Below are 105,886 nucleotides of genomic sequence, written 5' to 3' on the forward strand. Positions count from 1 at the left end.
GATACGTGCAGTAAGTACTTCACACACAGAGGGTGGTGGGTGTTTGGAGCGCGCTGCCAGCAGAGGTGGTAGAGGCAGGTACAGTAGATTCATTTAAGATGCATCTGGACAGATGCATGGGTAGGTGGGGAGCAGAGGGATACAGATCCTTATGAATTGGGTGATAGGTTTAGACAGTGGATTTGGATGGCACAGGCTTGGAGGGCCGAAGGGCTTGTTCCTGGGCTGTAAATTCTCTTTGTTCTTTGTTCTTCCTGTTGACTAGATGTTCCACATCCCTTTGTCACCCAAGGTTCCTTCACCCTCCCATCCCTTCCTTGCCTCAGTGGGACAAACCTATCCAGCACTCTCAGCAAGTGCTCTCTCAACAACCTCCACATTTCTGTCGTGCACCTCCCTGAGAATATCTGCTCCCAGTCTTCCTGTCTAATCGCGTTCTAATTCCCCCCAATTAAATACTTTCCCATACTGTCTGCTCCTATCTCTCTCCATGACTGTAGTAAAGGTCAGGGAGTTGTGATCACTATCACCGAAATGCTCTCCCACCGAGAGATCTGACAGCTGGCCTAGTTCATTGCCAAGCACCAAATCCAAGATGGCCTCCCCTCTAGTCGGCCAATCTACATGTTGCATCAGGAACCCTTCCTGGACACACCTGACAAAAACTACTCCATCCAAACTAACTAAGGAGGTTCCAATCAACATGAGGGAAGTTAAAGTCACCCATGACAACAACCTTGTTACTTCTGCACCTTTCCAAAATCTGCCTCCCAATCTGCTCCATCATGTCTCTATTGCTATTGGGGGTCTTGTAGAAACCTCCCAATAAAGTGACTGCTCCTTTCTTGTTCCTGACTTCCACCCAGACTGACTCTGCAGACAAACCCTCCTCGATGACTTCCCTTTCTGCAGCTGTAGTACTGTCCCTGATTAACAATGCCACACCGCCCCCACCCACCTCCTTTACCTCCCTCCCCTATTCCTTTGTAAACATCTAAACATTGGAACATCCAACAGCCATTCCTGCCCCTGTGATATCCCAGTCTCCGTAATGGCCACAACATTGTACCTCCAAGGACTGATCCATGCTCCAAGTTATTCCTTATTCCTGACAATTGTTGTGTTAAGATAGATGCACTTCACCCCATCACACTGACTGCAACTTTGCTCTATCAACTGTCTCTCCATCCTCACAGACTCTCTGCACACTAATTCTGCCTGTTCACCAGCTACCCCATCCTCTGATCCATAGCTCCGGTTCCCACCCGCCCTGCCAAACTGGTTTGAACCCTCCCACAAAGAGCTTCTCCTACCCAGCATATTGAGCCCCCCCCCCCCAGTTCACGTACAACCCACCCTCCTTGTACAGGTCCCACCTACCCCAGAAGGTATCCCAATGACCCACCATATCTGATCCACACTTGCTTACATCAATGCCCCCTGCCCTGGTCACTCCATCAAGGGGGAATGTTTCTTCCTGTCTCTCCTGCCTACGTTCATCATCATTATATACATCCAAGTCATAATTTCCACCCCCGCAACCACCTCCCTTCCCCCAGCTCTGAGGAAAGGGATCCCAGTTGGTCCAATCTCTCTTCAGAACCAAACTCTCCAGCCCAGGCGACCCCCCCCTGGTAAATCTCCCCCACTCCGAGTGCTATCCCACCCTCCCTATAATGTGGATTCCCGAACTGAACACAGTACTGTAGCTGGGGCCTAACCAGCGTTTGAGACAGTTCCAGCCTCACCTCCCTGCTCTTCAACTCTGTTCCCCCCTCCCTGGCTAATAAAGGTAAGTGTCCCGTGTCCCTCCTTAACCACTTTACCCGCCTGTCCCAATACCTTACGGGAGCGGGGAACACACCCACCGAGCTCCCTCTGACCCTCGGGCACCCCCAGGGCCCTACTGCCCACCACCTACTCTCTTGCCTTGCATCCCCCACCCCAGTGCATCCCCTCACATTGATCCCTGTTGAACGTTGCTTTCAATAAAGTTGAGGAGAGGAAGGTGAATTTGACAATGACTGTTAAAGTGGACAGCAGTCTGGGTGTTGCCAATATCCACACTGCCTCCCCATTGTTCTCTGTGCATACAAACCCCTTATTTACCCCATCGCCCTGGTTGGCATGGTGTGACAGAGAGAGACCCTTAAACTGGAGTGCCGGAAATCTTAATCTGTATTTGCATTTAAATGGCTGACAACGTGCATGTATCTCGGTAATTCGGAACAGCTTCATATCCAGTGCCCAACTCTGGGTTGCTGTTACTCTGTGACCATTATCGTGTGAGCTCTAATCCCATCGCTGTGCCTTGAACTGGGCTGCACCTCGTCCTCTCCTGCCAATTCCAAACTCTGGGGCTCTTCACCGGGAGGGGGGGCTCTGGAGTTGTCCCATTCCCTTCTCTTGCCCAGACCCTGTGGATCAGAACTTTCCAAGAGATTCCAAGGGCAGTGGAGAACATCTGGCTCTATGATTCCTTATTCTATCCCCTTTGGCTCCCCCGACCCTCGGCTTGTCAGGCACTTGCAGGGTCCACAGAGGCCTGTTCCTTTCACAGTCAGTTGGTTGAGCGTTGACGTCAAGTTAGCATCATTTCCCAGCATGCAAGCTTCCGCACGTCCTGTGCTGACATCACATCTGGGTTTGGCTCCACTGCTCACGGTGAGAAGGAGGAAAGACGTATCCCCCCTGGTGACAGCAGAGGATTGGATGGCAATCCATCATACCGCTGTCTGCTCACTCTGCGTCTCAGTATCAGCACTGTGAGCAAGATGATGAGGACCACCGTGACCACCACCAGTGCGATGATAACGATCACTTCTCGACTCAGTGGAGCTGTGGGGGGGAAATAATCCAAAAAAGATTAGATTACTTACAGTGTGGAAACAGGCCCTTCGGCCCAACAAGTCCACACCGCCCCGCTAAAGTGCAACCCACCCCTACCCCTTACCCCTTACCTAACACTACGGGCAATTGAGCATGGCCAATTCACCTGGCCTGCACATCCTTGGACTGTGGGAGGAAACCGGAGCACCCGGAGGAAACCCACGCAGACACAGGGAGAACGTGCAAACTCCACACAGAGAGTCGCCTGAGGCGGGAATTGAACCTGGGTCTCTGGCGCTGTGAGACAGTAGTGCTAACCACTGTGCCACCGTGCCGCCCCCAGTGACTGCATCAAGGAATAGGGAAGGAAGGTGCTGGGTGGGGTATTAAAGGGTGATGGGTCTGAGGGAGAAAGTGGGATTGAGGGGCAAGTGGGATTAGACTGGGTGGGATATTAAAGGGTATGGGGAGTGAGAGGGAGAGTGGGATTAGACTGGGTGGGATATTAAAGTGTGTGGGGAGTGAGAGGGAGAGTGGGATTAGACTGGGTGGGATATTGGAGGGTGTGGGGAGTGAGAGGGAGAGTGGGATTAGACTGGGTGGGGTATTAAAGGGTGTGGGGAGTGAGAGGGAGAGTGGGATTAGACTGGGTGGGATATTAAAGGTTGAGGGGAGTGAGGGGGAGAGTGGGATTAGACTGGGTGGGATATTAAAGGGAGTGGGGAGTGAGGGGGAGAGAGGGATTAGACTGGGTGGGATATTAAAGGTTGAGGGGAGTGAGGGGGAGAGTGGGATTAGACTGGGTGGGATATTGGAGGGTGTGGGGAGTGAGAGGGAGTGTGAGTTTAGACTGGGTGGGAAATTAAAGGGTGTGAGGGGGAGATTGGGATTAGACTGGGTGGGATATTAAAGGTTGAGGGGAGTGAGGTTGAGTGGGATATTAAAGGACATTGATGAAACCTCGTCTGGAATACTGAGTCCCGTTCTGATCTCCCTATTATCAGAACGATAATATTAAACTGGAGCAGGTCCTGAAGAGATTTCCCGGGAAGTTACCGGGTATGGAAGGTTTGTGTTAGAGAGGAAGGCTGGGTAATTTGGGACTTACTTCACTGGAGCGAGTGTGTATAAAATAATGACGGGGATGGATAGGATTAGTGGGCGGGGTCTTTTCTCCAGGACAGGGGATTTTGTCACTCGAAGGGGAACATTTTTAATGTGAGAGGAGAGAGATCTAAAAAGGAGAGGAGGGGCCGATGTTTTACACAGAAGGTGGTTTGAGTGTGGAATGACCTTCCTGAGGAAGTGGTGGATGTGGGGACAGTTACAGCATTTAACAGCCATTTGGATAAGGCCATGTATAGGAAATGTTTGGAGGGATATGGGCCAGGAGCAGGCAGCTGGGACTGGGTTAGTTTGGGATTGTGGTCAGCACGGACTGATTGGGCCGAAGGGTCTGTTTCCATGCTGTGGGATTCTAGGAAGGGGGCGTGGGCGACCGAGAATTAGAGCAACTTTTCGGAACGGGGCGTGTGATTATGATGTGGGAATGTGCTGTCTGAAATTGTGGCTGGGTCGGGGGAGGGGAGCGAAGGTAATAATCCAATCGCCGCTTCCGGGAAAACGCCATGGAATATAAGGAATCTCAGGACACTGCCTACCCACACAGGCTCGGTCAGTGACAGGACGGTGAAGGGAGGGGAGGGGAGGGGGCGAGGGGGGAAGGGGAGGGGGGGGAGGGGGTGGGAGGGGGAGAGGGGGGAAGGGGAGGGGGAGAGGGAGAGGGGGGAAGGGGAGGGGGGGGAGGGGGTGGGAGGAGGAGGGGGTGGGAGGGGAGGGGGTCCTACCCACATAGGCTTGGTCAGTGACAGGATGGTGAAGGGGGGGAGGGGAAGTTTGCTCTGGGGCTGGGGTCTGGGGGAGGGGAGGGGGAGGGGGTCCTACCCACACAGGCTTGGTCAGTGACAGGACAGTGAAGGGGGGAGCAGAGGTTCACTCTGGGGCTGGGGTCTGGGGGAGGGAGTTTCCTGCAGTACACAGAAAGATCCCATGGCCCCTTCCTGGCCTGAGTGTGTGGAGTGGTGTGGGATCTGTCCCAGAGGGGGGGTGGGCTCGGCCGCTCCGATACTGAGATCAAGACGGATCATATTCTGAAGGCGTGGAGTTGGGGGGAGAACCTCGGGAATGGGAGTACGTTTCCCCGGGATACAAACCCTCCCACTCAGGACACGGACGGGGAGGAGGAGGGTTCACACTCGGAGGCTGGAAACCCCTTCCCGAGGTGCTGCTGGTATTAAAGGATGAAACACAGAGGGGGTATGAATCAAGGAGGAAGGTGGGGCAGGACCTGGGGTGGGTGGGGGTTCATGGCATCAGGGAGGGTGGTGGGGTTTGAGGTGGGGGGTGTGGGGTGGGAGGTTACGGTAGAAAAGAGGAGTCACAGCCACGAATTGTTTCCGCATTTGTTATAAAATCCGGTCCCATTCCACAGTCTCACCCAACGCTGTACACCAATGGGGAATGTTGGCATTGTCCCCTCCCCAGACCCACCACACCCCCCACCAGGGGCAGGGACTGGACTCTGACCCGCTGAGTGCTTGACCCCAGTTGATGCTTTCATTCCCCAGTGAAAGGGAAATTTTCCTGAGGGAGGGACAGGAGGGGGTGATGGGCAGAGGAACGGAGTGGGTGGGAGGAAGGGGGCAGGAGGAAGGGGGCAGGAGCCCTCGAGTCACTGAGTGATAAGGTAGGGGACTTCTTTGACGGGAATCACCAGGCTACACGTTTGAAATTACCATTCGCTTGGGTCGATGTGCTGGTTGTTGCTGGGGTTGGTGTACTGGTTGTTGCTGGGGTTGATGTACTGGTTGTTGTTGGGATCGATGTACTGGATGTTGCTGGGGTCGATGTGCTGGTTGTTGCTGGGATCGATGTACTGGTTGTTGCTGGGATCGATGCACTGTTTGTTGCTGGGGTTGGTGTACTGGTTGTTGCTGGGGTTGAAGTACTGGTTGTTGTTGGGATCGATGTACTGGTTGTTGTTGGGATCAATGTACTGGTTGATGCTGGTGTTGATGTACTGGTTGTTGCTGGGATCGATGTACTGGTTGATGCTGGGGTTGATGTACTGGTTGTTGCTGGGGTTGATGTGTTGGTTGTTGCTGCGGATGATGTCCTGGTTGTTTTTGGGGTTGATGTGCTGGTTGTTGCTGGGGTTGATGTACTGGTTGTTATTGGGGTTGATGTGCTGGTTGTTGCTGGGGTTGATGTACTAGTTGTTGCTGGGGTTGATGTGCTGATTGTTGCTGGAGTTGATGTACTGGTTGTTGTTGGGGTTGATGTGCTGGTTGTGGCTGGGGTCGATGTACTGGTTGTTGCTGGGGTTGATGTGCTAGTTGTTGCTGGGGTTGATGTGCTGAATGTTGGTGGGGTCGATGTACTGTTTGTTGCTGGGGTTGATGTGCTGGTTGTTGCTGGGGTTGATGTGTTGGTTGTGGCTGCGGTTGATGTACTGGTTGTTGCTGGGGTTGATGTACTGGTTGTTGTTGGGGTTGATGTCCTTGTTGTGGCTGGGGTCGATGTACTGGTTGTTGCTGGGGTTGATGTACTGGTTGTTGTTGGGGTTGATGTGCTGGTTGTTGCTGGGGTTGATGTGCTGGTTGTTGCTGGGGTTGATGTGCTTGTTGTGGCTGGGGTTGATGTACTGGTTGTTGCTGGGGTTGATGTGCTGTTTGCTGCTGGGGTTGATGTGCTGGTTGTTGCTGGGGTTAATGTGCTGGTTGTTTCTGGGGTTGATGTCCTGGTTGTTGCTGGGGTTGATGTACTGGTTGTTGCTGGGGTTGATGTGCTGGTTGTTTCTGGGGTTGATGTACTGGTTGTTGCTGGGGTTGATGTGCTGGCTGTTGCTGGGGTTGATGTACTGGTTGTTGCTGGGGTTGATGTCCTGGTTGTTGCTGGGGTCGATGTACTGGTTGTTGCCGGGGTCGATGTACTGGCTGTTGCTGGCGTCGATGTACTGGTTGCTGTTGGGGTTGATGTACTGGTTGCTGCTGGGGTTGATGTGCTAGTTGCTGCTGGGGTTAATGTGCTGGTTGTTGCTGGGGTTGATGTGCTGGTTGTTGCTGGGGTTGATGTAATTGTTGTTGCTGGGGTTGATGTGCTGGTTGTTGCTGGGGTCGATATACTGGTTGTTGCTGGGATCGATGTACTGGTTGTTGATGTGGATGATGTACTGGTTGTTGCCGGGATTGATGTACTGGCTGTTGCTGGCGTCGATGTACTGGTTGCTGTTGGGGTTGATGTACTGGTTGCTGCTGGGGTTGATGTGCTGGTTGTTGCTGGGGTTGATGTGCTGGTTGTTGCTGGGGTTGATGTACAGGTTGTTGCTGTGGATGATGTACTGGTTGTTGTTGGGGGTGATGTACTGGTTGTTGCTGGGGGTGATGTACTAGTTGTTGCTGGGTTTGATGTGCTGATTGTTGCTGGGGTTGATGTCCTGGTTGTTGCTGGTGTCGATGTACTGGTTATTGCTGGGGTCGATGAGCTGGTTGCTGCTGGGGTCGATGGGCTGATTGTTGCTGGGGTCGATGTACTGGTTGTTGCTGGGGTTGATGTCCTGGTTGTTGCTGGTGTTGATGTACTGGTTGTTGCTGGGGTTGATGTCCTGGTTGTTGCTGGTGTTGATGTACTGGTTGTTGCTGGTGTTGATGTACTGGTTGTTGCTGGGTTTGATGTGCTGATTGTTGCTGGGGTTGATGTCCTGGTTGTTGCTGGTGTCGATGCACTGGTTATTGCTGGGGTCGATGAGCTGGTTGCTGCTGGGGTCGATGTGCTGATTGTTGCTGGGGTCGATGTACTGGTTGTTGCTGGGGTTGATGTCCTGGTTGTTGCTGGTGTTGATGTACTGGTTGTTGCTGGGGTTGATGTCCTGGTTGTTGCTGGTGTTGATGTACTGGTTGTTGCTGGTGTTGATGTACTGGTTGTTGCTGGATTTGATGCACTGGTTGTTGCTGGTGTTGATGTACTGGTTGTTGCTGGGGTTGATGTGCTGGTTGCTGCGGGGGTCGATGTCCTGGTTGTTGCTGGGGATGATGTACTGGTTGTTGCTGGATTTGATGTACTGGTTGTTGTTTGGATCGATGTAATTGTTGTTGCTGGGGTAGATGTACTGGTTGTTGCTGGGATCTTTGTGCTGGTTGTTGCTGGGGTTGATGTACTGATTGTTGCTGGGGTTGATGTACTGGTTGTTGCTGGTGTTGATGTCCTGTTTGTTGCTGGGGTCGATGTGCTGGTTGCTGCTGGGATCGATGTACTGGTTGTTGCTGGGGGTGATGTACTGGTTGTTGCTGGGTTTGAAGTGCTGTTTGTTGCTGCGGTTGATGTACTGATTGTTGCTGGGGTTGATGTGCTGGTTGCTGCGGGGGTCGATGTACTGGTTGTTGCTGGGGATGATGTACTGGTTGTTGCTGGATTTGATGTACTGGTTGTTGTTTGGATCGATGTAATTGTTGTTGCTGGGGTAGATGTAGTGGTTGTTGCTGGGGTTGATGTACTGATTGTTGCTGGGGTTGATGTACTGGTTGTTGCTGGGGTTGATGTACTGGTTGTTGCTGGGGTTGATGTACTGGTTGTTGCTGGGGTCGATATGCTGGTTGCTGCTGAGGTCGATGTGCTGGTTGTTGCTGGGGTTGATGTACTGGTTGTTGCCGGATTTGATGCACTGATTGTTGCTGGGATCGATGTACTCGTTGTTGCTGGTGTTGATGTACTGGTTGTTGCTGGGGTTGATGTGCTGGTTGTTGCTGGGGTTGATGTACTGGTTGTTGCTGGGGATGATGTACTGGTTGTTGCTGTAATTGATGTAGTTGTTGCTGGGATTGATGTACTGGTTGTTGCTGGGTTTGTTGTGCTGGTTGTTGCTGGGGTTGATGTAATTGTTGTTGCTGGGGTTGATGTACTGGTTGTTGCTGGGGTCGATGTACTGGTTGTTGCTGGGGTTGATGTGCTGGTTGTTGCTGGGGTTGATGCACTGGTTGTTGCTGGGATCGATGTGCTGGTTGTTGCTGGGGTCGATGTACTGGTTGTTGCTGGGGTTGATGTGCTGGTTGTTGCTGGGGTTGATGTGCTGGTTGTTGCGGTGTTTGATGTGCTGATTGTTGCTGGGGTTGATGTGCTGGTTGTTGCTGGGGTTGATGTGCTGGTTGTTGCTGGGGTTGATGTAATTGTTGCTGGGGTTGATGTGCTGGTTGTTGCTGGGGACGATATACTGGTTGTAGCTGGGATCGATGTACTGGTTGTTGATGTGGATGATGTACTGGTTGTTGCTGGGGTCGATGTACTGGTTGTTGCTGGGGTCGATGTACTGGTTGTTGCTGGGGTTGATGTGCTGGTTGTTGCTGGGGTTGATGTGCTGGTTGTTGCTGGGGTCGATGTGCTGGTTGCTGCTGGGATCGATGTACTGGTTGTTGCTGTGGATGATGTACTGGTTGTTGTTGGGGGTGATGTACTGGTTGTTGCTGGGGGTGATGTACTAGTTGTTGCTGGGTTTGATGTGCTGATTGTTGCTGGGGTTGGTGTCCTGGTTGTTGCTGGTGTCAATGTACTGGTTATTGCTGGGGTCGATGAGCTGGTTGCTGCTGGGGTTGATGTACTGGTTGTTGCTGGGGTCGATATGCTGGTTGCTGCTGAGGTCGATGTGCTGGTTGTTGCTGGGGTTGATGTAATGGTTGTTGCCGGATTTGATGCACTGGTTGTTGCTGGTGTTGATGTACTGGTTGTTGCTGGTGTTGATGTACTGGTTGTTGCTGGATTTGATGCACTGGTTGTTGCTGGTGTTGATGTACTGGTTGTTGTTGGGGTTGATGTGCTGGTTGCTGCGGGGGTCGATGTACTGGTTGTTGCTGGGGATGATGTACTGGTTGTTGCTGGATTTGATGTACTGGTTGTTGTTTGGATCGATGTAATTGTTGTTGCTGGGGTAGATGTACTGGTTGTTGCTGGGATCTTTGTGCTGGTTGTTGCTGGGGTTGATGTACTGATTGTTGCTGGGGTTGATGTACTGGTTGTTGCTGGGGTTGATGTCCTGGTTGTTGCTGGGGTCGATGTGCTGGTTGCTGCTGGGATCGATGTACTGGTTGTTGCTGGGGGTGATGTACTGGTTGTTGCTGGGTTTGAAGTGCTGATTGTTGCTGCGGTTGATGTACTGGTTGTTGCTGGTGTGGATGTACTGGTTGTTGCTGGGGTCGATATGTTGGTTGCTGCTGAGGTTGACGTGCTGGTTGTTGCTGGGGTTGATGTACTGGTTGTTGCCGGATTTGATGCACTGGTTGTTGCTGGGATCGATGTACTCGTTGTTGCTGGTGTTGATGTACTGGTTGTTGCTGGGGTTGATGTGCTGGTTGCTGCTGGGGTTGATGTACTGGTTGTTGCTGGGGATGATGTACTGGTTGTTGCTGGATTTGATTTACTGGTTGTTGCTGTAATTGATGTAGTTGTTGCTGGGATTGATGTACTGGTTGTTGCTGGGTTTGTTGTGCTGGTTGTTGCTGGGGTTGATGTAATTGTTGTTGCTGGGGTTGATGTACTGATTGTTGCTGTGGTCGATGTACTGGTTGTTGCTGGGGTTGATGTGCTGGTTGTTGCTGGGGTTGATGTACTGGTTGTTGCTGGGATCGATGTGCTAGTTGTTGCTGGGGTCGATGTACTGGTTGTTGCTGGGGTTGATGTGCTGGTTGTTGCTGGGGTTGATGTGCTGGTTGTTGCGGTGTTTGATGTGCTGATTGTTGCTGGGGTTGATGTGCTGGTTGTTGCTGGGGTTGATGTGCTGTTTGTTGCTGGGGTTGATGTAATTGTTGTTGCTGTGGTTGATGTGCTGGTTGTTGCTGGGGTCGATGTACTGGTTGTTGATGTGGATGATGTACTGGTTGTTGCTGGGGTCGATGTACTGGTTGCTGCTGGGATCGATGTACTGGTTGTTGCTGTGGATGATGTACTGGTTGTTGTTGGGGGTGATGTACTGGTTGTTGCTGGGGGTGATGTACTAGTTGTTGCTGGGTTTGATGTGCTGATTGTTGCTGGGGTTGATGTCCTGGTTGTTGCTGGTGTCGATGTACTGGTTATTGCTGGGGTCGATGAGCTGGTTGCTGCTGGGGTCGATGTGCTGATTGTTGCTGGGGTCGATGTACTGGTTGTTGCTGGGGTTGATGTCCTGATTGTTGCTGGTGTTGATGTACTGGTTGTTGCTGGGGTTGATGTCCTGGTTGTTGCTGGTGTTGATGTACTGGTTGTTGCTGGATTTGATGCACTGGTTGTTGCTGGTGTTGATGTACTGGTTGTTGCTGGGGTTGATGTGCTGGTTGCTGCGGGGGTCGATGCACTGGTTGTTGCTGGGGATGATGTACTGGTTGTTGCTGGATTTGATGTACTGGGTGTTGTTTGGATCGATGTAATTGTTGTTGCTGGGGTAGATGTACTGGTTGTTGCTGGGATCTTTGTGCTGGTTGTTGCTGGGGTTGATGTACTGATTGTTGCTGGGGTTGATGTACTGGTTGTTGCTGGGGTTGATGTCCTGGTTGTTGCTGGGGTCAATGTGCTGGTTGCTGCTGGGATCGATGTACTGGTTGTTGCTGGGGGTGATGTACTGGTTGTTGCTGGGTTTGAAGTGCTGATTGTTGCTGCGGTTGATGTACTGGTTGTTGCTGGTGTGGATGTACTGGTTGTTGCTGGGGTCGATATGCTGGTTGCTGCTGAGGTCGATGTGCTGGTTGTTGCTGGGGTTGATGTACTGGTTGTTGCCGGATTTGATGCACTGGTTGTTGCTGGGATCGATGTACTCGTTGTTGCTGGTGTTGATGTACTGGTTGTTGCTGGGGTTGATGTGCTGGTTGCTGCTGGGGTTGATGTACTGGTTGTTGCTGGGGATGATGTACTGGTTGTTGCTGGATTTGATTTACTGGTTGTTGCTGTAATTGATGTAGTTGTTGCTGGGATTGATGTACTGGTTGTTGCTGGGTTTGTTGTGCTGGTTGTTGCTGGGGTTGATGTAATTGTTGTTGCTGGGGTTGATGTACTGGTTGTTGCTGGGGTCGATGTACTGGTTGTTGCTGGGGTTGTTGTGCTGGTTGTTGCTGGGGTTGATGTGCTGGTTGTTGCGGTGTTTGATGTGCTGATTGTTGCTGGAGTTGATGTGCTGGTTGTTGCTGGGGTTGATGTGCTGGTTGTTGCTGGGGTTAATGTACTGGTTGTTGCTGGGGTTGATGTGCTAGTTGTTGCTGGGGTTGATGTGCTGGTTGTTGCTGGGGTCGATGTGCTGGTTGTTGCTGGGGTTGATGTGCTCGTTGTTGCTGGGGTTGATGTGCTCGTTGTTGCTGGCATCAATGTACTGGTTGTTGCTGCAGTTGATGTACTGGTTGTTGCTGGGCTTGATGTGCTGGTTGTTGCTGGGGTTGATGTGCTTGTTGTTGCTGGTGTTGATTTGCTGGTTGTTGCTGGGATCAATGTACTGGTTGTTGCTGGGGTTGATGTGCTGGTTATTGCTGGTGTCGATATACTGGTTGTTGCTGTGATCGATGTACTGGTTGTTGCTGGGGTCGATGTACTGGTTGTTGCTGGGGTTGATGTACTGGTTGCTGCTGCGGTTGATGTGCTGGTTGTTGCTGGGGTTGATGTAATTGTTGTTGCTGGGGTCGATGTACTGGTTGTTGCTGGGGTTGATGTGCTGGTTGTTGCTGGGCTTGATGTACTGGTTGCTGCTGGGGTTGATGTGCTGGTTGTTGCTGGGGTTGATGTAATTGTTGTTGCTGGGATCGACGTACTGGTTGTTGATGTGGATGATGTACTGGTTGTTGCTGGGGTGAATGTACTGGTTGTTGCTGGGTTTGATGTGCTGATTGTTGCTGGGGTTGATGTCCTGGTTGTTGCTGGTGTCGATGTACTGGTTATTGCTGGGGTCGATGAGCTGGTTGCTGCTGGGGTCGATGTGCTGATTGTTGCTGGGGTCGATGTACTGGTTGTTGCTGGGGTTGATGTCCTGATTGTTGCTGGTGTTGATGTACTGGTTGTTGCTGGGGTTGATGTCCTGGTTGTTGCTGGTGTTGATGTACTGGTTGTTGCTGGATTTGATGCACTGGTTGTTGCTGGTGTTGATGTACTGGTTGTTGCTGGGGTTGATGTGCTGGTTGCTGCGGGGGTCGATGCACTGGTTGTTGCTGGGGATGATGTACTGGTTGTTGCTGGATTTGATGTACTGGGTGTTGTTTGGATCGATGTAATTGTTGTTGCTGGGGTAGATGTACTGGTTGTTGCTGGGATCTTTGTGCTGGTTGTTGCTGGGGTTGATGTACTGATTGTTGCTGGGGTTGATGTACTGGTTGTTGCTGGGGTTGATGTCCTGGTTGTTGCTGGGGTCAATGTGCTGGTTGCTGCTGGGATCGATGTACTGGTTGTTGCTGGGGGTGATGTACTGGTTGTTGCTGGGTTTGAAGTGCTGATTGTTGCTGCGGTTGATGTACTGGTTGTTGCTGGTGTGGATGTACTGGTTGTTGCTGGGGTCGATATGCTGGTTGCTGCTGAGGTCGATGTGCTGGTTGTTGCTGGGGTTGATGTACTGGTTGTTGCCGGATTTGATGCACTGGTTGTTGCTGGGATCGATGTACTCGTTGTTGCTGGTGTTGATGTACTGGTTGTTGCTGGGGTTGATGTGCTGGTTGCTGCTGGGGTTGATGTACTGGTTGTTGCTGGGGATGATGTACTGGTTGTTGCTGGATTTGATTTACTGGTTGTTGCTGTAATTGATGTAGTTGTTGCTGGGATTGATGTACTGGTTGTTGCTGGGTTTGTTGTGCTGGTTGTTGCTGGGGTTGATGTAATTGTTGTTGCTGGGGTTGATGTACTGGTTGTTGCTGGGGTCGATGTACTGGTTGTTGCTGGGGTTGTTGTGCTGGTTGTTGCTGGGGTTGATGTGCTGGTTGTTGCGGTGTTTGATGTGCTGATTGTTGCTGGAGTTGATGTGCTGGTTGTTGCTGGGGTTGATGTGCTGGTTGTTGCTGGGGTTAATGTACTGGTTGTTGCTGGGGTTGATGTGCTAGTTGTTGCTGGGGTTGATGTGCTGGTTGTTGCTGGGGTCGATGTGCTGGTTGTTGCTGGGGTTGATGTGCTCGTTGTTGCTGGGGTTGATGTGCTCGTTGTTGCTGGCATCAATGTACTGGTTGTTGCTGCAGTTGATGTACTGGTTGTTGCTGGGCTTGATGTGCTGGTTGTTGCTGGGGTTGATGTGCTTGTTGTTGCTGGTGTTGATTTGCTGGTTGTTGCTGGGATCAATGTACTGGTTGTTGCTGGGGTTGATGTGCTGGTTATTGCTGGTGTCGATATACTGGTTGTTGCTGTGATCGATGTACTGGTTGTTGCTGGGGTCGATGTACTGGTTGTTGCTGGGGTTGATGTACTGGTTGCTGCTGCGGTTGATGTGCTGGTTGTTGCTGGGGTTGATGTAATTGTTGTTGCTGGGGTCGATGTACTGGTTGTTGCTGGGGTTGATGTGCTGGTTGTTGCTGGGCTTGATGTACTGGTTGCTGCTGGGGTTGATGTGCTGGTTGTTGCTGGGGTTGATGTAATTGTTGTTGCTGGGATCGACGTACTGGTTGTTGATGTGGATGATGTACTGGTTGTTGCTGGGGTGAATGTACTGGTTGTTGCTGGGGTTGATGTGCTGGTTATTGCTGGGGTTGATGTACTGGTTGTTGCTGGGGTCGATGTGCTGGTTGCTGCTGGGATCGATGTACTGGTTGTTGCTGTGGATGATGTACTGGTTGTTGTTGGGGGTGATGTCCTGGTTGTTGCTGGGGGTGATGTACTGGTTGTTGCTGGTGTCGATGTAATGGTTGTTGCTGGGGTCGATGTGCTGATTGTTGCTGGGGACGATGTACTGGTTGCTGCTGGTGTCGATGTGCTGGTTACTGCTGGGGTCGATGTGCTGATTGTTGCTGGGGTCGATGTACTGGTTGTTGATTGATTTGATGCACTGGTTGTTGCTGGTGTTGATGTACTGGTTGTTGCTGGTGTCGATGTGCTGATTGTTGCTGGGGTCGATGTACTGGTTGTTGCTTGATTTGATTTACTGGTTGTTGCTGGTATTGATGTACTGGTTGTTGCTGGTGTTGATGTACTGGTTGTTGCTGGGGTTGATGTACTGGTTGTTGCTGGGGTCGATGTGCTGATTGTTGCTGGGGTCGATGTACTGGTTGTTGCTTGATTTGATGCACTGGTTGTTGCTGGTGTTGATGTACTGGTTGTTGCTGGGGTTGATGTACTAGTTGTTGCTGGTGTCGATGTACTGGTTGTTGCTGGGGTCGATGTGCTGGTTGCTGTTGGGGTTGATGTACTGGTTGTTGCTGGGGATGATGTACTGGTTGAAGCTGGATTTGATGTACTGGTTGTTGTTTGGATCGATGTAATTGTTGTTGCTGGGGTAGATGTACTGGTTGTTGCTGTGGTTGATATGCTGGTTGTAGCTGTGGTTGATGTACTGGTTGTTGCTGGGGGTGATGTACTGGTTGTACCTGGGGGTGATGTACTGGTTGTTGCTGGGATCGATGTACTGGTTGTTGCTGGGGTTGATATGCTGGTTGTTGCTGGGGTTGATGTACTGGTTGTTGCTGCGGTCGATGTACTGGTTGTTGCTGGATTTGATGCACTGGTTGTTGCTGGGATCGATGTACTCGTTGTTGCTGGTGTTGATGTACTGGCTGTTGCTGGGGTTGATGTGCTGGTTGCTACTGGGGTCGATGTTGTGGTTGTTACTGGGGGTAATGTGCTGGTTATTGCTGGTAGCGATGTACTGGTTGTTGCTGGGGATGATGTACTGGTTGTTGCTGGGGTTGATGTACTGGTTGTTGCGGGGTTTGATGTGCTGATTGTTGCTGGGGTTGATGTGCTGGTTGTTGCTGGGGTTGATGTGCTGGTTGTTGCTGGGGTTGATGTACTGGTTGTTGCTGGGGTTGATGTGCTAGTTGTTGCTGGGTTTGATGTGCTGGTTGTTGCTGGGGTTGATGTACTGGTTGTTGCTGGGGTTGATGTGCTGTTTGCTCTTGGGATCGATGTGCTGTTTGCTGCTGGAGTCAGTGTGCTGGCTCCTGCTGGCGTCGATGTACTGACTGCTGCTGGGGTTGATGTGCTGATTGTTGCTGGTGTTGATTTGCTGGTTGCTGCTGGGGTCGATGTGCTGGTGGTTGCTGGGGTTGTTGTACCGGTTGTTGCTGGGGTCGATGTACTGGTTGTTGCTGGGGTCGATGTACTGGTTGTTGCTGGGGTTGATGTGCTGGTTGCTGCTGGGGTCGATGTACAGGTTGTTGCTGGGGTCGATGTACTGGTTGTTGCTGGGGTCGATGTACTGGTTGTTGCTGCAGTCGATGTGCTGGTTGTTGCTGGGATCGATGTACTGGTTGTTGCTGGGATCGATGTGCTGGTTGTTGCTGCAGTCGATGTGCTGGTTGTTGCTGGGATCGATGTACTGGTTGTTGCTGGGATCGATGTACTGGTTGTTGCTGGGGTTGATGTGCTGGTGGTTGCTGGGGTCGATGTGCTGGTGGTTGCTGGGGTTGTTGTACCGGTTGTTGCTGGGGGCGATGTGCTGGTTGCTGCTGGGATCGATGGACTGGTTGTTCCTGTGGTTGATGCACTGGTTGTTGCTGGGGGTGATGTACTGGTTGTTGCTGGGTTTGATGTGCTGATTGTTGCTGGGGTTGATGTGCTGGTTGTTGCTGGTGTTGACATCCTGGTTGTTGCTGGGGTTGATGTGCTGGTTGTTACTGAGGTTGATGTGCTGGTTGTTGCTGGGGTTGATGTGCTGGTTGTTACTGGGGGTGATGTACTGGTTGTTGCTGGGGTTGATGTACTGGTTGTTGCTGGGGTTGATGTACTGGTTGTTACTGGAGGTGATGTCCTTGTTGTTGCTGGGGTTGATGTGCTGGTTGTTGCTGGTGTTGACATCCTGGTTGATGCTGGGGTTGATGTGCTGGTTGTTACTGAGGTTGATGTGCTGGTTGTTGCTGGGGTTGATGTGCTCCATGTTGCTGGGGTTGATGTACTGGTTGCTGCGGTCGATGTGCTGGTTGTTGCTGGGGTCGATGTACTGGTTGTTGCTGGGGTCGATGTGCTGGTTGCTGCTGGGATCGATGTACTGGTTGTTCCTGTGGTTGATGTACTGGTTTTTGCTGGGGGTGATGTACTGGTTGTTGCTGGGTTTGATGTGCTGATTGTTGCTGGGGTTGATGTGCTGGTTGTTACTGGGGCTGATGTACTGGTTGTTGCTGGGGTTGATGTACTGGTTGTTACTGGGGGTGATGTACTTGTTGTTGCTGGGGTTGATGTACTGTTTGTTGCTGGGTTTGATGTGCTAATTGTTGCTGGGGTTGATGTGCTGGTTGTTGCTGGGGTTGACATCCTGGTTTTTGCTGGGGTTGATGTGCTGGTTGTTACTGAGGTTGATGTGCTGGTTGTTGCTGGGGTTGATGTGCTGGTTGTTACTGGGGGTGATGTACTGGTTGTTGCTGGGGTTGATGTACTGGTTGTTGCTGGTGTTGACATCCTGGTTTTTGCTGGGGTTGATGTGCTGGTTGTTACTGAGGTTGATGTGCTGGTTGTTGCTGGTGTCGATGTGCTGATTGTTGCTGGGTTCGATGTACTGGTTGTTGCTTGATTTGATGCACTGGTTGTTGTTGGTGTTGATGTACTGGTTGTTGCTGGGGTTGATGTGCTGGTTGCTGTTGGGGTTGATGTGCTGATTGCTGCTGGGGTAGATGTACTGGTTGTTGCTGGGGATGATGTACTGGTTGTAGCTGGATTTGATCTACTGGTCATTGTTTGGATCGATGTAATTGTTGTTGCTGTGGTAGATGTACTGGTTGTTGCTGGGATCGATGTACTGGTTGTTGCTGGCGTTGATATGATGGTTGTTGCTGGGGTTGATGTACTGGTTGTTGCTGGGATCGATGTACTGGTTGTTGCTGGGGTCGATGTGCTTGTTGTTGCTGGATTTGATGCACTGGTTGTTGCTGGGATCGATGTACTCGTTGCTGGGGTCGATGTGCTTGTTGTTGCTCGGATCGATGTATTCGTTGTTGCTGGGGTCGATGTGCTGGTGGTTGCTGGGGTCGATGTGCTGGTGGTTGCTGGGGTCGATGTACTGGTTGTTGCTGGGATCGATGTATTCGTTGTTGCTGGGGTCGATGTGCTGGTTGCTGCTGGGGTCGATATGCTGGTGGTTGCTGGGGTTGATGTGCTGGTGGTTGCTGGGGTCGATGTACTGGTTGTTGCTGGGTTCGATGTACTGGTTGCTGCTGGGGTTGATGTACTGGTGGTTGCTGGGGTCGATGTACTGGTTGCTGCTGGGATCGATGTACTGGTTGTTGCTGCGCTCGATGTGCTGGTGGCTGCCCGGGTCGATGTGCTGGTTGCTGCTGGGGTTGACACGTTTGAACCTAAAAGCAGATCAGACAGACACACTGAGTGAAGAGAATGCTGGGAAATAATTAATCTTAAGTCCCACATGTATCGAGGAGTCAAGACATTGATGAGCCAGATTGAGCAGGAAATTTCCGATGGGTTTGTAATGGCTGTCTAATTCAGCTCCTGAGGTCTCTCAAGTTTGTGCTGAGGATTCAGGAATCGATAAAACTGTCAGTTTAACACTTTAGAGCCATAGTGTCACAGAAATATACAGCACAGAAACAAACCCTTCAGTCCAACTTGTCCATATCGATCAGATATCTGAACCAAATCCACTCCCATTTGCCAGTATTGGGCCCATATACCAATGAACCCTTCCTGTTCATATACCCATCCAGATGCCTTTTAAATGCTGTAACTGTACCAGCCTCCACCACATCCTCTGGCAGCTCATTCCATACACGTACCACCCTCTGCGTGAAAAAGTTTCCCCTTAGGTCTCTTTTATATCTTTCCCCTCTCACCCTAAATCTATGCCCCCTAGTTCTGGACTCCCCCACCCCAGGGAAAAGACCCTGTCTATTTACCCAATCTATGTTTCTCATGATTTTATAAATCTCTATAAGATCACCCCTCAGCCTCTGACGCTCCAGGCAAAACAGCCCCAGCCTGTTCAGCCTCTCCCTGTAGCTTAGATCCTCCAACCCTGGCAACATCCTTGTAAATCTTTTCTGAACCCTTTCAGGTTTCTCAACATCTTTCTGATAGGAAGGAGACCAGAATTTATCTCAATTAATCTCCATCTGCCATTCCTCAGCCCATTGGCCCATCTGATCAAGATCCTGTTGTAATCTGAGGTAACCTTCTTCGATGTCCACGACACCTCCAATTTTGGTGTCATCTGCAAACTTACTAAATATACCTCTGACATTCAGAGAAATCAGTAAATCCCTGAATGTCATCGATCGAGAGATGTGGAATATATACATTCCGATAGGAGAGAGCTGGGAATGAGTGTGATGTGGCCAATTTAATTATTAATTCATGCCCTCTTTAATAAAGCGACAGAGATGGGCAATGACCTTCCCACTGATCTCAGTTCATTCCAAAACACCAATTGGAAATCTTCATCACCAGATGTTCTCCGTGAACAGGAGAAGGATTGGACTGGGCAGGATCCGGAAGATGATGCTTCCTGAGAGGAAGGGTGAGGGATTTGGGGATAAGGGGGTTGGGGGGGTTAGTGTTGAGATTTCCACTGGACCTGCCCCTACACTCCAGGCTGTGAATGATCTCTCCCCAGGTCACACTGGGTTAGCGGGAGCTACAAGTTGTGGAGACTGCTCTCGTCAGGCAGAGTCGGAGACTGAAGGATTGAGGGAATGGGCTATTCTGGGATGAGTGAGATTCAATGAGGGGAGATGGTGGGAATTGGAGAGTTCAATCCCTTCAGATGGAGAAAGGGGAACCAGTTCCCAGGCAGTCTCCCGGGGATTGTGAACGGGCTCCATTTGCAAGTTGGCCTGGACTCAAGTCGGAATCTCATCCCCCAGCAATGTAAAGCAGCTGTTTGTAAATACAGGAACCATTAGAGCATTGGATGGTTATAATTACAGCCCAGGATGGGATCATCTTTGTAAGGAGTGTCTGTAAGGCGGATGGTTGTAAATCAGGAACCCCCCCGCCCCTCTGCTGTATTTTCGAAATGGGATGGAGTTAGAAACTGTGGGGGTGAGGAACATCATGACCAGTCCATCATGTGGGCACTTTGCAACCGAATTCATCGGCAGCTTCATTCTGATGCAGAAGTTGAATTTTTCATTGACAAATCAACATTGAGGGATCTGACCATCTGCAATGCTGTCCAGGAGAATGAGTCTCACTCCCTAAGGAGAGAAATTCCTCCCAGATTCCTTCCTAGGATTATTCCCGACTATTGTGACTCCTATTCCCAGAGTCACCGCAACGGCTAAAGATATTATCGGAGAACGTAAGTTCCCAAATGAACTGGCCATTTAGACTGAGGTTGATGGGAAGCACAGACCAGGTTTCTGAGCAAGGAATATTACTGACCTCAGGAAGGAATTGCTAGGAACAGAAGGTTTCGGTTCTGTCACCAACCAAAGACCAATCAGCTCCTGCTCTGGGTGTGTCTGCTGGGACTGAGCTGGTTTCAAACTGGACTGACCACCCACCCCCTCCCCCAACAACACACACACAGGCACACACAAACACACACTCAGGCACAGGCAGACACACACACACAAACACACAGGCACAGACAGACACACACAAACACACAGGCACACAAACAGACACACACACACACCAACGCGGACAAACACACACAGAAACACACACAGTCACACAGGCACGCGCACACACACAAAGACACACAGGCACGCTCACACACACACATTCTCACTCTCTCACACACACAAACACACACAAAACCCTGATCTCCTCCCATTGGCTTGAAGCAGCAGCTGTGTAAACATCATTCACAATGAGGAGCAGAGAACTTACTTTTCCAAAATACTGCGAGCCCTTCCCACCTTCCTCAGTAGTAATCATCACACTGACCCCCTTCCCCACCTAACCCCAAAATGCCAGGCGATTTGAGGAAGGTTGCGTACCTGAATAAAACATCCTGAAGGAGTCTGGGGGATTGGGACACACGATCGTCTCTCCTGCATCCAGTGAGGAACAGGGAAGAAATGTCCCTCCGTGGGGAGTTGAACTCCTGACCACAGGCAGTGGTTAGGATGGCTAGCTCAATGAATCTAAGGGGAACAGGGACTGAGGGGGAACGGAGCAGAGGGATCAGTCAATGAGCTTAAAGTGAGGGGATCCAACTGAAGCAGCACGATCCGAGGGGATCTGGTGCAGGATCTAGACACCATTATTGCCTGGGGACAGTGGGGATCTGAAGGGGGGATGGTCACTGGGTGTCTCCCACCGAGTCTGTGTCACCTTTACCTGGATCCACTGTGGTGGTGATCCCTGGGTCTCCATTACACAAAGAGCCTTCACAGCAGGACACGTCGCTTAGCAACAAACCCAACGCTCGCAAATCCATCCGCGCTCCGCACTGATTCGCTGAAGCACATCCTTTAAAAACGACATCTCGGCCAATATCTGACACTGTGGGGCAGAACAGAGAACAGATCACATCGCAACAGAGTGGATCCCTGACAGGAAACAGGGTCACTGTCCTGATTGGAGGATCAGTAACAGAGGGAGGCTGTGATTGGAGGATCAGTGAGAGCGGGCAGCTGTGATTGGCGGATCAGTGGGAGAGGGAGCCTGTGATAGGAGGATCAGTGGGAGAGGGAGCCTGTGATAGGAGGATCAGTGGGAGAGGGAGGCTGTGATTGGAGGATCAGTGGGAGAGGGAGGCAGTGATTGGAGGATCAGTGGGAGAGGGAGCTTGTGATTGGAGGATCAGTGAGAGAGGGTGGCTGTGATTGGAGGATCAGTGAGAGCGGGCAGCTGTGATTGGAGGATCAGTGGGAGAGGGAGCCTGTGATTGGAGGATCAGTGGGAGAGGGAGACTGTGATTAGCGAGTCAATGAGAGCAGGAGGCTGTAATTGGAGGATCAGAGATAGAGGGACAGTATGATTGGAGAGTTAGTGAGAGCAGGAGGCTGTGATTGGAGGATCAGTGACCTGGGCTATGATTAGACGGTCAGTGAGCTCGACGATGATGGGAAGCTCATCGTTAGAGAAGACTGCGAATGGAGGGTCAGGGAGTGAGAGGAAGCCTGTGATTGGAGAGTCTGGTACAGAAGGATGGAATGATTGGAGACTCGGCGATAGAGGAAGGCTGTGATTGGAGGGTCAGTGAGAGCGGGCGGCTGTGATTGGAGGATCAGTGGGAGAGGGAGCTTGTGATTGGAGGATCAGTGGGAGAGGGAGCCTGTGATTGAAGGATCAGTGAGAGCGGGTGGCTGTGATTGGAGGATAGTGAGAGAGGGAGGCTGTGATTGGAGGATCAGTGGGAAGGGAGGCTGTGATTGGAGGATAGTGAGAGAGGGAGGCTGTGATTGGAGGATCAGAAGGAGAGGGAGGCTGTGATTGGAGGATCAGTGAGAGAGGGACAGTATGATTGGAGAGTTAGTGAGAGCAGGAGGCTGTGATTGGAGGATCAGTGCTTTGGGCTATGACTGGACGGTCAGTGACCTTGACTATGATGGGAAGCTCATCGATAGAGGAGACTGCGATTGGAGGGTCAGGGAGTGAGAGGAAGCCTGTGATTGGAGAGTCTGGGACAGAAGGATGGTATGATTGGAGACTTGGCAATAGAGGGAGGCTGTGATTGGAGGGTCAGTGTTCAAAGGAGCCTGTGATTGGACGGTTTGTGATGGAGAGAGGTTTTGATTGGAGGATCAGTTTGCTGGGCTACGTTTGGAGGGTCAGTGAGAGCGGGAGGATGTGACTGGAGGATAGTGAGAACGGGAGGCAGTGATTGGAGGCTTAGTAAGAGTAGGAGGCTATGATTGGACAGTCCGTGAGAGGCAGGAGGCTGTGATTGGAGGGTCAGTGAGAGCGTGAGGCTGTGATTGGAGGCTCAGTAAGAGCAGGAGGCTATGATTGGAGAGTCCGTGAGAGCGTGAGGCTGTGATTGGAGAATCAGTGAGAGCGTGAGGCTGTGATTAGATGCGCGGTGAGAGAGGGAGGCTTCGATTGGAGGATCGGTGTACTGGGCTGTGATTGGAGGATCAGAGATAGCGGGAGCCTGTGATTGGAGGATCACTGAGCTGGGCTTGGGTTGGTGGGTTCCTGGGGAGAGGTACAGCTTTCCTCCGCGATCCGGAAAGTAGCGGCGTTCCCATGAAACCTTTCAGAAGCCGAAATGGCACAAAGTGAAGAATCAGTTCCTTTTCTGGTAAAAGTGAAAATCCTCTTTGGATTTCTTTCAGTGAGTGAAAACAGATACTAATGTAGGTCTTTGTGAAAAGGCAGGTGGGAGAAAGTGAACTTTCCAAAAGCAGGGGATACCCGTAGGATGTTACATTCTGAGCAATGTCTGGGTGAGGGCTGTGAGGCTGAGAGCCAGACCAGGGGCCCAAAAACTCCCTCCCCCAGACACCCACCCTCCTGGAGGGTGGGGGGGGGTGAAAGCTGCTCAGGGGCTGAGAGCTGGATTGGGGAAGGAGCCCAGAATCAGGCACATTCCCTGTCAGCGACTCCCTGTCAGGGGATGGTCCCGAGCCAAGTGCTGAAGCCCACAGAGAGTATCAACCCAGGCCCAGACCCAGGCCCAGGTGAGATTGGGCTGAAGGATGTTCCTATTCAGCACCAGCCAGTGACCCACCTCTCCCTCTGCATACAGACTGTGGACTGACAACTGGGTCAAGGAGGGAACCCAGTCAGTACTGCATCCTGGTGGACAAGAATGGGCTGAATGGCCTCATCCTATCCTGTGCTGTGCTATCCCAGCATTCCATTCTCCTGAACAATGGCTCCCTTCAATCTCCCAAAGCTGGCAGTGAGTTCGACATTGACCCTGAAGCTCAGTGACTGCGGTTGGGAGAGAGCAGTGGACGATGGAGTGTATCTACGTACACAATCTCTGTTGGCCTGTTCCATTCACACAGCGATTCTCCAGACCCACACACTCCACCTTCTGTAGATTGGCCAGGCAGGAGGCCATGGATGGACTGTAGCATCCGAAACATTGCAGTCCGTTCTGGGTGGTGTTGGCAGGCTCTGAAATCACAAAGGGAAGAAGAGAAGATGCCTTCTCTTTGATTCAAAGGCAAAACCATCCTCCCCTCAAATCGTCACATCCCCTCCCCCTAACACAACTCCCCAAACCTGACGTTCATCACCTCCCCCCCCCCCCCCAGGGTTTTCATGTGGGTCTGAATCCTGACAGACCTCACTGTGATCCTCACCTGTCTGGTCATTACATCGGTCTGAGCCACAGAGACGGCTGCTCCGGGAGATAAACACCCTTCCAGTGCTCAACGAAACATCTTCGGAGGGACTCTCACAGCGTTGTTCAATGTGTCTGAGTGTCTCAGTCCCACTGTCTACGGTAAACAGGCTGGAGTTAGAACTTCACCACATCATTTGTTTAGCTTCACCCCGTCTGCAACAATTTCTGTCGATGCCCCACAGAAAGCATCCTATCTGGATGCATCCCAGCTTGGTATGGAGCACAACAAATTACAGAGAGATGTGAACACAGCGCAGTCCATCACACAAAGCAGCCTTCCCCCCGTTATCTCCATCTACACTTCCCACTGCCTCGGGCAAGTAACTAACATCATTAAAGCGCCTTCCCAGCCCGGGAATACTTTCTCCCACCCTCTTCCATCGGGCAGAAGATACAAAGGTTTGAAAACATGTACCAACAGATTCGAGCACAGCTTCTTCCCCGCTGTTATCAGACTAATGACCCAAACGGACATATGTTAGAGTTCATGTCTCTCTGCACCTTCCCTGTGGCTGGAACACTATATTCTGCATTCTGTTCCATTACCCTGATGTACTTCTGTAAGGTGTGATTTGTCTGGATATCATACAGAACAATACTTTTCACTGTATCTCAGTGCATGTGACAATAATAAACCCAGTATCACATGGCGATATTTTCAGAACCTCACTGTTCTGGAGAATATCACCCTACGCCTCTTCTGGGGCTGGGATGATTGTCAACTCCGGCCCTCCTGCCTCAGAGGTAGGGACACTCCACCTGTCTCACAACAGGACCCCTGCTCCATGTGGGTTTGCGCTGGGAGGAACTGAAACCAGGAGCCAGAACCTAGTCTCCAGCCGACACGTCTGCAATCAGCCAACAGGGAAAGAAACTTCCCGTCACACTGTCTGGCCCCATTCCCTCCAATCTGGGAAGAGTCGGCTTTCAACAGAAAGGCAGGATTACCGATGATGGTGTGGGATGACACAGTCTGGCAGTTGGTGATGCCAATCAGGCAAGTGTTCTCTCTCAGTGAGCAGGAACCGGAGGAGGGTGAACACGTGAAACATTGAAGAGATCGTCCTGCGAAGGGAGAGATTGCAGAGAATTCAGTGAGACTCGGAGTTTCAGTTTGAGGGGAATTTTCACTCAGGGACCATTACTGTGCTTTCACATTACACCCCCTCATTCCGATCACAACCTCAAACACTTCACACACACTGCGAGGGATTTCAAAGGGTGTGGGGAGTGAAGAGGGAGAGTGAGATTAGACTGGGTGGGATATTAATGGGTGTAGGGAGTGAGGGGAGAGTTGGATTAGACTGGGTGGGATATTAAATGGTGTGGGGAGTGAGGGGGAGAGTGGGATTAGACTGGGTGGGATATTAAAGGGTGTGGGGAGTGAGGGGGAGAGTGGGATAAGACTGAGTGTGATATTAAACGGTGTGGGGAGTGAGGGGGAGAGTGGGATTAGACTGGGTGGGATATTAATGGGTGTGGGGAGTGAGGGGGAGAGTGGGATTAGACTGGGTGGGATATTAAAGGGTGTGGGGAGTGAGGGGGAGAGTGGGATTAGACTGGGTGGGATATTAAAGGGAGTGGGGAATGAGGGGGTGAGTGGGATGAGACTGGGTGGGATATTAAAGGGTATGGGGAGTGTGGGATTAGACTTGGTGGGATATTAAAGGATGTGGGGAGTGAGGTGGAGAGTGGGATATTAAAGGACATTCGTGAGACCTCGTCTGGAATACTGTGGCCTGTTCTGTTCTCCCTGTTATCGGAAGAATATAATTAAACTGAGAGGGTCCTGAAGCGATTTCCCAGGATGTTCCTTGGAATAGTGGGTTTGAGTTATAAGGAGAGGCTGGATGGGCTGGGAGTTTATTCACTGGAGCGTAGGAGGTTGATGGGTGACCTTATCGACGTTTATAAAGTCATGAGGGGTTCAGATAAGGTGAAAGGCAGGTGGTTTTTTTCCCTCGTGTGGGGGATTTCAAGACGACGAGGGATATTTTTAATGTGAGAGGAGAAAGATTTAAAAAGAATGAGGGGTAAGTTTTATCCACAGAGTGTGGTTTGTGTGTGCTATGACCTTCCAGAGGAAGTGGTGAGTGTGGACACAGTTACTCTGTTTAAAAGACATTTGGACAAGTCAGTGAATAAGAATTGTTTGGAGGGATAGGGGCCGAACGTAGGCAGGTGGGATGAGCTAGATTTGGGAATACGTTCGGATTGGACGGGTTGGGTCTGTTCCTGTGCTGTCTGACTGTAACTCAGCACCTTGAGGGGCAATCCCAGAGAGTGGGACATCAATGATAGCGTCAGGATCACCCAACCCGATCAGTGACACAAACAGATCATTCCTTACCTGCTGTGATCCCAGCACAGACCAGGACAATGCTGAAGAACACCTTCATGTTTTCCCCTGCAGAGTCGATGTGTCTGGGATGATGGTGAGCTGTGTCTGTGTTCACAAACTGCTCTCTTTCTGTTCTGAAATCAGAAAACACCATCAGAGATGTTGGACCGAGCCCTCTGCCAGCAGCCACACAGTACAGGCTTTACCCCACCCCATTCCCCTCCCACAGTCTGTGCCGTGTCGGGTCAGGGACAGACAGTGTACCTTATGCTTTAGAAACTCTGTGACCATTCCTGCCTGATCACAAGGGAAAGGATCGACAGCTCATGGACTCCCTGTGACCCTGCTGCAGCGTTCCCAGGAACAGGGTGGGAACGTGCCTTACAAATACCTCAGGGGCTGGGGGAGAGCACCCTGTACAGGGCACAGGGCTGACCCACTCACACAGCACCAGGGACATGGTTCACCACAGAAGGAGGCCATTCGGCCTTCCCTTCCTGTACCAGCCCGTTTCACCTAGTGCCACTACCTCGTGCCAACCTCCTGCTTTCTCCCCACAGCTTTGAACGTTGTGTTATGTTCATTCCCCCCTCACCATCCAATGGCCCTCTTCCATTGTACCCGCCTCCCCCATATTTCCAGCTGGAACTTTCCGGACCCTAACCGGCCAATGGGCCAAGAGAGCTCTTTTGTGCTTTCTGATTCGATGTTGAAACACTCACTGAGTTAACAAGGCCTCACCTGTCTTGGGGAAATCCCTCCACATTCATTCAATTCCTTACTGAGAAACCTCAGGGACAATCAAAGGCTGAAAGAATGATTTTATCCATCTTGCATGCAGCAACCCAAATCAGCCCGTCAACAAAGTGAGTTAAACCTCACAACCTGACCTGACTATGGCCTGATTAAGGGTGGAACGAGGCAACAATCCCACCAATGGTGATCCGTCTTTGGAAGGCTCCAGCGTTCCATCCTGATGCCAAGCTGATCTCCGGAGTCCTGCTAAAGGTGTTCGATTCTCGCACAAGATAACATCCTTCGGGCCTTTGAGGTTATATGTTGATGATCCTTAAAGTCCCTTTCATCCAAAATGTTGATCATCCTCCTGGCGTCATGAAGTCATACAGCATGGAAACTGACCCTTCGGTCTAACCCGTCCATGATGACCAGATATCCCAATCTACTCCCTTTTGCCAGCATTTGGCCCATATCCCTCTAGATCCTTCCTGTTCATATACTCATCCAGATGCCTTTTAAATGCTGTAATTGTACCAGCCTCCACCACTTCCTCTGGCAGCTCATTCCATACACGGACTACCCTCTGTGTGAGTAAGTTGCCCCTTTAGTCCCTTTTAAATCTTTCCCCTTCCCTCCTCAAACCAATGCCCTCGAACTCTGGACTCCCCCACTCCAAGGAAAAAGACCTTGTCTATTCACTCTATCCATGCCCCTCACGACTTGATAAACTGAAAGAACCGCAGGTACAGGAGATCAGAAATGAAAACAGAAATTGCTGGAAAAGCTCAGCAGGTCTGACAGTGCCTGTGGAGAGAAATCCGAATGAACATTTTGGATTAAGGGAGCCTTCCTCAGAACTGAGATTTTCCAGCAACGTCTGTCTTTTTTATGATATTACAAACCTCTGTCAGGTCACCCCCTCAGCCTCTGAAACTCCAGGGTACAGTATACCCCAGCTTATTCAGCCTCTCCCTGTCGCGCAAACCCTCCAGTCCCGGTAGCGTCCCTTAAATGTTTACTGAACCCATTCGAGTTTAACAATATCCTTCCTCCAGCAGGGAGACCAGAATTGCACACAATGTTTTAAAAGTGGCCTAACCAATGTCCTGTACAGCCACAACCTGACCTCCCAACTCCTGTACTCAACACACTGACCAATAAAGGACAGCATACCAAGTGCCTTCTTCGCTATCCTCTCTACCTGTGACTCCACTTTCAAGGAGTTATGAACCTGAACTCCAAGGTGCCCTTGCTCAGGAGCACTCCCAGGGTCCCCCCGTTAAGTCTCGAAGCCCTGCCCTGATTTGCCTTTCCAAAATGCAGCCCCTCACTTTGATCTGAATGAAACTCCATCCACCACTCCTCAGCCCTTGAGACTGCAGCTGGCTTCCTCTTCAACAGGAACGGCTCTATTCCTTGTTACCTTTGGCCTTACCTGGCAGTTGGAACACACAGTTTTCCTGCGATTAACTCCTTCAATTCTTCAGCAGGGCAACCCTTGTCTTCTGTGGTGATAAAGCATCCACTTTCTCAAGCAGGTGTCCAAGCAGTTTTGAAAGTGTGACCTCGACTCCCTCCAGTCCAAGAGCTGGCTAATTGTTTTCAGTCTCTGCTCAACAGCACGTGTTTGTTTATTAATACAAGTTTATTAACTGAAGTTTATGGCACAGACCACACCCTTTGTTTCACACTTTATATTTATGACCTTATATCATTAATATTTATTGTCATGACACCACAGAATCATACAGCAGGTAAACAGATCCTTGGGTCCAACACATCCATCCTGCCCAGATATCCGAAACTGACCCAGTCCCACCTGCCAGCACCTGGCCCATGTGCCTATTCATATACCCATCCAGATGCCTATTAAATGCTGTAATTGTACCAGCTTCCACCCACTTCCTCTGGCAGTTCATTCCATACACGTACCATCCTCTGTGTGAAAATGTTGTTCCTCAGGTTTAGGGTTCGGTTTAGGGTAAACATTAGGGTTAGGTTTCAGTTCAGGTTTCGGGTTAGGGTTTGGAATAGGGTTAGGTTTTGGGTGAGGGAGAGGGAACGGATTACATTTTGGGTTAAGGTAAGGAATAGGGTTAAGTTTAGGGTTAGTGTTGGGGTTAGGCTCAGCATTAGGGATAAGGTTAGTTTTAGGGTTTGGGTTAGGATTACATTTAAGTTTAGGGATAGATTTATGGTTAAGTTTGGGGTTAAAATTAGTGTTAGATTTAGGGTTAGAGTTAATGTTAGGGTTCACGTTAGGGTTCACGTTAGGGTTAGGGTTCAGGTTCGAGTTACGGTTAGGGATAAGATTAGGGTTTGAGTTTGGATTAGAGTTTAGGGTTAGGGTTAGAGTTCTGTTTAGGGTTTGGGTTAGGGTTAGGGTTCAGCGTTAGGGTTAGCATTCTGTTTAGGGTTTGGGTTAGGATTAGAGTTCAGCGTTAGGGTTAGGGTCAAGATTAGGGTAAGTGTTCAGTTCAGTGATAGGGTTTGGGTCAGGGTTAGGGTTCTGTTTTGGGTTAGGGTTCAGCGTTAGATTTCTGTTTAGGGTTAGGGTTCAGTGTTAGGGTCAGGGTTCAGCGTTAGATTTCTGTTTAGGGTTAGGGTTTAGTGTTAGGGTTCAGGGTAAGGGTTAGCAGTCTGTTTAGGGTTTGGGTTAGGGTTCTGTTTAGGGATAGGGTTTGGGTTAGGGTTCAGCGTTAGGGTTAGTGTTCTGTTTAGGGTTAGAGTTCTGTTTAGGGTTAGGGTTCAGTGTTAGGGTTAGGGTTCAGCATTAGGGTTAGAGTTCTGTTTAGGTTTAGGGTTCAGGGTTAGGGTTCAGCGTTCGGGTTTGAGTTCTGTTTAGGGTTAGGGTTCAGCGTTAGGGTTAGCGTTCTTTTCGGGTTTGGGTTAGGGTTCTGTTTAGGGATTGGGTTTGGTTTAGGGTTGGCGTTCTGTTTAGGGTTTGGGTTAGGGTTCTGTTTAGGGATTGGGTTTGGGTTAGCGTTCTGTTTAGGGATTGGGTTAGGTTTAGCATTCTGTTTAGGGTTTGGATTAGGGTTCTGTTCAGTGATAGGGTTTGGGTTAGGGTTAGGGTTCAGCGTTACGGTTAGCGTTCTGTTTAGGGTTTGGGTTAGGGTTCAGCGTTAGAGTTAGAGTTCTGTTTAGGGATAGGGTTTAGGTTAGGGTTAGCGTTTTGTTTAGGGATAGGGTTTGGGTTAGGGTTCAGTGTTAGAGTTAGAGTTCTGTTTAGGGTTAGGGTTCTGTTTTGGGATAGGGTTAAGGTTTGGGTTCAGGATTAGGGTTCTGTTTAAGGATAGGGTTTGGGTTAGGATTAGGATTTAGGGTTAGGGTTCTGTTTAGGGATAGGGTTTGGGTTATGGTTAGGATTTAGGGTTAGGGTTCTGTTTAGGGACAGGATTAGGCTCAGAGTTAGGATTTGGGATAGCCTTAGTGTTAGTGTTCGAGTTAGTGTTAGAATTTGTGGTTAGATTTCGGATTACGGTTTGTGTTAATTTTAGATTTTGGGTTCGGGATAGAGTTATTGTTAGGGTGAGGGATAGGTTTCAGGTTTAAATTAGGATTAAAGTTTGGGTTTAGGTTAGGGTTTGGCCAATTGTTAGGGTTCAGGTTTAGGTTACAGTTTGGGTTAATGTCAGGGTTTGTTTTAGGGTTATGTTCAGGTTAGGGTTAGAGTTCGGTGTTCGGGTTAGGGTTCAGGATAGGGGCATGGTTTGGGTTAAACTTAGGGTTTGGGTTTGGGCTAGAGTTAAGGTGAGAGTTAAGGTTCAGGTTAGGGTTAGGGTTAGGATAGGTATAGGGTTAGGGTTACTGTTAGTGTTAGGGTTAGGTTTAGGGTGAGTGTTAGTGATAGGGTTAGTTTTAGGGTTAGTGTTACAGTTAGGGTTAGGGATAGGTATAGGGTTAGGGTTACTGTTAGTGTTAGGGTTAGGTTTAGTGTTAGGGATAGGGTTAGTGTTAGGTTTAGGGTTGGGGTTAGTGTTAGGGTTAGGTTTAGGGTTAGTGTTAGAGTTAGGTTTAGGGTTAGGGTTCGTGTTAGTGTTAGAGTTAGGTTTAGGGTTAGGGTTTGGGTCAGTTGCAAACCGAGACAGTGTTTTCTATTTCGATGAGAGTGTTGCTGTTCGATAGGGCATACCTCTTGTGGGGAGTACATTCCCCCATCTTACTGTGTCTGTCCAATGGCCAGCCCCCATTCCTGCACCATCAACCAATCTCCCTGTCTGACACTGCCACGTCTCTCACACCATGAAGTACATGAGCTGAATTAGGTCAAAAGGGCAACTTTTTCACGCCCAGGGTGGTGTGTGTATGGAATGAGCTGTCAGAGGGAGTGGTGGAGGCTGGTACAATGACAGCATTTAAAAGGCATCTGGATGGGTGTATGAATGGGACTGGTTTAGTGGGATATGGGCCAAGTGCTGGCAAATGGGACTAGATTAGGTTCTGCTAACTGGCCAGCATGGATGGGCCGAAGCGCCTGTTTCGGTGCTGTACATCTCTCTGACTCGATGTGGTCTCCCCAGCACCTTCTCCTGCTGCAGTAAAACTTCCATCCTCTTATCCTCAAGGACCTGAACCCTCCGTGAGTGACGGAGTCCTGGGTGGGGACGGGGGGTGTGTGAAGGAGACCTGTTCTGAACAAAATAAACACAACCACAACCACGCAACACCAACCGCCCTCTCACCAAAACGGTCAAGTCACATTTCAGTCCCAGGTAAAACGCCCTCGAGCCTTTCCTGAGGGATTTTCTGAGAGACGGAACAAATAAATTGATCTGAATCCAGCCAACCCAACCCACAAATGGAATCTTAGTCTCTCACTCACAAACATTGGACTTTTGACTCCTCTGACAGAGATAGGCACAGATCAGGGAAGAAATAAAACCCAATTGTTGAATGGCCCAGTGCTGAGAAAGGGTTAGCTCAAAGCTCACATTCTGTCATCCCATCAACCTCACACTGGCCACCGCCTTCCATGGACTTAGGGTCGGGGGGCAGTCAGAAAATTCCAGCTTTCCCTCTAGATCAATTGTATCTGGAACAAAATGTCTCGAATAATTATCAATCCACACCAATTATGTGTGGCTCAGTGGTTAGCACAGCTGCCTCCCAGCACCAGGAACCCAGGTTCGATTCCACCCTTGGGGTGACTGTCTGTGTGGAGTTTGCACATTCTCCCCGTGTCTGCGTGGGTTTCCTCCGGGAGCTCTGGTTTCCTCCCACAGCTGTGCAGTTTAGGGTGGATTGGCCATGGGAAAGGCAGGGTTACAGGGATAGGAGAGGGTGGGGTGGGTCTGGGCAAGATTCTGTGCAGAGGGTCGATGTGGACTTGATGGACCGAATGGCCTGCTCCCACACTGTATGGATTCTCTAAATGTGTTGTGGATCCAGCCCAGGGACCAGGCAATAATGGGGAAGGTTTATCAGATGACATTGGGCCGAAGGGCCTGTTTCCACACTGTCAGGATTCTATGATGCTAAAAGAAGCTGTCGGAAATATGATCATAACGTGGTAGAATTTGGCATTCAGTTTGGGAGGACAGAGGAGTTGGGGAGGAGGGGCAGCAGCCTTGTGGTATTATTGTTGGACTGTAACAGAGATCATTATCCGGGGACCCGGGTTCAAATCCCATCATGGCCGATGGTGGAATTTGAATTCAATAAAAATCAGGAATAAGAGTCTACGATGACCATGAATCGAATGTCAGGGAAACCCATCTGGTTCAGTAAGGTCCTGTCAGGATGGAAATTGCCCTCCTTACCTGGTCTGGGCCTACACGTGACTCCAGACGCACACAGATGCTGTTAACGCTCAACTGCCCCCTGGGCAATTAGGGACAGGCAATAAATGGGCAGCGACCCCCTGACCCAGTGATTGAGGAAAGGAATGAAGGCAGAGCTGTCTGGGGTCAGCTGGAAAGGGAGGTTAGACAGCTACAGGAGCAATGGGAGAGGGCTCCGAACAGAGCTCACAACAAAGACATCTTGCAGTGAAGAATATTGTTCCTCAGGTCCCTTTTAAATCTTTCCCCTGTCACATTAAAAATATGCCCACTTGTTTTTGAAAACCCAACACCCTGGGAAATAAAGACCTTGCCTGTTCACTTTCTCTCTGCCCTTCCAAACCTGCAGAAGGTAACCCCGCAGCCTCCTGTTCTCCAGGGAAAAAGTGGTGTGTGTATGGAATGAGCTGCCAGAGGAAGTGGTGGAGGCTGCTACAATGACCATTTAAAAAACATCTGGATGGCTTCCTGAATAAGAAGGGTTCAGAGGGCTATGGGCCAAGTGCTGGCAGTTGGGACGAGATGAGGTTGGGTTACCTGGTCGGCATGGACGAGTTGGACCAAAGGGTGCTGTCCATCTCGATGACTCTGTGACTAAAAATCTAGAAACGGGTGGAGGTACTGGACACTGGGAAGACTATGAGCCCTGACAACACTCCGGCAAGAGGCAATGTAACCACCTCTCCTTGGACAATCAACCATCCCGGAGCAGCCAAATCCCACACCAGACATGTCCCAGTCACATCATTGAGAGCGATGTTTGTTGGAAAGGTCATGTAGTTCCTGTTTACATTGGAGAGGGTTCTGGGGATGGCTGTATCTATCAGGGTCACAGGGAATGGTTACACTGACATCTCCTGGCGAGGAAGATGCAGAATTGGAAATTTCACTGAAATGAATTTGAATCTGTTACAAAAGGGACTTCACAGTTGTTAAAGAAACATCCCAAATCTGAGGCTCTATCCGAGGGTCAGTGCTGAGGGAGTGCCACACTGTCGGAGGGTCAGTACTGAGGGAGTGCCGCACTGTCGGAGGGTCAGTGCTGAGGGAGTGCCGCACTGTCGGAGGGTCAGTGCTGAGGGAGTGCCACACTGTCAGAGGGTCAGTGCAGAGGGAGTGCCACACTGTCAGAGGGTCAGTACTGAGGGAGTGCTGCTCTGTGGGATGGTCAGTGCTGAGGGAGTGCCTCAATGATTGAGCGTCAGGATCAAGGGAATGCCGCACTAACAGGGGGTCAATCTCTCAAATGCAGAATCGGAAGTGCAACAGTCTTTGTAACTGAATTAACTTTGTGATGGTTCACACATAATTATTGGGTCCTGTCCGACTTTGGCCCCATTACTATTGGTGAGCTCTCGTCACTGTAACTCTCTTCAGGTATATCGTATTGGCACATGTGTTCACTCTCCTTTTGAACCTGGGCCAACGTTAGAGGGTTAGGCCTCGATGGATGTTGCTTAATCAGAACAGCATCTCCTATTCCAGATCAGGCATAATTCAGGTCATACTTCCCAGCTTAGTTCCACAGCTCTCCCCATGTGATCACAATAACTCTTCCAGGTCATTTTGATATTCCCCAGGAAGGAAATTCAATCATTGATCCTAATCTTTGACAATGTCCTCCATGTTTGTCTCCATATTCCCTTTGCAATTCCTTAGATTGTGACCACCCTGGACAGCTCTGGTGGGTCTGATCTCCAGTGTTCAGAACTTTACCTGGGTCTCTGGAATACCTGTGCAGTGATAGAACCACCATTGATGACCATTTGATGTTTAGTACTGGCCGACAGGTCAGTGTCGAACTTGTTGAATGTTTATTTCAGAAAGACGAGGGAGCAGGATGATTCCTCCACAAGATCGAGATCCCTGATTCCCCTCTGACAGCACACAACATCCTTGACTGTTCTGGCTCATCTTCCATCTGACGTGGGATGTGTCAATTGCTACTTCTTAAACCTTATTGAGTAAAAGGCATCTTCCAACAGGTGGTGTGTGTGTGAGTCTCTAAACCCCCAGAGGAGATTGAACAGCAGTTTGTGGTGAAGCGGACTGTCCTGTGACCAACTTCACTGCTGAATGCAGACTGCAAAATCCTGCCCCTCGTCATCACCGACTGGGTCAGGTCTGTCAGAGACTGGTGAATCACCCCGACCAGGTACATGCTGTACTGGGCAGGACAATCTCAGAGAGCCTTGTTCACTTCAGGGATAGAATCGCCGACCTGGAGGACAAGGGAGGCTCTGTGCCTGCCTCATCAGCCTGTACCAGCAGAAGGCTTTTGATAAGGTCTCGCAGATCCACACCAGGGACGTGCTCTCCAAAATCAGCTTCGGGGCGGGAATCGGGCAATTGGATCCGACTGCTCTACCCCAGCATCGTTCGCTCAGTCTCAATCAATGGGTGGGAATCAGGAAGTTTCCCGATCAGCTCTGGAGTCAGACAGTGCTGCCCACTCTCTCTAGCCTCGTTTGGAATTGGTACGGAACCTTTTGCTGCTCCATTGGGAAGGATGGGAGCCTCAGGGAGTGTAACTATTCCGGACAGTGGGAGCGACCAGGTCAAAGCCTTCCTGCACATGGATGGATTTTCTGTTTTCTGCTTGGAAGTGCTGTGACTGCACAGACTCATGGGTATCTGCATCGGGGTCAAACTGACCTTGGGAGGAAAGGCAAATCAAGGCCAAAGCGAAGCCATGAACAGGGGCGTATTGCAAAGGTAAGGCAGGAACAGAGCTTTGAGAGCACTGCTCCCTTTCCGCTGTGGGTAAAGAGTTAGGGATCGGGTGTGAGGCACTGTCTCTCTCTGTTGGACATGGCGTGGGTCTGACCCATCCCAGGAACTGTGCTGTTTCAGTCACTGGAAATCTCTGCTTCTTCATCTGGAGGTCAAAGATGTACCCTGTCTGCTGGTCCACTGTGTCCAAAGTTCTGGATAAGGCAAGGAGACCACCCAGGATGTTACTCTCATCCTGACGGCCATCTTTGTCTGTAAATGCATCAAGCTGTACCTCGATCTTTGGTACAGAAACACCAAGTGTCGCTGTGTACTGAGGTTTGACCTGTCCCCTGGGGTTGTGAAGGATGGGACTGGACACATTGTGGTGGAACGCTCAAAGAGGTTGGACTGTTCCTCATCACCTGTCCCTCCTGGAGAAATTTGCAAAGAGAAACCCCTTTACCCACCAGTCCATCACAACCTGATCAGCACACAGCGTCCTCGAGACCCTGCGGGGAAGGGACAGGGTGGATCATGTCGGGTGGTTCACTGAGCAGACGGTCAAAATCATTTAGCAGAATGTCCCACCAGCAGAACGTTCTCACCAACACCATAACATCAGCTGGCTGTTGGTGAGAAGGGCCCTACCTGTGAGAGCCTTAATGCACGTCCAGTTGGACTGTACAATTGCACGCTGTCCTTGAAATGGCTGTAGGAGCTGGGGGGGGCACGGGTACAGACTGCCACACAACTCCTGCTGGACTGTGCCTTTGTGAAGGGAATCTGGAGGAAGATGCAGTGGTTTGTGGTTTGTGTTGATGTTCGTCGCGAGCAGCTCGGTGACGTGGGAATCTGTGCTCTGTGCGGGATGCGAACCGAGACCAACAATGCCTGGTGCCTGCTCCTGGAGGGCCATCAACTCGCTGGGAGATGCTCTTTAGTCTGCTTCAAACCTGTTGGTCGTCCAGAAAAAAGCAGCTGACCCCAACTGAGTGTTGTGGACGGTCACATCCCAAGGGCCATGACTATGTGCTGCAGGACCCATTAAAGCCCAGGGACAGCTGCTGCTCAAGCAAAGTGAGGATTGACCATTGCCTGAGCTCCTTCTCCCTCGGTTAAATGAGGGTCCGTTCAGTCATTGAATCTTCCCCAGGTTTCAAAAGATGGAAATATTGTCTTCTTCAAGTAAGAGATGGCTTTGATTTGTTTGGAGGGAGACAAACTCCAATGCTTGCTTGTTCCTTTGAGGTGATGCCGTACAGAATCGAGCTGTGTTTGTGACGGTGTACATACACAATGTTTTTATTGAATAAAGGATATTTTTGAAGTTAAAATGCCAGCAATATCCTTCTGCTGGACTCTGTAAATATCAGTCACTCACGCAGTCACAGAATGATCCACCTTCACTTGGGATTCTAAATATCTCACACACACACACACAGACGCACACAGATACACACACACAGACACACACAGATACATAAACACAGACGCACACACACACACAGATACACACACGCACACACACAGATATACACACACACAGACGCACACACAGATACGCACACATTGACGCACACAGACAGATACGCACACAGACCCGCACACACACACACACCCACACACACACTGACACACACGCACGCACACACTGACACACCCAGACACACACACACTCACACATATCCACAGATACATACACACACACACACACACAGATTTACATACACACACGCCCACAGACACACGCACCCACACACACAGATACACATTCACACACACAGATACACACACAGCTACACACAAACACACAGATATACACACATACTCACACGCACACGGTTACACACACACACAGATACACACACACAGTCACACACACAGATACACACACGGATATACACACCCACACACACAGCTACACGCAAACACAGATACAGACACACCCACCCAAACTCACAGATACACACACACCCACACATACAGATACACACACACACAGATGCAATACACGGATACACGCACAGACACACACACACACAGATACACACACACAGATACACACACAGACGCACACACAGATACACACACACATACAGAGATACACACACAGATACACAAACAGACACGCGCAGACACACACACAGATGCACAGACACAGAAACACACACAGATACGTACACACACAAATACACACAGACACACATACACTCACACACAGACACACACATATACTCACACACATACATTCACACAGAGGCACACACAAACACATACATGCACACAGACACACATACACTCACACACAGGCACACACACACAGTCTCTCTCACACACACCCTGACCTCCCTCTGCTGCTAAGTGTTGATGAAGCACACAGACATACAGAATACTGACAAGTTTAACAAATAATGAGTTCATAAAATGTTTAAAGTGAAATCCAAATTCACTTTAATCAATGTAAGAGAAAAAAAAAACCATTCTGCGCAGCTCAGAGCTAGGAACGTACAGAGCAGGGGGCAGTCTCAGCTCTCAGGTGAGGTACACTAGCTGTTACTCACCGAGTGTAAGCATTGACTGACCAAAGGATGTGTTGCTTTGAATTGTGGAACTCGTGAATTGTTGGATCAGCTGGAGGTTACAGTTCAGCTGTTCTGTTTGTTCAGGGTTTATTGGGATGGTGTCAGTTGGTCCCTCCTACAATGGTTCAAAGACTGTCCATTAGTTTTTGTAGATATTTTCTTCCCAACATTATTATACACCTTTGGAGAACTTGTCCTCGAGTCTCCTTGCTCAGAGGTATGGACCACCACTGCTGGTCTCACCCAGACTGTCCGAGCTGGATGTGTCTGTCCCTGATCACTGATTGGTGGAGTTGGTTATTAATGCACCGGGCATTAAACAAAGTGAACATTGGACTGACAAAGCTAATCTTGCTGGTTTCAGTGTCCTTTCCAAACGACTGAAAACCACATTGCAGAGAGTGCGGCCATCAGACTGAGAGGGAGGAAATTCGAATTCCATTATGTAGTTTACATTCACACAAATGCTGACTGTTCAATTAACACGAAAATATTGGGAATGCTCAAGATTGAGTGTAGAACTGGAAAATGCTGGCAGCACAGAGGTTCTCAGGCAGGAGCTGTGCAGGGAGAAGCTGAGTTCATGTTCCTCATCAAATGTGATCCCTGTTCAAAGTGAAATTTAATCTCCAATTCTCTCCCCACTGGTTTGCACGACTTGCTTCTCTTGGTCCAGCGTCTTCAGTTCTTTTCTCTTCCTTCCATGAATTACTTCCCTCTGTCCAATCTCAGTGTGAGGGAAAGCTGCATTGTCTGGGCAAAAGGATTAATCTCCAATGAAAGCACCAGCCTGGTCACAATCACTGTGAATACTCGAAGACTTGTCTCTTGTTCTCTAAATGAGTTGAAACCTGTTGCTGTTGGAGAATCTCAACAGAAAAGAATTGTATCGAGGCTTTTTACAACACACAATCCTACAGCAACAATTTTCCTGTGTTCATTCTGTTCCAGTGCGGAAATAGCGAAGCAGCCTCAAGGACAGGAGGCAGACAGAAAGCTAGCACACAGCGTGCAGGAAGGTGAACAGAATATTGGCCCTTACTTTCAGAAGCTTGGAGTATAAGAACATGGAAATCATCCTGTAACTGTGAAAGGTGCTGCTGAGATCCCGTCTGGAGCACTGTGGGCAGTTTCGGTCCCCTTATTTCAGGAAAGTTGTGATTTCTTTGGAGGTAATTCAGAGATTGTTTTTCTTGGCTAATTCCTGATATGGAGAGAAATGTTATAAACAGGAGTTGGGAGGTCATGTTGCGGCTGTACAGGACATTGGTAAGGCCACTATTGGAATATTACGTGCAATTCTGGTCTCCTTCCTATCGGAAAGGTGTTGTGAAACTCGAAAGGGTTCAGAAAAGATTTACAAGGATGTTGCCAGGGTTGGAGGGTTTGAGCTACAAGGAGAGGCTGAACAGGCTGGGGCTGTTTTGCCTGGAGCATCGGAGGCTGAGGGGTGACCTTATAGAGGTTTATAAAATCATGAGGGGCATGGATTGGGTAAATAGACAGGGTCTTTTCCCTGGGGTGGGGGAGTCCAGAACTAGGGGGCATAGATTTAGGGTGAGAGGGGAGAGATATAAAAGAGACCTAAGGGGCAACGTTTTTACACAGAGGGTGTGGAATGAGGAAGTTGTGGAGGCTGGTACAATTGCAACATTTAAGAGACATTTGGTTGGGTATATGAATAGGAAGGGTTTGGAGGGATACGGGCCGAGTGCTGGCAGGTGGGACTAGATTGGGTTGGGATATCTGGTCAGAATGGACGGGTTGGACCGAAGGGTCTGTTTCCGTGCTGTACTCCTCTATGACTCTATGACTCTACTAGGACATAGAATTCCTCTCAGTTGATGCCACCAGGGGAAGTTCCACAAGCTGTTCCAAAGCGGAGATCCTGTTTTGTGGCTGAAAATACATTTTCAAAGAGTGGTCAAATGTGTATTCTGATTGCAGACCTTAACAAGTCGAGTAAATGGATATTTGATTCCATCGATTAACTCCTCTCTGAATTTAGTCTGTGTTAGAGCGTAAATGCAGGTGTTGGTGCATGAATTTAGAAGCCGTAACATGAATCCAATTTCTTGGAAGACAAACGTTGGAGTATTTAAAGTCTTGTCTTCATAATTATAATTTACCTCTTGAAAGCTGAAACGGCGTATGACATGTGTCATCCAGAACAATATGAAATTAGCGGACAACGCAAAGAGCAAGATGATGGATTTTCTCCGGTTTACCACCTCTGGATCAGTATTATTCCCTCCATTTGCATGGATCTGGAGCCGTGAGCGGATGCGATTGGCTGCTATAACGTGCCTAACAGTCAGAGCATTGAATATCAAAATCAATGCAATTGGGAGCAAAGGTATAAATGTGGTGTCTATCCAGACATACACTTTCCAAAATAACAATGTATAGTAGTCTGGTACTGTCATGCAAAACCACGGCACATTGTCAATAATAATTGCAGGAACAAATACAAAATACCAAGTAATTGACCGCAAACAACCCACCGCACTCACTGTTGCTATAACGACAAAAGCAGTTCTCTCGTGACAATATCTTGCGCTTAGTTTCTGGCAACAGATCAGTACAAACCGATCAAATGTGAAAGCAACTGTGAACCAAACTGAACCGTCCAGAGCTGCAAGAAACAGAACGGTTCTCAACGCACAGACAGGAGTGATGGATAAGAAAGTAACCGGGAAATGCAGAACATTAACTCGGTCCAGTAAGATATTAAGGATGACAAGAAGCAGATCTGCAAAAGTCATTGCCAACAAATAGCGAGTGACGCATTTGGAGAGCCCACAATTGCCTCGAATCAGGATCACAATTGCCACGGAGTTAACTGGATGAAAAATAAAGAAAGGGAGACCTTTTTCATTATCGGAGTCATAGCAATGACGTTCGCTTAACATAGAAACTGTACAGTGTCGAAGCAGGCACCTACCCTGTTGCATTTCCCCCGAATAATGCAGCTCATTTACACATCCCTGGACACTATGGGTAATTTTGCACGCCCAATTCACCATTCACACATACATGGCTAGAATGTGCAACTTCCTTACAGACAGTCACCTGAGGGTGTAATTGAAGCCGGATCTCTGACATTGTGAGGCAGCAGTGCTAACCACTGAGCCACCGTGCATGTCTGCTAACTCACAACAATTACCTCAGATTAATATATTAACTCAATTACAGTAGATGTGGTGAAAAATTACAAGTTCCCTTCAAGCCACTCACCTTCCTGGCTTGGAAACACATCACTGTTCCTTCAGTTTTTGCTGGATCATTTAAAAGACTTACCAATGATACCAACAGCTGCAAGAATTGGGTAGTAAATGCGCACTGCCTGTAAGATGGCTGAGTATTTCATTCTGTCCCAGTCACGTCTGGCTGTTCCTGGGGAGGCAATGATCTGTCCACCTAAATAGAGTAATATTGTCAACACAAGTTCATGTTATTTGGAAGCTGACGTTCTGGTGAGAATATAAAGCTGGTAGAATCACTAATTACATTAGTTTCAGTGATCTGAACAAGCAGCAAATGAACTATTTTCCTCTGAGGATTATTACACAACAGAATCTATTTTGAAGAATGAAATGTCACTAATTTCCAGGGAATTAGATTTCCTTTATTGTCATGTGTACTCAAGTACATGAGGACAGTGGAAAATATACAAGGCCACCGTTCCGGACACAGTCTTAGGTAGAAATGGACAGAGGCCCATAATCTTCGGGACAAAGCAGAGAAGTAAAGAACCAAAGTTCAAACATAAACCTTACAATTCCTCTTTGTATTGTGCGACGATGCTGCTCCTTTAACAAGGTTAGTTGGCTCTTGTTTTGGTTTGAGAGAGGTCGTAAAGGCAGAGGTTTCAATATGTGTGGAAAATCTACTTGGAAAGGCATTTAAGTTCCCTTTGGTCCCTTTTATATCTTTCCCCTCTCACCCTAAACCGCTGCCCTCTAGTTCTGGACTCCCCCACCCCTGGGAAATAACCTTGTCTATTTACCCTATCCATACCCCTCATGATTTTATCAACCTCGATAAGATCACCCCTCAGCCTCCAACACTCCAGCGAAAACAGTCCCAGCCTATTCAGCGTCTCCCTATAGCTCAAATCCTCCAACCCTGGCAACATCCTTGTAAATCTTTTCTGAACCCTTTCAAGTTCCACAACATCCTTCCTTTGAGCAGAGAACACAACATTCCAAAAGGGGCCGAATCACAACCTGTTATCCCAAATCCCATGCTCAATACTCTGACCAATAATGGGAATCGTACCAAACACCTTCTTCACTATCCTATCTACCTGTGAATCCAATTTCAAGGAGTTATGAACCTGCACTCCAAGCTCTCTTTGTTCAGCAACACTCCCTAGGACCTTACCATTAAGTGAATAAATCGTGCCCTGATTTGCCTTTCCAAAATGCAGCACCTCACATTGATCTAAATTAAAGTTCATCTGCCACACCTCGGCCCATTGGCTCATCTGATCAAGATCCCATTGTACCCTGAGACAACCTTTGTCACTCCCCACTACGCCTCCAATTTTGGTGTCATCTGCAAGCTTACAAACCATACCTTGACTGTTCATATCCAATCTATTTATATACATGACAAACGCAGTGGACCCAGCACCCATCCCAGTGGCACACCATTGGTCACTGGCGTTCAGTCTGAAAGGCTACCCTCCATCACCACCTTCCGTCTCCTACCTTCAAGTCAGTTCGGAGTCCAAATGGCTAATTGTCCCTGTCATTTTCCTGAATTTGCCATTCTAGGAAGGAGATGGGAATCAGAGCGACATATCTGAGAGGGGGGCAGTTGTAGATGGGGCAGTGACAGGATATGGTGAATCTATCGGGAAGGTTTCTCACCTGATGGAACAAAGGGATCGGTTAAAGTGTGTCTGCTTGAACACAAGCAGTGTCTGAAATAAGAGTGATGAACTTGGGGCTTGGGGCTATGATGTTGGGGTCATAACGGAGACGTGGGTTTCACACGGGCAGGAATGATGTTCCAGGGTTTAGAACATTTAAAAAGAACAAGGAGGGTAGAAGAAGAGGAGGTGGTGTAGCATTGTGAATCAGAGAGTGCATCACAGCTACAGAAACACAGGTTGGTGAGAAAGGTTTGTCTACTGAGTCAGTATGGGTGGAAGTTAGGAACAGCAAGGGAGCAGCCACCTCATTGGGGGCTTTCTACAGACCCCCTAATAGCAGTAGAGAGATTGAAGAACTCATAGGCTGACAGATTTTGGAAAAATGGAGATGTAGCAGGGTTGTTGTTATGGGTGACTTCAACTTTCCCAATATTGACTGGAACCTCCTTAGTGCCGATGGTTTGGATGGAGCTGTTTTTGTCAGGTGTGTTCAGGAGGGTTTCCTTACTCAGACTGCAGACAAATGCGAAGTGATGCATTTTGGAAGGTCAAACTCGAATGCTGAATATAGGATTCAAGTCAGGATTCTTAGCAGTGTGGAGGAACAGAGGGATTTTGGTGTTCAAGTACATAGATCCCTCAAAGTTGCCACCCAAGTAGATAGGATTGTTAAGAAAGCACATGGTGTTTTGGCTTTCATTACCAAGGGGATCGAGTTTAAGAGCTGTGAGGTTTTGCTGCAGTTCTACAAGTCCCTGGTGAGACCACACTTGGAATACTGTGTCCAGTTCTGGTTGTCTGACTATAGGAAAAATACAGAGACTTTGGAGAGGGTACAAAGAAGGTTTACCAGAATGCTGCCTGGACTGGAGGGATTGTCTTATGAAGAGAGGTTGAATAAGCTCAGACTTTTCTCTCTGGAGAGAAGGAGGAAGTGTGGAGACCTGATCGAGGTGTACAAGGTAATGAGAGGCATGGATAGAGTCAGTACCCAGAGACTTTTCCCCAGGGTAGGATTGACTGGTATGAGGGGTCATAGCTTTATGATATTAGGGGAAAGGTATAGAGGGGACGTCAGAGGTAGCTAGGTTCTTTACGCAGAGAGTTGTGAGTGTATGGAGTGCGTTGCCAGCGGTGGTGGTGGAAGCAGAGTCATTTAAGCGACTGCTGGACATGGAGAGCAGTGAGTTGAGGGGTGCGTAGGTTAAGTTACTATATTTTACTTTCGGATTAAATCTCAGCACAATATCGTGGGCCAAAAGGCCTGTTCTGTGCTGGTCCTTGCGATGTTCTATGTTCTTATTCCATTACGGAGTACCAAGGCAAATAGGGTGGGAGAGGAGTTAGTAACTTTCCTCCCACGGTATGGGATACCCAGAAAGATTCAGTCAGAGCAAGGGTCTAATTTTCCCGCTCGGCTGTTTAAGAACGTCCCGGATAGTTTAGACATCCAGCTCTTTAAATCCAGTGGGTACCATCCTGAATCCCAGGGAGTTTTAGAAAGGTGAGATCAGACCCTGAAGACCATGTTAAGAACGTCCTGTTAGGATGACCCGAATGATTGGGATAAAGGTTTCCCATTCGTATTGTTTGCCATTAGAGATGCCCCAAATGAATCGACTCAGTTCATTCCCTTTGAGATAATATTCAGGCATGAAGGGAGAGGCCCTTTGGAATGAATTAAAGAGAAATGAACTGGCCCAAAGTCAGAGAGCTCCCGTTTGGATGATGTATCTGAGGTAAGGGAGAGATTATATCGGGTCGGTGAGTTAGCGAGACAGTGAAGGGACACAGCATAGAATGAAGCAGGTGGCAGATAAAAACTCTCAGACTCAGGCGTTTTCCCGAGAGGGAGGGTGACATATTAGTGTTGTTCCCAGGGGTAGGAGATCCCTTCAAAGCCTGGTTTAGTGGTCCCTCGCATTTTGAGAAAACGTTGAGTCAGGAAAACTCGCTGGTAAAGATGCCGGATAGAAAAATAACAGTGTCGGGGATATTGTGTGAATATGACTATAATAGAGACTGGGGGCGGCACGGTGGCTCAGTGGTTAGCACGGCTGCCTCACAGCGCCAGGGGCAAGGGTTCGATTCCCGCCTCGGGCGACTGTCTGTGTGGAGTTTGCACATTCTGCCTGTGACTGCGTGGGTTTCCTCCGGGTACTCCAGTTTCCTCCCACAGTCCAAAGATGAGCAGGTCAGGTAAATTGGCTATGCTAAATTGTCCCATAGTGTTAGGTGCATTAGTCAGGGGTAAATATAGGTTAGGAGAATGGGTCTGGGTGGGTTACTCTTCAGAGGGTTGGTATGAACTTGTTGGGCTGAAGGGCCTGTTTCCATACTGTAGGGAATCTAATCTAATCTCTGGAACTGGAGAAACAGATATTAATTACTGCCCGACAGAGTGAGGAATCAAATCTAGATTTCGTGGAGTTTGATGTGTCTCAAAATATGTTAAACAATGAGGAAATCCTTGAGGAGTGGGATAGGTTAGTGAGCTAACTGTCTCAGGAGCAAAGAACCCAGCTGAAAGGTTTGTTACAGCAATATGAGGGCATATGCAGGAATAAGATGGGGAGGACTAATACTATTGTGCATGAGCTGGAAGGAGGGAGTGCTGTTCCAATAAAACAACACCCCTACAGACTTAACCCTCTCAAAGCCACACAGGTCCAGAAGGAAGTGGATATGATGCTCAATGAAGATACCATCGAACTGCGTCAAAGTGAGTGGGGTTCGCCGATCGTATGCGTTCCCAAACCTGACAGGGCTCAGCCATTTTCTGTGGACTATCGGAAGGTCAATGCCAGAACAAAATCAGACTCAGACCCAATCCCAAGTCTGGAGGATGGTATAGAGATAGTTGGACAAGCCAGTTACATCACCAGGTTGAACTTACTGCCTGGTTACTCGCAGGTACCTTTATCAGAGAAAGTGAAAGATGTTTCTGTGTTTGTAACCCCAAATGGGTGATATCAATTCAAGGTGATGCCCTTTGGAATGAAGAGCGCACCAGCCACATTCCAAAGACTCACGAACAGACTTGTAGCTGGGTTAACAAACTGTACAGTCTCTCTGGATGATGTAGTGATCTTTAGTGAGTGATGGAAAGACCACATGGTCCAGTTGGCAGGGCTCTTTGAACAATTATGGAAAGCCAAACTGGTAATAAACTTAAAGAAAGCAGAATTTGCAAAGATGGGGGGACATTCTTGGGACATAACGTCGGTCATGGAAGGTTGACCCCAAGGAACGCAAAGACGAGGCCATCGAGGAATTTCCATGACCAACTTCGAAGAAAGAGGTGCTCTGATTTTTGGGACTAAACGGAATCTTCCGGAAATTTATTCCCAACCTCAGCAGCGTAGTGGCACCGCGAACAGAGTTAGTGAAGAGGAACACAACACGTTGGTGGACAGAACAATGCCAGGAGGCACCTGACAGTTTTCCCACAGGATTAACCACCACACCAGGTTTAGAGACACGAAATGGTTTGAAACCCTTCAAAGTTGCCATCGATGCTCGCGATATCGGAGTTGGAGCTGTTCTACTACAGGAGGATGATGGTGGAATTGAACGGCCAATTGGCGAATTTACAAAGAAACTCAACACCCACCAGAGAAAATACTCCACCGTTGAAAAGGAATGATTGAGTTTGGTACCGGCCTTACAACAGTTTAATGTTTATGTGATGGGCAGTGTGGACAGTTGTGTACACGGAACACAATCCTCTTACATTCTGAGAATGATTTAAAGACAAGAATCTGCGACTATTTCATTGGAATCATACATGTCGCGGGTCATAAAAATGTGAGAGCAGATGCATTATTGTGGATTTAAAGGAATTAATTTAGATTAATGACCAATGTATTTCAGTGTAATGGGGTTAAGACTGAGAAAAACAAAAATGAAGCCATCTTTTCATTATGGTTGTTCGATATTTTCTGAAAGGGGGGGGGTGTCATGAAGTTGAAGGTGTGTACTGTCCCTTTAAGAGAGAGAAAATGCTGATCTGCACTGAGAGCTGACAATCCCCTGTGTATATGACCAGCTAGCAGTCTCAGAGTGCACTGGGAAATGGGAAATATGTAACATCTGGCTGTGACATAGATACCTGAGTTGGTTGCAGTTTTGACAACAATTCGAATTTGGCCAATCAGTTTAACTTATTCCCCAGGATACTAAAACCCAATCGAGTTTGAATTTATTGTTTTGCCAACATTGAACCAATGAGACATAGAGCATAGAACATGCCAGCACAGTACAGGCCCTTCAGCCCTCAATGTTGCACCGATCTGTGGAACCAATCTGAAGCCCGTCTAACCTACACTATTCCATTCTAATCCATATGTTTATCCAATCACCATTTAAAAGTCCTTAAAGTCGGCAAGTCTGCTCCTGTTGCAGGGAGTGCGTTCCACGTCCCTACTACTCTCTGAGTAAAGAAACTACCTCTGACATCTGTCCTGTATCTATCACCCTGCAATTTAAAGCTATGTCCCCTCATGTTAGCCATCACCAGCTGAGGTAAAAAGCTCTCCCTCTCCACCCTATCTAACCCTCTGATTGTCTTATAGACCTCAATTAAGTTGCCTTGCAACCTTCTTCTCTCCAACGAATTTGCAATGACACTAAGGTCAGTGGAGTTGTGGATAGTGCTGAAGGATATTCCAGGTTACAGAGGGACAGAGATAAGCATTTCCTCATAAGACCTTTCATCCGCACCAGGCAACATCCTAGTAAATCTCCTCTGAGCCCTTCCAAATCTTCCACATCCTTCCTATAATGCGGTGACCAGAACTGTACACAATTCTCCAAATGTGGCCACATCAGGGTTTTGTGCAGCTGCAGCATGACTTTGTGGCTCCGAAACTCAATCCCTCTCCCAATAAAAGTTAACACACCGAATGCATTCTTAACAACCTTATCAACCTGGGTTACAACTTTCAGAAATCTATGTGCAAGATTTCTCTGCTCATCAACACGACCAAGAATCTTACCATTAGCCCAGTACTCTGCTTTCCTGTTGCTCCTTCTAAATTGAATCACCTCACACTTTTCCACATTAAACTCCATTTGCCACCTCACCGCCTAGCTCTGCAGCTTATCTATGTCCCTCTGTAACCTGTAATCCCTAATCAACTTGCTCCACTCAAGGTGATTATAAATCTTATCTCCTTTAACCTTTTCTTACACTTTACCCACAATTGAAGTAAGGTTCACTGGTCTATAATTACCAGGGCTTTCTCTAATCCCCTTCTTAAACAAGGGGACAACATTTGGTATCCTCCATTCTTCTGGCACTATTCCTGTAGACAGTGACAACATTAAGATCAAAGCCAAAGGCTCGGCAATCTCCTCCCTGGCTTCCCAGAGAATCCGAGGATAAATTCCATCCGGCCCAGGGGATGTATCTATTTTCAAACTTTCCTGAATTTCTAACACTTCCTCCTTGTGAACCTCAATCCTGTCTGATCCAGTCGCCTGTATCTCAGTATTCTCCTCAACAACATTGTCTTTTGCCAGTGTGAATACTGATGAGAAATATTTGTTTAGCGCTTCCCCGGTCTCCTCACACTCCACACACAACTTCCCACTCCTGTCCTTGATTGGCCCTAATCTTACTCTAGTCATTCTTTTATTCCTGATACACTATGGGTCAATTTAGCATAGCCAATCCACCCTAACCTGCACATCCCTGGGCACTATGGGACAATTTAGCATGGCCAATCCACCCTAACCTGCACATCCCTGGACACTATGGGACAATTTAGCATGGCCAATCCACCCTGACCTGCACATCCCTGCCACACATGGTACAGAGTGTTCTCGCTCAGTGGATAAAGAACTGGTTGAGCAACAGGAGACAGAGAGTAGTAGTTGAAGGGAGGTTCTCGAAATGGAGAAAGGTGACTAGTGGTGTTCCACAGGGGTCAGTGCGGGACTCACAGTTGTTAGTGATGTACATAAATGATCTGGAAGAGGGCATTGTTGGTCTGATCAGTAAGTTTACAGATGACACGAAGATTGGTGGAGTAGCAGAAAGCATTGGGGTTCGTCAGAGAATACAGGAGAATATAGATGGACTGGAGAGTTGGGCGGAGCAGTGGCAGATGGAGTTCAATCCAGGCAAATGTGAGGTGATGCATTTTGGGAAGTCTAATTCTAACGCAAACTATCCTGTAAATGGAAGAGCCTTGGGAAAAGTTGCTGAGCAGAGAGATCTGGGAATTCAGGTCCATTGTACCCTGAAGGTGGCTGCACAGGTGGATAGAGAGGTCAAGAAGGCATATGGTTATGATTGCCTCCATCGGACGGGGTATTGAGTATAAGAGCTGGCAGGTTGTGTTAAAATTGTACGAGACTTTGGTTCGGTCGCATTTAGAATACTGTGCACAGTTATGGTCACCTCATTACCAAAAGGATGTGGACGCTTTGGAGAGGGTGCAGAGAAGGTTTATGGGGATGTTGCCTGGTATGGAAGGTGCTCGCTATGAAGGGAGGTTGAGTAGGTTGGGTTTGTTTTCATTAGACAAAAAGAGATTGAGGGGGGACCTGATTGAGGTTTACAAAATCATGAAGGGTATAGACAGGGTGGATAGAGACAAGCTTTTTTCCAGGGTGATGGATTCAATAACGAGAAGCCACGCTTTCAAGGTGAGAAGTGAAAAGTTTAAGGGGGATACGTGCAGTAAGTACTTCACACACAGAGGGTGGTGGGTGTTTGGAGCGCGCTGCCAGCAGAGGTGGTAGAGGCAGGTACAGTAGATTCATTTAAGATGCATCTGGACAGATGCATGGGTAGGTGGGGAGCAGAGGGATACAGATCCTTATGAATTGGGTGATAGGTTTAGACAGTGGATTTGGATGGCACAGGCTTGGAGGGCCGAAGGGCTTGTTCCTGGGCTGTAAATTCTCTTTGTTCTTTGTTCTTCCTGTTGACTAGATGTTCCACATCCCTTTGTCACCCAAGGTTCCTTCACCCTCCCATCCCTTCCTTGCCTCAGTGGGACAAACCTATCCAGCACTCTCAGCAAGTGCTCTCTCAACAACCTCCACATTTCTGTCGTGCACCTCCCTGAGAATATCTGCTCCCAGTCTTCCTGTCTAATCGCGTTCTAATTCCCCCCAATTAAATACTTTCCCATACTGTCTGCTCCTATCTCTCTCCATGACTGTAGTAAAGGTCAGGGAGTTGTGATCACTATCACCGAAATGCTCTCCCACCGAGAGATCTGACAGCTGGCCTAGTTCATTGCCAAGCACCAAATCCAAGATGGCCTCCCCTCTAGTCGGCCAATCAACATGTTGCATCAGGAACCCTTCCTGGACACACCTGACAAAAACTACTCCATCCAAACTAACTAAGGAGGTTCCAATCAACATGAGGGAAGTTAAAGTCACCCATGACAACAACCTTGTTACTTCTGCACCTTTCCAAAATCTGCCTCCCAATCTGCTCCATCATGTCTCTATTGCTATTGGGGGTCTTGTAGAAACCTCCCAATAAAGTGACTGCTCCTTTCTTGTTCCTGACTTCCACCCAGACTGACTCTGCAGACAAACCCTCCTCGATGACTTCCCTTTCTGCAGCTGTAGTACTGTCCCTGATTAGCAATGCCACACCCCCCCCCCACCCACCTCCTTTACCTCCCTCCCCTATTCCTTTGTAAACATCTAAACATTGGAACATCCAACAGCCATTCCTGCCCCTGTGATATCCCAGTCTCCGCAATGGCCGCAACATTGTACCTCCAAGGACTGATCCATGCTCCAAGTTATTCCTTATTCCTGACAATTGTTGTGTTAAGATAGATGCACTTCACCCCATCACACTGACTGCAACTTTGCTCTATCAACTGTCTCTCCATCCTCACAGACTCTCTGCACACTAATTCTGCCTGTTCACCAGCTACCCCATCCTCTGATCCATAGCTCCGGTTCCCACCCGCCCTGCCAAACTGGTTTGAACCCTCCCACAAAGAGCTTCTCCTACCCAGCATATTGAGCCCCCCCCCCCAGTTCACGTACAACCCACCCTCCTTGTACAGGTCCCACCTACCCCAGAAGGTATCCCAATGACCCACCATATCTGATCCACACTTGCTTACATCAATGCCCCCTGCCCTGGTCACTCCATCAAGGGGGAATGTTTCTTCCTGTCTCTCCTGCCTACGTTCATCATCATTATATACATCCAAGTCATAATTTCCACCCCCGCAACCACCTCCCTTCCCCCAGCTCTGAGGAAAGGGATCCCAGTTGGTCCAATCTCTCTTCAGAACCAAACTCTCCAGCCCAGGCGACCCCCCCCTGGTAAATCTCCCCCACTCCGAGTGCTATCCCACCCTCCCTATAATGTGGATTCCCGAACTGAACACAGTACTGTAGCTGGGGCCTAACCAGCGTTTGAGACAGTTCCAGCCTCACCTCCCTGCTCTTCAACTCTGTTCCCCCCTCCCTGGCTAATAAAGGTAAGTGTCCCGTGTCCCTCCTTAACCACTTTACCCGCCTGTCCCAATACCTTACGGGAGCGGGGAACACACCCACCGAGCTCCCTCTGACCCTCGGGCACCCCCAGGGCCCTACTGCCCACCACCTACTCCCTTGCCTTGCATCCCCCACCCCAGTGCATCCCCTCACATTGATCCCTGTTGAACGTTGCTTTCAATAAAGTTGAGGAGAGGAAGGTGAATTTGACAATGACTGTTAAAGTGGACAGCAGTCTGGGTGTTGCCAATATCCACACTGCCTCCCCATTGTTCTCTGTGCATACAAACCCCTTATTTACCCCATCGCCCTGGTTGGCATGGTGTGACAGAGAGAGACCCTTAAACTGGAGTGCCGGAAATCTTAATCTGTATTTGCATTTAAATGGCTGACAACGTGCATGTATCTCGGTAATTCGGAACAGCTTCATATCCAGTGCCCAACTCTGGGTTGCTGTTACTCTGTGACCATTATCGTGTGAGCTCTAATCCCATCGCTGTGCCTTGAACTGGGCTGCACCTCGTCCTCTCCTGCCAATTCCAAACTCTGGGGCTCTTCACCGGGAGGGGGGGCTCTGGAGTTGTCCCATTCCCTTCTCTTGCCCAGACCCTGTGGATCAGAACTTTCCAAGAGATTCCAAGGGCAGTGGAGAACATCTGGCTCTATGATTCCTTATTCTATCCCCTTTGGCTCCCCCGACCCTCGGCTTGTCAGGCACTTGCAGGGTCCACAGAGGCCTGTTCCTTTCACAGTCAGTTGGTTGAGCGTTGACGTCAAGTTAGCATCATTTCCCAGCATGCAAGCTTCCGCACGTCCTGTGCTGACATCACATCTGGGTTTGGCTCCACTGCTCACGGTGAGAAGGAGGAAAGACGTATCCCCCCTGGTGACAGCAGATGATTGGATGGCAATCCATCATACCGCTGTCTGATCGCTCTGCGTCTCAGTATCAGCACTGTGAGCAAGATGATGAGGACCACCGTGACCACCACCAGTGCGATGATAACGATCACTTCTCGACTCAGTGGAGCTGTGGGGGGGAAATAATCCAAAAAAGATTAGATTACTTACAGTGTGGAAACAGGCCCTTCGGCCCAACAAGTCCACACCGCCCCGCTAAAGTGCAACCCACCCCTACCCCTTACCCCTTACCTAACACTACGGGCAATTGAGCATGGCCAATTCACCTGGCCTGCACATCCTTGGACTGTGGGAGGAAACCGGAGCACCCGGAGGAAACCCACGCAGACACAGGGAGAACGTGCAAACTCCACACAGAGAGTCGCCTGAGGCGGGAATTGAACCTGGGTCTCTGGCGCTGTGAGACAGTAGTGCTAACCACTGTGCCACCGTGCCGCCCCCAGTGACTGCATCAAGGAATAGGGAAGGAAGGTGCTGGGTGGGGTATTAAAGGGTGATGGGTCTGAGGGAGAAAGTGGGTTCGAGGGGCAAGTGGGATTAGACTGGGTGGGATATTAAAGGGTATGGGGAGTGAGAGGGAGAGTGGGATTAGACTGGGTGGGATATTAAAGTGTGTGGGGAGTGAGAGGGAGAGTGGGATTAGACTGGGTGGGATATTGGAGGGTGTGGGGAGTGAGAGGGAGAGTGGGATTAGACTGGGTGGGGTATTAAAGGGTGTGGGGAGTGAGAGGGAGAGTGGGATTAGACTGGGTGGGATATTAAAGGTTGAGGGGAGTGAGGGGGAGAGTGGGATTAGACTGGGTGGGATATTAAAGGGAGTGGGGAGTGAGGGGGAGAGAGGGATTAGACTGGGTGGGATATTAAAGGTTGAGGGGAGTGAGGGGGAGAGTGGGATTAGACTGGGTGGGATATTGGAGGGTGTGGGGAGTGAGAGGGAGTGTGAGTTTAGACTGGGTGGGAAATTAAAGGGTGTGAGGGGGAGATTGGGATTAGACTGGGTGGGATATTAAAGGTTGAGGGGAGTGAGGTTGAGTGGGATATTAAAGGACATTGATGAAACCTCGTCTGGAATACTGAGTCCCGTTCTGATCTCCCTATTATCAGAACGATAATATTAAACTGGAGCGGGTCCTGAAGAGATTTCCCAGGAAGTTACCGGGTATGGAAGGTTTGTGTTAGAGAGGAAGGCTGGGTAATTTGGGACTTACTTCACTGGAGCGAGTGTGTATAAAATAATGACGGGGATGGATAGGATTAGTGGGCGGGGTCTTTTCTCCAGGACAGGGGATTTTGTCACTCGAAGGGGAACATTTTTAATGTGAGAGGAGAGAGATCTAAAAAGGAGAGGAGGGGCCGATGTTTTACACAGAAGGTGGTTTGAGTGTGGAATGACCTTCCTGAGGAAGTGGTGGATGTGGGGACAGTTACAGCATTTAACAGCCATTTGGATAAGGCCATGTATAGGAAATGTTTGGAGGGATATGGGCCAGGAGCAGGCAGCTGGGACTGGGTTAGTTTGGGATTGTGGTCAGCACGGACTGATTGGGCCAAAGGGTCTGTTTCCGTGCTGTGGGATTCTAGGAAGGGGGCGTGGGCGACCGAGAATTAGAGCAACTTTTCGGAACGGGGCGTGTGATTGGGATGTGGGAATGTGCTGTCTGAAATTGTGGCCGGGTCGGGGGAGGGGAGCGAAGGTAATAATCCAATCGCCGCTTCCGGGAAAACGCCATGGAATATAAGGAATCTCAGGACACTGCCTACCCACACAGGCTCGGTCAGTGACAGGACGGTGAAGGGAGGGGAGGGGAGGGGGCGAGGGGGGAAGGGGGGGGGGAGGGGGTGGGAGGGGGAGAGGGGGGAAGGGGAGGGGGAGAGGGAGAGGGGGGAAGGGGAGGGGGAGGGGGAGGGGGTCCTACCCACACAGGCTCGGTCAGTGACAGGACGGTAAAGGGAGGGGAGGGGAGGGGGAGGGGGAGAGGGGGGAAGGGGGAGGGGAGGGGGTCCTACCCACATAGGCTTGGTCAGTGACAGGATGGTGAAGGGGGGGAGGGGAAGTTTGCTCTGGGGCTGGGGTCTGGGGGAGGGGAGGGGGAGGGGAGGGGGAGGGGGTCCTACCCACACAGGCTCGGTCAGTGACAGGACAGTGAAGGGGGGAGCAGAGGTTCACTCTGGGGCTGGGGTCTGGGGGAGGGAGTTTCCTGCAGTACACAGAAAGATCCCATGGCCCCTTCCTGGCCTGAGTGTGTGGAGTGGTGTGGGATCTGTCCCAGAGGGGGGGTGGGCTCGGCCGCTCCGATACTGAGATCAAGACGGATCATATTCTGAAGGCGTGGAGTTGGGGGGAGAACCTCGGGAATGGGAGTACGTTTCCCCGGGATACAACCCTCCCACTCAGGACACGGACGGGGAGGAGGAGGGTTCACACTCGGAGGCTGGAAACCCCTTCCCGAGGTGCTGCTGGTATTAAAGGATGAAACACAGAGGGGGGTATGAATCAAGGAGGAAGGTGGGGCAGGACCTGGGGTGGGTGGGGGTTCATGGCATCAGGGAGGGTGGTGGGGTTTGAGGTGTGGGTGTGGGGTGGGAGGTTACGGTAGAAAAGAGGAGTCACAGCCACGAATTGTTTCCGCATTTGTTATAAAATCCGGTCCCATCACACAGTCTCACCCAACGCTGTACACCAATGGGGAATGTTGGCATTGTCCCCTCCCCAGACCCACCACCCCACCCCCCACCAGGGGCAGGGACTGGACTCTGACCCGCTGAGTGCTTGACCCCAGTTGATGCTTTCATTCCCCAGTGAAAGGGAAATTTTCCTGAGGGAGGGACAGGAGGGGGTGATGGGCAGAGGAACGGAGTGGGTGGGAGGAAGGGGGCAGGAGGAAGGGGGCAGGAGCCCTCGAGTCACTGAGTGATAAGGTAGGGGACTTCTTTGACGGGAATCACCAGGCTACACGTTTGAAATTACCATTCGCTTGGGTCGATGTGCTGGTTGTTGCTGGGGTTGGTGTACTGGTTGTTGCTGGGGTTGATGTACTGGTTGTTGTTGGGATCGATGTACTGGATGTTGCTGGGGTCGATGTGCTGGTTGTTGCTGGGATCGATGTACTGGTTGTTGCTGGGATCGATGCACTGTTTGTTGCTGGGGTTGGTGTACTGGTTGTTGCTGGGGTTGAAGTACTGGTTGTTGTTGGGATCGATGTACTGGTTGTTGTTGGGATCAATGTACTGGTTGATGCTGGTGTTGATGTACTGGTTGTTGCTGGGATCGATGTACTGGTTGATGCTGGGGTTGATGTACTGGTTGTTGCTGGGGTTGATGTGTTGGTTGTTGCTGCGGATGATGTCCTGGTTGTTTTTGGGGTTGATGTGCTGGTTGTTGCTGGGGTTGATGTACTGGTTGTTATTGGGGTTGATGTGCTGGTTGTTGCTGGGGTTGATGTACTAGTTGTTGCTGGGGTTGATGTGCTGATTGTTGCTGGAGTTGATGTACTGGTTGTTGTTGGGGTTGATGTGCTGGTTGTGGCTGGGGTCGATGTACTGGTTGTTGCTGGGGTTGATGTGCTAGTTGTTGCTGGGGTTGATGTGCTGAATGTTGGTGGGGTCGATGTACTGTTTGTTGCTGGGGTTGATGTGCTGGTTGTTGCTGGGGTTGATGTGTTGGTTGTGGCTGCGGTTGATGTACTGGTTGTTGCTGGGGTTGATGTACTGGTTGTTGTTGGGGTTGATGTCCTTGTTGTGGCTGGGGTCGATGTACTGGTTGTTGCTGGGGTTGATGTACTGGTTGTTGTTGGGGTTGATGTGCTGGTTGTTGCTGGGGTTGATGTGCTGGTTGTTGCTGGGGTTGATGTGCTTGTTGTGGCTGGGGTCGATGGACTGGTTGTTGCTGGGGTTGATGTGCTGGTTGTTACTGGGATTGATGTATTGGTTGTGGCTGGTGTCGATGTACGGGTTGTTGCTGGGATTGATGTGCTGGTTGCTGCTGGGGTTGATGTGCTTGTTGTGGCTGGGGTTGATGTACTGGTTGTTGCTGGGGTTGATGTGCTGTTTGCTGCTGGGGTTGATGTGCTGGTTGTTGCTGGGGTTAATGTGCTGGTTGTTTCTGGGGTTGATGTCCTGGTTGTTGCTGGGGTTGATGTACTGGTTGTTGCTGGGGTTGATGTGCTGGTTGTTTCTGGGGTTGATGTACTGGTTGTTGCTGGGGTTGATGTGCTGGCTGTTGCTGGGGTTGATGTACTGGTTGTTGCTGTGGTTGATGTCCTGGTTGTTGCTGGGGTCGATGTACTGGTTGTTGCCGGGATTGATGTACTGGCTGTTGCTGGCGTCGATGTACTGGTTGCTGTTGGGGTTGATGTACTGGTTGCTGCTGGGGTTGATGTGCTAGTTGCTGCTGGGGTTAATGTGCTCGTTGTTGCTGGGGTTGATGTGCTGGTTGTTGCTGGGGTTGATGTAATTGTTGTTGCTGGGGTTGATGTGCTGGTTGTTGCTGGGGTCGATATACTGGTTGTTGCTGGGATCGATGTACTGGTTGTTGATGTGGATGATGTACTGGTTGTTGCCGGGATTGATGTACTGGCTGTTGCTGGCGTCGATGTACTGGTTGCTGTTGGGGTTGATGTACTGGTTGCTGCTGGGGTTGATGTGCTGGTTGTTGCTGGGGTTGATGTGCTGGTTGTTGCTGGGGTTGATGTACAGGTTGTTGCTGTGGATGATGTACTGGTTGTTGTTGGGGGTGATGTACTGGTTGTTGCTGGGGGTGATGTACTAGTTGTTGTTGGGTTTGATGTGCTGATTGTTGCTGGGGTTGATGTCCTGGTTGTTGCTGGTGTCGATGTATTGGTTATTGCTGGGGTCGATGAGCTGGTTGCTGCTGGGGTCGATGGGCTGATTGTTGCTGGGGTCGATGTACTGGTTGTTGCTGGGGTTGATGTCCTGGTTGTTGCTGGTGTTGATGTACTGGTTGTTGCTGGGGTTGATGTCCTGGTTGTTGCTGGTGTTGATGTACTGGTTGTTGCTGGTGTTGATGTACTGGTTGTTGCTGGGTTTGATGTGCTGATTGTTGCTGGGGTTGATGTCCTGGTTGTTGCTGGTGTCGATGCACTGGTTATTGCTGGGGTCGATGAGCTGGTTGCTGCTGGGGTCGATGTGCTGATTGTTGCTGGGGTCGATGTACTGGTTGTTGCTGGGGTTGATGTCCTGGTTGTTGCTGGTGTTGATGTACTGGTTGTTGCTGGGGTTGATGTCCTGGTTGTTGCTGGTGTTGATGTACTGGTTGTTGCTGGTGTTGATGTACTGGTTGTTGCTGGATTTGATGCACTGGTTGTTGCTGGTGTTGATGTACTGGTTGTTGCTGGGGTTGATGTGCTGGTTGCTGCGGGGGTCGATGTACTGGTTGTTGCTGGGGATGATGTACTGGTTGTTGCTGGATTTGATGTACTGGTTGTTGTTTGGATCGATGTAATTGTTGTTGCTGGGGTAGATGTACTGGTTGTTGCTGGGATCTTTGTGCTGGTTGTTGCTGGGGTTGATGTACTGATTGTTGCTGGGGTTGATGTACTGGTTGTTGCTGGGGTTGATGTCCTGGTTGTTGCTGGGGTCGATGTGCTGGTTGCTGCTGGGATCGATGTACTGGTTGTTGCTGGGGGTGATGTACTGGTTGTTGCTGGTTTTGAAGTGCTGATTGTTGCTGCGGTTGATGTACTGGTTGTTGCTGGTGTGGATGTACTGGTTGTTGCTGGGGTCGATATGCTGGTTGCTGCTGAGGTCGATGTGCTGGTTGTTGCTGGGGTTGATGTACTGGTTGTTGCCGGATTTGATGCACTGGTTGTTGCTGGGATCGATGTACTCGTTGTTGCTGGTGTTGATGTACTGGTTGTTGCTGGGGTTGATGTGCTGGTTGTTGCTGGGGTTGATGTACTGGTTGTTGCTGGGGATGATGTACTGGTTGTTGCTGGATTTGATTTACTGGTTGTTGCTGTAATTGATGTAGTTGTTGCTGGGATTGATGTACTGGTTGTTGCTGGGTTTGTTGTGCTGGTTGTTGCTGGGGTTGATGTAATTGTTGTTGCTGGGGTTGATGTACTGGTTGTTGCTGGGGTCGATGTACTGGTTGTTGCTGGGGTTGATGTGCTGGTTGTTGCTGGGGTTGATGCACTGGTTGTTGCTGGGATCGATGTGCTGGTTGTTGCTGGGGTCGATGTACTGGTTGTTGCTGGGGTTGATGTGCTGGTTGTTGCTGGGGTTGATGTGCAGGTTGTTGCGGTGTTTGATGTGCTGATTGTTGCTGGGGTTGATGTGCTGGTTGTTGCTGGGGTTGATGTGCTGGTTGTTGCTGGGGTTGATGTAATTGTTGCTGGGGTTGATGTGCTGGTTGTTGCTGGGGACGATATACTGGTTGTTGCTGGGATCGATGTACTGGTTGTTGATGTGGATGATGTACTGGTTGTTGCTGGGGTCGATGTACTGGTTGTTGCTGGGATTGATGTACTGGTTGTTGCTGGGGTTGATGTGCTGGTTGTTGCTGGGGTTGATGTGCTGGTTGTTGCTGGGGTCGATGTGCTGGTTGCTGCTGGGATCGATGTACTGGTTGTTGCTGTGGATGATGTACTGGTTGTTTTTGGGGGTGATGTACTGGTTGTTGCTGGGGGTGATGTACTAGTTGTTGCTGGGTTTGATGTGCTGATTGTTGCTGGGGTTGATGTCCTGGTTGTTGCTGGTGTCAATGTACTGGTTATTGCTGGGGTCGATGAGCTGGTTGCTGCTGGGGTCGATGTGCTGATTGTTGCTGGGGTCGATGTACTGGTTGTTGCTGGGGTTGATGTCCTGGTTGTTGCTGGTGTTGATGTACTGGTTGTTGCTGGGGTTGATGTCCTGGTTGTTGCTGGTGTTGATGTACTGGTTGTTGCTGGTGTTGATGTACTGGTTGTTGCTGAATTTGATGCACTGGTTGTTGCTGGTGTTGATGTACTGGTTGTTGCTGGGGTTGATGTGCTGGTTGCTGCGGGGGTCGATGTACTGGTTGTTGCTGGGGATGATGTACTGGTTGTTGCTGGATTTGATGTACTGGTTGTTGTTTGGATCGATGTAATTGTTGTTGCTGGGGTAGATGTACTGGTTGTTGCTGGGATCTTTGTGCTGGTTGTTGCTGGGGTTGATGTACTGATTGTTGCTGGGGTTGATGTACTGGTTGTTGCTGGGGTTGATGTCCTGGTTGTTGCTGGGGTCGATGTGCTGGTTGCTGCTGGGATCGATGTACTGGTTGTTGCTGGGGGTGATGTACTGGTTGTTGCTGGTTTTGAAGTGCTGATTGTTGCTGCGGTTGATGTACTGGTTGTTGCTGGTGTGGATGTACTGGTTGTTGCTGGGGTCGATATGCTGGTTTCTGCTGAGGTCGATGTGCTGGTTGTTGCTGGGGTTGATGTACTGGTTATTGCCGGATTTGATGCACTGGTTGTTGCTGGGATCGATGTACTCGTTGTTGCTGGTGTTGATGTACTGGTTGTTGCTGGGGTTGATGTGCTGGTTGTTGCTGGGGTTGATGTACTGGTTGTTGCTGGGGATGATGTACTGGTTGTTGCTGGATTTGATTTACTGGTTGTTGCTGTAATTGATGTAGTTGTTGCTGGGATTGATGTACTGGTTGTTGCTGGGTTTGTTGTGCTGGTTGTTGCTGGGGTTGATGTAATTGTTGTTGCTGGGGTTGATGTACTGGTTGTTGCTGGGGTCGATGTACTGGTTGTTGCTGGGGTTGATGTGCTGGTTGTTGCTGGGGTTGATGCACTGGTTGTTGCTGGGATCGATGTGCTGGTTGTTGCTGGGGTCGATGTACTGGTTGTTGCTGGGGTTGATGTGCTGGTTGTTGCTGGGGTTGATGTGCTGGTTGTTGCTGGGGTTGATGTACTGGTTGTTGCCGGATTTGATGCACTGGTTGTTGCTGGGATCAATGTACTCGTTGTTGCTGGTGTTGATGTACTGGTTGTTGCTGGGGTTGATGTGCTGGTTGCTGCTGGGGTTGATGTACTGGTTGTTGCTGGGGATGATGTACTGGTTGTTGCTGGATTTGATTTACTGGTTGTTGCTGTAATTGATGTAGTTGTTGCTGGGATTGATGTACTGGTTGTTGCTGGGTTTGTTGTGCTGGTTGTTGCTGGGGTTGATGTAATTGTTGTTGCTGGGGTTGATGTACTGGTTGTTGCTGGGGTCGATGTACTGGTTGTTGCTGGGGTTGATGTGCTGGTTGTTGCTGGGGTTGATGCACTGGTTGTTGCTGGGATCGATGTGCTAGTTGTTGCTGGGGTCGATGTACTGGTTGTTGCTGGGGTTGATGTGCTGGTTGTTGCTGGGATCTTTGTGCTGGTTGTTGCTGGGGTTGATGTACTGATTGTTGCTGGGGTTGATGTACTGGTTGTTGCTGGGGTTGATGTCCTGGTTGTTGCTGGGGTCGATGTGCTGGTTGCTGCTGGGATCGATGTACTGGTTGTTGCTGGGGGTGATGTACTGGTTGTTGCTGGGTTTGAAGTGCTGATTGTTGCTGCGGTTGATGTACTGGTTGTTGCTGGTGTGGATGTACTGGTTGTTGCTGGGGTCGATATGCTGGTTGCTGCTGAGGTCGATGTGCTGGTTGTTGCTGGGGTTGATGTACTGGTTGTTGCCGGATTTGATGCACTGGTTGTTGCTGGGATCGATGTACTCGTTGTTGCTGGTGTTGATGTACTGGTTGTTGCTGGGGTTGATGTGCTGGTTGTTGCTGGGGTTGATGTACTGGTTGTTGCTGGGGATGATGTACTGGTTGTTGCTGGATTTGATTTACTGGTTGTTGCTGTAATTGATGTAGTTGTTGCTGGGATTGATGTACTGGTTGTTGCTGGGTTTGTTGTGCTGGTTGTTGCTGGGGTTGATGTAATTGTTGTTGCTGGGGTTGATGTACTGGTTGTTGCTGGGGTCGATGTACGGGTTGTTGCTGGGGTTGATGTGCTGGTTGTTGCTGGGGTTGATGCACTGGTTGTTGCTGGGATCGATGTGCTGGTTGTTGCTGGGATCGATGTACTGGTTGTTGCTGGGGTTGATGTGCTGGTTGTTGCTGGGGTTGATGTGCTGGTTGTTGCTGGGGATGATGTACTGGTTGTTGCTGGGGATGATGTACTGGTTGTTGCTGGGGTTGATGTGCTGGTTGTTGCTGGGGTTGATGTAATTGTTGTTGCTGGGGTTGATGTGCTGGTTGTTGCTGGGGTTGATGTGCTGGTTGTTGCTGGGATCGATGTACTGGTTGTTGCTGGTGTTGATGTACTGGTTGTTGCTGGGGTTGATGTGCTGGTTGCTGCTGGGGTTGATGTACTGGTTGTTGCTGGGGATGATGTACTGGTTGTTGCTGGATTTGATTTACTGGTTGTTGCTGTAATTGATGTAGTTGTTGCTGGGATTGATGTACTGGTTGTTGCTGGGTTTGTTGTGCTGGTTGTTGCTGGGGTTGATGTAATTGTTGTTGCTGGGGTTGATGTACTGGTTGTTGCTGGGTTCGATGTACTGGTTGTTGCTGGGGTTGATGTGCTGGTTGTTGCTGGGGTTGATGTGCTGGTTGTTGCGGTGTTTGATGTGCTGATTGTTGCTGGAGTTGATGTGCTGGTTGTTGCTGGGGTTGATGTGCTGGTTGTTGCTGGGGTTGATGTACTGGTTGTTGCTGGGGTTGATGTGCTAGTTGTTGCTGGGGTTGATGTGCTGGTTGTTGCTGGGGTCGATGTGCTGGTTGTTGCTGGGGTTGATGTGCTCGTTGTTGCTGGGGTTGATGTGCTCGTTGTTGCTGGCATCAATGTACTGGTTGTTGCTGCAGTTGATGTACTGGTTGTTGCTGGTGTGGATGTACTGGTTGTTGCTGGGTTCGATGTACTGGTTGTTGCTGGGGTTGATGTGCTGGTTGTTGCTGGGGTTGATGTGCTGGTTGTTGCGGTGTTTGATGTGCTGATTGTTGCTGGAGTTGATGTGCTGGTTGTTGCTGGGGTTGATGTGCTGGTTGTTGCTGGGGTTGATGTACTGGTTGTTGCTGGGGTTGATGTGCTAGTTGTTGCTGGGGTTGATGTGCTGGTTGTTGCTGGGGTCGATGTGCTGGTTGTTGCTGGGGTTGATGTGCTCGTTGTTGCTGGGGTTGATGTGCTCGTTGTTGCTGGCATCAATGTACTGGTTGTTGCTGCAGTTGATGTACTGGTTGTTGCTGGGCTTGATGTGCTGGTTGTTGCTGGGGTTGACGTGCTTGTTGTTGCTGGTGTTGATTTGCTGGTTGTTGCTGGGATCAATGTACTGGTTGTTGCTGGGGTTGATGTGCTGGTTATTGCTGGTGTCGATATACTGGTTGTTGCTGTGATCGATGTGCTGGTTGTTGCTGGGGTCGATGTACTGGTTGTTGCTGGGGTTGATGTACTGGTTGATGCTGCGGTTGATGTGCTGGTTGTTGCTGGGGTTGATGTAATTGTTGTTGCTGGGGTCGATGTACTGGTTGTTGCTGGGGTTGATGTGCTGGTTGTTGCTGGGCTTGATGTACTGGTTGCTGCTGGGGTTGATGTGCTGGTTGTTGCTGGGGTTGATGTAATTGTTGTTGCTGGGATCGATGTACTGGTTGCTGCTGGGGTTGATGTACTGGTTGTTGCTGGGGTTGATGTACTGGTTGTTGCTGGGGTTGATGTGCTGGTTATTGCTGGGGTTGATGTACTGGTTGTTGCTGGGGTCGATGTGCTGGTTGCTGCTGGGATCGATGTACTGGTTGTTGCTGTGGATGATGTACTGGTTGTTGTTGGGGGTGATGTACTGGTTGTGGCTGGGGGTGATGTACTGGTTGTTGCTGGTGTCGATGTAATGGTTGTTGCTGGGGTCGATGTGCTGATTGTTGCTGGGGACGATGTACTGGTTGCTGCTGGTGTCGATGCGCTGGTTGCTGCTGGGGTCGATGTGCTGATTGTTGCTGGGGTCGATGTACTGGTTGTTGATTGATTTGATGCACTGGTTGTTGCTGGTGTTGATGTACTGGTTGTTGCTGGTGTCGGTGTGCTGGTTGTTGCTGGGGTTGATGTACTAGTTGTTGCTGGTGTCGATGTACTGGTTGTTGCTGGGGTCGATGTGCTGGTTGCTGTTGGGGTTGATGTGCTGATTGCTGCAGGGGTCGATGTACTGGTTGTTGCTGGGGATGATGTACTGGTTGAAGCTGGATTTGATGTACTGGTTGTTGTTTGGATCGATGTAATTGTTGTTGCTGGGATGGATGTGCTGGTTGTTGCTGTGGATGATGTACTGGTTGTTGCTGGGGGTGATGTACTGGTTGTACCTGGGGGTGATGTACTGGTTGTTGCTGGGATCGATGTACTGGTTGTTGCTGGGGTTGATATGCTGGTTGTTGCTGGGGTTGATGTACTGGTTGTTGCTGCGGTCGATGTACTGGTTGTTGCTGGATTTGATGCACTGGTTGTTGCTGGGATCGATGTACTCGTTGTTGCTGGTGTTGATGTACTGGCTGTTGCTGGGGTTGATGTGCTGGTTGCTACTGGGGTCGATGTTGTGGTTGTTACTGGGGGTAATGTGCTGGTTATTGCTGGTAGCGATGTACTGGTTGTTGCTGGGGATGATGTACTGGTTGTTGCTGGGGTTGATGTACTGGTTGTTGCGGGGTTTGATGTGCTGATTGTTGCTGGGGTTGATGTGCTGGTTGTTGCTGGGGTTAATGTGCTGGTTGTTGCTGGGGCTGATGTGCTGGTTGTTGCTGCGGTTGATGTACTGGTTGTTGCTGGGGTTGATGTACTGGTTGCTGCTGTCAATGTGCTGGTTGTTGCTGGGGTCGATGTACTGGTTGTTGCTGGGGTCGATGTACTGGTTGTTGCTGGGGTTGATGTACTCGTTGTTGCTGGGGGCGATGTGCTGGTTGCTGCTGGGATCGATGTACTGGTTGTTCCTGTGGTTGATGTACTGGTTGTTGCTGGGGGTGATGTACTGTTTGTTGCTGGGTTTGATGTACTGGTTGTTACTCGGGGTGATGTCCTGGTTGTTGCTGGGGTTGATGTACTGGTTGTTGCTGGGGTTGATGTGCTGGTTGTTGCTGGTGTTGACATCCTGGTTGTTGCTGGAGTTGATGTGCTGGTTGTTACTGGGGTTGATGTACTGGTTGTTGCTGGGGTTGATGTACTGCTTGTTGCTGGGGTTGATGTACTGGTTGTTGCTGGATTTGATTTACTGGTTGTTGCTGTAATTGATGTAGTTGTTGCTGGGATTGATGTACTGGTTGTTGCTGGGTTTGTTGTGCTGGTTGTTGCTGGGGTTGATGTAATTGTTGTTGCTGGGGTTGATGTACTGGTTGTTGCTGGGGTCGATGTACTGGTTGTTGCTGGGGTTGATGTGCTGGTTGTTGCTGGGGTTGATGCACTGGTTGTTGCTGGGATCGATGTGCTGGTTGTTGCTGGGGTCGATGTACTGGTTGTTGCTGGGGTTGATGTGCTGGTTGTTGCTGGGGTTGATGTGCTGGTTGTTGCGGTGTTTGATGTGCTGATTGTTGCTGGGGTTGATGTGCTGGTTGTTGCTGGGGTTGATGTGCTGGTTGTTGCTGGGGTTGATGTAATTGTTGCTGGGGTTGATGTGCTGGTTGTTGCTGGGGACGATATACTGGTTGTTGCTGGGATCGATGTACTGGTTGTTGATGTGGATGATGTACTGGTTGTTGCTGGGGTCGATGTACTGGTTGTTGCTGGGATTGATGTACTGGTTGTTGCTGGGGTTGATGTGCTGGTTGTTGCTGGGGTTGATGTGCTGGTTGTTGCTGGGGTCGATGTGCTGGTTGCTGCTGGGATCGATGTACTGGTTGTTGCTGTGGATGATGTACTGGTTGTTGTTGGGGGTGATGTACTGGTTGTTGCTGGGGGTGATGTACTAGTTGTTGCTGGGTTTGATGTGCTGATTGTTGCTGGGGTTGATGTCCTGGTTGTTGCTGGTGTCAATGTACTGGTTATTGCTGGGGTCGATGAGCTGGTTGCTGCTGGGGTCGATGTGCTGATTGTTGCTGGGGTCGATGTACTGGTTGTTGCTGGGGTTGATGTCCTGGTTGTTGCTGGTGTTGATGTACTGGTTGTTGCTGGGGTTGATGTCCTGGTTGTTGCTGGTGTTGATGTACTGGTTGTTGCTGGTGTTGATGTACTGGTTGTTGCTGGATTTGATGCACTGGTTGTTGCTGGTGTTGATGTACTGGTTGTTGCTGGGGTTGATGTGCTGGTTGCTGCGGGGGTCGATGTACTGGTTGTTGCTGGGGATGATGTACTGGTTGTTGCTGGATTTGATGTACTGGTTGTTGTTTGGATCGATGTAATTGTTGTTGCTGGGGTAGATGTACTGGTTGTTGCTGGGATCTTTGTGCTGGTTGTTGCTGGGGTTGATGTACTGATTGTTGCTGGGGTTGATGTACTGGTTGTTGCTGGGGTTGATGTCCTGGTTGTTGCTGGGGTCGATGTGCTGGTTGCTGCTGGGATCGATGTACTGGTTGTTGCTGGGGGTGATGTACTGGTTGTTGCTAGTTTTGAAGTGCTGATTGTTGCTGCGGTTGATGTACTGGTTGTTGCTGGTGTGGATGTACTGGTTGTTGCTGGGGTCGATATGCTGGTTGCTGCTGAGGTCGATGTGCTGGTTGTTGCTGGGGTTGATGTACTGGTTGTTGCCGGATTTGATGCACTGGTTGTTGCTGGGATCGATGTACTCGTTGTTGCTGGTGTTGATGTACTGGTTGTTGCTGGGGTTGATGTGCTGGTTGTTGCTGGGGTTGATGTACTGGTTGTTGCTGGGGATGATGTACTGGTTGTTGCTGGATTTGATTTACTGGTTGTTGCTGTAATTGATGTAGTTGTTGCTGGGATTGATGTACTGGTTGTTGCTGGGTTTGTTGTGCTGGTTGTTGCTGGGGTTGATGTAATTGTTGTTGCTGGGGTTGATGTACTGGTTGTTGCTGGGGTCGATGTACTGGTTGTTGCTGGGGTTGATGTGCTGGTTGTTGCTGGGGTTGATGCACTGGTTGTTGCTGGGATCGATGTGCTGGTTGTTGCTGGGGTCGATGTACTGGTTGTTGCTGGGGTTGATGTGCTGGTTGTTGCTGGGGTTGATGTGCTGGTTGTTGCTGGGGTTGATGTACTGGTTGTTGCCGGATTTGATGCACTGGTTGTTGCTGGGATCAATGTACTCGTTGTTGCTGGTGTTGATGTACTGGTTGTTGCTGGGGTTGATGTGCTGGTTGCTGCTGGGGTTGATGTACTGGTTGTTGCTGGGGATGATGTACTGGTTGTTGCTGGATTTGATTTACTGGTTGTTGCTGTAATTGATGTAGTTGTTGCTGGGATTGATGTACTGGTTGTTGCTGGGTTTGTTGTGCTGGTTGTTGCTGGGGTTGATGTAATTGTTGTTGCTGGGGTTGATGTACTGGTTGTTGCTGGGGTCGATGTACTGGTTGTTGCTGGGGTTGATGTGCTGGTTGTTGCTGGGGTTGATGCACTGGTTGTTGCTGGGATCGATGTGCTAGTTGTTGCTGGGGTCGATGTACTGGTTGTTGCTGGGGTTGATGTGCTGGTTGTTGCTGGGATCTTTGTGCTGGTTGTTGCTGGGGTTGATGTACTGATTGTTGCTGGGGTTGATGTACTGGTTGTTGCTGGGGTTGATGTCCTGGTTGTTGCTGGGGTCGATGTGCTGGTTGCTGCTGGGATCGATGTACTGGTTGTTGCTGGGGGTGATGTACTGGTTGTTGCTGGGTTTGAAGTGCTGATTGTTGCTGCGGTTGATGTACTGGTTGTTGCTGGTGTGGATGTACTGGTTGTTGCTGGGGTCGATATGCTGGTTGCTGCTGAGGTCGATGTGCTGGTTGTTGCTGGGGTTGATGTACTGGTTGTTGCCGGATTTGATGCACTGGTTGTTGCTGGGATCGATGTACTCGTTGTTGCTGGTGTTGATGTACTGGTTGTTGCTGGGGTTGATGTGCTGGTTGTTGCTGGGGTTGATGTACTGGTTGTTGCTGGGGATGATGTACTGGTTGTTGCTGGATTTGATTTACTGGTTGTTGCTGTAATTGATGTAGTTGTTGCTGGGATTGATGTACTGGTTGTTGCTGGGTTTGTTGTGCTGGTTGTTGCTGGGGTTGATGTAATTGTTGTTGCTGGGGTTGATGTACTGGTTGTTGCTGGGGTCGATGTACTGGTTGTTGCTGGGGTTGATGTGCTGGTTGTTGCTGGGGTTGATGCACTGGTTGTTGCTGGGATCGATGTGCTGGTTGTTGCTGGGATCGATGTACTGGTTGTTGCTGGGGTTGATGTGCTGGTTGTTGCTGGGGTTGATGTGCTGGTTGTTGCTGGGGTTGATGTACTGGTTGTTGCCGGATTTGATGCACTGGTTGTTGCTGGGATCAATGTACTCGTTGTTGCTGGTGTTGATGTACTGGTTGTTGCTGGGGTTGATGTGCTGGTTGCTGCTGGGGTTGATGTACTGGTTGTTGCTGGGGATGATGTACTGGTTGTTGCTGGATTTGATTTACTGGTTGTTGCTGTAATTGATGTAGTTGTTGCTGGGATTGATGTACTGGTTGTTGCTGGGTTTGTTGTGCTGGTTGTTGCTGGGGTTGATGTAATTGTTGTTGCTGGGGTTGATGTACTGGTTGTTGCTGGGGTCGATGTACTGGTTGTTGCTGGGGTTGATGTGCTGGTTGTTGCTGGGGTTGATGCACTGGTTGTTGCTGGGATCGATGTGCTAGTTGTTGCTGGGGTCGATGTACTGGTTGTTGCTGGGGTTGATGTGCTGGTTGTTGCTGGGGTTGATGTGCTGGTTGTTGCGGTGTTTGATGTGCTGATTGTTGCTGGGGTTGATGTGCTGGTTGTTGCTGGGGTTGATGTAATTGTTGTTGCTGGGGTTGATATGCTGGTTGTTGCTGGGGTCGATGTACTGGTTGCTGCTGGGATCGATGTACTGGTTGTTGCTGGTGTTGATGTACTGGTTGTTGCTGGGGTTGATGTGCTGGTTGCTGCTGGGGTTGATGTACTGGTTGTTGCTGGGGATGATGTACTGGTTGTTGCTGGATTTGATTTACTGGTTGTTGCTGTAATTGATGTAGTTGTTGCTGGGATTGATGTACTGGTTGTTGCTGGGTTTGTTGTGCTGGTTGTTGCTGGGGTTGATGTAATTGTTGTTGCTGGGGTTGATGTACTGGTTGTTGCTGGGTTCGATGTACTGGTTGTTGCTGGGGTTGATGTGCTGGTTGTTGCTGGGGTTGATGTGCTGGTTGTTGCGGTGTTTGATGTGCTGATTGTTGCTGGAGTTGATGTGCTGGTTGTTGCTGGGGTTGATGTGCTGGTTGTTGCTGGGGTTGATGTACTGGTTGTTGCTGGGGTTGATGTGCTAGTTGTTGCTGGGGTTGATGTGCTGGTTGTTGCTGGGGTCGATGTGCTGGTTGTTGCTGGGGTTGATGTGCTCGTTGTTGCTGGGGTTGATGTGCTCGTTGTTGCTGGCATCAATGTACTGGTTGTTGCTGCAGTTGATGTACTGGTTGTTGCTGGGCTTGATGTGCTGGTTGTTGCTGGGGTTGACGTGCTTGTTGTTGCTGGTGTTGATTTGCTGGTTGTTGCTGGGATCAATGTACTGGTTGTTGCTGGGGTTGATGTGCTGGTTATTGCTGGTGTCGATATACTGGTTGTTGCTGTGATCGATGTACTGGTTGTTGCTGGGGTCGATGTACTGGTTGTTGCTGGGGTTGATGTACTGGTTGATGCTGCGGTTGATGTGCTGGTTGTTGCTGGGGTTGATGTAATTGTTGTTGCTGGGGTCGATGTACTGGTTGTTGCTGGGGTTGATGTGCTGGTTGTTGCTGGGCTTGATGTACTGGTTGCTGCTGGGGTTGATGTGCTGGTTGTTGCTGGGGTTGATGTAATTGTTGTTGCTGGGATCGATGTACTGGTTGCTGCTGGGGTTGATGTACTGGTTGTTGCTGGGGTTGATGTACTGGTTGTTGCTGGGGTTGATGTGCTGGTTATTGCTGGGGTTGATGTACTGGTTGTTGCTGGGGTCGATGTGCTGGTTGCTGCTGGGATCGATGTACTGGTTGTTGCTGTGGATGATGTACTGGTTGTTGTTGGGGGTGATGTACTGGTTGTTGCTGGGGGTGATGTACTGGTTGTTGCTGGTGTCGATGTAATGGTTGTTGCTGGGGTCGATGTGCTGATTGTTGCTGGGGACGATGTACTGGTTGCTGCTGGTGTCGATGCGCTGGTTGCTGCTGGGGTCGATGTGCTGATTGTTGCTGGGGTCGATGTACTGGTTGTTGCTGGGATCGATGTACTCGTTGTTGCTGGTGTTGATGTACTGGCTGTTGCTGGGGTTGATGTGCTGGTTGCTACTGGGGTCGATGTTGTGGTTGTTACTGGGGGTAATGTGCTGGTTATTGCTGGTAGCGATGTACTGGTTGTTGCTGGGGATGATGTACTGGTTGTTGCTGGGGTTGATGTACTGGTTGTTGCGGGGTTTGATGTGCTGATTGTTGCTGGGGTTGATGTGCTGGTTGTTGCTGGGGTTGATGTGCTGGTTGTTGCTGGGGCTGATGTGCTGGTTGTTGCTGCGGTTGATGTACTGGTTGTTGCTGGGGTTGATGTACTGGTTGCTGCTGTCAATGTGCTGGTTGTTGCTGGGGTCGATGTACTGGTTGTTGCTGGGGTCGATGTACTGGTTGTTGCTGGGGTTGATGTACTCGTTGTTGCTGGGGGCGATGTGCTGGTTGCTGCTGGGATCGATGTACTGGTTGTTCCTGTGGTTGATGTACTGGTTGTTGCTGGGGGTGATGTACTGTTTGTTGCTGGGTTTGATGTACTGGTTGTTACTCGGGGTGATGTCCTGGTTGTTGCTGGGGTTGATGTACTGGTTGTTGCTGGGGTTGATGTGCTGGTTGTTGCTGGTGTTGACATCCTGGTTGTTGCTGGAGTTGATGTGCTGGTTGTTACTGGGGTTGATGTACTGGTTGTTGCTGGGGTTGATGTACTGCTTGTTGCTGGGGTTGATGTACTGGTTGTTGCTGGGGTTGATGTGCTGGTTGTTGCTGGTGTTGATGTACTGCTTGTTGCTTGGGTTGATGTACTGGTTGTTGCTGGGGTTGATGTACTGGTTGTTGCTGGAGTTGATGTGCTGGTTGTTACTCGGGGTGATGTACTGGTTGTTGCTGGGGTTGATGTACTGCTTGTTGCTGGGATTGATGTACTGGTTGTTCCTGTGGTTGATGTACTGGTTGTTGCTGGGGGTGATGTACTGTTTGTTGCTGGGTTTGATGTACTGGTTGTTGCTGGGGTTGATGTACTGGTTGTTACTCGGGGTGATGTACTGGTTGTTTCTGGGGTTGATGTACTGCTTGTTGCTGGGGTTGATGTACTGGTTGTTGCTGGGGTTGATGCACTGGTTGCTGCTGGTGTTGATGTGCTGGTTGCTGCTGGGGTTGTTGTGCTGTTTGTTGCTGGGATCGATGTGCTGGTTGCTGCTGGCAGCGATGTGCTGGTTGCTGCTGGGGTTGATGTGCTGGTTGCTGCTGGAATTGAAGTGCTGGTTGCTTCTGCGATTGATGTGCTGGTTATTGCTGGGGTTGATGTGTGAGTTGTTGCTGGGGTTGATGTGCTGGTTGCTGCTGGGGTTGATGTGCTGGTTGCTTCTGCGATTGATGTGCTGGTTGTTGCTGGGGTTGATGTGTTAGTTGTTGCTGGGGTTGATGTGTTAGTTGTTGCTGGGGTTGATGTGCTGGTCGCTGCTGGAGTTGATTTGCTGGTTGTTGCTGGGGTTGATTTACTGGTTGTTGCTGGGGTTGATGTACTGGTTGTTGCTGAGGTTGATGTGCTAGTTGTTGCTGGGATCAATGTACTGGTGGTTGCTGGGGTCGATGTTCTCGTGGTTGCTGGGGTCGATGTGCTGGTGGTTGCTGGGATCGATGTAATGGTTGTTGCTGCGCTCGATGTGCTGGTGGCTGCCCGGGTCGATGTGCTGGTTGCTGCTGGGGTTGACACGTTTGAACCTAAAAGCAGGTCAGACAGACACACTGAGTGAAGAGAATGCTGGGAAATAATTAATCTTAAGTCCCACATGTATCGAGGAGCCAAGACATTGATGAGCCAGATTGAGCAGGAAATTTCCGATGGGTTTGTAATGGCTGTCTAATTCAGCTCCTGAGGTCTCTCAAGTTTGTGCTGAGGATTCAGGAATCCATAAAACTGTCAGTTTAACACTTTAGAGCCATAGTGTCACAGAAATATACAGCACAGAAACAAACCCTTCAGTCCAACTTGTCCATATCGATCAGATATCTGAACCAAATCCACTCCCATTTGCCAGTACTGGGCCCATATACCACTGAACCCTTCCTGTTCATATACCCATCCAGATGCCTTTTAAATGCTGTAACTGTACCAGCCTCCACCACATCCTCTGGCAGCTCATTCCATACACGTACCACCCTCTGCGTGAAAAAGTTTCCCCTTAGGTCTCTTTTATATCTTTCCCCTCTCACCCTAAATCTATGCCCCCTAGTTCTGGACTCCCCCACCCCAGGGAAAAGACCCTGTCTAGTTACCCAATCCATGTTTCTCATGATTTAATAAACCTCTATAAGATCACCCCTCAGCCTCTGACACTCCAGGCAAAACAGCCCCAGCCTGTTCAGCCTCTCCCTGTAGCTCAGATCCTCCAGCCCTGGCAACATCCTTGTAAATGTTTTCTGAACCCTTTCAAGTTTCTCAACATCTTTCTGATAGGAAGGAGACCAGAATTTATCTCAATTAAACTCCATCTGCCATTCCTCAGCCCATTGGCCCATCTGATCAAGATCCTGTTGTAATCTGAGGTAACCTTCTTCAATGTCCACGACACCTCCAATTTTGGTGTCATCTGCAAACTTACTAAATATACCTCTGCATTCAGGGATTTACTGATTTCTCTGAATGTCATCGATCGAGAGATGTGGAATATATACACTCCGATAGGAGAGAGCTGGGAATGGGTGTAATGTGGTCAGTTTAATTATTAATTCATGCCCTCTTTAATAAAGCGAGGAGATCACTGACAGAGATGGGCAATGACCTGCCCACTGATCTCAGTTCATTCCAAAACACCAATTGGAAATCTTCATCACCAGATGTTCTCCGTGAACAGGAGAAGGATTGGACTGGGCAGGATCCGGAAGATGATGCTTCCTAAGAGGTTTGGGAGGAAGGGTGAGGGATTTGGGGATAAGGGAGTGGGGGGGTTAGTGTTGAGATTTCCACTGGACCTGCCCCTACACTCCAGGCTGTGAATGATCTCTCCCCAGCTCACACTGGGTTAGCGGGAGCTACAAGCAAGTTGAGGAGACTGCTCTCGTCAGGCAGAGTCGGAGACTGAAGGATTGAGGGAATGGGCTATTCTGGGATGAGTGAGATTCAATGAGGGGAAATTGTGCGAATTGGAGAGATCAATCCCTTCAGATGGAGAAAGGGGAACCAGTTCCCAGGCAGTCCCCCGGGGATTGTGAACGGGCTCCATTTGCAAGTTGGCCTGGACTCAAGTCGGAATCTCATCCCCCAGCAATGTAAAGCAGCTGTTTGTAAATACAGGAACCATTAGAGCATTGGATGGTTATAATTACAGCCCAGGATGGGATCATCTTTGTAAGGATTGTCTGTAAGGCGGATGGTTGTAAATCAGGAACCACCCCCCGCCCGTCTGCTGTATTTTCGAAATGGGATGGAGTTAGAAACTGTGGGGGTGAGGAACATCATGACCAGTCCATCATGTGGGCACTTTGCAACCGAATTCATCGGCAGCTTCATTCTGATGCAGAAGTTGAATTTTTCATTGACAAATCAACATTGAGGGATCTGACCATCTGCAATGCTGTCCAGGAGAATGAGTCTCACTCCCTAAGGAGAGAAATTCCTCCCAGATTCTTTCCTAGGATTCTTCCCGACTATTGTGACTCCTATTCCCAGAGTCACCGCAACGGCTAAAGATATTATCGGAGAATGTAAGTTCCCAAATGAACTGGCCGTTTAGACTGAGGTTGATGGGAAGCACAGACCAGGTTTCTGAGCAAGGAATATTACTGACCTCAGGAAGGAATTGCTAGGAACAGAAGGTTTCGGTTCTGTCACCAACCAAAGACCAATCAGCTCCTGCTCTGGGTGTGTCTGCTGGGACTGAGCTGGTTTCAACCTGGACTGACCACCCACCCACTCTCCCCACTACACACACACAGGCACACACAAACACACACTCAGGCACAGGCAGACACGCACACACAAACACACAGGCACAGACAGACACACACACACACACACACACACAGACACACACACACAGACACACACACCAACGCGGACAAACACACACACACACACACACACACACACAGACACACACACCAACGCGGACAAACACACACAGAAACACACACAGTCACACAGGCACCCGCACACACACAAAGACACACAGGCACGCTCACACACACAGACACACACATTCTCTCTCACACACACACACACACAAAACCTTGATCTCCTCCCATTGGCTTGAAGCAGCAGCTGTGTAAACATCACTCACAATGAGGAGCAGGGAACTTACTTTTCCAAAATACTGCGAGCCCTTCCCACCTTCCCCAGCAGTAACCATCACACTGACCCCCTTCCCCACCTAACCCCAAAATGCCAGGCGATTTGAGGAAGGTTGCGTACCTGAATAAAACATCCTGAAGGAGTCTGGGGGATTGGGACACACGATCGTCTCTCCTGCATCCAGTGAGGAACAGGGAAGAAATGTCCCTCCGTGGGGAGTTGAACTCCTGACCACAGGCAGTGGTTAGGATGGCTAGCTCAATGAATCTAAGGGGAACAGGGACTGAGGGGGAACGGAGCAGAGGGATCAGTCAATGAGCTTAAAGTGAGGGGATCCAACTGAAGCAGCACGATCCGAGGGGATCTGGTGCAGGATCTAGACACCATTATTGCCTGGGGACAGTGGGGATCTGAAGGGGGGATGGTCACTGGGTGTCTCCCACCGAGTCTGTGTCACCTTTACCTGGATCCACTGTGGTGGTGATCCCTGGGTCTCCATTACACAAAGAGCCTTCACAGCAGGACACGTCGCTTAGCAACAAACCCAACGCTCGCAAATCCATCCGCGCTCCGCACTGATTCGCCGAAGCACATCCTTTAAAAACGACATCTCGGCCAACATCTGACACTGTGGGGGAGATCAGAGAACAGATCACATCGCAACAGAGTGGATCCCAGACAGGAAACAGGGTCACTGTCCTGATTGGAGGATCAGTGACAGAGGGAGGCTGGGATTGGAGGATCAGTGAGAGCGGGCAGCTGTGATTGGAGGATCAGTGGGAGAGGGAGTTTGTGATTGGAGATTCAGTGGGAGAGGGAGGCTGTGATTGGAGGATCAGTGAGAGCGGGCAACTGTGATTGGAGGATCAGTGGGAGAGGGAGTTTGTGATTGGAGATTCAGTGGGAGAGGGAGGCTGTGATTGGAGGATCAGTGGGAGAGGGAGGCTGTGATTAGCGAGTCAATGAGAGCGGGAGGCTGTAATTGGAGGATCAGAGATAGAGGGACAGTATGATTGGAGAGTTAGTGAGAGCAGGAGGCTGTGATTGGAGGATCAATGACCTGGGCTATGATTAGACGGTCAGTGAGCTCGACTGTGATGGGAAGCTCATCGATAGAGGAGACTGCGATTGGAGGGTCAGAGAGTGAGAGGAAGCCTGTGATTGGAGAGTCTGGGACAGAAGGATGGAATGATTGGAGACTCGGCGATAGAGGGAAGCTGTGATTGGAGGGTCAGTGAGAGCGGGCGGCTGTGATTGTAGGGTCAGTGGGAGAGGGAGCTTGTGATTGGAGGATCAGTGGGAGAGGGAGCCTGTGAATGGAGGATCAGTGGGAGAGGGAGCCTGTGATTGAAGGATCACTGAGAGCAGGCAGCTGTGATTGGAGGATAGTGAGAGAGGGAGGCTGTGATTGGAGGATCAGTGGGAAGGGAGGCTGTGATTGGAGGATAGTGAGAGAGGGAGGCAGTGATTGGAAGATCAGTAATAGAGGGACAGTATGATTGGAGAGTTAGTGAGAGCAGGAGGCTGTGATTGGAGGATCAGTGACCTGGGCTATGATTGGATGGTCACTGACCTCGACGATGATGGGAGGCTCATCGATAGAGGAGACTGCGATTGGAGGGTCAGGGAGTGAGAGGAAGCCGATGATTGGAGAGTCTGGGATGGAAGGATGGTATGATTGGAGACTTGGCAATAGAGGGAGGCTGTGATTGGAGGGTCAGTGTTAGAAGGAGCCTGTGATTGGACGATTTGTGATGGAGAGAAGTTTTGATTGGAGGATCAGTTTGCTGGGCTACGTTTGGAGGGTCAGTGAGAGCGGGAGGATGTGACTGGAGGATAGTGAGAACGGGAGGCAGTGATTGGAGGCTTAGTAAGAGCAGGAGGCTATGATTGGTGAGTCCGTGAGAGCGTGAGGCTGTGATTGGATGCGCGGTGAGAGAGGGAGGCTTCGATTGGAGGATCGGTGTACTGGGCTGTGATTGGAGGATCAGTGATAGCGGGAGCCTGTGATTGGAGGATCACTGAGCTGGGCTGGGGTTGGTGGGTTCCTGGGGAGAGGTACAGCTTTCCTCCGCGATCCGGAAAGTAGCGGCGTTCCCATGAAACCTTTCAGAAGCCGAAATGGCACAAAGTGAAGAATCAGTTCCTTTTCTGGGAAAAGTGAAAATCCTCTTTGGATTTCTTTCAGTGAGTGAAAACAGATACTAATGTAGGTCTTTGTGAAAAGGCAGGTGGGGGAAAGTGAACTTTCCAAAAGCAGGGGATACCTGTAGGATGTTACATTCTGAGCAATGTCTGGGTGAGGGCTGTGAGGCTGAGAGCCAGACCAGGGGCCCAAAAACTCCCTCCCCCAGACACCTACCCTCCTGGAGGGTGTGGGGGGGTGAAACCTGCTCAGGGGGTGAGAGCTGGATTGGGGAAGGGGCCCAGAATCAGGCACATTCCCTGTCAGCGACTCCCTGTCAGGGGATGGTCCAGAGCCAAGTGCTGAGGCCCACGGAGAGTATCAACCCAGGCCCAGGCCCAGGTGAGATTGGGGCTGAAGGATGTTCCCATTCAGCACCAGCCAGTGACCCACCTCTCCCTCTGCATACAGACTGTGGACTGACAACTGGGTCAAAGAGGGAACCCAGTCAGTACTGCATCCTGGTGGACAAGAATGGGCTGAATGGCCTCATCCTGTGCTGTGCTATCCCATCATTCCATTCTCCTGAACAATGGCTCCCTTCAACATCCCAAACCTGGGAGTGAGTTCGACATTGACCCTGAAGCTCAGTGACTGAGGTTGGGAGAGAGCAGTGGACGATGCAGTGTATCTACGTACACAATCTCTGTTGGCCTTTTCCATTCACACAGCGATTCTCCCGACCCGCACACTCCACCTTCTGTAGATGGGCCAGGCAGGAGGCCATGGATGGACTGTAGCATCCGAAACATTGCAGTCCGTTCAGGGTGGTGTTGGCAGGCTCTGAAATCACAAAGGGAAGAAGAGAAGATGCCTTCTCTTTGATTCAAGGGCAAAACCATCCTCCCCTCAAATCGTCACATCCCCTCCCCCTAACACAACTCCCCAAACCTGACGTTCATCACCTCCCCCCCCCCCAGGGTTTTCATGTGGGTCTGAATCCTGACAGACCTCACTGTGATCCTCACCTGCTACTGTCTGGTCATTACATCGGTCTGAGCCACAGAGACGGCTGCTCCGGGAGATAAACACCCTTCCAGTGCTCAACGAAACATCTTCGGAGGGACTCTCACAGCGTTGTTCAATGTGTCTGAGTGTCTCAGTCCCACTGTCTACGGTAAACAGGCTGGAGTTAGAACTTCACCACATCATTTGTTTAGCTTCACTCCGTCTGCAACAATTTCTGTCGATGCCCCACAGAAAGCATCCTATCTGGATGCATCCCAGCTTGGTATGGAGCACAACAAATTACAGAGAGATGTGAACACAGCGCAGTCCATCACACAAAGCAGCCTTCCCCCCGTTATCTCCATCTACACTTCCCACTGCCTCGGGCAAGTAACGAACATCATTAAAGCGCCTTCCCAGCCCGGGAATACTTTCTCCCACCCTCTTCCATCGGGCAGGAGATACAAAGGTTTGAAAACATGTACCAACAGATTCGAGCACAGCTTCTTCCCCGCTGTTATCAGACTAATGACCCAACCGTACCTATGTTAGAGTTGATGTCTCTCTGCATCTTCCCTGTGGCTGGAACACTATATTCTGCATTCTGTTCCATTACCCTGATGTACTTCTGTAAGGTGTGATTTGTCTGGATATCATACAGAACAATACTTTTCACTGTATCTCAGTGCATGTGACAATAATAAACCCAGTATCACAATGAGATATTTTCAGAACCTCACTGTTCTGGAGAATATCACCCTACGCCTCTTCAGGGGCTGGGATGATTGTCAACTCCGGCCCTCCTGCCTCAGAGGTCGGGACACTCCACCTGTCTCACAGCAGTACCCCTGCTCCATGTGGGTTTGCGCTGGGAGGAACTGAAACCAGGAGCCAGAACCTAGTCTCCAGCCGACACGTCTGCAATCAGCCAACAGGGAAAGAAACTTCCCGTCACACTGTCTGGCCCCATTCCCTCCAATCTGGGAAGAGTCGGCTTTCAACAGAAAGGCAGGATTACCGATGATGGTGTGGGATGACACAGTCTGGCAGTTGGTGATGCCAATCAGGCAAGTGTTCTCTCTCAGTGAGCAGGAACCGGAGGAGGCTGAACACGTGAAACATTGAAGAGATCGTCCTGCGAAGGGAGAGATTGCAGAGAATTCAGTGAGACTCGGAGTTTCAGTTTGAGGAGAATTTTCACTCAGGGACCATGACTGTGCTTTCAAATTACACCCCCTCATTCCGATCACAACCTCAAACATTTCACTCACACTGCGAGGGATATTAATGGGTGTGGGGAGTGAAGAGGGAGAGTGAGATTAGACTGGGTGGAATATTAATGGGTGTGGGGAGTGAGGGGAGAGTTGGATTAGACTGGGTGGGATATTAAATGGTGTGGGGAATGAGGGGGAGAGTGGGATTAGACTGGGTGGGATATTAAACGGTGTGGGGAGTGAGGAGGGAGAGTGGGATTAGACTGGGTGGGATATTAAAGGGTGTGGGGAATGAGGGGGAGAGTGGGATTAGACTGGGTGGGATATTAAATGGTGTGGGGAGTGAGGGGGAGAGTTGGATTAGACTGAGTGTGATATTAAACGGTGTGGGGAGTGAGGAGGGAGAGTGGGATTAGACTGGGTGGGATATTAATGGGTGTGGGGAGTGAGGAGGGAGAGTTGGATTAAACTGGGTGGGATATTAAATGGTGTGGGGAATGAGGGGGAGAGTGGGATTCAACTGGGTGGGATATTAATGGGTGTGAGGAGTGAGGGGGAGAGTGGGATAAGACTGAGTGTGATATTAAACGGTGTGGGGAGTGAGAGGGAGAGTGGGATTAGACTGGGTGGGGTATTAAAGGGTGTGGGGAGTGAGAGGGAGAGTGGGATAATACTGAGTGTGATATTAAACTCTGTGGGGAGTGAGGGGGAGAGTGGGATTCGACTGGGTGGGATATTAAAGGGAATGGGGAGTGAGGGGGAGAGTGGGATTAGACTGGGTGGGATATTAAAGGGAGTGGGGAATGAGGGGGTGAGTGGGATGAGACTGGGTGGGATATTAAAGGGTGTGGGGAGTGAGGGGGAGAGTGGGATTAGACTGGGTGGGGTATTAAAGGGTATGGGGAGTGTGGGATTAGACTTGGTGGGATATTAAAGGATGTGGAGAGTGAGGTGGAGAGTGGGATATTAAAGGACATTCGTGAGACTTCGTCTGGAATACTGTGGCCTGTTCTGTTCTCCCTGTTATCGGAAGAATATAATTAAACTGAGAGGGTCCTGAAGAGATTTCCCAGGATGTTCCTTGGAATAGTGGGTTTGAGTTATAAGGAGAGGCTGGATGGGCTGGGAGTTTATTCACTGGAGCGTAGGAGGTTGATGGGTGACCTTATCGACGTTTATAAAGTCATGAGGGGTTCAGATAAGGTGAAAGGCAGGTGGTTTTTTTCCCTCGTGTGGGGGATTTCAAGACTACAATGGATATTTTTAATGTGAGAGGAGAAAGATTTAAAAAGAATGAGGGGTAAGTTTTATCCACAGAGTGTGGTTTGTGTGTGCCATGACCTTCCAGAGGAAGTAGTGAGTGTGGACACAGTTACTCTGTTTTAAAGACATTTGGACAAGTCAGTGAATAAGAAATGTTTGGAGGGATAGGGTCAAACGTAGGCAAGTGGGATGAGCTCGATTTGGGAATATGTTCGGATTGGACGGGTTGGGTCTGTTCCTGTGCTGTCTGACTGTAACTCAGCACCTTGAGGGGCAATCCCAGAGAGTGGGACATCAATGATAGCGTCAGGATCACCCAACCCGATCAGTGACACAAACAGATCATTCCTTACCTGCTGTGATCCCAGCACAGACCAGGACAATGCTGAAGAACACCTTCATGTTTTCCCCTGCAGAGTCGGTGTGTCTGGGATGATGGTGAGCTGTGTCTGTGTTCACAAACTGCTCTCTTTCTGTTCTGAAATCAGAAAACACCATCAGAGATGTTGGACCGAGCCCTCTGCCAGCAGCCACACAGTACAGGCTTTACCCCACCCCATTCCCCTCCCACAGTCTGTGCCGTGTCGGGTCAGGGACAGACAGTGTACCTTATGCTTTAGAAACTCTGTGACCATTCCTGCCTGACCACAAGGGAAAGGATCGACAGCTCATGGACTCCCTGTGACCCTGCTGCAGCTTTCCCAGGAACAGGGTGGGAACGTGCCTTCCAAATACCTCAGGGGCTGGGGGAGAGCACCCTGTACAGGGCACAGGGCTGACCCACTCACACAGCACCAGGGACATGGTTCACCACAGAAGGAGGCCATTCGGCCTTCCCTGCCTGTACCAGCCCGTTACACCTAGTGCCACTACCTCGTGCCAACCTCCTGCTTTCTCCCCACAGCTTTGAACGTTGTGTTATGTTCATTCCCCCCCTAACGATCCAATGGCCCTCTTCCATCGTACCCGCCTCTCCCATATTTCCAGCTGGAACTTTCCGGATCCTAACCGGCCAATGGGCCAAGAGAGCTCTTTTGTGCTTTCTGATTCGATGTTGAAACACTCACTGAGTTAACAAGGCCTCACCTGTCTTGGGGAAATCCCTCCACATTCATTCAATTCCTTACTGAGAAACCTCAGGGACAATCAAAGGCTGAAAGAATGATTTTATCCTTCTTGCATGCAGCAACCCAAATCAGCCCGTCAACAAAGTGAGTTAAACCTCACAACCCGACCTGACTATGGCCTGATTAAGGGTGGAACGAGGCAACAATCCCACCAATGGTGATCCGTCTTTGGAAGGCTCCAGCGTTCCATCCTGATGCCAAGCTGATCTCCGGAGTCCTGCTAAAGGTGTTCGATTCTCGCACAAGATAACATCCTTCGGGCCTTTGAGGTATATGTTGATGATTCTTAAAGTCCCTTTCATCCAAAATATGACTTCATCCTGACATCATGAAGTCATACAGCATGGAAACTGACCCTTCGGTCTAACCCGTCCATGATGACCAGATATCCCAATCTACTCCCTTTTGCCAGCATTTGGCCCATATCCCTCTAAATCCTTCCTGTTCATATACCTATCCAGATGCCTTTTAAATGCTGTAATTGTACCAGCCTCCACCACTTCCTCTGGCAGCTCATTCCAAACACGGACCACCCTCTGTGTGAGGAAGTTGCCCTTTTAGTCCCTTTTAAATCTTTCCCCTTCCCTCCTGAAACCAATGCCCTCGAACTCTGGACTCCCCCACTCCAAGGAAAAAGACCATGTCTATTCACTCTATCCATGCCCCTCACGACTTGATAAACTGAAAGAACCGCAGGTACAGGAGATCAGAAATGAAAACAGAAATTGCTGGAAAAGCTCAGCAGGTCTGACAGTGCCTGTGGAGAGAAATCCAAATGAACATTTTGGATTAAGGGAGCCTTCCTCAGAACTGAGATTTTCCAGCAACGTCTGTCTTTTTTATGATATTACAAACCTCTGTCAGGTCACCCCCTCAGCCTCTGAAACTCCAGGGTACAGTATACCCCAGCTTATTCAGCCTTTCCCTGTCGCGCAAACCCTCCAGTCCCGGTAGCGTCCCCTAAATGTTTACTGAACCCATCCGAGTTTAACAATATCCTTCCTCCAGCAGGGAGACCAGAATTGCACACAATGTTTTAAAAGTGGCCTAACCAATGTCCTGTACAGCCACAACCTGACCTCCCAACTCCTGTACTCAACACACTGACCAATAAAGGACAGCATACCAAGTGCCTTCTTCGCTATCCTCTCTACCTGTGACTCCACTTTCAAGGAGCTTTGAACCTGAACTCCAAGGTGCCCTTGCTCAGGAGCACTCCCAGGGTCCCCCCGTTAAGTCTCGAAGCCCTGCCCTGGTTTGCCTTTCCAAAATGCAGCCCCTCACTTTGATCTGAATGAAACTCCATCCACCGCTCCTCAGCCCTTGAGACTGCAGCTGGCTTCCTCTTCAACAGGAACGGCTCTATTCCTTGTTACCTTTGGCCTTACCTGGCAGTTGGAACACACAGTTTTCCTGCGATTAACTCCTTCAATTCTTCAGCAGGGCAACCCTTGTCTTCTGTGGTGATAAAGCATCCACTTTCTCAAGCAGGTGTCCAAGCAGTTTTGAAAGTGTGACCTCGACTCCCTCCAGTCCAAGAGCTGGCTAATTGTTTTCAGTCTCTGCTCAACAGCACGTGTTTGTTTATTAATACAAGTTTATTAACTGAAGTTTATGGCACAGACCACACCCTTTGTTTCACACTTTATATTTATGACCTTATATCATTAATATTTATTGTCATGACACCACAGAATCATACAGCAGGTAAACAGATCCTTGGGTCCAACACATCCATCCTGCCCAGATATCCGAAACTGACCCAGTCCCACCTGCCAGCACCTGGCCCATGTACCTATTCATATACCCATCCAGATGCCTATTAAATGCTGTAATTGTACCAGCTTCCACCCACTTCCTCTGGCAGCTCATTCCATACACGTACCACCCTCTGTGTGAAAATGTTGTCCCTCAGGTTTAGGGTTCGGTTTAGGGTAAACATTAGGGTTAGGTTTCAGTTCAGGTTTCGGGTTAGGGTTTGGAATAGGGTTAGGTTTTGGGTGAGGGAGAGGGAACGGATTACATTTTGGGTTAAGGTAAGGAATAGGGTTAAGTTTAGGGTTAGTGTTGGGGTTAGGCTCAGCATTAGGGATAAGGTTAGTTTTAGGGTTTGGGTTAGGATTACATTTAAGCTTAGGGATAGATTTATGGTTAAGTTTGGGGTTAAAATTAGTGTTAGATTTAGGGTTAGAGTTAATGTTAGGGTTCACGTTAGGGTTAGGGTTCAGGTTCGAGTTACGGTTAGGGATAAGATTAGGGTTTGAGTTTGGATTAGAGTTTAGGGTTAGGGTTAGAGTTCTGTTTAGGGATAGGGTTTGGGTTAGGGTTCAGCGTTAGGGTTAGCATTCTGTTTAGGGTTTGGGTTAGGATTAGAGTTCAGCGTTAGGGTTAGGGTCAAGATTAGGGTAAGTGTTCAGTTCAGTGATAGGGTTTGGGTCAGGGTTAGGGTTCTGTTTTGGGTTAGGGTTCAGCGTTAGATTTCTGTTTAGGGTTAGGGTTCAGTGTTAGGGTCAGGGTTCAGCGTTAGATTTCTGTTTTGGGTTAGGGTTCAGTGTTAGGGTTCAGGGTAAGGGTTAGCAGTCTGTTTAGGGTTTGGGTTAGGGTTCTGTTTAGGGATAGGGTTTGGGTTAGGGTTCAGCGTTAGGGTTAGTGTTCTGTTTAGGGTTAGAGTTCTGTTTAGGGTTAGGGTTCAGTGTTAGGGTTAGGGTTCAGCGTTAGGGTTTGAGTTCTGTTTAGGGTTAGGGTTCAGCGTTAGGGTTAGGGTTCAGCGTTAGGGTTAGCGTTCTTTTCGGGTTTGGGTTAGGGTTCTGTTTAGGGATTGGGTTTGGTTTAGGGTTAGCGTTCTGTTTAGGGTTTGGGTTAGGGTTCTGTTTAGGGATTGGGTTTGGGTTAGCGTTCTGTTTAGGGATTGGGTTAGGTTTAGCGTTCTGTTTAGGGTTTGGATTAGGGTTCTGTTCAGAGATAGGGTTTGGGTTAGGGTTAGGGTTCAGCGTTACGGTTAGCGTTCTGTTTAGGGTTTGGGTTAGGGTTCAGTGTTAGAGTTAGAGTTCTGTTTAGGGTTAGGGTTCTGTTTTGGGATAGGGTTAAGGTTTGGGTTCAGGATTAGGGTTCTGTTTAAGGATAGGGTTTGGGTTAGGATTAGGATTTAGGGTTAGGGTTCTGTTTAGGGATAGGGTTTGGGTTAGGATTAGGATTTAGGGTTAGGGTTCTGTTTAGGGATAGGGTTTGGGTTAGGATTAGGATTTAGGGTTAGGGTTCTGTTTTGGGATAGGGTTAAGGTTTGGGTTCAGGATTAGGGTTCTGTTTAAGGATAGGGTTTGGGTTAGGATTAGGATTTAGGGTTAGGGTTCTGTTTAGGGATAGGGTTTGGGTTAGGATTAGGATTTAGGGTTAGGGTTCTGTTTAGGGATAGGGTTTGGGTTAGGATTAGGATTTAGGGTTAGGGTTCTGTTTAGGGATAGGGTTTGGGTTATGGTTAGGATTTAGGGTTAGGGTTCTGTTTAGGGATAGGGTTTGGGTTAGGATTAGGATTTAGGGTTAGGGTTCTGTTTAGGGATAGGGTTTGGGTTAGGATTAGGATTTAGGGTTAGGGTTCTGTTTAGGGATAGGGTTTGGGTTAGGATTAGGATTTAGGGTTAGGGTTCTGTTTAGGGATAGGGGTTGGGTTATGGTTAGGATTTAGGGTTAGGGTTCTGTTTAGGGACAGGATTAGGCTCAGAGTTAGGATTTGGGATAGCCTTAGTGTTAGTGTTCGAGTTAGTGTTAGAATTTGTGGTTAGATTTCGGATTACGGTTTGTGTTAATTTTAGATTTTGGGTTCGGGATAGAGTTATTGTTAGGGTGAGGGATAGGTTTCAGGTTTAAGTTAGGATTAAAGTTTGGGTTTAGGTTAAGGTTTGGCCAATTGTTAGGGTTCAGGTTTAGGTTACAGTTTGGGTTAATGTCAGGGTTTGTTTTAGGGTGAGAGTTCAGGTTAGGGTTAGAGTTCGGTGTTCGGGTTAGGGTTCAGGATAGGGGCATGGTTTGGGTTAAACTTAGGGTTTGGGTTTGGGCTAGAGTTAAGGTGAGAGTTAAGGTTCAGGTTAGGGTTAGTGTTAGGGTTAGGATAGGTATAGGGTTAGGGTTACTGTTAGTGTTAGGGTTAGGTTTAGGGTGAGTGTTAGTGATAGGGTTAGTTTTAGGGTTAGTGTTACAGTTAGGGTTAGGGATAGGTATAGGGTTAGGGTTACTGTTAGTGTTAGGGTTAGGTTTAGTGTTAGGGATAGGGTTAGTGTTAGGTTTAGGGTTGGGGTTAGTGTTAGGGTTACGTTTAGGGTTAGTGTTAGAGTTAGGTTTAGGGTTAGGGTTAGTGTTAGTGTTAGAGTTAGGTTTAGGGTTAGGGTTTGGGTCAGTTGCAAACCGAGACAGTGTTTTCCATTTCGATGAGAGTGTTGCTGTTCGATAGGGCATACCTCTTGTGGGGAGTACATTCCCCCATCTTACTGTGTCTGTCCAATGGCCAGCCCCCATTCCTGCACAATCAACCAATCTCCCTGTCTGACACTGCCATGTCTCTCACACCGTGAGATACATGAGCTGAATTAGGTCAAAAGGGCAACTTTTTCACGCCCAGGGTGGTGTGTGTATGGAATGAGCTGTCAGAGGGAGTGGTGGAGGCTGGTACAATGACAGCATTTAAAAGGCATCTGGATGGGTGTATGAATGGGACGGGTTTAGTGGGATATGGGCCAAGTGCTGGCAAATGGGACTAGATTAGGTTCTGCTAACTGGCCAGCATGGATGGGCCGAAGCGCCTGTTTCGGTGCTGTACATCTCTCTGACTCGATGTGGTCTCCCCAGCACCTTCTCCTGCTGCAGTAAGACTTCCATCCTCTTATCCTCAAGGACCTGAACCCTCCGTGAGTGACGGAGTCCTGGGTGGGGATGGGGGGTGTGTGAAGGAGACCTGTTCTGAACAAAATAAACACAACCACAACCACGCAACACCAACCGCCCTCTCACCAAAACGGTCAAGTCACATTTCAGTCCCAGGTAAAACGCCCTCGAGCCTTTCCTGAGGGATTTTCTGAGAGACGGAACAAATAAATTGATCCGAATCCAGCCAACCCAACCCACAAATGGAATCTTATTCTCTCACTCACAAACATTGGACTTTTGACTCCTCTGACAAAGATAGGCACAGATCAGGGAAGAAATAAAACCCAATTGTTGAATGGCCCAGTGCTGAGAAAGGGTTAGCTCAAAGCTCACATTCTGTCATCCCATCAACCTCACACTGGCCACCGCCTTCCATGGACTTTTCTTAGGGTCGGGGGGCAGTAAGAAAATTCCAGCTTTCCCTCTGGATCAATTGTATCTGGAACAAAATGTCTCGAATAATTATCAATCCACACCAATTATGTGTGGCTCAGTGGTGAGCACAGCTGCCTCCCAGCACCAGGAACCCGGGTTCGATTCCACCCTTGGGGTGACTGTCTGTGTGGAGTTTGCACATTCTCCCCGTGTCTGCGTGGGTTTCCTCCGGGAGCTCTGGTTTCCTCCCACAGCTGTGCAGTTTAGGGTGGATTGGCCATGGGAAAGGCAGGGTTACAGGGATAGGAGAGGGTGGGGTGGGTCTGGGCAAGATTCTGTGCAGAGGGTCGATGTGGACTTGATGGACCGAATGGCCTGCTCCCACACTGTATGGATTCTCTGAATGTGTTGTGGATCCAGCCCAGGGACCAGGCAATAATGGGGAAGGTTTATCAGATGACATTGGGCCGAAGGGCCTGTTTCCACACTGTCAGGATTCTATGATGCTAAAAGAAGCTGTCGGAAATAGTGATCATAACGTGGTAGAATTTGGCATTCAGTTTGGGAGGACAGAGGAGTTGGGGAGGAGGGGCAGCAGCCTTGTGGTATTATTGTTGGACTGTAACAGAGATCATTATCCGGGGACCCGGGTTCAAATCCCATCATGGCCGATGGTGGAATTTGAATTCAATAAAAATCAGGAATAAGAGTCTACGATGACCATGAATCGAATGTCAGGGAAACCCATCTGGTTCAGTAAGGTCCTGTCAGGATGGAAATTGCCCTCCTTACCTGGTCTGGGCCTACACGTGACTCCAGACGCACACAGATGCTGTTAACGCTCAACTGCCCCCTGGGCAATTAGGGACAGGCAATAAATGGGCAGCGACCCCCTGACCCAGTGATTGAGGAAAGGAATGAAGGCAGAGCTGTCTGGGGTCAGCTGGAAAGGGAGGTTAGACAGCTACAGGAGCAATGGGAGAGGGCTCCGAACAGAGCTCACAACAAAGACATCTTGCAGTGAAGAATATTGTTCCTCAGGTCCCTTTTAAATCTTTCCCCTGTCACATTAAAAATATGCCCACTTGTTTTTGAAAACCCAACACCCTGGGAAATAAAGACCTTGCCTGTTCACTTTCTCTCTGCCCTTCCAAACCTGCAGAAGGTCACCCCGCAGCCTCCTGTTCTCCAGGGAAAAAGTGGTGTGTGTATGGAATGAGCTGCCAGAGGAAGTGGTGGAGGCTGCTACAATGACCATTTAAAAAACATCTGGATGGCTTCCTGAATAAGAAGGGTTCAGAGGGCTATGGGCCAAGTGCTGGCAGTTGGGACGAGATGAGGTTGGGTTACCTGGTCGGCATGGACGAGTTGGACCAAAGGGTGCTGTCCATCTCGATGACTCTGTGACTAAAAATCTAGAAACGGGTGGAGGTACTGGACACTGGGAAGACTATGAGCCCTGACAACACTCCGGCAAGAGGCAATGTAACCACCTCTCCTTGGACAATCAACCATCCCGGAGCAGCCAAATCCCACACCAGACATGTCCCAGTCACATCATTGAGAGCGATGTTTGTTGGAAAGGTCATGTAGTTCCTGTTTACATTGGAGAGGGTTCTGGGGATGGCTGTATCTATCAGGGTCACAGGGAATGGTTACACTGACATCTCCTGGCGAGGAAGATGCAGAATTGGAAATTTCACTGAAATGAATTTGAATCTGTTACAAAAGGGACTTCACAGTTGTTAAAGAAACATCCCAAATCTGAGGCTCTATCCGAGGGTCAGTGCTGAGGGAGTGCCACACTGTCGGAGGGTCAGTACTGAGGGAGTGCCGCACTGTCGGAGGGTCAGTGCTGAGGGAGTGCCGCACTGTCGGAGGGTCAGTGCTGAGGGAGTGCCACACTGTCAGAGGGTCAGTGCAGAGGGAGTGCCACACTGTCAGAGGGTCAGTACTGAGGGAGTGCTGCTCTGTGGGATGGTCAGTGCTGAGGGAGTGCCTCAATGATTGAGCGTCAGGATCAAGGGAATGCCGCACTAACAGGGGGTCAATCTCTCAAATGCAGAATCGGAAGTGCAACAGTCTTTGTAACTGAATTAACTTTGTGATGGTTCACACATAATTATTGGGTCCTGTCCGACTTTGGCCCCATTACTATTGGTGAGCTCTCGTCACTGTAACTCTCTTCAGGTATATCGTATTGGCACATGTGTTCACTCTCCTTTTGAACCTGGGCCAACGTTAGAGGGTTAGGCCTCGATGGATGTTGCTTAATCAGAACAGCATCTCCTATTCCAGATCAGGCATAATTCAGGTCATACTTCCCAGCTTAGTTCCACAGCTCTCCCCATGTGATCACAATAACTCTTCCAGGTCATTTTGATATTCCCCAGGAAGGAAATTCAATCATTGATCCTAATCTTTGACAATGTCCTCCATGTTTGTCTCCATATTCCCTTTGCAATTCCTTAGATTGTGACCACCCTGGACAGCTCTGGTGGGTCTGATCTCCAGTGTTCAGAACTTTACCTGGGTCTCTGGAATACCTGTGCAGTGATAGAACCACCATTGATGACCATTTGATGTTTAGTACTGGCCGACAGGTCAGTGTCGAACTTGTTGAATGTTTATTTCAGAAAGACGAGGGAGCAGGATGATTCCTCCACAAGATCGAGATCCCTGATTCCCCTCTGACAGCACACAACATCCTTGACTGTTCTGGCTCATCTTCCATCTGACGTGGGATGTGTCAATTGCTACTTCTTAAACCTTATTGAGTAAAAGGCATCTTCCAACAGGTGGTGTGTGTGTGAGTCTCTAAACCCCCAGAGGAGATTGAACAGCAGTTTGTGGTGAAGCGGACTGTCCTGTGACCAACTTCACTGCTGAATGCAGACTGCAAAATCCTGCCCCTCGTCATCACCGACTGGGTCAGGTCTGTCAGAGACTGGTGAATCACCCCGACCAGGTACATGCTGTACTGGGCAGGACAATCTCAGAGAGCCTTGTTCACTTCAGGGATAGAATCGCCGACCTGTAGGACAAGGGAGGCTCTGTGCCTGCCTCATCAGCCTGTACCAGCAGAAGGCTTTTGATAAGGTCTCGCAGATCCACACCAGGGACGTGCTCTCCAAAATCAGCTTCGGGGCGGGAAACGGGCAATTGGATCCGACTGCTCTACCCCAGCATCGTTCGCTCAGTCTCAATCAATGGGTGGGAATCAGGAAGTTTCCCGATCAACTCTGGAGTCAGACAGTGCTGCCCACTCTCTCCAGCCTCGTTTGGAATTGGTACGGAACCTTTTGCTGCTCCATTGGGAAGGATGGGAGCCTCAGGGAGTGTAACTATTCTGGACAGTGGGAGCCACCAGGTCAAAGCCTTCCTGCACATGGATGGATTTTCTGTTTTCTGCTTGGAAGTGCTGTCACTGCACAGACTCATGGGTATCTGCATCGGGGTCAAACTGACCTTGGGAGGAAAGGCAAATCAAGGCCAAAGCGAAGCCATGAACAGGGGCGTATTGCCAAGGTAAGGCAGGAACTGAGCTTTGAGAGCACTGCTCCCTTTCCGCTGTGGGTAAAGAGTTACGGATCGGGTGTGAGGCACTGTATCTCTCTGTTGGACATGGCGCGGGTCTGACCCATCCCAGGAACTGTGCTGTTTCAGTCACTGGAAATCTCTTCTTCTTCATCTGGAGGTCAAAGATGGACCCTGTCTGCTGGTCCACTGTGTCCAAAGTTCTGGATAAGGCAAGGAGACCACCCAGGATGTTACTCTCATCCTGACAGCGATCTTTGTCTGTAAATGCATCAAGCTGTACCTCGATCTTTGGTACAGAAACACCAAGTGTCGCTGTGTACTGAGGTTTGACCTGTCCCCTGGGGTTGTGAAGGTTGGGACTGGACACATTGTGGTGGAACGCTCAAAGAGGTTGGACTGTTCCTCATCACCTGTCCCTCCTGGAGAAATTTGCAAAGAGAAACCCCTTTACCCACCAGTCCATCACAACCTGATCAGCACACAACGTCCTCGAGACCCTGCGGGGAAGGGAGAGGGTGGATCATGTCGGGTGGTTCACTGAGCAGACGGTCAAAATCATTTAGCAGAATGTCCCACCAGCAGAACGTTCTCACCAACACCATAACATCAGCTGGCTGTTGGTGAGAAGGGCCCTACCAGAGAGAGCCTTAATGCACGTCCAGTTGGACTGTACAATTGCACGCTGTCCTTGAAATGGCTGTAGGAGCTGGGGGGGGGGGCACGGGTACAGACTGCCACACAACTCCTGCTGGACTGTGCCTTTGTGAAGGGAATCTGGAGGAAGATGCAGTGGTTTGTGGTTTGTGTTGATGTTCGTCGCGAGCAGCTCGGTGACGTGGGAATCTGTGCTCTGTGCGGGATGCGAACCGAGACCAACAATGCCTGGTGCCTGCTCCTGGAGGGCCATCAACTCGCTGGGAGATGCTCTTTAGTCTGCTTCAAACCTGTTGGTCGTCCAGAAAAAAGCAGCTGACCCCAACTGAGTGTTGTGGACAGTCACATCCCAAGGGCCATGACTATGTGCTGCAGGACCCATTAAAGCCCAGGGACAGCTGCTGCTCAAGCAAAGTGAGGATTGACCAGTGCCTGAGCTCCTTCTCCCTCGGTTAAATGAGGGTCCGTTCAGTCATTGAATCTTCCCCAGGTTTCAAAAGATGTAAATATTGTTTTATTCAAGTAAGAGATGGCTTTGATTTGTTTGGAGGGAGACAAACTCCAATGCTTGCTTGTTCCTTTGAGGTGATGCCGTACAGAATCGAGCTGTGTTTGTGACAGTGTACATACACAATGTTTTTATTGAATAAAGGATATTTTTGAAGTTAAAATGCCAGCAATATCCTTCTGCTGGACTCTGTAAATAACAGTCACTCACGCAGTCACAGAATGATCCACCTTCACTTGGGATTCTAAATATCTCACACACACACACACACAGACGCACACAGATACACACACACACACACACAGACGCACACAGATACACACACACAGACACACACAGATACACAAACACAGACGCACACACACACACAGATACACACACGCACACACACAGATATACACACACACAGACGCACACACAGATACGCACACATTGACACACACACACAGATACGCACACAGACCCGCACACACACACACACCCACACACACTGACACACACGCACGCACACACTGACACACCCAGACACACACACACTCACACATATCCACAGATACATACACACACACACACACACAGATTTACATACACACACGCCCACAGACACACGCACCCACACACACAGATACACATTCACACACACAGATACACACACAGCTACACACAAACACACAGATATACACACATACTCACACGCACATGGTTACACACACACACAGATACACACACACAGTCACACACACAGATACACACACGGATATACACACCCACACACACAGCTACACGCAAACACAGATACAGACACACCCACCCAAACTCACAGATACACACACACCCACACATACAGATACACACACACACAGATGCAATACACGGATACACGCACAGACACACACACACACAGATACACACACACAGATACACACACAGACGCACACACAGATACACACACACATACAGAGATACACACACAGACACACAAACAGACACGCGCAGACACACACACAGATGCACAGACACAGAAACACACACAGATACGTACACACACAAATACACACAGACACACATACACTCACACACAGACACACACATATACTCACACACATACATTCACACAGAGGCACACACAAACACATACATGCACACAGACACACATACACTCACACACAGGCACACACACACAGTCTCTCTCACACACACCCTGACCTCCCTCTGCTGCTAAGTGTTGATGAAGCACACAGACATACAGAATACTGACAAGTTTAACAAATAATGAGTTCATAAAATGTTTAAAGTGAAATCCAAATTCACTTTAATCAATGTAAGAGAAAAAAAAAACCATTCTGCACAGCTCAGAGCTAGGAACGTACAGAGCAGGGGGCAGTCTCAGCTCTCAGGTGAGGTACACTAGCTGTTACTCACTGAGTGTAAGCATTGACTGACCAAAGGATGTGTTGCTTTGAATTGTGGAACTCGTGAATTGTTGGATCAGCTGGAGGTTACAGTTCAGCTGTTCTGTTTGTTCAGGGTTTATTGGGATGGTGTCAGTTGGTCCCTCCTACAATGGTTCAAAGACTGTCCATTAGTTTTTGTAGATATTTTCTTCCCAACATTATTATACACCTTTGGAGAACTTGTCCTCGAGTCTCCTTGCTCAGAGGTATGGACCACCACTGCTGGTCTCACCCAGACTGTCCAAGCTGGATGTGTCTGACCCTGGTCACTGATTGGTGGAGTTGGTTATTAATGCACCGGGCATTAAACAAAGTGAACATTGGACTGACAAAGCTAATCTTGCTGGTTTCAGTGTCCTTTCCAAATGACTGAAAACCACATTGCAGAGAGTGCGGCCATCAGACTGAGAGGGAGAAAATTCGAATTCCATTATGTAGTTTACATTCACACAAATGCTGACTGTTCAATTAACACGAAAATATTGGGAATGCTCAAGATTGAGTGTAGAACTGGAAAATGCTGGCAGCACAGAGGTTCTCAGGCAGGAGCTGTGCAGGGAGAAGCTGAGTTCATGTTCCTCATCAAATGTGATCCCTGTTCAAAGTGAAATTTAATCTCCAATTCCTTCCCCACTGGTTTGCACGACTTGCTTCTCTTGGTCCAGCGTCTTCAGTTCTTTTCTCTTCCTTCCATGAATTACTTCCCTCTGTCCAATCTCAGTGTGAGGGAAAGCTGCATTGTCTGGGCAAAAGGATTAATCTCCAATGAAATCACCAGCCTGGTCACAATCACTGTGAATACTCGAAGACTTGTCTCTTGTTCTCTAAATGAGTTGAAACCTGTTGCTGTTGGAGAATCTCAACAGAAAAGAATTGTATCGAGGCTTTTTACAACACACAATCCTACAGCAACAATTTTCCTGTGTTCATTCTGTTCCAGTGCAGAAATAGCGAAGCAGCCTCAAGGTCAGGAGGCAGACAGAAAGCTAGCACACAGCGTGCAGGAAGGTGAACAGAATATTGGCCCTTACTTTCAGAAGCTTGGAGTATAAGAACATGGAAATCATCCTGTAACTGTGAAAGGTGCTGCTGAGATCCCGTCTGGAGCACTGTGGGCAGTTTCGGTCCCCTTATTTCAGGAAAGTTGTGATTTCTTTGGAGGTAATTCAGAGATTGTTTTTCTTGGCTAATTCCTGATATGGAGAGAAATGTTATAAACAGGAGTTGGGAGGTCATGTTGCGGCTGTACAGGACATTGGTTAGGCCACTATTGGAATATTGCGTGCAATTCTGGTCTCCTTCCTATCGGAAAGGTGTTGTGAAACTCGAAAGGGTTCAGAAAAGATTTACAAGGATGTTGCCAGGGTTGGAGGGTTTGAGCTACAAGGAGAGGCTGAACAGGCTGGGGCTGTTTTGCCTGGAGCATCGGAGGCTGAGGGGTGACCTTATAGAGGTTTATAAAATCATGAGGGGCATGGATTGGGTAAATAGACAGGGTCTTTTCCCTGGGGTGGGGGAGTCCAGAACTAGGGGGCATAGATTTAGGGTGAGAGGGGAGAGATATAAAAGAGACCTAAGGGGCAACGTTTTTACACAGAGGGTGTGGAATGAGGAAGTTGTGGAGGCTGGTACAATTGCAACATTTAAGAGACATTTGGTTGGGTATATGAATAGGAAGGGTTTGGAGGGATACGGGCCGAGTGCTGGCAGGTGGGACTAGATTGGGTTGGGATATCTGGTCAGAATGGACGGGTTGGACCGAAGGGTCTGTTTCCGTGCTGTACTCCTCTATGACTCTATGACTCTACTAGGACATAGAATTCCTCTCAGTTGATGCCACCAGGGGAAGTTCCACAAGCTGTTCCAAAGCGGAGATCCTGTTTTGTGGCTGAAAATACATTTTCAAAGAGTGGTCAAATGTGTATTCTGATTGCAGACCTTAACAAGTCGAGTAAATGGATATTTGATTCCATCGATTAACTCCTCTCTGAATTTAGTCTGTGTTAGAGCGTAAATGCAGGTGTTGGTGCATGAATTTAGAAGCCGTAACATGAATCCAATTTCTTGGAAGACAAACGTTGGAGTATTTAAAGTCTTGTCTTCATAATTATAATTTACCTCTTGAAAGCTGAAACGGCGTATGACATGTGTCATCCAGAACAATATGAAATTAGCGGACAACGCAAAGAGCAAGATGATGGATTTTCTCCGGTTTACCACCTCTGGATCAGTATTATTCCCTCCATTTGCATGGATCTGGAGCCGTGAGCGGACGCGATTGGCTGCTATAACGTGCCTAACAGTCAGAGCATTGAATATCAAAATCAATGCAATTGGGAGCAAAGGTATAAATGTGGTGTCTATCCAGACATACACTTTCCAAAATAACAATGTATAGTAGTCTGGTACTGTCATGCAAAACCACGGCACATTGTCAATAATAATTGCAGGAACAAATACAAAATACCAAGTAATTGACCGCAAACAACCCACCGCACTCACTGTTGCTATAACGACAAAAGCAGTTCTCTCGTGACAATATCTTGCGCTTAGTTTCTGGCAACAGATCAGTACAAACCGATCAAATGTGAAAGCAACTGTGAACCAAACTGAACCGTCCAGAGCTGCAAGAAACAGAACGGTTCTCAACGCACAGACAGGAGTGATGGATAAGAAAGTAACCGGGAAATGCAGAACATTAACTCGGTCCAGTAAGATATTAAGGATGACAAGAAGCAGATCTGCAAAAGTCATTGCCAACAAATAGCGAGTGACGCATTTGGAGAGCCCACAATTGCCTCGAATCAGGATCACAATTGCCACGGAGTTAACTGGATGAAAAATAAAGAAAGGGAGACCTTTTTCATTATCGGAGTCATAGCAATGACGTTCGCTTAACATAGAAACTGTACAGTGTCGAAGCAGGCACCTACCCTGTTGCATTTCCCCCGAATAATGCAGCTCATTTACACATCCCTGGACACTATGGGTAATTTTGCACGCCCAATTCACCATTCACACATACATGGCTAGAATGTGCAACTTCCTTACAGACAGTCACCTGAGGGTGTAATTGAAGCCGGATCTCTGACATTGTGAGGCAGCAGTGCTAACCACCGAGCCACCGTGCATGTCTGCTAACTCACAACAATTACCTCAGATTAATATATTAACTCAATTACAGTAGATGTGGTGAAAAATTACAAGTTCCCTTCAAGCCACTCACCTTCCTGGCTTGGAAACACATCACTGTTCCTTCAGTTTTTGCTGGATCATTTAAAAGACTTACCAATGATACCAACAGCTGCAAGAATTGGGTAGTAAATGCGCACTGCCTGTAAGATGGCTGAGTATTTCATTCTGTCCCAGTCACGTCTGGCTGTTCCTGGGGAGGCAATGATCTGTCCACCTAAATAGAGTAATATTGTCAACACAAGTTCATGTTATTTGGAAGCTGACGTTCTGGTGAGAATATAAAGCTGGTTGAATCACTAATTACATTAGTTTCAGTGATCTGAACAAGCAGCAAATGAACTATTTTCCTCTGAGGATTATTACACAACAGAATCTATTTTGAAGAATGAAATGTCACTAATTTCCAGGGAATTAGATTTCCTTTATTGTCATGTGTACTCAAGTACATGAGGACAGTGGAAAATATACAAGGCCACCGTTCCGGACACAGTCTTAGGTAGAAATGGACAGAGGCCCATAATCTTCGGGACAAAGCAGAGAAGTAAAGAACCAAAGTTCAAACATAAACCTTACAATTCCTCTTTGTATTGTGCGATGATGCTGCTCCTTTAACAAGGTTAGTTGGCTCTTGTTTTGGTTTGAGAGAGGTCGTAAAGGCAGAGGTTTCAATATGTGTGGAAAATCTACTTGGAAAGGCATTTAAGTTCCCTTAGGTCCCTTTTATATCTTTCCCCTCTCACCCTAAACCTCTGCCCTCTAGTTCTGGACTCCCCCACCCCTGGGAAATAACCTTGTCTATTTACCCTATCCATACCCCTCATGATTTTATCAACCTCGATAAGATCACCCCTCAGCCTCCAACACTCCAGCGAAAACAGTCCCAGCCTATTCAGCATCTCCCTATATCTCAAATCCTCCAACCCTGGCAACATCCTTGTAAATCTTTTCTGAACCCTTTCAAGTTCCACAACATCCTTCCTTTGAGCAGAGAACACAACATTCCAAAAGGGGCCGAATCACAACCTGTTATCCCAAATCCCATGCTCAATACTCTGACCAATAATGGGAATCGTACCAAACACCTTCTTCACTATCCTATCTACCTGTGAATCCAATTTCAAGGAGTTATGAACCTGCACTCCAAGCTCTCTTTGTTCAGCAACACTCCCTAGGACCTTACCATTAAGTGTATAAATCGTGCCCTGATTTGCCTTTCCAAAATGCAGCACCTCACATTGATCTAAATTAAAGTTCATCTGCCACACCTCGGCCCATTGGCTCATCTGATCAAGATCCCATTGTACCCTGAGACAACCTTTGTCACTCCCCACTACGCCTCCAATTTTGGTGTCATCTGCAAGCTTACAAACCATACCTTGACTGTTCATATCCAATCTATTTATATACATGACAAACGCAGTGGACCCAGCACCCATCCCAGTGGCACACCATTGGTCACTGGCGTTCAGTCTGAAAGGCTACCCTCCATCACCACCTTCCGTCTCCTACCTTCAAGTCAGTTCGGAGTCCAAATGGCTAATTGTCCCTGTCATTTTCCTGAATTTGCCATTCTAGGAAGGAGATGGGAATCAGAGCGACATATCTGAGAGGGGGGCAGTTGTAGATGGGGCAGTGACAGGATATGGTGAATCTATCGGGAAGGTTTCTCACCTGATGGAACAAAGGGATCGGTTAAAGTGTGTCTGCTTGAACACAAGGAGTGTCTGAAATAAGAGTGATGAACTTGGGGCTTGGGGCTATGATGTTGGGGTCATAACGGAGACGTGGGTTTCACACGGGCAGGAATGATGTTCCAGGGTTTAGAACATTTAAAAAGAACAAGGAGGGTAGAAGAAGAGGAGGTGGTGTAGCATTGCGAATCAGAGAGTGCATCACAGCTACAGAAACACAGGTTGGTGAGAAAGGTTTGTCTACTGAGTCAGTATGGGTGGAAGTTAGGAACAGCAAGGGAGCAGCCACCTCATTGGGGGCTTTCTACAGACCCCCTAATAGCAGTAGAGAGATTGAAGAACTCATAGGCTGACAGATTTTGGAAAAATGTAGATGTAGCAGGGTTGTTGTTATGGGTGACTTCAACTTTCCCAATATTGACTGGAACCTCCTTAGTGCCGATGGTTTGGATGGAGCTGTTTTTGTCAGGTGTGTTCAGGAGGGTTTCCTTACTCAGACTGCAGACAAATGCGAAGTGATGCATTTTGGAAGGTCAAACTCGAATGCTGAATATAGGATTCAAGTCAGGATTCTTGGCAGTGTGGAGGAACAGAGGGATTTTGGTGTTCAAGTACATAGATCCCTCAAAGTTGCCACCCAAGTAGATAGGGTTGTTAAGAAAACACATGGTGTTTTGGCTTTCATTACCAAGGGGATCGAGTTTAAGAGCTGTGAGGTTTTGCTGCAGCTCTACAAGTCCCTGGTGAGACCACACTTGGAATACTGTGTCCAGTTCTGGTTGTCTGACTATAGGAAAAATACAGAGACTTTGGAGAGGGTACAAAAAAGGTTTACCAGAATTCTGCCTGTACTGGAGGGCTTGTCTTATGAAGAGAGGTTGAATAAGCTCAGACTTTTCTCTCTGGAGAGAAGGAGGAAGAGAGGAGACCTGATCGAGGTGTACAAGGTAATGAGAGGCATGGATAGAGTCAGTACCCAGAGACTTTTCCCCAGGGTAGGATTGACTGGTATGAGGGGTCATAGCTTTATGATATTAGGGGAAAGGTATAGAGGGGACGTCAGAGGTAGGTAGGTTCTTTACGCAGAGAGTTGTGAGTGTATGGAGTGCGTTGCCAGCGGTGGTGGTGGAAGCAGAGTCATTTAAGCGACTACTGGACATGGAGAGCAGTGAGTTGAGGGGTGCGTAGGTTAAGTTACTATATTTTACTTTCGAATTAAATCTCAGCACAATATCGTGGGCCAAAAGGCCTGTTCTGTGCTGGACCTTGCGATGTTCTATGTTCTTATTCCATTACGGAGTACCAAGGCAAATAGGGTGGGAGAGGAGTTAGTAACTTTCCTCCCACGGTATGGGCTACCCAGAGAGATTCAGTCAGAGCAAGGGTCTAATTTTCCCGCTCGGCTGTTTAAGAACGTCCCGGATAGTTTAGACATCCAGCTCTTTAAATCCAGTGGGTACCATCCTGAATCCCAGGGAGTTTTAGAAAGGTGAGATCAGACCCTGAAGACCATGTTAAGAACGTCCTGTTAGGATGACCCGAATGATTGGGATAAAGGTTTCCCATTCGTATTGTTTGCCATTAGAGATGCCCCAAATGAATCGACTCAGTTCATTCCCTTTGAGATAATATTCAGGCATGAAGGGAGAGGCCCTTTGGAATGAATTAAAGAGAAATGAACTCGCCCAAAGTCAGAGAGCTCCCATTTGGATGATGTATCTGAGGTCAGGGAGAGATTATATTGGGTCGGTGAGTTAGCGAGACAGTGAAGGGACACAGCATAGAATGAAGCAGGTGGCAGATAAGAACTCTCAGACTCAGGCGTTTTCCCGAGAGGGAGGGTGACATATTAGTGTTGTTCCCAGGGGTAGGAGATCCCTTCAAAGCCTGGTTTAGTGGTCCCTCACATTTTGAGAAAAAGTTGAATCAGGAAAACTCTCTGGTAAAGATGCCGGATAGAAAAATAACAGTGTCGGGGATATTGTGTGAATATGACTATAATAGAGACTGGGGGCGGCACGGTGGCTCAGTGGTTAGCACGGCTGCCTCACAGCGCCAGGGGCAAGGGTTCGATTCCCGCCACGGGCGACTGTCTGTGTGGAGTTTGCACATTCTGCCTGTGACTGCGTGGGTTTCCTCCGGGTACTCCAGTTTCCTCCCACAGTCCAAAGATGAGCAGGTCAGGTAAATTGGCCATGCTAAATTGTCCCATAGTGTTAGGTGCATTAGTCAGGGGTAAATATAGGTTAGGAGAATGGGTCTGGGTGGGTTACTCTTCAGAGGGTTGGTATGAACTTGTTGGGCTGAAGGGCCTGTTTCCATACTGTAGGGAATCTAATCTAATCTCTGGAACTGGAGAAACAGATATTAATTACTGCCCCACAGAGTGAGGAATCAATTCTAGATTTCGTGGAGTTTGATGTGTCTCAAAATATGTTAAACAATGAGGAAATCCTTGAGGAGTGGGATAGGTTAGTGAGCTAACTGTCTCAGGAGCAAAGAACCCAGCTAAAAGGTTTGTTACAGCAATATGAGGGCATATGCAGGAATAAGATGGGGAGGACTAATACTATTGTGCATGAGCTGGAAGGAGGGAATGCTGTTCCAATAAAACAACACCCCTACAGACTTAACCCTCTCAAAGCCACACAGGTCCAGAAGGAAGTGGATATGATGCTCAGTGAAGATACCATCGAACTGCGTCAGAGTGAGTGGGGTTCGCCGATCGTGTGCATTCCCAAACCTTACAGGGCTCAGCCATTTTCTGTGGACTATCGGAAGGTCAATGCCAGAACAAAATCAGACTCAGACCCAATCCCAAGTCTGGAGGACGGTATAGAGATAGTTGGACAAGCCAGTTACATCACCTGGTTGAACTGACTGCCTGGTTACTCGCAGGTACCTTTATCAGAGAAAGTGAAAGATGTTTCTGTGTTTGTAACCCCAAATGGGTGATATCAATTCAAAGTGATGCCCTTTGGAATGAAGAGCGCACCAGCCACATTCCAAAGACTCACGAACAGACTTGTAGCTGGGTTAACAAACTGTACAGTCTCTCTGGATGATGGAGTGATCTTTAGTGAGTGATGGAAAGACCACATGGTCCAGTTGGCAGGGCTCTTTGAACAATTATGGAAAGCCAAACTGGTAATAAACTTAAAGAAAGCAGAATTTGCAAAGATGGGGGGACATTCTTGGGACATAACGTTGGTCATGGAAGGTTGACCCCAAGGAACGCAAAGACGAGGCCATCGAGGAATTTCCATGACCAACTTCGAAGAAAGAGGTGCTCTGATTTTTGGGACTAAACAGAATCTTCCGGAAATTTATTCCCAACCTCAGCAGCGTAGTGGCACCGCGAACAGAGTTAGTGAAGAGGAACCCAACATGTTGGTGGACAGAACAATGCCAGGAGGCACCTGACAGTTTTCCCACAGGATTAACCACCACACCAGGTTTAGAGACACTAAATGGTTTGAAACCCTTCAAAGTTGCCATCGATGCTCGCGATATCGGAGTTGGAGCTGTTCTACTACAGGAGGATGATGGTGGAATTGAACGGCCAATTGGCGAATTTACAAAGAAACTCAACACCCCCCAGAGAAAATACTCCACCGTTGAAAAGGAATGATTGAGTTTGGTACCGGCCTTACAACAGTTTAATGTTTATGTGATGGGCAGTGTGGACAGTTGTGTACACGGAACACAATCCTCTTACATTCTGAGAATGATTTAAAGACAAGAATCTGCGACTATTTCATTGGAATCATACATGTCGCGGGTCATAAAAATGTGAGAGCAGATGCATTATTGTGGATTTTAAAAATTTATTTAGATTAATGACCAATGTATTTCAGTGTAATGGGGTTAAGACTGAGAAAAACAAAAATGAAGCCATCTTTTCATTATGGTTGTTCGATATTTTCTGAAAGGGGGGAGGTGTCATGAAGTTGAAGGTGTGTACTGTCCCTTTAAGAGAGAGAAAATGCTGATCTGCACTGAGAGCTGAAAATCCCCTGTGTATATGACCAGCTAGCAGTCTCAGAGTGCACTGAGAAATGGGAAATATGTCACATCTGGCTGTGACATAGATACCTGAGTTGGTTGCAGTTTTGACAACAATTCGAATTTGGCCAATCAGTTTAACTTATGTCCCAGGATACTAAAACCCAATCGAGTTTGAATTTATTGTTTTGCCAACATTGAACCAATGAGACATAGAGCATAGAACATGCCAACACAGTACAGGCCCTTCAGCCCTCAATGTTGCACCGATCTGTGGAACCAATCTGAAGCCCGTCTAACCTACACTATTCCATTCTAATCCATATGTTTATCCAATCACCATTTAAAAGTCCATAAAGTCGGCAAGTCTACTCCTGTTGCAGGGAGTGCGTTCCACGTCCCTACTACTCTCTGAGTAAAGAAACTACCTCTGACATCTGTCCTGTATCTATCACCCTGCAATTTAAAGCTATGTCCCCTCGTGTTAGCCATCACCAGCTGAGGAAAAAAGCTCTCCCTCTCCACCCTATCTAACCCTCTGATTGTCTTATAGACCTCAATTAAGTTGCCTTGCAACCTTCTTCTCTCCAACGAATTTGCAATTACACTAAGGTCAGTGGAGTTGTGGATAGTGCTGAAGGATATTCCAGGTTACAGAGGGACAGAGCTAAGCATTTCCTCATAAGACCTTTCATCCACACCAGGCAACATCCTAGTAAATCTCCTCTGAGCCCTTCCAAATCTTCCACATCCTTCCTATAATGCGGTGACCAGAACTGTACACAATTCTCCAAATGTGGCCACATCAGGGTTTTGTGCAGCTGCAGCATGACCTTGTGGCTCCGAAACTCAATCCCTCTCCCAATAAAAGTTAACACACCGAATGCATTCTTAACAAACTTATCAACCTGGGTTACAACTTTCAGAAATCTATGTGCAAGATTTCTCTGCTCATCAACACGACCAAGAATCTTACCATGAGCCCAGTACTCTGCTTTCCTGTTGCTCCTTCTAAATTGAATCACCTCACACTTTTCCACATTAAACTCCATTTGCCACCTCTCCGCCTAGCTCTGCAGCTTATCTATGTCCCTCTGTAACCTGTAATCCCTAATCAACTTGCTCCACTCAAGGTGATTATAAATCTTATCTCCTTTAACCTTTTAACACTAACACATTAACACTTTACCCACAATTGAAGTAAGGTTCACTGGTCTATAATTATCAGGGCTTTCTCTAATCCCCTTCTTAAACAAGGGGACAACATTTGGTATCCTCCATTCTTCTGGCACTATTCCTGTAGACAGTGACAACATTAAGATCAAAGCCAAAGGCTCGGTAATCTCCTCCCTGGCTTCCCAGAGAATCCGAGGATAAATTCCATCCGGCCCAGGGGATGTATCTATTTTCAAACTTTCCTGAATTTCTAACACTTCCTCCTTGTGAACCTCAATCCTGTCTGATCCAGTCGCCTGTATCTCAGTATTCTCCTCAACAACATTGTCTTTTGCCAGTGTGAATACTGATGAGAAATATTTGTTTAGCGCTTCCCCGGTCTCCTCAGACTCCACACACAACTTCCCACTCCTGTCCTTGATTGGCCCTAATCTTACTCTAGTCATTCTTTTATTCCTGATACACCTGTCGAAAGCTTTAGGGTTTTCCTTGATCCTATCTGTCAATGACTTCTCATGTCCCCTCCTGGCTCTTCTTAGCCCTGTCTTCAGCTCCTTCCTGGCTAACGTGTAAATCTCAAGAGCGCTAACTGAGCCTTCATATCTCATTCTAACATAAGCCTCCATCTTCCTCTTGACAAGAGATTCAACTTCCTTCATAAACCACGGCTCCCTCACTTGACCACTTCCTCCCTGCCTGACAGGTACATACTTATCAAGGCCACGCAGTAGCTGGTCCTTGAATAACATTCCAATTGTGCCCATCCCCTGCAGTTTCCTTCCCCACCCTATGCATCCTAAATCCTGTCTTACCCCATTATAATTGCCCTTCCCCCAGCTATAACTCTTGTCCTGTGGTACATATCTATTCCTTTCCGTCGCTAAAGTAAACATAATCAAATTGTAGTCACATAACTCCTGTATCTCTCAAAATTATAACTCCTTGCCCTCCTCCCCCTGACCTTTCTGAGTGAACTTTACCCACAGGGGTGAATGCTTTATACAGATTAGGCACTAACTCCATCCCCAGTCCCTGCCTGAGCTGTGCACTCTCCTGCAGCTCCTCGGCTCTTCTTGGGGTCTCCTTTAGTACTTTCACTAATGTCACTGGCTTCGCTTCTTTTCCCACACCTTTTCCCACGAAAGGTCTGTCATTCCTCTGTCTTTCTAAACCTTTTAGGGAACTTACAAAGAATCTTCAAACCCCAGAACCTCTTCCACAATCTTAAGAGCCATTTCCCTCACTTTTAATTTAACCAACCACAAGGAACCAAAATTAAACAAATTTTCTCACTAAGATTAAAGTTCTCGGAGATTAATTCACAAGTGTTTAAATCTGCTGGGCCCTTTTGTACCAAATCTATTCAAATCCCTTTCTTAATCTGTCTAAACCTGTCCATATCTATCCTAATCTCAGACACGAGCCCCTAAACTGTTCTGACACAGCGGTGAGCCCCTCTGTTAAATAAACCCAGAAAAGCCTTGCCTTGGAATCTGTTACAATTCGAGTAACAGAGGACTTCCAAATTCCACTATTTTAAGAAAATTTATTTTCTTACTGTAACAAAAATAATTCACAAATACAAACATCAAGTCATCTAGAATCCCAACAATGTGAAAATAGTCCATTCAGCCCAATATGCACACCAACCCTCCAAAGAATAAACCGGTGCCATTCCCCGAACATATCTTTACACCCTGGGCATTATGGGACAATTTAGTTTGGCCAACCCACCCTAATCTGCACATCCCTTGGGCACAATGGAACAATTTCCCACGGCCAATCCACCCTAATCTTCACATCTTTGGGCACTATGGGACAATTTAGCATGGCCAATCCACCCTAATCTGCACATCATTGTGCACTATGGGACAATTTAGCACGGCCAATCCACCCTAATCTGCACATCCCTGGGCACTATGGGACAATTTAGCATGGCCAATCCATCCTAATCTGCACATCATTGTGCACTATGGGACAATTTCCCACGGCCAACCCACCCTAATCTGCACATCCCTGGGCACTATGGGACAATTTCCCACGGCCAATCCACCCTAATCTTCACATCTTTGGGCACTATGGGACAATTTAGCACAGCCAATCCACCCTAATCTGCACATCCCTGGACACTATGGGACAATTTAGCATGGCCAATCCACCCTAATCTGCACATCCCTGGGCACTATGGGACAATTTAGCACGGCCAATCCATCCTAATCTGCACATCCCTGCACACGATGGGACAATTTAGCATGGGAAATCCAACCAAACCTACACATCCCTGGGCACTTTGGGACAATTTAGCTTGGTCAATCCACCCTAACATGCACATCCTGGTCAGTATGGGACAATTTAGCATGGCCAATCCACCCTAACCTGCACATCCCTGGGCACTTTGGGACAATTTAGCATGGCCAATCCACCCTAACCTGCACATTCATGGACACTCTGGGAAAATTTAGCATGGCCAAGCATCCTAACCTGCACATCCATGGAAAAAATGGGACAATTTAGCAAGATCAATCCCCCCGAACCTGCACACCCCTGGACTCTATGAGACAATTTAGCATGGCCAATCCACCCTAACCTGCACATCCATGGGCACTATGGGTCAATTTAGCATGGCCAATCCACCCTAACCTACACATCCCTGGGCACTATGGGACAATTTAGCATGGCCAATCCACCCTAACCTGCACATCCCTGGGCACTATGGGTCAATTTAGCATGGCCAATCCACCCTAACCTGCACATCCCTGGGCACTATGGGACAATTTAGCATGGCCAATCCACCCTAACCTGCACATCCCTGGACACTATGGGACAATTTAGCATGGCCAATCCACCCTGACCTGCACAGCCCTGCCACACATGGTACAGAGTGTTCTCGCTCAATGGATAAAGAACTGGTTGAGCAACAGGAGACAGAGAGTAGTAGTTGAAGGGAGGTTCTCGAAATGGAGAAAGGTGACTAGTGGTGTTCCACAGGGGTCAGTGCGGGGGTCACAGTTGTTAGTGATGTACATAAATGATCTGGAAGAGGGCATTGTTGGTCTGATCAGTAAGTTTACAGATGACACGAAGATTGGTGGAGTAGCAGAAAGCATTGGGGATCGTCAGAGAATACAGGAGAATATAGATGGACTGGAGAGTTGGGCGGAGCAGTGGCAGATGGAGTTCAATCCAGGCAAATGTGAGGTGATGCATTTTGGGAAGTCTAATTCTAACGCAAACTATCCTGTAAATGGAAGAGCCTTGGGAAAAGTTGCTGAGCAGAGAGATCTGGGAATTCAGGTCCATTGTACCCTGAAGGTGGCTGCACAGGTGGGTAGAGAGGTCAAGAAGGCATATGGTTATGATTGCCTCCATCGG

At 48.9% G+C, this 105,886-nt stretch overlaps 2 protein-coding genes and 1 long non-coding RNA gene across 3 annotated transcripts; all 3 read right to left on the reverse strand.

The window, feature by feature from the left end:
- Positions 1–1,972: 1,972 nt before the first annotated feature.
- On the reverse strand, positions 1,973–21,349 carry LOC140458718 (uncharacterized). Its single transcript, XM_072553381.1, has 10 exons — positions 21,250–21,349; positions 15,663–15,980; positions 14,463–15,596; positions 14,151–14,351; positions 11,301–11,789; positions 10,341–10,853; positions 9,480–10,256; positions 8,670–9,392; positions 5,625–8,126; positions 1,973–2,838 (listed from the first exon to the last, which is right to left on the reverse strand). Exons 1-10 carry the CDS (start codon positions 21,347–21,349, stop codon positions 2,660–2,662), a joined length of 6,936 nt encoding a protein of 2,311 aa, XP_072409482.1. The 3' UTR covers positions 1,973–2,659.
- Positions 21,350–51,906: 30,557 nt separating this feature from the next.
- On the reverse strand, positions 51,907–63,003 carry LOC140458719 (uncharacterized). The gene is made up of 4 exons (XM_072553382.1): positions 62,499–63,003; positions 61,590–62,435; positions 55,632–59,375; positions 51,907–52,772 (listed from the first exon to the last, which is right to left on the reverse strand). Exons 1-4 carry the CDS (start codon positions 62,824–62,826, stop codon positions 52,594–52,596), a joined length of 5,097 nt encoding a protein of 1,698 aa, XP_072409483.1. The 5' UTR covers positions 62,827–63,003; the 3' UTR covers positions 51,907–52,593.
- A 14,175-nt stretch (positions 63,004–77,178) lies between these two features.
- Positions 77,179–78,516, reverse strand: LOC140459007 (uncharacterized). The gene is made up of 3 exons (XR_011953817.1): positions 78,414–78,516; positions 77,416–77,559; positions 77,179–77,230 (listed from the first exon to the last, which is right to left on the reverse strand). It is a non-coding gene; the product is annotated as an uncharacterized lncRNA (long non-coding RNA).
- Between the last annotated feature and the right edge of the window lie 27,370 nt (positions 78,517–105,886).

This window comes from Chiloscyllium punctatum, chromosome 34 (assembly GCF_047496795.1).
Source record: "Chiloscyllium punctatum isolate Juve2018m chromosome 34, sChiPun1.3, whole genome shotgun sequence".
NCBI lineage: Eukaryota > Metazoa > Chordata > Chondrichthyes > Orectolobiformes > Hemiscylliidae > Chiloscyllium > Chiloscyllium punctatum.

Bases quoted from the DNA above. Each gene is read 5' to 3' on its own strand.
- LOC140458718 (XM_072553381.1), bottom strand. From the start codon at position 21,349: ATGGATTTGCGAGCGTTGGGTTTGTTGCTAAGCGACGTGTCCTGCTGT. The intron at 15,981-21,249 runs GTAAAGGTGACA...CAACCCCAGCAG, and splicing joins CACCACCACAGTGGATCCAG to CAGTCAGTACATCGACGCCA. The intron at 14,352-14,462 runs GTACGTCGATCC...CATCAACCCCAG, and splicing joins ATCATCCACATCAACAACCA to CAACAACCAGTACATCGACC.
- LOC140458719 (XM_072553382.1), bottom strand. From the start codon at position 62,826: ATGCCAGCAACAACGAGCACATCAACCCCAGCAACAACGAGCACATCA. The intron at 59,376-61,589 runs GTACATCAACCC...CATTGACACCAG, and splicing joins ATCGACCCCAGCAACAACCA to CAACAACCAGGACATCAACC. The intron at 52,773-55,631 runs GTAATTTCAAAC...TCCCCCCCACAG, and splicing joins CACATCGACCCAAGCGAATG to CTCCACTGAGTCGAGAAGTG.